This window comes from Rhamphochromis sp. 'chilingali' (genome assembly GCF_963969265.1).
Source record: "Rhamphochromis sp. 'chilingali' genome assembly, chromosome: 21".
NCBI classification, from domain to species: domain Eukaryota; kingdom Metazoa; phylum Chordata; class Actinopteri; order Cichliformes; family Cichlidae; genus Rhamphochromis; species Rhamphochromis sp. 'chilingali'.
Genome location: NC_137949.1, coordinates 4,125,960 through 4,247,126, shown reverse-complemented (window position 1 = coordinate 4,247,126; position 121,167 = coordinate 4,125,960). Strand labels below are relative to the sequence as shown.

Genomic DNA, 121,167 nt, shown 5'->3' with positions numbered 1-121,167 from the left:
AGCAGGACAAACACAGACATGAGTCCACTGTCAGAGGCCATAAGATCATTTGTAACCGTCACTAAAGCTGTTTCTGTGCTGTAATGAGCTCTGAAACCTGATTGAAAATCTTCAAGCCATTCCTCTGCAGATGATCTGTCAACTGTTTGACAACTACTCTTTCAAGAATTTTTGAGATAAAAGGAAGGTTGGAGATTGGCTCGGCTGCCGGGGGAGAGCTAACGGGGTCTAGCTTCGCCTGCACCAGCTACAAGGGCCTGCCTATTTTTTTGATGTGCACACACCAATTCAGTGATCCTGGCGTCCAGAGCTGCAAATGGGCTACATTTATTACATTAATCATGCTGCTAGTGAGTCAGTTATGAGCTAAGCTAAGCTAGCGAATTCCTAAAGACACAGGGAGTGAATGAACAAAGAGTGCTTTGGATGAAGCACTTGGAGATTACACTTAGTAAGTTATCTTGCTTAAATTAGCTATACAGATAAGCTACACAAAGCCACTTTGTGTTGTAACAGGAAGTGATACTCTGCAGAGAGAGAGAATGATGGCACCGCCCTACTGGATTTAGGAAAGGTCAATGGTTGTGGTTGTTCATATCCAGTGATGGGAATAACGGCGTAACAAGTAACGGCGTTACTAACGGCGTTACTTTTTTCAGTAACGAGTAATCTAACTAATTACTATTCCTATGGTTACAATGCCGTTACCGTTACTAACAAGAAAATGCGGTGCGGTCGCGTTACTATTTTTCAACAAACAAACGGTTGAAGCTATCTTCAGCTTACCGCTTCTTATATCAGTTGCACGGAAGTAGCTGTCTACGTAAGTAATCCGGGCGCTACAGCTTTAAGCAGCTAAGTGCTCCCGCGGACGGCAATCATTTTCTGGCAGACGATCACTTTTTGGCATAACACCTGGGGCTAAGGGGGCAAAACAATTGCATGTGTGCTGCTGTTTGACTGAGGAAGAATAAAGTAGTCGTGGTAAGCCAATCACATGACCACTTCAAGATGACAAAGCAACAAGGTGACATATACCAGTCATGATAAACAGTATATACACCTGTTTTTTCCTGAATTTAAGGACAGCGCTAGCAACCACTCTCTGCTTATGACAAAAAAAATTAAAAAACAAAACAAAAACAGCCCTTTCGTGTTGGTGGAAAAAATGCACCATGTCGGCCAATCAAAAAAAAAAAAAGATATGGCAACATGACATTTGGTTGTTTAGGAAGACGGGGAAGTTTTAGGTGTGACGGCGAGAGAGAGAGAGAGAGAGAGAGAGAGAGAAAGACAGCAGAAAAAGAGAGAGAGCGAGTTTTGAGAAGTGAGAGATTTGTGACGTTTAAGGTGTTTGGAGTGTGTAGTTAATGTGTTGTCTTGTGTAGTTAGTGTGTAGTGTTGTGGATAGTTTTGTGTTGTGTCAGAACAATGAGGCGACTGCTGAATGAAAACAGGATGAGTGATACACCTGCTGCTGTCAGACATGCAGGTATCAGGCTGTGATGTTCTTCTTTATAGCGGACAGAAATTATTTTTTTGGAGTGGCACAAATAATTTGTGTGGCATCTTATTGAATGCAGAACAGCTGATTGTTATATAAATAGTTTGAAATGGTTATTTAAAAAAAAAAAAGGTAAACAGCTGCAAATAACTTTGTTTGCAAAACTTGTACACAGGATTTTAAAATTGACAATTTATATTTGCATTTAAAGTTATGAAATATGATTCAATAAACATGTTTGTGGTTGTTACAGTAAAAAATATAACCTTTTTTACTTGTTATGTTTTTTTTAATGTTTTGTGTCTGATTTTATATCAATTGAGTTAATACAGTGCCAGACTAGAGTCAAGCTCAACAGAGTCTTCTTTCCCCGCTGATTTTGCCAAGCCCGTTTCCTTGGCTCTGGTTTCGCTAGATAGCAGCTAGGGATAGTGGGAATCTCGTTCATCCATTCATGCGTGTCTCTAATTAGATGATGAGGCATTTGGCTACCTTAAGAGAGTCATAGTTACTCCCGCCACTGGGCAGAAATCACATCGCGTCAACACCCACCGTGGGCCTTCGCAATGCTTTGTTTTAAACAAAAAACCTGAACACAAGGAGACTGAGATTGGAGGTACATGAAGAATGACAGCATAGAGGAACACAGGGAGACAACACAGAAGGACCAGCAACAAGCAAAAGGAAACACAGGGCTTATATACACACACAGGAGCAATCGAAGAATGGGAGACAGGAGGGAAACACAGCTGGGAGAAATCAGGGCTAATGAGACTAGGGACGCAAAACCAGACACACTCACATAAGACATTGACCTTCAAAGTAAAACAGGAAACATAACACAGCAACGTGAACCTAACACAGAGACACAAAAAAGGCAATACACTAAACACAGGGAAGGCATACAAACAAAACCCAAGATAGAAATCAGGAGACAATAAAGAACCTAGGGAGCAAGAAATATAGAAACCAAACCACAGAAACACCAAGTCAAAGAATACAACATACAAAACCAAAACCAGGGTCACTGGTCAGGTACCCTGACAGGAAAGCATATTGCCCTGTAACACGGAGCCTGCTAACTGAAAGCAGCTAATCATTCCAGCTAGCTCTAAAGTTACCTTAGCTTTGCTTTCAGTATTTCTTTCATTGGTCTTTGGTTAAAATGAAAACTGGTTCTTATATTCCACTTAAGGGTATCAAGAGGTTAAAGACTTAATAGTAAAGAATCCAATTTAGTTCATTTCTTAAAAATATTGGTATTACTCCAATGAAACCCCCAGTGTTTGACATAATGTGCTGTACCCAGCAGCTTTGATTCTTTTGTGAGTGCCAGTATGTCAGCCAGCATTTGCTGTCTTTAATATTACACTAGACACAATCCCGTGATGAGGATTCTTGTTCTGGCTTACTATAAACAGAGTACTGTACAGTTTTTAAATTAAATAAAAATAACTACAGATAAGAGTCAAACCAGGTTGTAGTGCGAATCGATTGATTAAATTATTGCAGTTACAGCGCAGATATAAACATCTATGTTTGTTGGGAGCAGTGTTGATTGTACAGTCTGACAGCTGCTGGGAGGAAGGACCTACGGAAACACTCCTTCATGCATCGAGGACGCAGCAGTCTGTCACTGAAGGAGCTCTGCAATTCAGCAACATTTACATGCATGGGGTGAGAGACTCTGTCCATCAGAGATGTTATTTTGGCCAGAGTCCTTCTGTCTCCCACCACCTGCACTGGGTCCAGGGTGCATCCCAGAACAGAGCTGGCCTTCCTGCTGAGTTTATCCAACCTCTTCTTCTCAGCTGTCGATAAACTGCTGCTCCAACATACAACACTGTAAAAAATGACAGATGCCACCACAGAGTCATAGAAGGTCTTTGAAAGCGCTCCCTGTACTCCAAATGACCTCAGCCGCCTCAGCAGGTAGAGTCTGCTCTGACCCTTCCTGTAAAGAGCATCAGTGTTGTGGCTCCAGTCCAGTTTATTATTCAGGTGAACACCCAGGTACCTATAAGAGTCCACTATCTCAATGTCCACTCCCCCTAGATGTTCACCGGTGTCAGTGTGGTGGGTCTGCGTCTCCGGAAGTCCACCACCAACTCCTTGGTTTTCCCGGCATTGATCAGCAGGTGGTTCTGCTGACACCAGTCTACAAAGTCCAGAGTCCACTGTCTGTACTCTGAGTCGTCCTGACCTGTGATGAGGCCGACTATGGCAGAGTCGTCAGAGAACTTCTGTAGGTGGCAGCGTGGGGGGCCCGGCCCTGGCGCAGGGTGCCGCCAGTGCATCAAGCCACCTGGGGGGCTCTTCAACTGGTGGGGGAGGTTGTTACATCTTGCAGGAGCTCTCCTCTCTTCAGGAACTCACTCTGCAGGAGGGGAAGATACAGGAGAGATGGAGGAAGATCTCAGCCTGGGCGTCTATTGTCTTGTGTAGTCTGGAAGATGAGTGGATGACAGGGTGGGTGCAGTTTTCTCTGAGGTGGGGTCAGGTGGGCTGTCCCGGGCTCTGTGGGGCCGGGCGGCGCTGCTGTTCTGGGCCCCGGTCCGGATGGGCCTGGCCCCCTTTCCCTGGCGGGTTGCGGAGTATGGGGGTGCTTACTGGGGTCAGTGGGGGAGCTGGCCAGCACAGTTTCCGTGTGGGGCCTCCGTACTGCAGACCAGTGTATCAGAGACACAGTCCTGTGACCTCACATAATGTGGATGTTCTGTGAGGCAGTCCAGCATCCACTGGGACATGTGGTGGTCCACTCCCGATAGCCCCAGCTTGTCTCTCAGAAGTCATGGCTGGATGGTGTTGAAAGCACTGGAGAAATCAAAGAACATGATCCTCACAGTGCTTCCAGGCTTCTCCAGGTGAGTCAGAGCTCGGTAGATGATGGCGTCCTCCACCCCAATGCCTGGCTGGTAAGCAAACTGTAGCGCATCCAATGAAGACCTCACCAGGGGGCGCAGATGGTTTAGAACCAACCTCTCGAGGGTCTTCATCAGGTGCGATGTCAGGGCTACCGGCCTGTAGCTGCTGAGGTCCTTGGGATGGGAGGTCTTTGGTACCGGTACCACACAGGAGGTCTTCCACAGCTGTGGTACTTTCCCCAGTGACAGGCTCAGGTTGAACTGATATCCTAGGATGCCACACAGTTCATCTGTGCAGCATCTCAGGAGCCAGGAGCTGATGCCATCTGGACCTGCAGTTTTCCTCACCTTGATCTTGCGAAGCTCGTTCCTCACTTGAAGTGCTGAGATAGAAAGAGTGGATTTTGGGGGAGGGGGGTGTATGTTGGAGTCCACAGAAGCCGGGGGTGGGTGTAATGACTGGGAGCTGGGAGGTGGGAAGCTGAGAGGTGTGAAGTCCTGAGATGAAGGAGATTGCAGCAGGGGGGACGATGCTGTGGGAGGGGTGGGTGGTTGATCAAACCTATTAAAATATTTATTTAGGTCATTCACCCACCCCAAGTCTCCTGCAGCCTGGGGGGTTGGTTTTTGTCCTGAGGTCAAAGGAGCATGCAAAGAAAAGCGTCTGGACTTCTTTAAGTTACTTGAAGACGTTTCACCTCTCATCCAAACCCCTCTGATGTTGTCCTGTTGCTGCTCTTCCATCTTCCTCCTGTAGTTTTCCTTCCCTTGCCTTATCCATTTCAGCTTCTTCTGGACAACTCTCAGCTCCTGTTTGTCTCCAGATCTAAAGACTCTCTTCTTCTCTTTGAGGAGAGCCTTAATTTCAGGATTTATCCATGGCTTGTTGTTAGAAAAACAACGTACCTTTTTGATGGGCACGGTGTTGTGCACACAGAAGTTCATGTAATCCGTAATGCAGTCTGTGATGCTGTTGAGGTCATCCTCCAGGGGGCTCCAGAGGTTGTTCCACACAGTAGAACGGAAACAGTCCCTCAGGGCCTCTTCAGTCTCTGCCGACCATTTCCTTACTGTGCGTTTCACAACTGGTTCTCTGTGTACTAGAGGTTTATACACACCTCCTTGGTGTTGGTATACAATAAGTCCAATGTTTTATTGTCTCTGGTGTAGCAGGTGGCATACTGGGTGAAGGTGGGGAGAGTGGAGGACAGGGAGGTATAAACTCTCGCGGTAGATAGTACGGTCTCATGCTAACCACTAGCAGCTCAATGTCCTTGTTGGGAAGCATTTAAGTAACAAAGTGTTGCAGGTTACCTTTGTGGTGGCCATCTTGTTTTCCCAGTAAAGAGGAAGCCTGCCTCAATTGCAGCTCTTTTATAGGCCAGTCTGTATTAAGAAGGTGTGTCTTTAGAGTATTTAAAGGGAGCAGGAAATGGATTGGGGGGCCATTTTGAAAAGTTGCTGTCTGCATGTGCATGATGTTGGCAAGAGACAATAAAACAATTACTTTAATTGGGATGGAGTGAAGTCTGATGTTTCCCTCACCACCCCTCACTGCATAACAGTCCTTTCAGCATGGCGTCTCTTTGATAGATAAATGCCCAGAGTTACACCATCTATCGTTCACAAACACAACCAGACCCCCTCCTCTCTTCTTACCACTCTCCGCTGTTCTGTCGGCCCGGATCAGATGAAAAACATCCATGTTTACGTGTGAGTCCGGAGTTAGCGTAGTTAGCCACGACTCTGTGAAGCACATCAGGCTGCTCCCCTGATGTTGGGTAAGAGCCGCCAGTTCGTTTACTTATTGGGGAGAGATCTCACATTCCCCATAATAATAGATGGAATCACTGGCCGGTACCTCCTAACTTTACTGCGACGCCGGTCCCGGCCCGAGTACCGCGTCTCTTCCTCCTCACCTCGCGGGGGATGTTAGCTTGCTCGGCGGTAGGCAGGGCAGCGGATGCTCCGAGGGCAGGGATCAGCTATTAAGCTGATCCCTGCTGTAAACAATGGGAGGTTGGACCTCCACGCGCTTGCCGGACAAAGACGCCGTAAAAAATGTAATAAAGAACACAACTGTCCATAGAATTCTGAGCTCCATTGTGGGGGGCAGCAGTCCACAATAGAAAAACAAAAACAACAAAGAAACATGTATTAAAGAGAAAAAAGGACTCGGTCAGGTCGGAGCTGCTGATACTGGCTGCCAGCTCGGAGCAGCGCCGGAAATTTAAAAAAAAAAAGGGTTGCATTTTTTTTCTAGATATTTTTTACACTTGAAGTTGCTGATAGGAAAAAAATGTTATGGAAAAATTGTGGTTGTGGAATTTGTAATCAGTGGCACTACCAGAATTTTTTTCATAGGGGAGCCACTAAAACACACACAAAAAAACACAATTTCCAGATTTATTATGCTGTTGTCAAATATAGGTTACTTGAAAAATATGGCAAAAAAGAGAGAGCGAAAAGAATTAAATATACCTATTTAATTATCTGCTATTAAATTTGATATCACTGAAAATATAAATAAATATGAAAACCAAATAAGATTTTGAAATCCTTAATAATCTGTTTTAAGCAGGAATAAATAACAAGTCAGGGTTTCAACTCACTGTAGTGTGTTTTCCTCTCTTGTGCACATGTTTATTAGAATTATTACCAACATATGACAGTCTTACCAGGGGTGGCCACTGGGGGAGCCAGCAAATTTAGGGGATGATCAGTGCCTCCCTGGCCCCCCTTTGGTGGCGCCTCTGTTTATAACAAAGCTTAAATGTGGTTTTCCGTCCTGAAGCTGCTGTGATGTAGCTAGCTATTGCACTTTCAATAATTTAGGGCTCCAAATATACTGGAAGCAGCATAAAAAATACAAATTAGAAGCACCACATTTTTAATCCTTTCAGTGTACCTCATGGGCTTTTAAGGCATGTCTTTATTAAACCCACTCAGGTTATTGTACAAAAATATCTAGTGCTATATAAATTGTATTTATATAGCACTAAAGCACAACAGTTATCTCAAGGTTTTTCTGCAGTTCACTCCTCTGCTCCATCTCAGGTTGACCTGTCACTGAGGCCCCTCCTCCCTCCCCCTCTGAAGTCACCACAGTAAGGTGTGTATGAATGTGTGTGTGTGTGTTGTGAGAGAGAACGCTTATTTAAAGGGCTACCTCTCTCTCGCCAGGCGATCGACACCAGCTCAGCATTGTCATTTTACCGCCTGCTGCTCCTTCCAGGGAATAACGTGTGAACAGTCTGAACAGTTTTCCTCAGAGACGTCTGCTGAAGAAACAGTTCGTAAGACTGAAATTCCTGCTGATTCTGCACAGAGATCTTTCTTTAGAAATGACTAACAGGCTGGGTGATTTACATCCATTCAGTGATTAACCAATAACTTTATTTACTTGCTGTATGTTTATTACACCCTCTACTAACTGCTTATCTCTTTTTTTTTTTTCCATCTTTTTTTAATGTATTTATCGACTGTTTAACCTGCCAAGCTTAGGGATTGGTACTGGCTTGCTTTCTGGCTTCTGATTAGTCCTTGTATATAGGAATATATGGAGCTTACAAACCACTACTGGTTACTGGCTGTTGTGTCATTGGTGGATTCGGTCACAAACAAATTTTAAACGATTTCCTGAGATAGCTGTGGACTTGACATTTAACCATTTACTGCCTCTTCTTCTTTAGTGATGTGATGACATTGTTTTCTAATCTCACTTACGTGATGTGTGGTTCACACATAACTACATTTCTAGATTTCTTACTAATCCATAATTAGCTTGTGGACTGGTTTATTGGCCAAAATAAAATACGTTGTTGGAGCACCTTTAGCTTTGATTATGGCACGCATTTGCAGTAGGATCATGTCGATGAGCTGAATTTTATCATTTCAGCTGTGTCAATGTTTATTTCCATCCAGAGCTGCATTGGTTTTTTATCATCTCATACTAATGATGGGAGAGTCTGACCACTCCAGTGCATCCCAAAGAGTCTCCGTGGTGGCCAGTCCGTGTTTGAAAATAATGTCTCATGCTCTTAGAATCACTCTTTCACAATTTAACCCTGGTGAATCCTGGTGTCTTTCTCTTGGAATATTCTTTTGGAATTCGGGGAATGAGGAATGCAAGGAAAGGAAATGAAAACCTAGTCATTCATTTTGTTCAAGTAGTCAGCTGGCCTCATTTTGGGGGGTAGATAATGTGGCTGAACTTAGACCTCCACACCAATGGAAAGCTCTTGCCTATTTGCTTTATGAAATATAGGTGATGGTTTGTTTTTGGCTGGATGAGCCAGAGGAGGCTGGGTAAACTCGTTTAAAAAAAATACGATTTAAAAATAATACTCATTATTATTAGAGTAACTATATGTAATATCTGTTTTTCAGTATACCGAGCTTGTTGCAGAAATGCCTCAGCTGTCTGTGCTGCCTCTGACAGGTAACTTCTGTTCTTTTTTTTCCTTTTTTTTTTGCTTTTTTCTTTTCTTCCTTTCTTTCATATGATGACAACTTTGTGTGATCTGTTTTTTCCCCATCAGGCCTTTTGTTCCTGCTCTCCTCAGTACTTGGCTCAGAAGTTAGTGGTGAGTCCTGAAAAATACCTGATTGCCTGACAGCAGATAGATCCACTTAGTTCTCTGGTCACTTTTGTTCCTTAGAATCATACACTGTAGAAAATGTAAAGTACACACACATATATAAATACGTGTCTATTTGTGTAATTGCTGCAAAAAGTAACCAACAAAAAAAACACAATTGTAGTAAAATCACCAATAGCCATAGCTATTTTCTGTTTTTATTAGCATTTTACATATTTTACTTTTTTGTTGTTGTTATTATTATTAACATTTACATTTGATATATGTTTATACTTTTACACTTTATAAATGTTCCTTCCCCCTTTTATCTTTTTAGAAAATTATTTTATAATGAAATTAATAATATATATTAATAGTAAAAGAAATCTGTTTAGTTGTATTCTGTCGTTTGTCTTTTTTTATGTTTCTGTCTGTTTTTAAAAATGCTTGGTCTTGCCTCTGGACTAAACTAGCTTACTCTATTTAATGAAGATGAAACCTACTACCTAGATCAAGGATTTTAATGGAGTATTTTGACTGGACATCTTCTGTTTTCCACTCAGTGCCCTATCCAGTGACCTGTACAACACGTGGAGCAGACCTGACCCAGGACACCGTGGTGGTTTTATGTCCACCACAGTGCACACAGTGGAGGATGTCTGTGTTTGGGACAGGAGTCTATGCTGCTGTCTCATCCATCTGTGGAGCTGCAGTCCACAGGTACAGCTTTCCTTTCATATCAGCTGTACCAAAATATGTTTTAATTACATATTATAGTAAATATTAACTGTGATATTTCAGTCTATCACTGAAAACACTAAAACATAATGTTGTACACTTGCTTGATTTTAAAGCTACACAATTAAACCATGGTAATATTTAGAGGACCGTGACGTGGTTGGCTGAAAGGACCGACAGAAAAATAAGCAAAATGGAAATGGAAAAAAAAAAAACAAAAATAGAAAACAAAGTAAATCCTTCTTATCTTCTGATTTTCATTTCCATATTTTGTTTGGAGGGTTTTTGTTACTAGTTTTTCTTTTTTTCTTTTCTTTTTTTAACTTTTATTCATGTATTTATTTAAAATCAGTTTTTTCTCATAGTTGATTCTATTTTGTATTGTCGGTTCATTTTTAATTTTCATTCATTTTTTCATTTAGTATATTGTATTGTTTTGTGTGTATATTTTCAATTAAAGTTTTTTTTTAAAATTTAACCTAGGCTTTTTCAATATTGTGTTAAAGTTCCTTCAGTTTAATTTTTCTTTGCTTTTATTACATTTTTAATGATTAGACGCTCTCCTTCTTATTCAGGGTCTTCAGTCATTTTTTTTTTTGTATTTTTTTATATTTATTTATTTATTTATTTATTTTTTAGTTTAATGCAACTTTTTTTTGGTGGTGGAGCTCTATTTGGTTATTTTGCTTTGTGGTTCACTGATTACTTCCTTGTTACTTCCACTGCTTCTTGCCATTGTTTTTAGTTCCCTGTATATGATACTCTTAGCAGCCTTTTCAGAGCATGAACACCTCGTCACAGCGGTGCCGTTGGAGTGAGAATTGTTTTTTCAAACATGTGGATTAGACTCTGTGTTCCGCTGCCAAGATGTGACATAATAGGGAGCAGTGTGAGTCCGGCTGCCTGCTGAACCTTAACAAAACACCAACACCATGAAGGAATGTGCATGAAAGGAGGATTAAGTTCTCAGCCCTGAGTGACCTCCTCATTCCTCTGCAGAGGGCCTCGGTGGCCTACTGAGAAGAAAAATTATGCTTATTCTTATCTTTTTTTCTCCTTCACAGCTGTGTCTTCTCCTTGTCCCATAAAGGTTTTTTTTAGTTATTTATTTTACTATGAAAAGAACTTCCTGCGCACGTGTGTGTTTTTAGACACAAATTTTTTTTTTAACAAGGTCTCGGTCCAGATGCACTAGTTCAAGCTGCATTTGTAATTGACTTCACGAGTAGCAACTCTCATAACTGTTAATGATGATCTTTTTCCACTGTGATAATAATACTTTTATTTTGTCATTTCATACAGAGGTATCCTGGGCCCAGCTGGGGGCCCTGTTAGGGTTCATAGGCTGCAGGGACGGCACAACTACATCAGCTCATATGCCCACGGTATACACTCACAGGCCCTGTCTCACTGGACCGCCTCCTTCAGCCTCACCAGTAGGTGGAGCCACTTTGGTGAATTGTTTTTAATTAAGTAATAATCCAATATGAATAACCTAATAATGTTAATATTTATTATTATTTATTATTATTTATTATTTATTATTGCGAGATATGCTTAAAGTACCTAGAATTGTGATTTCAGAATGATATATACATTATTTTAATATATAGTTATCTGGAGATTGTTTAAACTTATATAGTACTGGAAAGCTTTACCTGTAATTATACAACAGAAAAAATAATTTTATTTTATAAACTGCAAATTAGCAGGGATTAGACAAAACAAAAACACAATTTTTAATTGATTAATATTATCATTTGACTGCAGATGTGAATGATCCATATCTGTCTTCTCCACTAATTATCATACCTTCTGTGTGTTTTAGAGCCCATTAATGTTCCACAGGAGCTGATCAGCGAGACCAGCACCACAGCTCTTCCTGCAGCTGCGCGACCAGGTAAATGATACACACCTTTATATTAGGAATATATATTTGTTCTTGTTCTGTCTGTGCTTTCCTAGTGTCATGACACCACCCTGATCTGAGCACTTTTTCTAATTAACTGTTTCCTTTTGGTAATTCATCTTGTTATGTCTTTGACTTTCTTTTGTCAGATTTTTATTTTCATTAGTATTAGTGGTTAACAGATTTGTTTGGCAAGTGAAGGATCACCGGTTTCCAGCTTGAGACAAAAATCTCCGTTGGGGTTGTGTCAGGAAGGACATCCGGCGTAAAACTCTGCCAAATCAAATAAGTAGAGCAACCCACTGTGACAAGGGGACAGCCAAAAGTGGCTTCTTTATTTGCACTGAGCTTAAGTCAAAGGCAAAATTAAAAGAGAAGCTCATACAGAAGTAAAAGGACGGCATCACACATATACACACATATAAATATATTTTTAAAAAATCCCCTCTCGCCCTGTGGGCAGTCCTCAGGCTCAGGTCCTCTACCAGAGGCCTGGGAGCTTGAGGGTCTTGCGCAGTATCTTGGCTGCTCCTAGGACTTCGCTCTTCTGGACGGGGATCTCGGTTGTTGTTCGTGGGATCTGCTGGAGCCACTTGCCTAGCTTGGGGGTCACTGCACTGAGTGCTTACTACTGGGATCACTGTTACCTTCACCTTCCCCATCTTCTGGAGCTCTTCTCTGAGCCCTTGGTACTTCTCCAGCTTTTCGTGTTCCTTCTTCCTGATGTTGCTGTCACTCAATATCGCTATATCTATCACTACGGCTGCTTGTCCACCACTACTATGTCCGGTTGGTTAGCCATCACCATTTTGACCTCGAGGCTTCCAGGCCATACTCGGCACAGATGCTTCTGTATACTGTACTGACCACTTTCGGGCCATAACTTTCATTATGACCTGTTATTCTCTTTTGCTGTTTTTCCAGCAGATCAGAATACAGATCATGTGAGTATAACTTGATGGTTGAGATAATTACCTGTTTGGCAGGATTAACTTTTTTTCTGCCAAGTAAATGTCTTATTACAAAATATAATTAACCTGTTCCACAAGTCAGACTTTGTTCCACATCATACTTTTTTAATGAGAGAGTACCTAGAGTGCCAAAGTTAGGGAATTTATACAAAGTACAAGTTACTCAGAAAATGCTCTTTGAATGTGTACTGTCCATAATTTATTATGACAGTCCCTTCCCATTCCTATTTAAGCAATAGGGGTGACTCAGACAGGAGATATTCTGAAAATATAAAGGCATAAACACAATAGAACACTGGATATGGATTACTCAACAGGAGTTTGATGCTTCGACCATAAATACTGTGTTACCTCAGTTGACCTTTATGTGTGTGTGTATTTGAGTGTGTATATGAGTGCCAAGCCCTTAGAAGTTTTAGTTTTTAGTTATAGTAGTGTAAGGATGGGTGAAGCGCTAAGGAATGCATTGTATCAATGACTGTTTACAAAGATGTACAAATGTGTGTGTTGCAGTAAAGAAACTGCTGAAGAAGCCATCAGTGAAAAAAGCCCTGGCAGGTGGGAATAAAGGTACATTGTATATATCATTGGTTATACAGTTCATCTGTATAGTGACAATAAAGGCATTCTATTCTATTCTATTTTATTCTATTCTATTCAGGATTTGTTTCCAACTATAGAATATCAGTTTGGTAGCTGTTTAAAATCACTCAACAAAAGGTTCAAACAGATGTTGATACAGGTCAGGGAGACATAATTAAATAAGAACTTAAGGAGTGGCCAAATCAACAGTCTGGTAAAAAAGAACCACACTTGCGTTCGCAGCAATAGCTAAAGACCTAATATTTCACAGACTGGGGCTTCTGCTAGATGCTCCCAGCACACCTTCATTACACATTTGAGCACACTAGACCTGTCCCCTGCCATCTGATCCCAACCTTAAGCTTACAGATTAAAACTTAAATTAAGTTATTATTTTTTATGGTTTTTGTTTACATCAGAGTTTATTATGCATTACTTTTTTTTTAAAGTGATCCAGAAATGGGTACAAGACAGTAACTGTAGAACAATGACTGTAGAAGGTGGTTAAATAGAGTTTAGTCATCTGCATATATAAGTATCACATGCACTTTTTAATTGACTGTAATAATTGTGGCAATTCAATTCAATTCAATTTTATTTATATAGCGCCAAATCACAACAGCAGTCGCCTCAAGGCGCTTTATATTGTACAGTAGATCATACAATAAAAGATACAGAGAAAGACCCAACAATCATAGGACCCCCTATGAGCAAGCACTTTGGCGACAGTGGGAAGGAAAAACTCCCTTTTTAACAGGAAGATTCCTCTGGCAGAACCAGGCTCAGGGAGGGGCGGGGCCATCTGCTGCGACCATTTGGGGAGAGAGAAGGAAGACAGGATAAAAGACATGCTGTGGAAGAGAGACAGAGATTAATTAACACATAGTGAGCGAGAAAGGTGACTGGAAAGGAAAAACTCAATGCATCATGGGAATCCCCCGGCAGCCTACGTCTATTGCAGCATAACTAAGGGAGGATCCAGGGTCACCTGGTCCAGCCCTAACTATATGCTTTAGCAAAAAGGAAAGTTTTAAGCCTAATCTTGAAAGTAGAGATAGTGTCTGTCTCCCGAATCCAAACTGGAAGCTGGTTCCACAGAAGAGGGGCCTGAAAACTGAAGGCTCTGCCTCCCATTCTACTTTTAAATACTCTAGGAACAACAAGTAGGCCTGCAGTGTGAGAGTGAAGTGCTCTAATAGGGTGATATGGTACTACAAGGTCATTAAGATAAGATGGGGCCTGATTATTTAAGACCTTGTATGTGAGGAGCAGGATTTTGAATTCTGGATTTAACAGGAAGCCAATGAAGGGAAGCCAAAACAGGAGAAATCTGCTCTCTCTTTCTAGTCCCTGTCAGGACTCTTGCTGCAGCATTTTGGATTAACTGAAGGCTTTTCAGGGAGTTTTTTGGACATCCTGATAATAATGAATTACAGTCGTCCAGCCTGGAAGTAATAAATGCATGAACTAGTTTTTCAGCGTCACTCTGAGACAGGATATTTCTAATTTTAGAGATGTTGCACAAATGGAAGAAAGCAGTCTTACATATTTGTTTAATATGTGCACTGGACCAGGACATTTTTGACATGTCCTGGTCAAAAATGACTCCAAGGTTCCTCACAGCGTTACTGGAGGCCAAGGTAATGCCATCCAGAGTAAGTATCTAACCACTCACTATGTGGTTAGATACCATATTTCTAAGATTTTCAGGGCCGAGTACAATAACCTCAGTTTTAACTAATACATCAAAACTGAAGAGTGCAAGCATTAGTCCTGTTTTATACTTAACAGAACTATCTTCCAGCACCCATTTATATCTTAGCATATACACTAAAAGTTCTTATTTATTATATTTAATTATATCGGATGGAAAAAGTCCAAAACACGAGTGTAGTCAGAGGTCAAATAAAATTTAATGAAAGTTATATAAGCAAAAACTGCAATAATAATTATTATCTATAGTAACACTGAACATAAAAATAATCAATGTTGTTAATCTCTGGATCAACATCTTTACTTTTTTGTGTGGGCAGATTGTCAGATGGACATTGCGATGGTGATTGACAGCAGCAGCAATATTGGGCAGCGGAGGTTTAACCTGCAGAAGAACTTTATTGCCAAACTGGCGGCTATGCTAAGAGTCGGACCAATAGGACCTCATATTGGTTTAATACAGGCCAGGTCGGGCACACCACACAGAGTCACTTCAGAAAAATCTTTATTTCTTTCTTTTTACCTCAGCCTTAAACCACCCAACAATGTCATTTATACTAACAAGTCTTGAGAATTGTGGTATTTTGGGATAGAGGTGAGTAAATAAATGTAAAAAAATAAAGGCAACTTGTCAGCCATTTTTATTTTATTTCCAAATAAAAATGGAAAAGAGGACATTTCATTCATAGATGTTCTGTTGACAAATCTCCAACAACTGATGATCAATTGTATCATTTCAGTATTGATCAAACTCTGTGAGGAAAACGTCCATCACTCACAGCTTCAACAATCTATTGAAGACTGCTGAACCTGTGTCACAATTCTGAAAGGAAATCGGGTATTTAATAGAGTATCCAATGGTGTGTTATACTATGCCACATAAAATTCCTTTTACCTCCCTTATGAGTGAACTCGGGTTTATGCTTTTTAAAGTTTAGATTAAAGTTAGGTTTAAGGGCTAGATAAGAATTATTACATCAAAAATGCAGATATATACATATACACTAAACATTCGTCTTCATATGTGCCTGCAGTGACTCTCCCAGGACAGAGTTCCTACTGACTAACTACACTCAACCTAAAGAGCTGTTGTTTGCTATTAAGGAGCTGGCCTACCTAGGAGGAGACTCGAATACAGGTAACACACACTTACACATATCTTGATTAACCTGAATTATAAATTGAAAAGTTAAAAAATACACATCCTGTAGCCCATAGCTCTTTGAAAAGGTGACAATCAGACAAAATTTCCTCATTTATGATCAAATGAGGTGAAAAGAGTAAGTACATGTGATGATTCAGTAGGCTGTAGGATCACCTTTAACAGCATTAATGTCTGTATGACATCAGTCTCCCACATTTTGTGGAGGAAATCTAACCCACTACCTGACAAAGTTCAATTCAATCTGATTTATATAGTGCAAAATCACAACAACAGTTGCCTCAAGGTGCTTTATATTGTAAGGTAGACCCTACAATAATCCAAACTGGTCATCATATCACTACCTCTCTCTCACTACCATCCCTATCACGCTTGCTGCTATCCTTCTGTCAGTAGTTGCCACTGACACTCTTCCCCACCCTGCCTGCATTCCTTTCATCAGTTAGACAAAAAAAAAAACAGGTGATCCAGGTGTTTTGTTTCTTTTTCTTTCTTCCCCCCTTTCTCACCGTCTCTTCTCCCCTCTGTTTTTCTTTCTCTCCCTCTCTTTCTTTCATTCTTTCTCCCTGTCCTATCACCCAGTCATGTCTGTCCCGTTTGTAGCAACCGAAAATAAAATAAAATAAATACATAATTATAATAAAGGTCAATCAAATGGACCAATATGGCAAGGCCATGATGATCCACTTGGTAAAATAAATCCGCTTGGCATCTTTCTTGGCCTTAAGACAACAATTCTGATGGCTAAAGATCCAAACGGGACAAAAACACAAAACAAAAAAAAAAACAGGTAATGTAAAAATATTTATCGTGTTGTTGGTCTTCCTAGGTAAAGCCATCATGCATACAGCAGAGACCTTTTTCTCTCAGGAGAATGGGGGGAGAAGGGGTCACCCCCGGGTGATGATGGTGTTAATTGATGGCTGGCCATCTGATGACCTGGACCAGGCGGCCATGTTGGCCAGAGAGAGTGGGATCAATGTTTTTCTGGTGTCTGTCGCCAAACCAGCGCCTGAGGAGCTCAGCATGGTTCGAGACAAAGACTTCATGAAGAAGGTTCACATGTTATTTGAATTGCCTAAATGTTAGATAAATGTTCATATGTTTCATTAATAAGGAGTGACACTCTAACATGAAATATACTTTAGACTGAATTGTCCCTTCTTGTTTAGTTTAAACTTAAAATGGATACATTATGCTGCTCCTTTTTTTCTTTCATATAAAAACAGTGATGCATGGCTATTAAAAATAGCCAAAATTTAAGATAATGAGGTCAGTAAATGTGCAGAAGATGCTTGTTGTCAAAAGAGAGGATATATTTAATATGGACATCTCAGACACAAAGATGTGAGCCCATCTGCTGTTCAAAAACTTCTGCTTGCAAAAGTCCAGTAAGACTTTGTATTAAGGCCAGGGAAAGGAAGTTAAAATGCTGTGTTTTAGACAGGAAATCTGCCCTGGTTTAAGATAAATAAGGATTATTTTAAACAGTGTTTAATAGTGTCCACAGTTGCAGAGTTGGATTTTTAGTTCCCTTTAAACAACACAAAATCGCATATAAACCTTGTGTAATGTTGACCCTAAACAAACAGCAGTTTTCAGACAGATCCTGTTTTCAGACAAAGAATTCAACTCTGCTTGAACATGTTGGTGTTCAGTATTGTGTCTATGACTCCAGAAAACAAAAAGGACCTGATACAGGTCCTAGAAGTCTGAAACAGAACTGCCTTAGCTGAAAATTTTCCAAAAAGCACAATCTGTCCATCCATGCTCAGCTGGACAACAAAAAAACAACAACAACAACAAAAAAATGTAGCATATGCATGCGGTTATTGAGAGTGGTTATGTGCAGCATAAAAGTAGAAACTTGAATTATTATTTTATTATTTTAGTCAAACCCAAGAGGCATTCATCAAATCACAGTAAACATGTTTTGTATTAATGACAGAATTTCTACCTGTCCTCCTGCAGGCTGTGTGTAAAGACAACGGTTTCTTCAGTTATCCAATCCCCAGCTGGTTCAGCACCACCAAACACATCAGACCTCTCATTCAGAGACTCTGTTCACTAGACGGCCTGCTCTGTAGTAAGACACACCTTCATCAACTACTGTAATGCAGCTGTCAGGAGATACCTTTGAAAACACACAGGTCATGGCCATCACATTACATTTGATAATCAAATATTAAGGTATTAACAGTTCTACCTTTGCATTAAAAACAATACCAATAATTCTTTAATTTTGTAATATCAGATTTGACCAAGAAAAATGAAATAATATTGTTTTCTGCTTGGAAAAAAAGTTTTGAAAGAATTGCTACACTATAAAATATCTTTTGGACATGCAACTATCACATGAAAATACTTTCAGTCTCTTCAGCATCATCTCTTTACAGCTGTGGTTTCACCATTAACAGTATAGCTTTTTAAGTCATTTTGTTTATTACAGAAACAAAATTAATGAATTCATAATATTTACATTTGATTATTTAGATGGATGTGGCTCTGCTGTGACATTGACATAAAATGTATTTTTTAGGTAAAACCTGTTACAATTCTGTGAACATCGGCTTTCTCATCGATGGTTCATCTAGCGTTGGGGATGGGAATTTCCAACTTGTCCTGGAATTCCTAGCAGGAATTGCAAGAAGCTTTGAAATCTCAGATGTGGGAGCTCACATTGGTCAGCTTCACAACATGCAAACCACTGATTATCTTATACGTTATTAATGCTGGTTGGCTGACTGGCTGTATTGGTGTTGTAGGTGCAGTGCAGTTCACCTATGAACAGAGGTTAGAGTTTGGCCTGTCTGACTACTCAAACAAGGACGATGCCATCAATGCTCTGAGAAGGATCTCCTACATGAGTGGAGGAACATCGACCGGTTCAGCCATAAGCTACACCACTCAGAACCTGTTCAGGTAACAGTGGCGCTGTTTTCTTTCTAAGCAAAGCTCTCCACACCTGCAGTGTTGGCAAGTTTAGCCTTAAAAAATTATTTTATTCATTATTTTATTGAAACTGCAGGGCCTTGCAATACTTAATGAGATAATTAATGATAAAAAAGTGTTAATCTTTGTCTTTAGAAAATGTAATTTTATGAAAATAACGCTAACATTTGTACCACAACAAGAGACAGATGTCAGGTGCTCTTAAGGTTCGATCTAAAATACTCAAAAATGGAAATACTCAAATCAAATTTCTGAAAACTGTGTTTACATTCTGCAGGTTTTTTTTTTTTAACTGTATTAGAAGTTACACTGTATTTGTTGTTTATGGCAGACGAACAGGACCGGGTCGCAATTTTCTCATAGTGGTGACAGATGGCCAATCATACGATGACGTCAGAGGCCCAGCAATGGCTGCACATAAGCAAGGTATGTGTGAAAACAATAAATGAAAGCTATTTGATGTTACTACTGTAACATCTGTAACTGTAACAACTGTAACAACTGTAACTGTAACTGTAACAACATCGTTACTATTTTAACTACTCTGGATACGCTGGATACTGGACAGGAAGATCCCTGTTGGACTGCTAAGGAATGGAGTCCCATGGCCTTTGCTACATGCCCAAGTGCATCTCTTGGGAGTAAGCTATCTTCACCTGAAGACTTCTCCGTCATTATGATCTTTGTTCCCTTTCAAGGAAGACCACTTCTATTCCAGCTTTACTGATAAGTGCTACAAGGTCTCTGTCAGCAAGAGCATTCAGTGTCTCTTCTATAGCTTACCAAGCTGAGCTAGAGTGAGATTGAAACTAGAAGGCAGTATGTCCTCAAAGGTCCTTGCCTTTAAGGCTCCCTAAAGTGCAGGCAGCCGGCCAGGCTGTAGGGGGTCCAAAGAATCCATGGACTAGCAGTCTCCCCAGGCCAGACCTCAAGTTGCTCCTCCCCCTGCTGCTGCAATCAAAATGAAAAAGAAACGGCTGGCTTGACAACCTCTCCCCCTGGCTGCTCTGCCCCGACCCAGCCCCGTTCCAGAACAAGTTCAGTGGAACACGTTCCATGCAGGGTCAGTGACTCTGTTTCACTGGAAACAGAGTCAGTGTTTGTAGTGTTGTTTCACAAACATTTCACTGACATGTTTTGTATTCAAAAAGTCCAAACTGAATGTGCTGTAACTGAGTTTAAGAATATGATCCACCCACTGTTATCATCTTTAATGCCCTGTACCAACACAGAGCAGAGCAGCTACCCGAACGCTACTCCCACAGAGGTCGGTTATCTTGTTAATAATTTTACCTCCTCACTATGTATGACACTGGATACTGAAGTCTGTGAAAAATAGAGCCTCAAATCAGAAGTACTTGACTCCCTGGTATAATTCTCAAACATGTAGCCTAAAGCAGATGGCTCGTAAGCTGGAGAGGAAATGGCGTGTCACAAATTTAGAGGATCATCATTTAGCCTGGAGAAATAGTTTGTTGCTTTATAAGAAAGTCCTCCTTAAAGCTAGAACATCTTACTATTCATCACTGATTGAAGAAAATAAGAACAACCCCAGGTTTCTCTTCAGCACTGTAGCCAGGCTGACAAAAGGTCAGAGCTCTGTTAAGCCAACCATCCCTTTAACGTTAACTAGTAATGACTTCATGAACTTCTTCTGATATTTATTTAGTCTTTTTCTCCAATTGATCTTTCTGAGTTAACTTCAGTAATTACGTCATCCGAACCATCATCTTTTAGATTCCTACAAGACTGCTCAAAGAACTCCTACCATTAAAAAATGCTTCAATCTTAAATATGATCAACCTGTCTCAATAATTGGCTACCATAGCTCTTCAAGCTGGCAGTAGTTAAACAGCTACTTATAAAGCCATCTCTTGACCCAGCTTAGCTTATAGGCCAATCTCCAACCTTCCCCTTATCTCACAAATCCTTGAAAGAGTAGTTGTCAAACAGCTAACAGGTCATCTACAGAGGAATGGCTTAATTTGAAGAGTTTCAGTCAGGTTCATTACAGCACAGAAACAGCTTTAGTGAAGGTTACAAATGATCTTGTTATGGCCTCTGACAGTGGACTCATCTCTGTGCTTGTCCTGCTAGTGAGGTCTAGCAGCGTTTAATACTGTTGACCATAATATTGTAGAACAATTAGAGCATGCTGTAGGTATTACAGGTACTGCACTGCAGTGGTTTGTATCATATCTGCATAGATTGCAATTTGTTCATGTAAATGGAGAGTCCTGTTCACACACTAAGGTTAATTATGGAGTTCCACAGGGTTCATTGCTAGGACCAGTTCTGTTTACATTGCTTCCTGTAGGCAGTATCATTAGAAGGCTTAGCATTCATTTTCACTGCTATGCAGATGACATCTCACTTTTTCTCCTGTTTCTCCTTCCCAACCAGGCATTACCATCTTCTCAGTGGGCGTGGCGTGGGCACCCCTGGATGATCTCAAAGCGATGTCATCAGAGCCAAAGGACAGCCACACTTTCTTCACCAGAGAGTTCAGCGGCCTTTCTGAGTTTATCCCACTAGTGGTCCGAGGCATTTGCAAAGACTTCACTGAGAAAAACTGAGAACACACACAAGGGTTTGCATTTCTTTATTTGTGAGGACCCTTACCTCGTTGTTCATCCTCATTAGAAAGTACTGATTAAAGTCACATGAACGACCATTACATTCACATAAACACTGTCAGAACAACACGCGTATCTACAGTGACAAAAGTTTCTACAGCAACATCTTTTATATATCTTATTTCTTATATTCTTTTACACTGTGTACTCAGACATGTAAAGAAACAGATATATTTAAGGACAATGGATTTTCCTACAATTTCCTACACAAAGTGTCCAACACTTGTTTTTTTGTGTGAGTACAACCACTTATTTAAATTTATAATCTCTATTAAATCAATTATGTTACCTGAACTGATTTGCTCCAACCGACACTTAACAGCATACTTTAACTGATATTGTTTGCACCTAAAGTATGAAAACCCCACAACCTATATAGCTCTCTATGACATTCACAGTTCTCCATGTAACAGTAACAGTAGTTCTAATTGGCTCTCATTTAATAGTCTAAAAGTGAAATGTGCCTTTGTAGCTTACCGATCTCAAATCATATTCTCTAAAATAAATCATGAACATCCTCCTAGCACATTATAACAGTGCAATGATTCAAAGTTTCACGAGCTAAATAATGACTCAATGCCTTAAAAATACACTTCTTATAAAACTTGCCATTAGCTAAACCCGTCATAAATTCAATAACATATATACATCTGTATATATACTGTACACATTTATTTTCAAATACAGAAAACACATTAATGTACATAAAGGTCTCTTACACATTAAAATGTTAATTCTATTTAAATTTTTCAACAAGCTGTTGGAAAATCATTCAAAAATCAACTAATTAATAACAATAATTAGCTGTCTGTATGAAAATATCAGTAACTCCTCACAATGACAAGTCCAATCTGAAGCCATAACCATTGCAGTGTGTAGCTATAAAAAAAATTAAATTTTAAAAAAGCTATATGAAGGCAGAAAACAACATGAAAGAAAATTGCTAAACAATAATCTTCGATCAGGTATGATTGTTTAAGAAAAATGCTAGCTTTGTGCTATAAAAGTTTTAAAATAGGTTTTAGCCATGGAGGGTATAAGGAATATATTCATAATCCATGGAATACATTGAATGAGGCATTATAATAGATTTTGAGCCCAAAATACAATCCCCATTGTTAATTTACATGAAATAGGCCTTATAATTCTGAGTAAAAAAAATTCTTTTCAAAGGTTACTTTGTAAATATGTTTTTTATATATATCACGGGTAATCCACTAACAGTAGTTTGTACATTCATGTTTATATCACAAAGCTGCTAAGAGATTATTCTGGAATATTTTCTAACAGCTAACAGTTTGTAGACAGAGCAGCTCTCCTGATGAATGTTTGTCTTGAAAAGCTTGCCGGGGGTGAAAGCTTTGCACAGCAGTCATTTCCTGCAGGAAGGTGTATAAAATCCTCTAGTTTTTTTTTTCTTTTTCTTTACTTTGTCTGATTTGTGGCATCTGATGATTTCAACTTTTTATATAGACTAACCCATGCCCTTAACTCCATCTCACAGCCTTGCTCCAATATGATCACATGACTTTTCTTTTGGTATATGTTTTACCGGTGATTGTTTGTTAAATTCTGCCAAACAGAAATAAAGTCTTTGGTCATCTCCTATTTGCATTTGACATATTTTATTTAACCTATAAAGCCATTTGGCACGTCTGTTATTGTTCTAATATACAAACTGTGTAGATGTCTGTGGATTTCCTTAAGGTGCAGTCTCTTTCTCTGTAATATCTCATTAACAAGGACAGAAGTGTTGCTGTGTTTACACCTGTACACCTAGACACATAAATCTTTTGGTTTATGTCATTACTTTAGAAAAATATCATTTATTTAGCTTTGAGCAAGACTCAGAGCAGGACTACCTGTTTTTTCTCCATTATGATTAAAAATCTGCTGTCTGAACAACTACAGTTTTAAAGGTAGGGAGATATAAGAAAATAGTGGCTGAAGTAGCTTGTTTTACTAAATTTATTGCATTTTGTTTGCCAATTTTTGCATCTGTTTGCATTTAGTCTTTGACAGATTACAAACAACATGTTTGTAAGTTGAGGCAGGGTGCTAGTTTAAAAGAAAGAAAGAAAATGTTTCTTTTCACCAGTTAAGTAATCATCATCATTTCTTTTTTTTTTTTTTTTTTTTTGGAAGTGACATCAGAAACAGCAGCATGTGACATCACGTGATGGCGGAGCTTCAGTTCATCCTTTGTCATCCTTTTTTTTTTTTTTTTTTTTTTTTTTTAATAGGACAGGGGGAAAGAATGAAAGAAAGAGGGGGAGAGGAAGAAAGAAAACCAAAGGGGAGAAGAGACGGTGAGAAGGGGGGGAAGAGAGAAAAAAAACAAAAAAAAACAAACAAAAAAAACTCCTGGGTCACCTGTATGGAGAGAAAGAAAAACAAAAAAAACAGGGGAGACAGCAAACAACAAAGAGCAACATAGCTAGTCATAGATATCAATAGTTACTAAATAATAAACGATATTGTGCAGCACGCAAGATAGACAGCGCACAGTGTGCTTTGAGGCAGCAGCCAAGAAAGCTGTAGTCCGCATCTGTGAATACCCATGTGTACACCTGTGTGCATACCTGTGTGGATCAGCATGCTTGCATTCCAAAGGTTTCTCCATGTAATGATCTGCTAGAGAGTGTGGGGAGCCACAGCCCTGTCCTCTATGGTATCAAGCAGGTATGGAGGAGATCAAAACTCCAGACATCCAGAGGCACCCAGAACACAAGAGACCAAGGAAGACCCACAGAGGGGCAGCCGCGCCACTGTCCCAGTAAGAGCTAAGGAGAGTCCCAGATGAGAGCTCATTCAGCAGCCGCGGAGCAGAAGCCAGGGGGAGTTGCAGTGACGCGCCCGTGAGCTCCGCCGGCAGCCAGCTGTGCCTGAGTGACCGAGCCCCAGGCCGAGAGGCCGGGGGCACCCCACCTCCAAAGTGGCCCGAGCGAGCCCCAATAAGCGGCCGCTCATCATCATCATTTCTGTCACATTTAAAATTTTGCCATATTGGATTTTTATATCGAAACTATATTGAAGACAAAAAATTCGTCTGTAAATAAGTTCGGAAAATTGTGCTTGTTATCATCACAAAATCCCCTCTGTATGGAATCTGACACTTCATCTGTCAGACAAGAGATCAGTTCTTCTAAAAATGTCCATATACTCAATTTACACAATTCTAAACTGAGGAAAGAATTGGCCAAGTATTTTTAAATTGCGACTCTTTGATGGAAACATTTAACTGTATTTATTTTCTATATTTGCCAATAGCTGTTTTCACACCTGCTCCACTTGCCTGTGTTCATGTTACTGACATAGACAGGGCACCATCTGGTGGCCAAAATATAGACAACAGGAAACAATGAGGAACAGAGACGTAAGTTCATTTACTGGAGTTTCTTCTTTATTATTGGCTGTTGCTCTGTTAACAGTGTAGCTGATAGCTTGTTACCTCAGCAACATGCTAATCCAGTGATAGAGGTCTGTGTCTCCAGGGACACTACAAACAGGAGTCTTCATGCTTTATAAAATGTAGCCTAATGTAAATGTAAAGCCCTCTGTGTAAATCAGTAAATAAAATAAAACACTTAGCTAATATTTTCATTAGAGTGTGAATGTGTGTGCGGATGTTGCATAGAAAGCACTCAAGCTAGAAAAGTGCTATATAAGAACCAATCGGAACCCCCCCAAAAAAAGAAAATTGTGGAAAAGGTTTTTTGGTCATAAATTACATAGAGTTGTACATTCTTAATGCATGAAGTGAAATATTTTAAGCCCTTTCTTTGTTTGAATTTTGATTATCACTGTTTGTCTGTGAAGGTTCTCAGTCATTATCACTGCTTATAATTCATAAAAATTCTAAACTTGGTAAGTGAAAATTATTAGGATAAATGTCAGTCGAGTTCAGTAAACGGAGAAAAAGGAACACGTTTCCCATCTTTATCTTTAGATCACATCATCATATCATAATCACACACTTTATCAAAGATCGAAAGAGTCAGCTATTAAACCCGATTCTTTGATCCCCATGGTAGAACAGAGAAAACCCGACTCAGAGTGGTCAAAACATTTATATTTCTTTATCCAATCATCTTCCGGAAGAGAGAGCCCTGCACAGCCCAAAGCCAGTTGCAGAATCTCTAACATTAGAAGCTAAAAATGTGTCTCATACAGGTGTTATTTTGGTACTTTACACGTCACACATAGTTTTGATACAAACAACTCCTTATATGTTACTAGTTTCTCTTTTTGTCTGGGTTCCTGTTTTTATTTATATGCTTGTATAGCTCTACACTAACTTCCTGTTTTACAGTCTGGCTGAGCACTTAGTTTGAGTCAAAAGTGGCCTTGCTTTACAAGCCTTTATTACTAAAATACATAAAACAATATAATCAGAAAATAAGCACTAAGAATATATGTTTATTCCTTAACACAGCCTCAAATGAGACTGCAGGAAGCCATCAACCAAAGAGCGAACTGACTGCAGACTGGTCAAGCTGCACAAAGTTGCAGTGAACCTGATGGTTCCCTGTTTCCTGATCTAGAAGATGGAGATTAAAATTCAAGATTAATTCTTAAATAAAATCCTTATAATGTAGTCTCCTGTCTTTATGTGTGTTTTTGGTTTCAAACATTTCAGTTGAAACTGTTACATTTCTAAAAAGCAAAACCAAATCTTGTGGTCACACAAAAGAAACAGGACCTGAAACAGAGAGGCTTTAAGGGACACCAGAAAATCCGATATTCTAACCATTAAATACTCACTGAAACATCCATCCATCCATCCATTCGCTTCCGCTTATCCTTTTCAGGGTTGCGGGGGGCGCTGGAGCCTATCCCAGCTGTCATAGGGCGAGAGGCAGGGTACACCCTGGACAGGTCGCCAGTCTGTCGCAGGGCCAACACACAGGGACAGACAACCATTCACACTCACATTCACTCGCACATTCACACCTAGTGACAATTTGGATTTTCCAATTAACCTATCCCCACAAGCTGCATGTCTTTGGACGGTGGGAGGAAGCCGGAGTACCCGGAGAGAACCCATGCAAACACGGGGAGAACATGCAAACTCCACACAGAAAGACCCCAGCCTGGTGTTGGAATTGAACTCAGGACCTTCTTGCTGTGCGGCAACAGTGCTAACCACCGTGCCACCGTGCTGCCTAAATACTCACTGAAACAGTTTAAAAAAAAAAAAAAAAAAAAAAAAAAAAAAAAAAACAGTACCTAGATGGGGGAAAGGCTGATCCTGGTAAACTGGGACAAACTACAAGCTGAAGATGTTATCAAGGAAATTGCTTCAGGAGCTTTGGATAAAAGTATCAGAAGGACGTTTGTGTGCTGATGAATACATCCAAAGTAAAAAATAAACCACAATGGCAAAACACCAGACAGAGAGAGTACAGGAAGAGAGGGAAAATTGATTTATCTGACTTTTAACCCTGTGTGGATTGGAGATAATCCCCCAAAATAAATTCAAAGTGCTACATCGAGTTCTTGTTTTTTAAGTCTTTAAAGATGTATAATATACAATCATTTCACCCTGGAAAAAGAGCAGTTCAAAGACATTACTAAACGCTCAAAATTACCATTTATGCCCATGATGAGTGTTTGTGCCTTTCTGATTCACATCCTGTGAATCAGATCAGATCCGTCGCTATTTCACCTGGTATCTGTGTATAGCAACTTCACAGCTGTGGAAATTTTACTGAAGCTTTCGATTGAGATGAAATTTTACAAACGACTTTTTCATAGATCAGGTTAATATGATCACCGGTTTATTCTTCATTTGTATTGTCATTATTGTTAAAAACAGAGGAAAACATGATGCCTGTGCCTGAAGATTACCACTGAATACAGAGCTAACAGATCAACTGAAGATGCCTGTGTTACAACACTCCACACCACCATCTCCCACCTTGAACAACAGGGGCGTCACGCCAGGCTGCTCGTTGTTGACTTTAGTGCTGCCTTTAATACGATACTCCCGGACAGACTGATATCTGCTGGATATCAGATTTCCTTTTACCACCTGCTGCTGGATCAGACTTTCTCTCAGACCATGTACAGAGAGTTAGAGTGGGGCCTCATCTTTCCCCAGCCCTTAGCCTTAACACTGGCTCTCCACAAGGCTGTGTACCGAGTCTCCTGCTGTACACATGACTGTGTCAGTACCCACCCAGACACTACAGTAAGTTTGTAGATGATACCACTGTGGTGGGGCTCATCTCTGGTGGTGATGAGACAGCATACAGAGTTGAGGTTCAGAGGCTGTCGGATTGGTGTGCAAACTACAACTTGGACCTCAATATCACCAGGACAAAAGAGCTGGCAATCAACTTCAGAGGCAGGAAGTCTTTGCTGCAGCCGTGGACGTGGAAAGGGGGGCCAGCTTTAAGTTCCTGGGTGTGCACATAGACACAGACCTCTAATGGAGCTTAAACACCTTGGCGGTTTTAAAGAAGGCCCAACAGCCTCTCCATTTTCTGAAAATCCTCAGAAAGGAGCTGCTGATCGCCTTCTACTGTTGCTCCATTGAAAGTGTGCTGACATACTCACACTGACGTGAGACAGTTTCCAGTTTAGTTGTACCATCGCACTAAGTATGACTGTCCAATGACAAAAAAAAAAAAAAAAAAAAAAAAAAAAAAGAAAGAAGAAGAAAGTTATATTATCTGAATAAACAAAACCTCTGGCTTCCATTAGTGCAAGTCCTCCAACACTAGTACCTTACATCACTTTAGGTGGTTTTACCACCTGACATTTGATTTATCGCTGCCTGAAAATGAAACAGCACAAGAAAGAGCAGTCACTGTAGCACCTGTGCTGTTGCTGTAGAACAGACAGCAAAGCTTACAGACAAGCGTTCCATTGCTTAAATGTTGCAATGACTAAATTTGATTAATTTTAATTTGATGGTATATGGACCGAAGGAACTCCAATCTATTGAACACACAGAGTGCTTTCCTACAGAATGAAGAGCAGGCAGCAGGTGTTGTACAGGTACACAGTTTAATAGTTATTATAGACATTTTATGTACATTTCAACAGCTGTATTCTATGTGGTACAGCCTTTAAAATCTGCTGTTCATAGTTTGTAAATAAAAAACAAAACACAAAACTCATCAAATCTCGCAAACAGAATTTTTTTTTTCATTTTTCGGAAGACTAAAAAAAATATTTTATTGTATTAATCATGCATTACACAAACGAGAGTTACACAGTAAACTGTAGCATTGGTGAAAATAAAAGAAAAAAATTATATAATAATAAAACTGTGGATCGTAACAAACCAGAACAACAAATTAGACTTCCCCCTGTGGGCCAGCCAGTGAGACAGCAGCTTTTCAAAGATTGAAGCGATATGATGGAGGCGGAGGAGCAGAAGTCTCAGCCTGAACCAAACAAAGCTGTAACTTCACCTGTTCACACTCGAACTGAGCTCGTGCTGCATTCAGGTACCATTTCCCAGCTCATTAAACCAATTATTTGCCGGTTTGTTATTGGAAGTTGGCCTTTAACTGGAGCAGCCCTGCGTTCAAATCTGTGTACATCAAACTATTCTTTGCCCTGTTTGAGGACAAAACTTGTTTTTACATAAATTAAATTTGCTTATTACTAATCAACAAATTTTAAAAAACAAAACAAAGCAAAAGAACCCCCCACAGTGACCACTTTATTATAGGTACCTAAACACGGATGGTGTTTAGTACAGCTGCCTTGCTGTAAGATCTGTCTTCACAAATATCAGAATATTCCACTTAGTGATAGTGTCAAAAATGCATACTTGCATGTGTAAGAGTGTGTACACGTATACAAATGAGTCAGTTCTGTGGGTTCAACATATAAAATGTGGAACTCTGACACAAGTGAGTGTACAGAAAATATAATTAAAAAAAACGACTTTTGATGGGTCAGAATATTAGAAACACCTCTCAACCTGATGAGATTTTGTAGTTTATACCCATGACCTCCCTTCAGATGATAACAAAAAAAAAATTACAGCCATATCAAAATGATCTTTATGGCAGCTGTATTATACTATAACAAACTGCTCATGTGTACAGTGTACACAACATTTTAAAACTTCATTTCTTAAAAAACAAACAAACAGAGCTAATTAGATGCCAAATATATTGACTGTGAGGAAAAGGCATCATTTCAGCAAGTTGTGTATTTGTAGTTCAAGAAGTTCTCACCTGTAAAACCTTTTTGCTATGACCTCACGTCATTTTATCCAGTCTACATAAACAAGGTCATATAAGACTGGCCTAGGAAGGAGTTGGTCAGGCTTTTTTTCCCCCAGTGATTTTATCGGCTGCAGTGACAAAGACTAGATACTGCAGTGTAAATTAGAATGAACAGAATGACTTAGTAAGCATTCGGCACCTTGCATTTATTCATAGGTCTGCATTTGTATGCTTGGATTACATTTTCTATGCAAATTAATTTTGTTTGTACATTTCTTTACAGGACATAATTAGTTCTGTCTTACACCAGCATTAAGTTGGCATATAAATGTAACTTTCTTATGCCAAATAAGTCTTTTAAAAATGTAACTTTTTAAAACTAATTCTAGCATAAGACAAAGCTAATAGTTAACATGCCAAGGCTGTTGTGTAAAAGACGCAAGGGTTTCACTGTGGAGTAATTAAAATGTATCTTGTGCTTGGAGTCTTTCAGTTGATGATATTGGACTTGCATGCTCTACCCTCTGGAGCAAACACCTTATCACTGTGATAAGCTGCTGTTTCACACTGGAATGTGTGCCATGTTAGACATTAGCTCGAATGGACAAATGTATATTAAAGGTTGATATTTAACATCAGGACAGACACTAACAGATACAGCTGACCCTCTCCTCAGCTGTCTCAACACTCAGCAGCAGCAGTTCCTGTGTTTACATGATCTGAGATCAGGGCCCAAAACTGAAGCCAGACGTCCTGACATATCAGACTGAGGTGAGGTTTTTGGTTGATGGGTCATCCATTGTGGCAGTAACTATATTGTGGATTTTTAAAAAGAATTAAAAAGGACTATAAAAACTAGATTTGTTTTACACAAACAAAAATATGTAACTACAGTAATGCTGAATCCTCCGCTTGTTACACTGTTAAACGTGGGGCTCTGATAGGCCCAGCAGGAGGCTGAGGTCGGTGAGTATTAACCAAACTTCCATTCTCACCAAAACATTCTCAGAGGCAAAAACAAAATCTGATATTAAATCCATTCTGTTTGCTCAAAACATATTTCTTCTTAATTTTTCCCCATTTACAAACTGTAAAACTTGCTTTGCAGAAGTTTTAGTTCAGATTTAATTATTAAAAAGTGAAAGAGAGAAAAAAACAAGTTCAAACATCACATGTTCTGTTCTCAGGTTGACGTTTCTGAAGGTTTAAAGGAAAAATCCCCCTCGGATGTGACTCCAACATCTGATTAACCTCCGGGCTTTCTCTTTAGTACAGTTCCTCAGGCAGTCTTAAAGCAGGGTTTAATGTGGCTAATATGATTTCACTGTCACTAAACAGATGCTGAAATTGTTGTGACAGGAGGAGTGTTTCCATGGACACAAGTACCCCTATTCTGATCATACTATGGATGATACATAGAACAGCTTACAGCTTCCTGTGTTGGGACACGGGCATCTCGAATAATGTCCACCAGTGGAACAGCTTAGATGTTGTATGATTATAAATTGGCAAATGTTTTTTGAGTAGCTAATTAAAATGCACTTTAAACTCATGCACATATGAATTAGACTACACACAAAACACTTGATTACTAGGTATTTTTGCAACTTGGAAATCATTTTGAACAGGCCAAACGTCTAAAATCAACTTAAATAGCTGCTACTTTTCAGTGTTTCGGCATTTAAAGATTGATGATAGTCTATGACATTTTTTGTTTCTGTGCAGGTAGCTGTGTGACACACACAAAAAAGATCTGAACAGAGACGCTCTTCTCCACGTAAACACTGTGAAGAAGCAGTGTGTACAAAGCACAACAAAGACACTGGTGTTTAAGTTTTTCCTGTTTTACCAGAGCTTAGCACAGCCATGAAAATGTCAAAATTGTTTCTTCAGACTGTTTTGTCTGGACAGGAGATCAGTGTAATGAGAGGATGTTTTACATATGCTCTCTCCTGAGGCAGGCGAGAGCCAGTACAAAACTGTACTCAACTCGAATTCTTTGCTACTCTATATTTTTGCTAGTTCAACTAGTGGTTAGCTCTACTAAATGGATTACAGTAGGAGAAAGTGCAGACTTTGGAGACTCATTAGAATGCTCCACTCTTGGACATTTCTAGCTGTATCACCTCATGTGAAGTGTCAGACTGGGAGAGCAGACTGCTTAATGCACTACAGTTGTGCTTAGATTTGGTTTCATATGCCACTGAAGCTTCAACACCTGGGGAGTAATAGAGCTTTTATAATGTATAACAAACATAGAGAAAACACTGGCAGCCAATTATAACTGTTCGGGACTGCAAGCCTGCTCTGAACTGCCTTGAAAGTAGAGTTCTTTAGAGTTATTGGAGAAAAATTAGCCAAATGGGGGTGAATTCAATACAGATTCCAGGCAACTTCTCACGAGGGCCATTTTTCGAGTTGTAACTGTCTCCACTCAGACATGCCTGAACATTTAGCATTGACTCAGCATTGAGTCCAGTGGGACAGAAAGAGAAACAGGGGAAAGGTGCAAAAATGTCCCCACAACATGTAGACTGTAGTGCTACGATTCCACAGTTTAATGTGCTACATTTGACCGCCGTATTACGATGCTAAATGACAACAGTAAGAAATAAAAGAGCGATGGGTTAACTCATCTAGATGTCAGGCTGCTTTCCTTGGCCAGCTCTGACCAGGTCTAATTTTGGGGGGATTTTTCCTTTACGTCTGCCCTCAGCTCCAGCTCTTCTGTCTGGGATCAGGAGTCACAGTAGTGTTAGTGAATAGGGACAGGCATGTAGTGTCAAAGCTACCTTAGGGATTTGTGAGGGGCCAGATGGGTTTCAGGCAAGCTGCTCCAAGTTGATCATTAAACGCGTTTCTGCTGTCTCTTAGCTGTAGGGAGATCACACCACTCCACCTCTTAACTTAAAAATTTGTGTAAGAAACCTGTGTGTGTTTGTTCAGTTGTCCGTTGGAGATTCTCCAGTCTTTCATATTAATATATATTCTGTGTTCAGAGACCTGAACAGACCTGAATCCTGTTTGTGTACAGACTAGCCCCTCTCTCTCTTTGTCTGTCTCTGTATCCCTCACCTCGAGGTCATCTCCTCTTTTTTGTTTTCTTTTTTCTGTTGTTTAAATCTTCTCTTCCTCGTCTATACGTAGACTCTGGCAAGGGCGTCGGCTCCAGCGGAGGCAATGTAGGCCTTGGAGGGGTGGAAGGCCACGTCGTAGATGGCCTCCTCGCTCTTCTTACGATGAGCTGTGATCTCTTGAACACACGTTTTACTGTCTAGGTTCCACAGACGCAGAGAGCAGTCGTGACCTGAGGAGAAGAAAAAAATGTAAGCCATTATGTCAATGTTGTTACAAAGTAATTTAATTGCACAAACCAAACTCATTTCCGTTTCTTTTGACTTGAGAAGTGATAGAAACAAACGATTAATGTTATATTAAAATCTTGAATGCACTGACAGTTTTGTCATACAGTTGCCTTAACTGCCATAACATGAGCAGAAGCAGGAGACTTACGAAGGCACATGTGCTTAGTTCCTGTGATCAAAACTGACCCTGCGCTGAGCCTAATCTATCTTAGCTGCTACCTGGACTAACTGCAAACTATCTTATGTACATAGAAAGTGAGTGAAAGAGGTCAGCTAATTAATCTCTAGCTCTCTGTGCTTAAATAGCTGTAAAATTAGCTTGCTCTGTAATGTTTCAAATTAACTACTGCCAGATTTGTCTGCACAGTGTCTCCCAACCCTTTGGAGCCACGGCACATATTTCACATTAGAAAAAAAAAAATCACACAGCACACCATCAAACCAAAAATGTCACAAAAAGCACATTGATAATTCCCCCCCGTGCATCAGGCAGAGTGGAATTGGTTTGGTTTGTCCCCAGTGTACCTTTTTTGCTTTCTGACCACTACTCATGTTAGGGCCTTCATCTGGGTCAGAATTTTCTCCAGGGCCCAGGTCAGATTGACTACTTGTTCTTTTCAAATATTTATCTATTGCTATTACGCACTGCATTGTCTCATTCACAGCATGACGGTTATGTCATTTCTTCTTCGTCTTCTGTTTTACTGGCAGTTGGCATTCTATTTAATTAGAGTAGGTAGTTTTACTGCCCTCTAGTGGAAGAGAATGTAATTCTCCAAAAGTTGATTTTGTTCATCTCTTGTAGCGTTTACAAGAGATTACAATAGAATGTAATTGTTCTGCCCGTTACTCACACCAGTCATTTAGAGTACTAATCAGGTGGAACCAGATAATCTTTCACGGCACACCTATGTGCCGCGGCACAGTGGTTGGGAAACACTGGTCTAGCAAAGGACAGGAACAAGCTACAATGCATACATAGCCATATAAGCACAAAGCATATCATCTCTCATTTCTAACATTTTAAGTATCAAAAAATTAAGAGAGTGAGAAAAACTATGTGAACCTTAGTGCTTCCAAACCTACTACGCCATTAGGAATCAAGAGAGTAAGTGGCAACCAGATTCTGCTACTCAGATGCACTTAAGTAATTATCAGTGAGTATGAGAACCTGTGCAACAGGAGAAGTTCTTGGCAGTTTGAAGCTTTTAAAAAGATGATATTGGAGAAGAAATTCTTTCTGCCCTTCAGTTTGGGAAGGGTTATAAGGAGACTTCTAAACAGTTTAAAGTCCAGCGTTCTGAAGTGAAAAAGATTCTAAAAGAATAAATTAAGCCCATAAAGAAATGTCAACAACCCACAATGAACTGAACCAATGTTTAGTGTTATGCCACACACTGTCTGTAATAATAATGGTATAAATGTTTACATGCACTGTAGCCGGGCTCTCTCAAAGGATAAAAAGCTAACATGCAAGGAGCAGCTAGGCAGAAACTGAATTCACCACTGACATGCTGTCATCCTTAAAACCTTGATTAAATATTGTTGAACACGCCAATATATTGGTAAGGCGATTTCTTAGTATTGCCAAATAATTTTAATTGTTCTGCTGATAACTGAAAAATAAATAAGGAAGGAGAGACAAAAAAAAAAAAAAGACCGTTCAACCATGTTAAGAGGGTTGCCATTGGATAGTTTGTCCACCAGACTGCAGTATGCTCGGATCAGCTGGTTGCCGTTTCCCAACAGGGAAGTTGCAGTTGGGCAGAGCAAGTAATCCAAGACTTCTCGTGTCAATAAAACAAAACTATTTTTAAATTTCATTTTCATACAATCTTGGTAAGGACTCAAATGATTACACCTAACAATTTTTAGGGAAATCCATTCATATTTTGTGTGTCTAGAAGATAAAGCTTTATTGGCCAATATATATTGCCTATTTTAAAAAAAATCACCAAATATTGGTCTGAAAAATACTACATCAGTCAGGCTCTACAACCATCATGCCATCACCATGACATAAAATTGCAATATTATGTGGAAATGCAGTCTGTGCCCCAAGTGAAACTGAGTGCAGCTATTCTGTGCCCTGACAAACATCCACAGCTGGAAACTGAGCATATTTCCAGCCCAAGACAAGAGACCTGCTGACTTGTGGTTAGCAGGCATTTTTTGAAAGGTCAGAGAAACTGAGTACTTGAATGTGTGACAGGACCAGTGAAACCCGCATCACAGCCTGCTCTTTGGATCCTGCTATCAAACCCCAATTGTCCAAATAGGCTAAGATGTGACCACTCCTCACATTGAGCTGACAGTTCGTTAATACATTTGGTCAAAGTACACAGAGTGAAACAGTGGATGGAAATCAGTGTGAACGGCTGATGTCAAACTGAATGTTACAACCTGAGACACCAAAAGTGTTTTTGTGGGGGTGTGCCTATCAGACTGTGATAGGAAAGTGCATCACCTTTTGGGGCTGACAACCTGAACAGAACTTGGGCCAAAGACATCTGACCTCAATATGGAGAGGCACCAGTGGGTTGTCTGGGGAACCAGTGATCCAAACATAGATGGGCAATGCCTGCACCATGAGCTCTGTCACTAAGCCTGATTAATGTGTCTAAATGAAATGTGGAAAATCTTGGATGGAAGAGCTGTGGGGGCACCTGTGTTTAGATTGTGAGACAGGGCCAAACAAACTGTCAGTAATGGATCTATAGGTGGTGGTTAACTAAATCAGCTTTTTCCAGATCCTGTCTATAGCCAGACACAGTGAAATGAGTAGATTTCGGATTGATACATGCAGTGGTTAGTCCTGAGAAGAAGAAAAAAAAAAAAAAAGAAGTTTTTTTTTTACCGTCATCAGAAAACCTCACAAAACATAAATGGCTTCTCAGCTGTCAGAGGAGAGCTTCTTAGTTATACGGTGAAACAGAGGAAACAGGTGTTTTGTTTTGGCTAGCCAGCGCAGCAGGACTGGCAGCATACTGGTCTGACGACTCTAAAACTGGGTCAAAGGACTCTGAGAAGAGGATTGTGCCGTGTAAGAGCAGCACCTCCCAGGACTTTCTCTACTAACGTGACCCGAGTGAAAGAGCTCATGACAAAATGCATGCCCTTGGGTCTTAGTCAAAAATCTCCTCACATGGAAAAGCCAGCTTGCCAAATGAAGTGTTCGTGGTGAGGTGAGGAGCATAAGGATTGAGGAATAACTGTGGTGACAGGGGTATATACGCAGACGGGGTCTAACATATAGCACTGCAGGTCATTTGACTTAAAGCTGTGAACAAAGCCGTTGTGAGGCAAGTGTCCTAGTTGAGCACACATGATAATCAATGCGATGTGCTGTACAAGTAAATAGACTAAAGAGAATACTCAGTCATGTAATGGTACAAAGCAAAGTTGAACTAACTTACATAGATAATAGGATGGGTTTTGATTATCGATTTATAGATTAAAATCAATTCTAGCTTGGATAACGTGATATCGGTTCATTAAAATCCTGAATCGATTTTTAAATATAAATTTATTTTGCCCAAAATGCCAGAATCTCAGGTTAAACCTCACAAAATTTCAACAACCACCAAACAGCTAAAACAGTAAATGAGAGCAGAAGCACGGGTTCTGCACAAAGACGTAAACGCAAAGAGCGGACCCGCCGACGCATCAGAATCAGTGAGATGTCGCCTTTCTCACCCGACGGCACGAACACGGTCGGGGCTGAAAGCCGACAGCTCACCGATTCTGGTGTTTCGCGCTTTGTGTTTATGTCCTTTTTGCGCTAGATTCTGAAGCTGCAGGTTTTATCTCTGACTGAACCCGCAGCAAAATGATCCAAACTACGCTTCACATAGACATCATCATGAATTCCCTCCTACTTACTGTTTTGCTTCCACCAAGATAAAAATCACACTTCCTGCACAGCTCTCCCTCTCTCAGGAATAGTTTCCCATCTAAAAATCTGTTTTCTGCATTATTTGCTTGCTTATCACCCCACTGCCGTTGTTTACAGCGCTGTCGGCCGCTGTTTCTTTTTTCCTTTTACTTACTTCGGAAAAGAAAACCTAATTTCTGCTGTTCAGTATGCTACTGAACAAATTAAAACTTTTTAAAATTATGCAAAATTGCAAAACCCTTAGCTGTGTCTCTAATAAAACGAATCGAATCGATTCAGGACCTTGTGAATCGGAATTGAATCGATTCTAGAAATCAGTGACGATACTCAGCCCTAATAGATAACCTTTCAATCTTCACTAGTCACCATCTACAGCACGCATGAAGAACTGTAATAACTTTCAGAATTTAATTTAAAAAAAGCTAAATTAAATTCAATGCTTTATTCTGAGCTCCAGGAAGACTTTTATGAGACTTACTGCCAGACATCAGGTAGATGCCGTTGGGATCCACGGCCAGGCTGGTCACTGCATCCAGATGAGCCACCATGGCATGAATCACTTTACCTGCATAGAGGACACAAGGCACACCTAAGCACTTCCAGAAGGACTCGTTTTTCTCAAGTCAAAATAATTCTGAGTCACTCTGTACACAGTGTCTGTGAAGTGGGAGCTGTGAAACCTGATCTCACCAATCAGGCTCACCATCTTTGGAGTGATGGACACAGCTGGGGAGTAGCTGCAGACTGACCTGACTTGTTATCAAAGAATTTGATGTGTCGATCTTCATGAGCAGTGATGGTTACTGGAAGCGTGGGATGACTCACCACCTTATTTATATGATTTGACCCCGACAGAGCTGAGGAGGGAGAGAAAGGGATAACACTGTTTACTGTCCTCAAAAACCCATCACACACCTCATATCTGTTCATGGTTGTTTGTGCTCTTACTGCCATCTCCCTGTCCTTTGAGCACAAGTGCTTGCTGGGAAGTTTCCAGGTCATACACAACCACGTCTCCGCTATTAAAGGATGCCACCATGTGAGCAGGGTCACAACCATTGAAGTCCACTGATGTGGGGATCCCATGCTCTGTTGACAGATGTAAACATCAGCAAGTCTGTTCAAACTCCCTCCTGCAAAGAAGCGCACCCTTTTTCTTCTTCTTACCATGGTTTGTATTGAAAGTGCTAATGCAGGGGTTTTTCTCTGTTGGGTTCCACAGCTTCACTGTTCCGTCGGCCGAGCAGGACAGGAGGCGGTTTTTGATACCGCTGTATGCCAATCCCCACACAGCGTCCGTGTGTCCTAACCAGGAACCTGCCAGGACGCTTGGATCTGATTGGAAGAGAGATAAGAAATGAGAGGGGCCTTCTGTTTTTATAACTGTACATTCATCTAACTGACAAATATTCCCAATTGAAAGAGAAAACTTTAACAAAGGGAAGACATTTTTGGTGTCTTTGTAAGGTTTTGTGAAATAAAATGTTCCCGAAAAATTGTATTTTTCCCCAAGTAAAGACATCTTTTTAAAATCCAGCATTTTGTTCAGAAAGTAAAGACATGAGGAAAGCAGCCTTAATAGGAGCAGACCTAAAAGAAAAACATTCAAACTTGGGAACCGAAAAGAATAAAACAAAAAAAGAAAAAGAAATTTTTTGGGGATAGCAGAGCCATGTGAGGTAATCTAAGAAATCTATATTTTTGAAAAAACAAGGAGATCATTATGAAAGGAGACAACCGGTTTACTTGTTTTTTTTTTTGGCTGTTACCATAACAAGTCGCCACAGTGGATCATCTCCCCATTATTAGTATACCCTTCTGCTACACCAGCCCTCTGCATGTCCACACTCAGCATGAATCTTCTCTGTGGTCCCATTTCCTCCTGCCTAGCAGCTTCATTTTCAACGTCTTTTGTCCAATATATCCGCTGCCTCTCCTCTGTGCATGCCCAAACATCTCAGCCTTGTCGCTCTAACTTTTCATATCTGCCCAACCTGAGCCGTCTCTGCCATCTTCAGCTTGGCCTCTCCTCTTTTTGTTAGCGCCACTCGAAACTATAGCAGGGCTCACTACTACTTAAACCTTTTCCCTTTCACTTAGTGAAATAGTGTGTACCATAAGTGTCGTAGGGATCAACATTTGAGCTGGGGATGTTCCACCACTGGATGGTTGCGTCAAGACCACCACTAAAACACTGTTCACCACTGGAGGTCATCGCCAATGACAACACTGGTCCACTGAAGACAGAAAAGAGCATCATCACCAGAGGTTTGATAAAATACATATATTTACGGATGATGTCAAGTGCAAACACGTAACCTCGACAGTCATTTAATCCTGCTGGTTACTGAGATCTCTCACTTACACTCACAAAGAGTGTGAGTGAGATCAACATCTAGCAAGTTTAGACATGAGCAGTGAAAAGACCTTTATAACTATAATATACCAAAAATGTTCTATAAATCTAGTTTGTCCAAACATGATACTGATAGTTTTTAGTTTGTTAAAGACATTTTCTGATATTTTAATCAAATTCTTTTTTTTTTTAAATATTAAAAAAAACAAAACAACTTTTCAGACATATTTTAATACAGTTTTTATTTTGATTTAGTGTTTTATTTGCATTTTAGTTATTTTTAATTCTACTATTATCTGGCAATTTGGTCCATTAAATTTTCCAGATTTTTTTAAACACTTTTCTGTTACTTTATAACAATTTTTTCCTGGTGTTTGACTTACATTTTCTCAGACATATTTCCTGCTGCTGAGATTATTCTCATGCTGTAGCTACAGGGTGCCTGTCAGTCTTAATCACTACTAATGCTCATTTATTCATAGCTGCTGCCACTAAAAAGCATCATTTCTGTCTTCCTGCCAACAGCAGTTCACCACAGGTCTGAAATTACCTTTTAAAAAAAAAAAACAAAAAAAAAAAAACAACTCACTTTTTTTAAATATTACTTGTGTCACTTAAAACGTGAAGAAATCTGATGTAACTTGAAAAAGTTAAAAACACCATGGAACCTCAACCATCAAGTCAAATAGAGCCTTAGACACACTGTGTGTGTTTGGATACATACACATGGGCTCTGAATGTGTAGATCGGTTCCACATCGAAAGAGGCACTTCTGGAAAAAACAAACAACAACAACAGTGAAATAAACAAGCAGATTGTTACTTCATCATCAAACAGACTCTTCTTCAACTCTGTTACAGGCAGCAGTGACTGTTTTTCACTGTACGACAGTAAGTCCTGAGGGGTATTATTTAAAGGGATTATTTGTAAGACACTGACACATCAGAAGCTTGTGGTGTGAGTTTGATCAGAATAGTGCCATGGAAACGCAGTGATGAGGAGAAAATGAGATGCTAATACTGAAAGGATCTGCCAGGTTTGTAAGGAGAGGATTTTCCTCTGAAGCAGAGTGAATAAAAGCTTTTCTATGTGATGAGGAAATACTGTCCATGCTGAGCGTTCTTTTCTCAACCGACTGAACTTTTTCTTCTTTCTTTTTTTAAAATTTAGGATACCCTTTAGAAAATGATTTTTGCTTTGATCACAGCTTTGCAATGTTGCCAGTATTTCAACCAGCTCTGAGGTCTTCACTGCAAATGGTTTCCAGAAGCAACCGTTGCAACAAGTTAATCACTGGAAATTCTTTCTTCAATACAAGACCATCACTTAGGTTGTGTTAATGTAATGCTGGTATAGAGCAAACAGCCTTATTTAACTATTGCAGTAATCCCAGTCATGGCAAGAACTGTTCAGCTAAGAGAAACAAGCATAATCATGCTGTAACTAGAGAAGGTCCCATTGGGATCACAGCAGCAAAGACTAAGGTGTTCAGGTGCTGGCTATTTAAGTAAAGGCAATGTCTTATTTTACATAAACAAAGTCATCCAGGTCATTGTAGTCTAAGGAGCTTGAAAAGAAAAGAGTCTGGACTTCTTTAGGTTTCTTTGAAAACGTTTCACCTCTCATCCGAGAAGCTTCTTCAGTTCAGAACTGAAGAAGCTTTTCTTTCCAAGCTCCTCAGACTATATATTTTGGTGTAATTTATGCCAGAGTCTTTTGATTATTCTGGTAGTTCTGCTTGGAGGTTTATGTGTACATCTGGTGTTACTCTACTTTTTGGCAGGGACAGTCTTGGTGAGGTTCCACAGTTTAAGGGTGTGATCCTCGGACACGGTGACCAGGCAGGGCTCAACGGGGTGAAAGTCCAGTGCTCGGACACCATCGAAGTGGCTCCTTAGCGTGTACTTGGGGTTCCATGTCTTCCTGAACGAAGACTCCTTACTGGACGGCAGCTGAGGAAAAGAAGATGTCAATGTTAGGGCAATTTCTAAAGAATGTTTGAGTTTTAAACTGCAGCTTAGTTTTTTTTTTCCCTTACATCATAGCCATAGTCTGTTTCATCGTTGGTGACTGTGAGGTCGGCAAGGTCACCCAGTCCCAGCACGCTCTCCAACACATCATCTGACCCCCCAAGTAAGAAGGACTTCCCCCCGCCAGTAGGAAATGGTAGAGGCTCCGCTGAAGAGTGAGAGGCTTTAATAAACACACTGTACCTCTCTATTACAAGATTATATTCATTAGCTGTTGTCATAATGATTTTACAGCCACACAATTCATTAATTGGAAAAATAATCATCAATAATTTACAATTTGCATTTGTTTATTTAAGGTGAATATCATTCAACAGACAGAGCAAAGGACACAGCCTTCATATATTTACAATCAGTGGGATTCATGTACATCTCTTACCCCACTCTGTCCCGTCTCCGGAGCTCCGAGCCTCACCCGCCCCTTCTCCATCCTCAGCCGTCACCAAGAAGTCAAACTCCTTTAGAGCCTCCTCTGTGTCGGCATCATCCTCTGACGCTAAGCCCTCGTTTCCCACCTGAAATAGCAGGAGAGGAAAGAGAGAAAAAAAACAAAAAACAAAACACAAGTTAAGAATTAAGGAAGAGGTGTTGAAGGACGGCAGAGTAAAGGAAGGAGGTACAGGGGAAAAGAACAACAGTGGTGATTTAAAAGGGGCTGCCTGCTCTCTGTTTACCTTGGTCTTATGTTTCTTGGCTCTGTGATGTTTGTCAGTGGTGATGTCATCCATCAGGTCCCCCTCCTCATCATCGTCTTCATCGCTGTCTTCTGTGTTTTCCAGAAAGTTAAAAGTCTCCAGAACATCACCTGGACTCCTGGATATAAACACCAATGTTGTTACACTTAAGTTGTCTGCTGGGTTGTGTTTGTGCTTGCACTGTCAGTGTGGTGGGAGATGTCACACTGGGGAGACTTGGCTCCTTTTCATGTGAAAGCGATATTAGGTTAGGTTTGGGTTCGGGCCCACTATCTTAGGCAAAGGCTAGGTCATGGTTATAATAACTTAAGGCAAATGTTAGATTCAGATGTAGCTAGAATAATATAAGCACTGACCCACTGACCAGCATGAGAGGAAGGGGATGTGGTGCTGCTCATGTTGAGATGGTAAACACAACAGTGGACAGTGAGAATCCATGTTTTACAGTGGGGCATGAAACAAAATCAAGCCTTGAGAGCAAAGAAATGAAGCTTGATGCTGAATTAACTTATTATAGATAGGCAAGTAAGCAGTTTGTTACAAAGGAACTACCAATTTGTGTTTGTTTTGCTGTTTTATGTTTTTTGTTACTGGAGCGGTTTTCACAAAAGCTGAAATCAGTAAAGTACTGGCTAGTACTGCATGTGAACAGCTGTGCGTGTGTCTGTACCTTTTGTCCTTGCGGCGCTCGGTCCCATTGATCAGGTGCTGCAGGTTCTTGTTCTCCACAGATCCATTCTGCTCTGAGCCCGACAGGCCAAGCAGAGAGCGAACCCTCTGAGTACGAACGTCCAGGATGGTGTCTGTGTATCCGACTTCCTGTAGGTACCTGACCGCCAAACAAACACGTGCACACTGTAAACTACACATCATTTGGTCAAATACTGATTTTTGTTAACAAATTAATTCAAAAAATTATTTCAGCATTTTGCTTCCACTGCAAATACAAGTGCTCAAATGTTCTTACTGTCTGAGCAGCTGTCTTCCTTGTTTCCAGGTGAGCTGACTGTTGGCATGAACAGCAGAGACCTCTGAATCTTTGGTGTCTAAGGACAAAAACAGAAACAGTGATTTATACAGCACTGCCTGCTGGACACAAAACAGAGATGGCTTTCATCAGTTGTATTTAAAGCTGTGAGTTAGTTCAAGTCTAAGAAGAAAGGTCAGGAGTCCATCAATCAATCCATCTTCTTGTGCTTATCCAATTCCAATTAACAATTAACATTTTAAAGAACTGCGTATGATGAGGGATTTACATCACAGTGTTTAATGCTCATGTGTTTCCGGTTTATTACAAAACCCCACTAACTGCATGTCTTTAAACTGTGGGAAGAAGCCCGAGTACCCAGCGAGAACCCATGCAGATACAGCATGAAAACTCCAAACACAAAGACCCTGGCCAGGTGACTGATTTGAACGCAGGAGTTTCTTGCTGTGAGGCGACAGTGCTAATCGTTGCACCACCATGCTGCCCAGGGGCTAAGAACCTACATCTTTTATATGCAGTCTACAAAAGGCCACACTGAATATAAAGCATGTGTACAATGAGAGATTAGTGGAGGGGAGTATGACATCATACCTGATTCAAAACTTGGCATCTTCATTTCTCCTTGGTTTAGCTCTGTTCCATATTTTAACTTGTGGTATTTTGCTCTGAAAATGGAAAAAAGAGAAACTAATCATCAACCAATCAATTGACATGGTTAAAAATTAAAATTAACATAACATATTTTTAATGCATATTTTCTGTCACCCCCAAAACAGTGAAAAAAGCTCAAAGTGTGTGGTCTAAGAGAAGGGAAACAGATTTCCACCATAGCAAAAGTGAAAATGTAAATGGCTTAAACAGATGAAACTAAAAGAAGGCTTTGGCAGATTCTTTATCAGTGAAACAGAAAGAATCTGAAGTATACAAATAATCTATTACATCACTAGTGCACAAAAGCAACCCAAGAATCACAGAACGAAGCAGTAATTTAACAGCAGTCTGAAGCAGAACTATAGAAAGCTAATTAACTTTGTATTCAAACAAATTAAACATATCCCTTTAATACACTAGTCCAGGTTATTTGGTATATTAACTTCTGTGCTCTATATTTCAGAGTACCTGTGCTGCTTGGAAAATAAGCAAGTGGCAGACACTGAGACGACACACCCAAAGACAAACTTCTAATCCATCACAACATAACCCTGACAAGCTATCCAAGCATGCCAATGACTGTGAATGAATTAGCCTTCTGCAAACTGAAGTGAAAGACTCAGCACAGTGAAATAAAAGTATTTGCTCCTTTCTTGACTTCTTTGTTGGGTTTTTTTTGCATGTTTGTCACAAGTTTCAGATTGTTGAACAAATTTTGATATTAGACAGCCCTCGTACAAAAAACAAAACACCGTTTTAGATGATGATTTTACTGAAAAAGTTATCCAAACCTACCGGGCCCTATGTGGAAAAATGAATACTGTATTTTCCGCACTATAAGGCGCACTTAACATCCTTTAATTTTCTCAAAAATCGGCAGTGCGTCTTATAATCTGGTGCGCCTTATCTATGAATTCTGGCTGTGTTTACTGACTGTAGCAATGGGAATTGCATTTACCTGTGTGTTCCACCCGGAGTCTCTGCTTCTCACCTTCCGGTGTTACACTCTCAAGACTCCGGGCGGAACACACAGGTAAATGCAATTCCCATTGCTACACTGACCTCGAGCGGATTTTATGTGGTACACGGCGCTCAAAAATCTGTCAAAAAATGTTTTAGTAGGACTTTGCTAAGCTACGAAGCTGCACCGCTTGATGAATTGTCTGAGCGTTATGGCTACCGTAGTCAGGAGCCTTGCGGCTCATAGTAATCTGGGTCCAAAACTCCGTCCATGTCAGGTCCCAAACAAACACTGTGTAAATTCTTTCATCTTTAATAAAATGATCAGTGTTGCTGCTTTACCAGGTGTATCAATTAAGTTAAACATCCAGGCATCCATGAAAACAGAATTTATTAAATTAAACGGAGTTAGAAGTTAGCAGGAAGTTAGTAGATAGTTAGCTCGTTGGTTTTGCTAGTTACCTTAACATGGTATATCATGTTCTGACAGAGATTTCTGGAAAAAAATAAAACGTACAGCTCTGCTATCACTTCCAACATGAATGTAGAGAGAAAGCTACACAATAGTGATGTTTGTAGGATTACTGAAGTTGGGCTAGATGGTATATAATGCTGTGCTAGTGATCGCTAGCGACACCGCTATGTTAGCATACCAAAGCATAAAACTGAACCTGGAGAATGAACGCTAACCTTTTTCCACTTTTTTTGACAAATGCAATCGCCTGGAAAAGTGCTGTAAACGGACCAAACTTCAGTAGGAGAGAACAACTGAGATAGTCCAGCCACAATATGAGGTTAGTCATTAATGTAAGATAAGATAACCTTTATTAGTCTCACACGTGGGAAATTTGTTACAGCAGAAAGTGGACAGTGCAAAGTTACATAGCAAAAATTAGAAAAACACTGGAATAACATATACTGTTGTTCCAGCGTTTATAGAGCAGCTACCAGAGAATTCAACATTAATGAATTAATGGTATGGAAGTGGAGGAAGCAAGCGGAATGAGTTGAGTAAAGTTTGACTTTTCTGACTGATTTGTTTAGTTAAATGCGCTTTATAATGCGGTGCGCCTTATGTATGAACACAGACCCGTTTGTCGACAGTGCGCCTTATGGTCCCATAAATACGGTAGTCCTCTAACAACGGGTTGGGCGCCAGTTTAGCTCAGTCAGATGAGCAGGCGACCATATGCCGCATGGCTGAAAGTGGCCGGCCCAGGTTCAAGTCCGACCTGTTCCCCTTTGCCGCATGTCTTTCCCTCTCTCTTTCCCTCCACTTTCCTGTCGATGTTTGCTGTTTCTATCCAATAAAGCCAGTTAAAAGGCAAAAAATTATATATTTAAAAAAGAAAAAACCCTAATAATTGGTTGTGCAACCCTTAGCAGCAAAAACTGGCAATGGATCCTTCCCACTGTGGAGGAATTTTGGTCCACTATTTTTTAGCAGAGTTGTTTAAATTCAGTCACATTGGAGGGTTTTCTAGCATGAATGACTTATTTAGCAAATCAGATTTAAATCCGGAGTAGTCCGCTCAAAAACTTTGATTTTATTTATGGGTTTGTTTGTTTTCTTGTTTTTATAAAGTCATTCAGAGGTGGGCTTGCGTGTGTGTTTTTGGATCATCGCATAAGCCAAGTGGGATGAATTGATGGCTGGAAACCAGGATTTTCTGGTACAGAGCACTTTTCATGATTCTGAAGCAGTAAAGCAGCCTCAGACAATCACACTACCATGTTTGACTGTTGATGATTTATGACATGCTGCGTGAGTTTTACAGCAGATGTAACAGGACACAAACCTTCAAAAAAGTTCAAATTTTGTCTCATCAGTCCACAGAGTATTTTCCCAAAAGTCTTGAGAATCATCAAGATGCTTTTCGCACATGTGAGACGAGCCTTTGTGTTCTTTTTGGCCAGCAGTGGTTTTCTCCTTGGAACTCTTCTATGGGTGCAATTTTTACCCAGTCTCTTTTTTATTACTGAAACCTGGACACTGATTTTAACTGTGGCAAGTAAGACCTGGAGTTGTTCTGGGTTCTTTAGCAGCTTCCTGCAGGAGTGTTGTTGCCCTCTTGGAGCCTGGATGTGGCTAGTGAAATCAAACGCAGATTTCCAAAAAATGCGGTTAATCTCTGTTACTTTATGATTTAACAAGGGAGGCAAATACTTTTTCAAACAGGTCAACTTTGTGACAAAACTGTATATTGTACATACTTGGATTATCTTTGTCTGGTATAACAATTTGTTTGATCTTCTGAAACATTTAAGTTTGACAAACGAGGAAAAAAAACTCACTAAGAAATAAAAAAGGCAGCAAATATTTTTTCATGGCACTGAAAATAAGGAAATTAAAGATCTAACGGGATTTTTTTTTAAAGATCAGCAGTGATCTAAAGTTATAGTTGGTAGCCTTCAGTGTGAAGTCCAGTTTAACCCCTACGGATCACCAGCAATTCAACTGAATTTTATTTACACAGCACCAGTTAACAACAACACAATTCACCTCAAGACATGTTATATTGTAAGGTAAAGAGACCCTCTAATATATTATGAAGATTCTGTGTCTTACCTTTCCTGCTTTAATGCATATTCTAACATTTTTATTCTTCTAACCAGGTCATGCTTCAGGTTTTCCTGGCCCTTCCTCTCCCCCTGCAAGAAGGCTATCCTCGCCTGGAGAAACATACAAACAAAGCATTAATGAGGAGTTCAGTTTACAGTATAATTATTCATTTAAAATGTTTAAAAACCTTTAATTACAGGATGAAACATGTCAGTACGTAATAAAAATCTCTTCTTTAATGGAATTTCAGTGATGATTCATAATCTGACCATAAACCCGCACTGTACTGCAAATTTACCCACATATTAGAATATTTCTTTTGTTTTGCGTGGAAACTCAAAGACAAGAAAGAAAGATGATGATCAATTGGAATTACTAGACTCTGGACTCTTTTTGACCAGTGAAGTCCTCTCACCTGTCAGAAAGCAATGCTTCCTGTCTCACTAACCACACCTGTCTGTCAGTCAGTCCAGCAGCTGCTCTTGAAACCCAACACTAATAGGTCCCAAGAGCCATTTATACACAGTGTTCTCTGCCAGCGTGCCCATATTGACATGGCCTGGTAACAGGAAAACCAAAGGTCCTCCCCCAGATTGAAAGAGACAGCCAGAGTGGGAAGGAGAGAGTGGTCAGGGGTAAACTGGGATGTGAGAAAGAAGATTACATAACAAACCACACTATTTCAGCCTCGCTATGATTGGCCAGCTCTATGACTGACAGCCACAGCTCCACGGCAACCCCCGAGATCACTCTGACATACCAGAATATGTGCGTGAGAGTGTGTTAGATGGTATAAGCTGTGAATGCATGCACGCAGCGTTACAAGAACGGCACAGTGTGCTTCTTCTGTTCCTGGTGAACTCTGAAATAGGAGAAGTGTGTCGCTGCCTTCTGCTTAATTTATGCTAGTACATTTATTTCCATTTACATATGTATTTGCCTGTAGGGAACTACCAAAAGGGGTTTTTCAGTCCCGGCAAACTTGTTCCCATGCAGTCCTCTGAAAATCCCAAACTATAATGTTGGAAAAAGCGACAGCAGAGTTCACCCTGACTGGATGAAATGAGGAAAAAGAAACCCTAAAGATCATAAAACACGGTATGAAAAGTGCAGACACTGGTTATGGTGGACACTTTTCATTGTTTTTAACGCTCAGTTTCACTTCAGCTTTTGGCATGTTAAAGAGCATAAGACAGACTGCTTGTATCATCCATTTTCACTCTTCAGGACTACTTGTCAACTAGTGATGGGATTTCTGGCTCTTTTCAGAGAACCGGCTCTTTCGGCTGCCAACCGGCTCTTCAGGTTGTTTTGTTGCTTTAATTAATTTATTATTAACAACAATATAAAATTATGCACAAAAGGAATTACTAATGTAAAAACAAAAAAAACAAACAAAAAAAACCACGTGGTTTAAAAAAAAATAAAAAATACGGTGGCCTAGGGCTGTTCGATATAACGATATATATCGGATGACGATATAAAAACGTCTATCGTTTCATTTTACGCTATCGTTTGTTTCGTGGTGTCGCAAAATAAACTGTTTACAGCAATATTTTTTCACCGTTTTGATGGTCACTGTAGTGGCTATATTAATTTCTTAAAGTTCTCTCTTTCTCTTATATTCAATATAACCACACTACGGACGGACAAGCGCCTGTCTTTATGCGTTGTCGTTAGCAACAACGACGGTAACACCATCACGTGTCCGCTTGTTTATGTTCCACATAAACCTTTCACAATAAAGCTCAAGATCCTGTTGAGACTTTTCAAAATAAACTGAATCACGTGAAAGAGCAGATTATTTACAGATGAGAAGTAAAAAAGAACCGCCAGGTGCTAAAAAATAAACCTTAGACTCAAACGTTAGAACAGGCTTTTCCCCGCAGCACGCTGTGTAATAAATACAAAGAAAACGGCGGCCGTTACAACTTATGTCTAAAAATGTATCGTTTCATGTATCTGTTAAAACACTCAACTCCAGCTACATGACGCGCAGCTGGAAACACTTCCCGCAAGTCGAGCTGCCTGAGATTCACAGAATTTACAGAAAATGTTACATTTTTGTGATTTATATCGTTATCGGGACGATAAAATTCTTATATCGGGATATGAGATTTTGGTCATATCGCACAGCCCTGCGATGGCCCCTACAGACAAAGCACGTACAAACTCCAAAAACCACGTACAAATTCCAAAACACATTTCTAGCATTAACTGAACTTCCAAAACAGAGCTACCTAGTTCACTTAAATTACACAATTGAAAGCATATGTGTATTGTTTGTGTATTTATACACAAGCACTCATATATATTCAAATAATTTTTAAAAAAAAGTTAATTTACGTGGTCGTTGGTACTTCCTGGCTTGTGTAGCCACTAGGTAACAAAAGCTCAACACTGCTCCTAGCATCCTGGAGCACTTCTGTTGTGTTTTGGACGTGCTTCGGGGTTTGCACGTGTTTTGGAGTTCGTACGTGCTTTGTCTCTAGGGCCCAACGCAAATATACTTTTATTTATTCACTCCACATAAAATGTGGAGTGAATAAATAAATCATATAATACAAAAAACAACTATTTACATTTCAACTTTTAGCTATTTAAATTCTCAGCTTTTTCCTTTTAAACAAATTTAAAGTGAAACAACACAAAACACTGCAAACCCCAACCCTATAAAATATCAATTAAAATATGAAAACAAAAAGAAGATGCACATTCTCTATTCTATATAACAGGTATAAATATATTGTGACACAACCCTAATACATATTCAATAGGAAATTAAGAACTTGCAGTTAAATTCAGGGTTTCCCTTAACTTTCAGAGGTTGCATGAGTGATATGATAGATGTATGTCCATCTCTCAGCAAAGCTACTTCATGGCTACAAGTAGGGGTTTGTAGCCATAGCTACATTAGCCATACTTCTTATCCTGAACTTAACAATCATGTTGGTTCTCTTTATTGTCTGTCTGTCAACACCTGTTTGTATCTGATGTGGATCTCTGCTGTGCTATGATGTGGAACATTATGCTAGTAGTGAGTCTACACAGAGACAGGCTTTGATTTAGTTTTTTTCAAAACAGTTTACATTATCTTGATAAGCATGTTGTCACTGAATAATGGAACAACGATGCAAAGATTGCTTTCTACACGTTTAAGCCCGTTGAACAGGTTTTTCTTTAAAAAGGCTTATTTTGTTTTTAGACACAAAGGCTCTGACTGCACTTGAAAAAAACAAGTTTAACCATCTTTCACTTCACCTTGGTTCACTTTTTGCTGTGCTACCGCTTCTTTGCTGTCTGTCATTTTGTTTATGGGTCAGAGAGACAAAATTTCAAGCCAAAACACCGCCAAAAGAAAACTCTGCAGCAGTGTTTTGTCTAATTTAAGTGCCTCGAGTCCTGCACTTGATTTATAATTGGGGAGATACAACAACACTGGGCTCGCATTTGAGCTCCACAGACCACATGTTTGGACAGTGAGTGTCAGCACTTGGCATGTGTAAATATAATTGCTCTTATTTTCTTTTTTAAGGCAGACTGTCACAGTGTGTTCACTGCACAGCTTCACATATACACTATATGTTAATTAGGTGGTTTTTCAAAGGAAGGTGGAAATTGTTATCACCATGGCCTCATCCGGGCAGAATGCAAAGAAAACAGCCATCAATTAGTTGCCATATATCTGAGTTTATTTCAGTGTAATTGGTGATAATTTAAAGGAAGACACATGTGGACTGCTAAACTCTGAAAGAGTAAACAAGGTTCGACTGTAAGTTACTAACTTAAGAATAAAGTTTTAAATTTAGAAGAACAAATCAAACTCACCTCAGCTGCCACCGAATGTGGGAGTGAAAAGAGGGAGCTTAAAGTGAGTTCAGTCCTTATATTATGTGTGCCACGTGAGTTCAATTAAGGGACAAACTCCAGAGTCAATCAGTGGTGAGAAAGCAAAAGAGGTAAGTCTGGTGAGGCGAGGGAGAGTGAGAAAAATGGTAAATAGAATAAGAATCTTTACAACACTATACAAGATTGAACCACTCTTTCTTAATCTTTGATTTCAGGTGTTTTTAATCCATTGCCACAGGTGTATAAAAGCCCCTAGTCATGCAGTCTGCTTTTAAAAATATTCAGGAAAGAATGTAATTCTAAAGAGCTTATCAAATTTGCATGCCATCACTACAACAAATCAGTTTGTGAAACATCTAGTAGGGAAGAAATTTCACAATCATCTGTAAGTGGCAACATACAAGCTGCAAACATTTAGAAACTACAGCAACTCAGCCAAGAAGGTGTGACAGCACAGGCACACAGAGCATAAAATTAATCAGAGCTCTGATGACTCACTAACTGCAGAGTTCTAAACTTCCTCTGTCATTAACATCAGCACAAAATCTGTGTGCCCAGAGCTTTATAGCATGGCTTTCCATAGCAGAGCAGCTCCTGTATATAAATATGCATTGTGTAGGTGCCCCTTTTGTCCGTATGGTGTAGCAATGACTGCTGGAAGGTTAAGGTTAAGATAAAAGCGAATCCAGGTTTATGAAATTGAGATGTAATGTTTAAATGTGAAAACACACACACACACACACACACACACACACACACACCCCCCCAGTCTGGGTTAGAATCATGTCTACGTAAGCACAATGTATCAATGGACAAATTATTACTGCTATGTTTGCTGCTGCAACCGTAAGCTGATTAGGCAGAAATTTTTAACCACTTTCATAAGCCAAACTGTTCTATTGGATATCTAAAACATTTTTAAAAATTAAAAATCAGAACAACAATGCTGGAAGGAAAGTATATATATAAAAACTGACCAGTCTACTAATTTCATATTGTACCATTTTTGTGCAATTACCCTTGCCATATTTGTAAAAGGTACTGGTTTAACTTCTTATACTCATAATTAATGCTATATACACTTAACCAAATAACAAATTCAATATTTTATCAAATCCAGCAATTGTTCCTTGCTGGAACAGAACTGGATAAGACTTTGATTCTGATTTTTTTTTTTCTTTTGTTGAAACGTCCACAGTCATAGTTGTAGGTAGGATTACCCTCACACTGCTTGTATTTTTACAGAGAGACTTCAGACTAATTAGAAAATATCCTGCAGTTTGTCTTTGTTGTTGATCACATTAATCTGAGAAAGGCTGCTCCTCAAGGCCAGTTCACTGGATGTGTACAGGTCACAAAACCCCTTCCAACCAGTGCACCTGGTGTGCATGAATCAAACGCTCCTTAGAGACCAAGGTGAAGTCAGAGTACTGGGGTGATGATGACAAAGGTGTGTGCGTGTGTGTGAAATGAGCTCATTGACCCAGATTTGCCACACTGACAGATAAGACTGGTCTGAACATGGGGGTTGGGGGCATCGGTGCAATTCTTCTGAACAACTGTATGACTGAGAGACACAGATTTGTACTTGTTTCCTTTGTGAGAACACTTACTGACAACCTGTCTTTAAGACTTTTAAGCAGAACCCAAAAAGATCTCAACCTTTTAAAGTTGTGGAGAATGACCAAAACATCCACAGGATCCAGAAATATCCTCACTGAATGTTTTGAGAAACAAGAACAGGTCAAAGACCAGAGGAACTCTTCAATCCTGCCTCTTCTAACATAAATGATAACTTAACTAAAAATTATATTACAGTTTAAAAAAAAAAAAAAAAAGGTCACAGATCGTTCAATCATGTTTATGACTGACAGGTATTTGGATCTCAGTCTGTGTGTGTGTGTGTGTGCGCATGTGTCAGTTATTTCGGGCTTGTCTACTTTTAGTGTCCAGCTGGGATCAGGCTGTCAGAGCAGGTCCCAGTAGGCCAGGCTGCTACAGCCCTGTCCTCTATATCAAAACATGGAGTTACCATTGCCCTGCCCCAACTACTGCTACTCTCTCTCCAGGTAAAGAAGACGACCTTTGACCTGATCGTGATCAAAACTCATGGGTTTAGTAACGTCTTGTGAGCAAAGATCAGATTGAGTTCTACAAAGTCGCAGAACCACAGAACAAAGGCAGCAAACAGCTCACATATTAGGGCTGCCACAAACGATTATTTTGATAGTCAACTAGTCACCGATTATTTTTGCGAATAGTCGACTAATCAGATCATGCATCCATTGGACGTAAAACGTACAGCTTATTGCACCAGCAGCATCTGCTCTTATATAACTATCATTAGCTTACAGCTTGAAGTGTTTAAGGTATGTGCTAATTAAAAATAAAGACAAGATGAGAGTTTATTAAATTTTAATGACATTTGCAGATTGTTTCGGTGAAGTTTAATAAACTCCTTGCTATCTAAAATATAACAGGACACCGGAGTATATTCTCGAGCATCTCACACTTCTGATAATCTGTTGTCTGCTTGACGTTTATTAGGCTGTGTAAAAACTATAACTTTAATCTCAGCCAAACCGATTTACTCAGGAATAAATAAAATACTAAAAAAAAAAAAAAAGCCAAGCAATACCATTTTTAAGTTATCTAGGTGACTTATATTACATGTTTAACCTGAGTAGCGAAAGACAGCGGTGGGCTTGAAAACGATTTGCCGGGAGTCCAGTGTTCTCACCGGCTCTAGTGAGCCTTGAACCCCGGCTTGCTATCGAGCTGGTGAGACGTCTGTTACCCACATAAAACATCGGAGCGCTTTTGAAAATATGTGGTGTCTTGATAAACTGAGCAGATGTTTGAAGTTTACACAGCTACATTCTCGCCTGAAAATATGTTAAATGTTTATTTTGTGACCTAGAAAGAATAATATGAGTAATATTAAAACTAACTAGCTGCTGCCATTGTTGACAACTGAGCAGGGCCGCGCTACGAATTCTGGGACACAGCTTCTTCTCCATGGCAGCTGGCATCCTTGTACATGCAGTGCTGCCATCTTCTGTTTCAGTCCGTTATTACACTACTTATTCCTGCGTCTTTTGGGATCTTACAAAGCTTCAAACGACGCGTCGACTATTAAATTAGTCTTCGACGATTTTAATAGTCGACTAATCGTGGCAGCCCTATCACATATGTCAGTTTGTTTTACACAACAGCGTTCTTTGTAGGCTTATTTGAATTATTAGGAACAGGTTATCTATATAAAGACAAACTCCAAACTTGCTTTGCCACATATCTTCACATTTGGAGGTTCTGGTATGCAGATCCCTGTGGGGCTTGAGCAGAACAGAATGCAAAAAGGGAAGTGCAAAAGGGAAGCTGCGGAAGGACAAAATTATGCTGCATCTGCAGGTAGATCGCAATCTATCAATTCTGTCCAGTTTATGCAGGAAAACAGGACATAAATTGGACTATGGGTTGTCATGATACTAAAATTTCAAGCTCCATACTGACATCCAGGAAAAAATCTCATACTCAATACTACTTTTAAAAGTAAACAAACAAACAAAGACGGTATTTTATGCTGTTGTTTCTGTCTAGGTGCTGGTTAACTTTTTCACTTTCAATCTGGGTTTTAACACTTAACATAACACTTTGTTTCATCACACCCAAACATTACAATATTATCCCAATACATTGCTAATAATTTGCGATTTTTAGCTTTTTTTTCACCCCCAAATACACACCAAGTTACAAAAATCAAGAGGCGCTTGACTGGCTGACATGCCACGAGACTGTGTCATCAGTCATCACTGTGTGAAGAAGAAAGAAGAAAAAAAATAAATAAAAATCACACAACACTTGCGACACAAGCGACGCAGCGAGCACAAAAACGGCCTTAGCTATTCGTGAGGGCAGCACTGTGGCTGTGTGTCATCTGGAGGAGGCGAAGACAGCACTGTCAGTATCAATATTGCTGCAAATGAGCATATAAGATCATGAGCAATTTTTAGTGTCAATAGTATTTGAGTATCTTTTTCTTTTTGACGACCCTAGATCACATCACTGAACCTGAGAAGACGTCAGAGACACACTTGCTGAATCCATGTCACCAAAACGCAAGTGATTACCACAAAGAAACAACACCAACAGGTTTTTGTTCTCACACTAACAATGTACACTATGAAGTACATTATGAATTTGAATAAATAACACAGAGAAAACAGGAAGTCCTTCCATTTTAACAGTCACAGCCACTAAACTGAAACATTTCTGTTTGTTGCCAACAAATCTGAAGCAGAGTGAAGATTAGGCAAATTAGACCAATAATGGATTAAAAAGCCTGTGTGTGGATTGAGACAGGATTTTAGAACACAGTTAGACACTTATGTTACTGTATAGCTTGAATTGAGACTTGTCTAACATCAAACTGGATCAGAGTTCTGACATCCACAAGTGAAACTGTCTGCCAGGGAGCATTTTATCTTGATGCACTGATCCAGTATTTGGATCGCGAATGGGTCAAATCCTGACTCAAAAACCTGGATCACATATTGGTGACCTGGGCTGGCCCATTTAACTTAGTTGTCTATATGTAGGCATTTCACACCTGTGATGCTGACATTTACGGCTGCAACGATTCATCGAATAATTCGATTTAAAAGAAACTCTTGGCATAAATTCTTTGCTTTGATGTTTCGTTTTAATGCACATCTCAGTAGGCGCCGATGTGTTAAATGATGTAAATGTGAGGGTTTCATCCACATTTGCTGCTAAAACAGACCTGAAATACAAACGTATTCAGGAGCAGTGTGTGAGTAAGAAGTCTGACGTCATTAAGCCCACAGAGCCCTAGATTTAAACAAAACCACCAATAACAACAGCAGCAGGAGAGAGATGGTGAAATCAGGTAGCATGGAAGAAAACGTGTTTCTAACATCCAAAAACAGCAGCGCTGTTCCTGAAATCACCATTAAAATTTTTACTGGGAAAAAGCTAGTGAGTCTTTTATCAAACCACCTGATGAGAAAACTCTGACGTGAAGAAAAACAAACTTTGTAGCTGCTCCATCGAAACTTCGTTGTTTCACACAGAGAAACATCTGCAATAAGCCCCCAGAAGTTGCATTAATATGCAGATGAACAGTTAACATACAATGTGCTCTGTGAGCTATGTAAACTAACTGGATATCTTGTTTTGACAATCACCAAGCTCAAATGAAAGGACAGAAAACAAAGCACAGAAAAATGTCAAATAAACCAGGACCACAAATTTTAAATATTCTGTCTTTTTTACTTGTCTGTTCAAAAGGGTTGTGCATCCTGTAGTTCATCCTAGGGGTGCAACGATATTCGTATCGATATTGAACCGTTCGATACAGTGCTTTCGGTTCGGTACGCATATGTATCGAACAATACAACATTTGTAATTTATTTTATCAACTTTCCTTCCGACGATGCTGTCTGTGTTGAGCGCTCAGTGAATCTGCGTTCGACTACTCCGCCTAGGCTGCACTGTCGAGCGCAGATCCACTGAGCGCTCAACACAGACAGCATAGTCAGAAGGAAGAGCGCAGGGCAAGCTAGCAAGACACATGGACCTCCCCCACCCTCATTCAGATCTGGCGTTTGGAATTATTTTGGTTTTCATGTGACGTATGACCCTGAAGGTAAGCGAGTCATGGACTAAAGTAAAACAGTATGTTGGATGTGCCATGCAATGCTCAATTACATGGGTGGGAGCTAGTGTGTTAGCGCAGTTAGCTCGTTAACGTGTTGGCTGTCTAGCCCCACACACGGGGCGATCGGCGGTAGCTCGTTAACGGAGATTTGCCGTGTTGTGGCGTTAAGGTCATTTCAACGAGATTAACCTGAAAGCACTAGTGGGAACACAACGAATATGACTGCACATTTACGCCGACATCATCCTAGTGCAAAGACCAAAACAACAAGTATGCTACTAACTTTAGCCGAGTCATTTAGACAGCTGTTAGCACATGATTCTCCTTATGCTGCTGAGAATATAGCCCAGAAGAAGCGGATAGTATAGCTTTTATTTTGGAAAGAGACATTTCTCTGTAATAAACTCTCTTTTCCAAAGATGAGTGATTCCTCAATCAGATACAGGGCTTGCAATATCGCTAGCCCGACGTCCTGGAGCTAGCGATTTTTTTCAGTCGGGCTACCAAAATCTATCTCTGCCCTGCCCGTCGGGCTTTTGTAGGAAGGAAAAATATATGTCAATGCTTTTGCATTCTTTCAGAAATGTAGCTGGGTAATTATGTCATTGGCATCTGTGAGCCACTGTCAATATGTGACATATTGAAATCGCGTTTGAATTTGCGCTTGTTTTTTTGCTTTCACTTTGCAATCGTGCGAACTGTGTATAGAGAGCGACAGCACTGATCTGTGAGTGATGATAATTTGCGCACCAATTCCTCTGACATCGTCTTATTAATCATTAGCTTACTATGCAAACATGACAAGTGAAATCTCCCACAGCAAGCTTAAACATGTGAGAGGTTGATTGCGCAGAGAATCGCTGAGCTTATGTGAGTGCGTGTGTAAAAGCAGCAGGATATATATATTTTAGTTCTGCTGAGCCAAATAAGACAGGTCAGGGTGAAGAAGTGACAGCCAAAGAAAAGCTTACCACAAAACGGAGAAGTTATGACAAATCAGACTATAAGGCAAAAAGAAAGTGCAGCTTTATGGTTTCATGGACAAAATAATTTCTGTGGCTGCAATATGACGAACTATATAACCAGGGCTGCACATAAGTGGTCCGCAGGTGCGCATTCGCTGTCAAAATAAAAAACACGCACAAGGGTTAGGGTTAAATTTAAAAACTGTACTTTTGAGTTAAAATATAAATTTATAATTTTAATAAATGAAAAATTAAAAAGGCATGAACATTTTTTTTGTATCGAAAAAATATCGAACCGTGACACCAAAGTATCGAACCGAACCGAACCGTGAATTTTGTGTATCGTTGCACCCCTAGTTCATCCCTACACGGGCTTGGATGAGAGAATAAGAAAATTAAAAAACAACAACAACAACAAAAAATGTGGCTAAAATCTAATCTTCTTACAAGTAACTTCAAAACAACCACATCTAATCATACAAATTCATACGAACAGGGAGAAACTATGAATGAAATCTCAGCCATTTGGGCTGAGCTCTGATTTTGCTGTGGGAGGCATTCCGTTGGTATGTTTTGGGACCATGCAAGCCTCACTCCAAATCAAGACAAGACATCTTTGAGGATCAAAAATGTCTGAAGATGTTCTGGTGATGTTCACATGTGAGGCTAACACCTTACTGAGACACTTTACCGCTTGTTCCTTTACATTTGTCTCCTGTCTACACCATTTCATTCTTTTCACTGTGAGTTCATAGACTGTGGGTTATACTAACTCACATTCATTCATTGACAGTTTGTATTAATAAACCAGCGTCCAATAATTCCTCACTGGCCCCTTCTCCTGCACGCCAAGTTCACACCTCCACTTATTTGTTCCGCTCAAGCTTTATCAGCAGCTGGTATCCACTCTTATCAGGAGCTCTGACAGTCACGCTTAAGGCATCCAGCATCAGTGACGCTGCAATACAAGTTTGACTCTTTGCCAATGGGACGAGGAGAGCGCTCGGGTACTGATAAACATACCAACTCAACAAATAACAAGAACAGAACAAAGTCCAATTCCGAGCTTGCCTGCAAGAAACAATGACGGTCAGTGGTGATAAATTTGATTGATGGTGGCTTTTAATTAACTGGTCCCAAAGTACAAGGCAATCGGTCAAACCCAGAGGTATTTCACAGATATAGACACAAAAGCGTCCACCATTACATAAACTAAGGTAGCTTTTTTAAAATAACACAGGCTTGGTGACACAGCTGCAACTGGATGGGCGTGATTTGTAGCAGCCTGACTGTGAGAGATCTGCTTTCTGCTGTACTTAGTAATAACTATTTATAACTTTAAAACAAACAAAAAAAACCCATCTATTCAATGAATGGTTTTTACTTTTAAGTATCACATATTATTTGAACTGTTCTACATTTTTAAGGTTAAACATTACTGGGGATGAGGAAAGAATTGATACAGGACAGTAATGTGATATTCTGCATTGCAAGGTTATATTGATATAGGGACAAAATCAGTATTTTATTAAATAAAAGTAAAATATTTTGGGAATACTATGAAGAAGAGGTCACAGTTTTACTTGGACTAACAGCAGTCACTCTCAGTAAGTTTGCAAATGGCTGCTGTTTAGTTTATAAATGTAGACAGATTGCCAACATGTTGCCATGAGTCTGAACGAGTCCTTACCAGTGAACACAGTTCGACTCAACTCAACTCAGCTGGCTGCCAGCTAGTTGTATTCTGGTTACATTCCAAAAGAACAGGAAGGTTATCGAGCGCAAATGTAATATTTAAATATGAATTTCTGTCTGTGTAGACAGCAACAGGTGTGATTTTCAATGATTTATCACAGTTTACTGCTGTATTATCAGAAACAGTAGATGTAATTGCCAACCTGTCCCCATTCAATTCCAGACTGACAGCAGACTGAATCCATCTTATAGCAACAATTATACCAGGTGTTGCTATTGACGTTCTCATTTTGCAGCAAATAAATAAATAAATAAATAAATAACTCAAGTGAGACAACTTTATTTTACTGGATAAAAACAAATACTAACAAAGTTCAACTTTGAGGAAATTATTTGCAGTCAAAAAAGGTCACAAATCATAATATATGTTATGGCAATACTCAGTATATCCCAAACAAAATGTTCAAAATTGCAATATCATCATATCATCACTGAGGTATTGTGATAATATTGTATCGTGGGGTGTCTGGTGATTCCGACCTGTATTAGAGCTTTATATAGAACAATGTATGTAAAAAATCTACTTTCGACTGCTTTCCTGTCACAAAGGCTTGATACAAAGAGTTGCCACAGCGGGTAGCTCCACGTTTGATGTCAGATGTTCTTCCTGACCCAACCCAAAAGAGGATTTATGTTGCCGGCTAAAATCAAACCTGTGCCCTTTCTCTTACCATTACACCATTGGAGACACATACAGAGCAGTATTAAATTACATACATTTTCTATGTATTTAATAATTGTGTGAATTAAAACATTTTCTTAAAGCAGGAACTATACAAGTAGCAGGAAACTTATAAAAGCAAATACTATTGTTCAAATAAATACATAGAATGGTTCTGCCATAACCCTATTTGATGGCCTCATGGTGAATACACTCTAAACAGTGGTCATAAATAGCTTCAAGAAACTATTAGTTAGTCCAAGTCTATGTAACACTAAACTGATCTTACATGGATACCTTTCAAAACAGATAAAAGATTTGATAATAACTCATTTATATGTCAATGAATTAGCCTTGTTTATTACAAAACAAAGACACTATTCTTTTTACAAGGAAACCAAAGGCACTCTACACTGGTGTGGATTTAAATAAATCTACATGGTTTAAAAATGTCTTTGTTTTGTTACTTAATGCCACTGATTATCATATTAGTACATGCCACATTCAATAGGTGATTACATTTTATCATCTTAAGTGCATGGGCAGCCCATTTACTGAGGTGAAAGTACTTCTACCACCTGAGACTGTGAAAAACTAGAAATGCTCTCATTTTATCATGCCTGCTAAAAGCTTTGACCTTTTATCTGATTGTCTTACCCTCCTAACTTACAATTGTAACGCTGATAGTTAAGGCCTGCCTTTTATCTTATGATTTTAAAATTCAAGTGTTTTTATTCTTAAATTTAAATTTAATTTATAAATTTGATTATTTTTTTTTAGCAAATAAGATATGACTAATATACGGGCTTGAACATTTTGTTTTTTTTATTTTGTATCTCATGTTTATAATATTTTGATGTCGCAAATTTTTTATCTTTCAATACTAACTTAGTAAGTTAACTACTGAGTTTATTTCATCATTCATACTGAAAAGAATAACTTTTAAATGGTTACGTAGTTTTCCTCCAATTTCATTTCTTTTCCTTATGTGCTGTGAATCACAGTCGCTCGGGCCCAGCTGTTGACTCAAAAGCAACATTAGCGACTAACACTGCTAACAGCTAGCGTGACAAACCAAAATGACTGAGATTAGATAGCTGACAGTCGGTTGGACTCACTTCTCTATTACCAGCTAGCGCCTGAACTCAGTAGCCACAGTACGAACGTTTTAGCTTCATATGAACAAATCAGCTAACAGAGGAGAACGACAACAACAGCTTCGGCTACCTGCTAAATTTGTCTGACACCGACTGAAGCTAAGCGCTACCACTAGTCGAGCTAACGGTAACCCAGAGCTGACCCTTTAGCTTAGCCACTTAGCCAGTCGGGTTACAAATATCGAGTTTAGCTGCTTTTGCCTCCCGTTTAAACCAAGGCCATGCCTAACTAATCGATGAAATAATAAATTAAATATTGCAACACTGCCACTACCTCTCTAAAACCAATTGTCTACACACTGTCCATGTTGTTGTTGTTGGGGGTTAGCATGGTTGGAATTCAGTGCTAAGTTGGGAGGGCTAACCTGAAGCTCGGCCCTCTCCACTTCCCAGTGCGCCCTCTCCATCTCGAACCGGGCCCACTCATGCTGGATGTAGTGCAGGATGCCGGGGATTGTGTACTGCTGCTGCGGCCGAGGTAGCTCATCGGGCTGGTGTGGTACCATGACTGCTCCGCCACCACCGCCTCCAATTGGCGGATTAGCACTACTGTTATTCCCCTGCTGCTGCGGTGGCGGAGGCTGTCGTGGGGCACTCGTTCCGACCCCTCCTCCGCCGGGGTGTTCGTCCATAATTTTTTTTTTTTTTTAAGTAGAAGGAAAGTCTCCACAGGCAGCAACGATCCGCGGAGGGATCCCCGCCCCCTAAAGCCCGTGTCTCAGCTCCGTCCCTGTCTCGCTGGCTCCGCCGTGTTGTGTAAAACTGGCTTTCCTCGGAGCGATGTGGTGCGCGCGGCTGATTGGGGACTTGGTGTTTTGTATAGAGCTAACCGGCCGCCATTGCTGTTCTCTCCCCCGACCTCTCTCGGATCCGATGGTCAAGGTGGGAGAACCCAGCCGCAATGCCTGACGGGACACATCCATCCTCCTTTTCCCTTCCTGCTATCCAAATATATTATGGAACCTTCACTGCTAAAAGAAAGGGTAGTAAAATATAACTCTTTAACGGAGCATATATTAAGATGTATAGGGAAATACAGCAGTTTTACCTTTAGCTAGCAGATACATTGTGGTTATTGTCTATTGCTCATTTTAAGTACCACAACCACAACTTCTAAACAGCTGAATCTAAAACCCCGTCCAGGATCGTAACGAGCATTTTTAAACCGTGAGTACAGTACAATAAATTATGTACAAATTATGTATTATGCATCTTTCAAAGAAGAAAAATGCAAACGTTAATGGGATTTTCTTTTGGATTGTTTGCGTGGAATAATTACTCCCTCAAATGTCTTAAAGCTTATATTACGAGCATGTTTTGAAAGTATAAGTAGAAAGTACTTGCGTTCAAATGTAGGGAATAACTGTTACCCTGGAATGCACCTGTCTACGCATGCGTATCAAATGCTATGGCTGTATATTGTTGAATGTCCTCTTTCGCTGGTATTTATTTACCCTTACAGTACTTTACAGTAATCTTACTTTAATCCTGTAAACCGACAGCATTGTGTTTAAAATAACATTAGATTGGGGCAAAAACTCGTTAACAGAAGTTCCCGTTTTAGCCCGTTTGATGGAGTTAATGTAGCAACTGGCACAAGCTAACAGCTGGCGGTAAGTAAAACAAACGTTCAGGTATGGAGTGAGGTATTAGATTGCAATATCTCATACCACGGGGCAATGGTCTGTACTGATAATATCGACTTTACGATTCCTCTGCAGCCAGCAACCGATCGGATAATGATCAAGTTCGTGCTAATGGTGAACCGACAGGGTCAGACCAGGCTGTCCAGGTATTATCACTCTGTGGAGCTGAGCAGAAGAGCAGCTCTTGAGGCCGATGTAGTACGCTACTGCCTGAGCCGCAAGAAAGATCAGGTGTCTGTCTGCGAGTTCCCAGTCTTGTTTAGATCAAATAAATAACATAACAATATCATGTTTATAACCCCTCTCTGTTTGCAGTGTTCCTTTGTGGAGTACAAAGACTTTAAATTGGTTTACCGCCAGTATGCTGCTCTGTATATCGTGGTGGGCATCACAGACAGTGAGGTGAGTGTGATCGGAGGTATTTTACACCTCTTTCGTCCTTTCAATGGTCAACAGGACGTGTTTCTCCTCTTTACTCTCACAGAATGAGCTGTCCATCTACGAGCTGGTTCATAACTTTGTGGAGGTCTTGGATAAATACTTCAGCCGGGTGGTGAGTTCAGTTTGATCGAGGTTCTTACAGAGATAAATACTGGTAGCCGCCAGTGCTACACCTCAGCATCCTAGTAGATGCATCTGTGGTAGAAATGTGAAAATCCTAAAAAGCCTCAGAACTTGAGGTCAAAGTCACAATGACTAGCTATTTTGTAGATGCACCTTTTGAATTGGTAAATTTTACCTCACTTCATTCTCGAGCTATACTGCTGAGGGGTGAAAACCATTGGATCCATTATCAGTGCAGGTCTAAGGCAGGTCTCAAAACTGGCGTCAAGCCAGCCTCCAGTTTGTTTTCTGTTCCCTGTGTATTCAAAGTATTACGGGAAGAGATGTAGAAACCTGACTTCAAAATATAAGCCAACTTCGAGTGAATTAACAGATATGTTAAGAACATAATAACATATAATTTAGTCTTGTTTACACACTCTAATGTTAGATCCACATGACACAACCCTGTATCCTAGTAGCGCCCTGTCAATATCAAGGCCATCTTATTTTGGATTCCAAAGTAAAAGCCCTGTGAATTTTCATTTTTGAACTACTCTTTCAATAGAGTAGACTAGAATAAAATAAAGCTTTATTATCCCACGGATGAGAAATTTCGGCGTTACAGAGCTCTTGCAGCAAGGGAAAATAAAATGTAAAAGGAAGACACAATGTGGTCCTATAAACATAAGCAACCGAAGTTCGTATATACAGGTATATACAGATAACAGTGTACAGAATGTGTATAGAAAAATTGGAAAATTGTACAGAGATATGTATAAAATGTACAGTAAACAAGCTGGTGAGTAAGATGACCAAAAGAATGTTAAGTTGCATTATAGAGTCTGACAGCTGCTGGTAAGAATGACCTGCGGTAGCGCTCCTTCCTACACTGTGGGCGTAAGTCTACTGCTGAACGAGCTGCTCAGTGCTCGTACAGTCTCATGCAGGGGGTGGGAGGTGTTGTCCATGATGGATGTTAGCTTAGACAACATCCTCTCCTCCCCAACCTGCTCGATGGACTTCAGTGGACAGTCCAGGACAGAGCTGGCACTCCTGACCAGTTTGAGTTTCTCCCTGTCCCTCTCTGCCATTCCGCCACTCCAGCAGACCACAGCATAGAAAATAGCAGACGCCACCACAGTGTCGTAAAACGTCCTTAGGAGTGTCCTGTTCACCCCGAAGGATCTCAGCCGCCGTAGCAGGTGGAGACGACTTAGACCCTTCTTGTAAAGTGCATCTGTGTTTGTGGACCAATCCAGTTTGTTATTGAGGTGAACACCCAGGTATTTGTACTACTCCACCATTTCAATGTCCAAACCCTGGATGTTCACTGGTGTAATAGTGGGTGGCTTCTTGCTGAAGTCAATCACCAGCTCCTTCCTCTTGCTGGCATTGATGCGAAGATGGTTCTGTTCGCACCAGCTGACGAAGTCAGTGATCAGTTCAATTATTTCAGAATGCTCTTAAAAGCAAAACTCATATTTCCAAAGACTAGTTGCACTTTATATCAACAGTATCCAACCCCACAGTGATACCATGTCAATTTCAAGTCAGTCTGAGTTTTGCCTTCCAAAATAAAAGCCATTTCAAATTGCCCATATATGACTTAACTTTCAATGATTTCAAAATGCTCTAAATAGGAAAATTCCTGTTTTCACAGGATAATTTTTCACCTTAAATCGACAGTGTCCAACCCCACAGTAAAACCATGCCAATTTCAAGTTGCTCTGATTTTGCCTTTTAAATTAATGGGCCCTTTGAATTTCCCCATATATGATATACTCTTTCAATTTCTTCAGAATGCTCTTAAAATGAAAATTGCTGTTTCCACAGGATAATTTCATTCTAGATCAACAGTGTACACTCTCACGGGGATACCAAGTCAATTTCAAGTCACCTTGATTTTGCCTTTCAAAGTAATGGCCCGTTGAAATTGCCCATATATGACCCACTCTTTCACTGACTTCAGAACACTCTTAAAAGCAAAGTTGCTGTTTCCACAAGTTAATGTCACTCTATATTGACAGTTGTCATGTTCACAATTTTTGGAAGGAATCTCAGGAGAAAGGTTTGTCTTTTAAAAAAGGATTTACTTTGCTTTTGGCAGTTGAAATTACAAGTTTACACAGCGCTGTGGACATCTATGTGAACCAGCAGCATGTTTCACAAAAAGGATGACCCTCAAGTGTGCTGTACAACATTATATAGTAAGACAAAAACATAGATTAAAGGAGCTATCTTCCTCCCGCACGGACGTGGCAGTCTTGGTGTCATCCTCGTATTTCCGTGACCTCGTCTGGTATCTGCTCCCTCGTCTGTAAGAGACAGAAAAGCAAAACACCTCTCTGCCTAGCCTTGATAATCTAATGGTATTATCCATTGTTCTTCTAGTGATTCAAAGTTGGTTTAGAATATCATGTTCGGCACTCTCTGACCCAGACTTATTCTAATCATAATCTATGTGTGTAAGCATGTTTGCAGTTATCCCTCTGCACCTCTAAGTCATTTCCAACAATATATCAGTCCGGACAGTCACGTCGAACGAAGCTTTTGAAATTCAAAAGACTTAGTGCCAACTTATTATTGGGCACATTTGCAATGTGTGTATGAAAATGATTATAACCGCTTATTTTAGTAATAGAAATCAAACATTTTCAATCCCAACATTCCCTCCTTTCACACGTTTTAATGTGTGAACAAAAAACATGTTTCGTTCAGCCTGCTGTCCCACAGGTTCCCTCCAGAGTGATACTCAGCCTTTCAGCTTTTCCCTCTTAACTGGGATGGTGTCCTGTGGTCGAGTCAGCGCTAAATCAGCTGTCGTCCCCATTCAGTCGGTCAGATACTGGGTCTTCCAGACCGTCAGCCGGCCTCCTCATGGGAACGCATTAAACGAACACAGGCATCTTATCTTCTAAACACGATTCAGTTTCTTTTGATCATTAAAGCTTAAACACAAAATTGCAATATACATTTTGCCTTTCCTACCTCTAAACACCTGGGGGCAATTTATGTCTTGGTTCAGCCATGAAGCCAGCTCACCTGATTCATCACAGAGCCCAACCGACACTGGCAACTGATAGGGTTGCACTGCATGTTCTTCCCTTAGTGTTGCTGTTTTCAATCTGTTAATTGGAGTCCTCAAACATGGGATAGACAACATCCACAACAAGTCAATACAGCTGTGAATGTGGCCAGTTATCAGTCAATTACCAATCAATGACAAAATGATAGCTTTTAGCCACTCATCCAGAGGATCTTCAATCCCAGAAAATTCCTTCTCCTCATTTGATAATGTCTATCCTACTCTGTCAAAAGTTCAATTTTCAATTCAATTCAATTTTATTTATATAGCGCCAAATCACAACAAAAGTCGCCTCAAGGCGCTTCATAGATACAGAGAAAAACCCAAAAATCATATGACCCCCTATGAGCAAGCACTTTGGCGACAGTGGGAAGGAAAAACTCCCTTTTAACAGGAAGAAACCTCCGGCAGAACCAGGCTCAGGGAGGGGCGGGGCCATCTGCTGCGACTGGTTGGGGTGAGAGAAGGAAGACAGGATAAAAGACATGCTGTGGAAGAGAGACAGAGGTTAATAACAGATATGATTCAATGCAGAGAGGTCTGTTAACACATAGTGAGTGAGAAAGGTGACTGGAAAGGAAAAACTCAATGCATCATGGGAATCCCCGGCAGCCTATGTCTATTGCAGCATAACTAAGGGAGGATTCAGGGTCACCTGGTCCAGCCCTAACTATATGCTTTAGCAAAAAGGAAAGTTTTAAGCCTAATCTTGAAAGTAGAGATAGTGTCTGTCTCCTGAATCCAAACTGGAAGCTGGTTCCACAGAAGAGGGGCCTGAAAACTGAAGGCTCTGCCTCCCATTCTACTTTTAAATACTCTAGGAACAACAAGTAGGCCTGCAGAGCGAGAGCGAAGTGCTCTAATAGGGTGATATGGTACTACAAGGTCATTGCGACCCGTCCAGGGTGCAGGGTATGGTAGCTGGAATAGCAACATACCCAAGGATAAGCAGAAGAGAATGACTGATATGATGAAACTGGGATTTTGTTACACTTAATTATTGCAAACACAACTAAAACTATAACTGAAACTAATCAAAACTAAACTGAAACTAAGGATTTTCAAAAAAATAAAAACTAAACTAAACTAGCAAACAATTGGTAAAAACTACTTAAAACTGATATAAAATTGAAAATCTGAAGTCAAAACTAAATAAAAATAAAAACTAATGAAAATTGCAAAACTATTAAAACCCTGACTCCCACACACGATACCATTGTGAGGGTGTATAAATATGGGCGCCAATTGTGGTCATAAATATTTTGTACTTGTAAATTAGGATTCGTATGTGTAAAAATAATTTGTGTGTGCGTAAAAAAGATTTGTGTGTGGACTAATAGGTGTGAAACTCGGCACTCAAGTTACAAGTACGAATTTTGACCCGGTTTTTCTTCCTTTCATCTGATTGGCCAATGTCATGTTAATCACAAATTTAACTATCCAATCAGAGAACAGGTGGGTTTGGCTATTGGAGGGGTGATTTATGGAGCATCCCTGGGATAATAAAACTTTATTCTATTCTACTCTATTTGAAAGAGCAGTTCAAAAATGAAAATTCACAGGGCTTTTACTTTGAAATCCAAAATAAGATGGCCTTGATATTGACAGGGTGCTACTAGGGTACAAGGTTGTGTCATGTGGATCTAACATTAGAGTGTGTAAACAAGACTAAATTATATGTTATTATGTTCTTAACATATCTGTTAATTTACTCGAAGTTGGCTTTTATTTTGAAGTCAGGTTTCCACATCTCTGAATACACAGGGAACAGAAAACAAACACGAGGCTAGCTTGACTGCAAGTCTCGAATTGGAGGCTGGCTTGACACAAGAGTCTTACAAGCATTAAAAGTAATGATTACAGTTTCAAACATATATTGTACACTTTTTGAGATGTCTGTAACAACAAATGAAGACACTGTTGAAATGCATGAAGCTGCAGCTGTTTGAATGTTTCAGTCTAATGTGCATTTCTCCCTACAGAGTGAACTGGATGTATCCTGTAACACAACCACAGCTGCACACACTGCATGTATAAGAGTCATGCTAAAAGCACAGTGTATATTTTACCAAAGCTCAGTAATTTTTAATTGCTTGTTAACTAATTTCAAATAATAATAATAAATAATATTATTATTTAAAAGCTACTTCATATACATTGTATAGTCAGCTGAAGGACAGTGACCATTGACAAGGACAGAGAATGGCAAAAATAAAATAACCTGGAGACACACAATAGATTTAGAGCTGAGGTCAAATATTCATGTAAAAATTACCCATCACTAGTTGTTCAGTAGGAGTCTTTGTCTTTATTTCCTTGTTTCCTTGACCCTTCGCCTTTATCAGATAATGTTCAATCTGGATCGAGTTCATATCATCCTGGATGAGATGATCCAGAACGGACACATTGTGGAAACAAACAAGAGCCGCATCCTCGCACCCCTCACCACTATTGACAAGATGGTGGACAGCTAACAAAAAGAAAGGAAGTCACGGACTGTTCTTCAGGCTGAGGACTGGCCTGCAGCTTACAGTCTGAATTTAGAATCTGCTTAAAGGTACTGATGTTAAAATAATAAAAAGAACTCAGTGCCCACATGTACTCTGGTCAGTATATTAATACACATCTGTACAGTGTATCCAGATGTTCGATCTGCACAGCTGAGAGAAGGAAGCCTCCCTCTGAAGTTGGCCAGTTTGAATTTATTCAGGAAGAAAACCGGTTGTGTGAATTTAGCGGGGAATGAATTACATTTTATTTTTTTATTTTTAATTTGCCTTTCGGGGTATTGGCAGACCACAGGAATTGTTTGTAACAAACCAAAACGTAAAGACATTTGGTGGTATTATGTCTAATATGTAATAAAACAATAAAAAAAAAAACAAAATAAAAATTCTATAACTCTAGTTCATTTTTTTAAAATATATCCTTAATACTGAAACATCTGTATGATAAGTTTGCAAAAAATTTTTAGAAAAAGGCTACAAGATAAATATCTAAATCAATTACATCTCTACGCGGTGATTCTCAGCAACTGGACTGCTGTAGATGATAAATCTGCTTCAGCCTCATGTTGGTTGAAGTGCGGTTGTAATACTGAAACACTTAAACGTGCAAACGAAATGGGGAAAAAAAAAAAATCAAAGATTCATATTCTTCCACAGACCACAAGACTCATTCTTTACTTCATACTTTGCAAACATTTTAATGATTATTTTTTTTGGAGCATACACATTTGAAAATATCTGTTTACCTCAAATTGCAACTTGAGTTAAATAAATGTTTATAATATACAAAGAAAATACAGGGATAGCAGAGCTTTCTTTTTTTTTATTTTAATCTTTCTCTTTAGATGTGCCTTGCACACAGCCAGTGTTTTTGTCTCTATAGCTTCATTGTAAAACAAACACCAAAGGCTCTCTGACCTTTGACCTTTACAACTGGTCAGTAACAACCAGAGAACTGTCGCGCACACACAAAAACAAAAAGCAATAAATGGGGGGAGGTGGGGATCCATGAACATTTCAGGGAGGAGGAAGTGAAAACAGAAGCTACGAGTCAAACCAGGCACCAAACTGAGAGCAGACAGGAGGAGGAGATCAGCACACACACACACACACACACACACACACACACACACACACACACACACACACACACACACACACACACACACACACACACACACACACACGTAAGCCTGCAGCATCAAAGCTGGGAACAGACCAGCAGCAGCAGCTCAGGATGGTGAGGAAGAGGATGCTGCTGCTGATGATGAAGGAGGCGGTCAGAGAGGTGTGAAAGATGTGACAGCGTTTCTTTCATTTTGTTTCTGCAACATAAATCCTCCTCCTCCTGTAGCAGGAGGTCCGGCCGTCAGTCAGTCAGCTGGTTTGGATTGGCTGGCTGATTCGTCAGTCACAAGGCGAGACGGACAGATGACTTGAGAAGCATGCTCAGTGTGGCAGCGGTGGTCAGTTGAGGTGGAAGCCTTTCTCCATGGTAGCGGCTAACAGGCGCTCCCTCATGATGTCCTCAGATGAGTACTCGGGCAGCTTCAGGTAGTGAACACAAGTGTTGACAGATGGGTAGCTGGAGTCTGTGGCATCCACCTACGGAGGCAACAGTCAGTCAGCTTACTGACTAAAACTACACACATTAACAAACTCAGTCATTCAGAGAGCCAGTTTACCTTCCTGACGATGGTGAGTCGGGGGTGAAGGTTGGCAAGACCACCAGGTGGCAGGGTGGAGCAGCCAGTGGTAAACTGCAGGAAGGCTTTACGCTCATCAGATGACATTCCACATAAGACTCGCACAAACCGCAAGAAGCCAGGGCTGAAGGAAGAGGAGAGGTTAAATACACGATGCCGTGGCTCAGTGTCTCCATTAGCATTCTCAATCACCCAGGAAAGTAAATCTCCAAAAGTTGATTCTGTTCATCTGGACATAGCGTTACCATGATGCTCCGTCCAGATGAACAGAATCAACTTTTGGTGTTTCCATTAGTGCTGATGTAACATGTCATACCTGTCTCTGGTGTAACCAAGCTTTGGTTCTGTGTAGTTGATGATGTCGTCAGCAGTCCAGGAAGGGGACTGGTTGCCACAGAGGATCATCTGCACCTCCTTATGGCTAAAAGAGCTTAGTTTCTCCATTGGAAACACTCGATTAAAACCCTCTGAGGAGGAGAGGAAACATTTATGATATTAGATACCCAAGTATTCACTCGATTTTAGAAATAATCACAAATTTACTAAACTGCCAGGGAAAGGGAACCAAAAAAGTTTCTTGTCGCAATGGAATCAATTCTATTGTGACAATGAGTCGAGAGAACATAAGGGTCTAAAATGAGAGTCAATCTTTAGGGGAAAAAAAAAAAGTAAGGAGCTCAGGTTAGAAACAGGTGTGAGAATAGACTGGCAGCTGTGTATTTTTCAAAATTTCATGTTGTTGCCAATAGCATCTCCTCCTGTCGGCCTCGGTAAAGCTCAAACTTTACCAAGACCAAGTCCAATTAGGTCAAGGGCGTTCCCAGCATTAAAACAACTGCCTGTGAACACAGAGCACTACTTTCTTGCTTTATGTTGTCCACCTCTTTCCTCGTTTAAACAGGAAACCATTTTATTTTGTGTTTTTTGGTTTTTTTTCTGAAAAACTAGCAAAGAGGGCAAAACAGATTTCTCCACAGACAGGACACTGTAGAGAAGTAATGTGCCAGTTTTGCACATTTACCTCTGAAGGCCTCCATCTGTTTCTGGATGCCAGTGTGCATACAGAAGTCAAACATCAACTCCACGTACTCTTCTGCATTCTCCATGGACACCATCTATACACATAGTAAACACTCAGTGAACTCTTGTAAAATGTGCAAATTTACGTGAAGATATTTCCATCCACATAAGAAGCTTGCTCTGAGGCATTTTTACCTCATCGTCTCCATTTGGTTTGAGATCCACTGCAGAGAAACCATGAACTTTGGAGGATGGACAGAACTGAAAGTTTAACCTGCAGAGAAAAGTTCAAGTGGCTGTCAAACATCTGGTCCGTGTCATATGGGAAAACAAGTCAAAAATCGTAAACTTTCTGCTTTTGCTGTGCAAACTCTTTCACTGCAAATACTGAGCTCAAGTATTCGACAGTCCTGACAGCATGTGTGCTTGTCAGCTGGAACTAGAACACAAGTTATTTACTGAGCTGCTCCTCTGCTCAGATGTTTTTGACCACAACAAAGATTGCCTAGTTAAATCTCGGTACCCAAATACTTCATAAGACTTTATTCTAACCCATGTGGTCTCACATGAAACAAGATTTTTCACATCTCAGTTTCTGGTGAAAACATTATTGTAAGAAAATAGTGCTGTTAAGTGAATGTCATTTTCTTTCAGTCCAGTTGTTTATTTTAAGCAAACAAATGCTAAACCTTTCCTGGTACCACTCATCTTCATCTTTTCCCAAATAACTATGTACCACTTTCTTTGCCATTTCATTTGTCTTTTTTGATTTTTAAATGAATTGCTAATGCTATTATTAGCTCTTGGTAAAGGGTAGCTCCAGTTTGACTTCAGCGTGCTGTGTATGCTGTGATTAGAGCAAGGAGAACCCCCTGAGGCTGATGAACAAAGCCAACACACAACAAAACTGCAGTTTCTTTAGGTACCACTTGAGGCTGGCCCCAAAAGGAAGTGAATCCCTTAGACTTGCAATGTTAAAATGAAACATTTAGAGCATTAAAAACTATATCTACAGTCTGGTATCCCCAAAAGGACTATAGGCGTAACAGTAAAAAGCAGCTATTATCACAGTCCTCTTGGTCTTGGTCTTTACTAACCTCTAGCCCTTCTAAGCAAACACTAAAGATGCAGATCGCGTTACCACAAGAGTAACACCTTCAGCACCTTTGTATGCGTCTTTTCTTACCCGAGGTCCTCGACACTGAGGGGAGGTCCAGAGCCCAGCGGGTTCTTCAGCATCAGGTCCTGCAGCCTAGTGTTCTTCTCATCCTCAGACAAACTCTTACTGGCCAGAATCTGCCTCCTCTTCACTGCCAGATCCTTCACTTCCTTCAGGAAACTCGCCCTGGAGGAGGCAGGAAGAGGAGCGAGAGGAAAAGGGCATCATGAGTCTGCTGTAGTGTAGTTATTCTATTGTTGACCTGCTTTCTCTCTGACTTTATCATTTCCTACTCATTTAGTGCGTCTCTCTCCCCATTTGTGTTTCTGCTGCAGACCAGAACAGATCCTAGAATTTCACAAGTTTAAAATACATATTCTTTTTATGCTCTGCTTCCTTAACTTTGCATGTTAATTCTGTCTGAATGAGGTTTCAGTCATGCTTCACTTTAACAAAATTGAACCAAATGTTGTTAAACCACATCAGCTTGTGCAGATGATAACACAAGCCTTTTAGTGTTGGCAGACACTTTCCAAGTTTCTGTTGTTAGTGCTTTAAAATTAAGGCTGCTCAGATTTCAAGAAGTTTCAAAATGACCAAAACTCACATCTTATATTTCATGGTTTTCTTAGAACTTAACTTCAGCAGTACTACATGTCACGGGATGTGTTCAGGTTCAGCAGTGAGCTAGAGGGTGACCTGCTTGGGTAAAACATGAGCTTTCAGGCTGACTGTGAGAACGCTAAACATTAAAAACTGTCTCGAGACCTGTGTGGGTTGATAAGCTGGAAGTCGTCCCAGGTCAGGATACCGTGGTACCAAGCTGGAGGTTTTGGTTTTGGTGGGTCCATGATGAACTCAGATTTGGAATCCTCATCAAAGCTGCCCACTGAGTAAGTCTCCTGGCTTTCCTCAGTCGATGCTTCAGACTGTACCTCAGACAGTAGCAGGAAGGGCTGCAGGTGGGGCCGCTCAGGGTCGTTACCCTGCGGTGAGCTTCGAGACTGGTATAGCAGCTTGCTCATGTTAGACTTGATGTCCCCCATGCAGAGCAGCTTAAAGAAGGGCTGTGATATTGGTAGGTCGACCAGCCGGTTGTCCTGAATGCACTTGGCCAAGAAGATGCCCAGGAAGTAGAAGAGTTTGGTGATTCGCTCCAGTTCCTCGCTATCCTGAGGGAACGGAGCTGGAAATAGACCACAGGAACGCTGCACATAGTAACCGGGAGGCTTCAGTCCACCACCCAGGTCCACCTGAGACAAACATAAGAGGGACATCTGTTAATTCTCATCTGTTACTTTAAAATGAGCTAAGGCACTGAAGATTCCTGCTGTGGCAAAGAGGAATCAAGGCTCTTTTGGGGGGTTTTCTCCTTAATTTTAAAACTTACTTTTTGTGGTACTTCTTACTAGAGATGGACCGATCCGATATTACGTATCGGTCCGATACTGACCTAAATTACTGGATCGGATATCGGAGAGAAATAAAAAAAATGTAATCTGATCCATTAAATATCAAAAAAAGCACCTCACAAAACTTGCGACATGGCATAACTCGGCTCATAACCGTAGCACCTTGGAGCAGTATGCATCACGTGATAGAGCGGCTGTGGCGTGGGAGACCTGTCGGCGGTCTGGTTGAGTATTTGGAGCCTCGCTACCAAACCGGCATTTCATCTCCGAGGAAGTGATCCCAGAGAGAAGTAAAGCAAGTGTGTAAGTTCATCTCTGAATGTTTGTAAAGCATTCCAGTGTTAAGCTTAACAACCGATATGTGGAGCGACTGCCTCTTCTCTCCCCCTCCCTCTCCTGCTGCTACTTCAAACGTGAAACTGATTAATGATCAGCTAATCGGCTTTTCTGTCACGAGTCTGTTTCTCTTGTTTGTTTATCGCCCACTTCGCGCCACAAAGAGGAAACCAGCAGCTGAACAACAGCAGCACGTTTAAGCTTGATAAGCTGTTGTTAGAATTTATTCAATATTACTTTCTACACCAGGATCCTTTTCTACGTTTAAAATGTCGAGCTCTTAATAAATAATTATCTGAATCTGACACCCAAAGTTTTAATCTGATGTAAAAAGTATAGAAGTCCATTACTGTATATATTAACTATTAAGTCTAATATACCCTAGTAAGCTGTAGTACTTTTTCCTTTGGGAAGGTACCATCTGTGCAGTCTGCAGTTCTGTTGAAGAAAGATGTTGAATCTATTTAATTATTCTTGAAAAATAATTGATTTCTGTGCATTTTTTTTCACACTGTATCAAATTAACGTTGATTACGTCGATTAGGCATCATGAGGTGGAGGGTGGTTCCCTATTTTTTTTTTTTTTTTTTTTTGCTGAGAGTTTGCAACCCTATTAGTTAGGTTGCTTACTCTTTAAAATACCAGAATAGGGAGGATGGAGCAGGTTTAAGTTTATTAGATTGATCAGTATTGCTGAACTATGAAATATTTTGGGTGCAGTGTATTTTTTGCATACAGGTATAACAGAATAGCTTTAGTGTTGCTGCATTTTGTATAAGCTCAAACTGAAGTTAAAAAAAAACAACAACAAGATATTATAAAAACAGTTTTATTGATTAGAAACTAGAGATGGCACGATACCACTTTTTTATGTCCGATACTGATACCGATATCATAAATTTGGATATCTGCCGATACCGATATGAATCCGATATAGTGTTTTTTAATCAACAAAACTGTTTTTTAAATATCTTGCTGCATTTTGTATAAGTTCATACTCAAGTTTAAAACAACAACTACACTAAAGCTATTCTGTTATACCTGTATGCAAAAAAAAAATATTTCATAGTTCAGCAATACTGATCAATCTAATAAACTTAAACCTACACCATCCTCCCTATTCTGGTATTTTAAAGAGTACTTAGCGTAAATATTAAGCAACCTAACTAATAGGGTTCCAACTCCCAGCAACAACAAAAATAAATAAATAAAAAATAGGGAACCACCCCTCACACTCCACCTCATGATGCTTAATCAACGTAATCAACCTTAATTTGATGCAGTGTGGAAAAAAAAAGCACAGAAATCAATTATTTTTCAAGAAATATTAAATAGATTCAACATCTTTCTTCAACAAAATTGCAGACTGCACAGATGGTACCTTCCCAAAGGAAAAAGTACTATAGCTTACTAGGGTATATATATTAGACTTAATAGTCACTATATACAGTAATTGACTTCTATTCATTTTACATCAAATTAAAACTTTGGGTGTAAGATTCGGATAATTATTTATTAAAAGCTCGACATTTTAAATGAGAATAAGAAAGAAAAGTATGTCTTTGTGCCCCCTTTTCCCTGTTAATGCCCTATCGGCCCCCCTGGCTAAACTTTGCTAGATCCGCCCCTGCACAGTTACCAGCCGTCAGCTACGTAGAAAAAGATCCTCGAGTAGAAAGTAATATTAAATAAATTCTAACAACAGCTGATCAAGCTTAAACGTGCTGCTGTTGTTCAGCCGCTGGTTTCCTCTTTCTGGTGCAAAGTGGGCCAAAAACAAACCAGAGAGACGGACTCGCGACAGAAAAGCCGATCAGCTGATCATTAAGCAGTTTCATGATTGAAGTAGCAGCCAGAAGAGGCAGTCGCTCCATATATCGTTTGGTAAGCTTAACGCAGGAATGCTTTACAAACATTCAGAGATGGACTTACACACTTGCTTTACTTCTCTCGGGGATAACTTTGTCGGAGATGAAATGCCGGGTTGCTAGCGAAGCTCCAAATGCTATCCAGACCACCGACAGGTCCCGCATGCCACAGCTGCTCTATCACGTGATGCATACTGCTCCGACGTGCTAACGTTCTGAGGTGAGTTACGGCGTGTTGCAAGTTTTGTGAGGTGCTTTCGTGATATTTAATGGATCGGATTACATTTTTTATTTTTCTCCGATATCCGATCCAGTAATTTAGGTCAGTATTGGACCGATACCGATACGTAATATCGGATCGGTCCATCTCTATTAGAAACACGCTATATCGGATTCATATCGGTATCGGCCGATATCCAAATTTATGATATCGGTATTGGACATAAAAAAGTGGTATCGTGCCATCTCTACTTCTTACATAAAAAGCATCATCACTGTCACTGTTTGATAAATTTATCCCTATTTTTAAACTTACATTATTTTCCCTTGCTTAATGACCACTGGCTTTTAATGCCACCTTCAAATTTGATCACAGCTACTAAGACAGACTAGCACTGACATTACAACATTTAAATATATAACACTAATGCTACTGCTACTACTACTAATAATAATAATAACAACAGCAACAATAACAACCCTTTTCTATTATTATTTTGCCATACTAACCTCATTGTTTGATCCTCATTTTAATGTCTCCTAATATGACAGAATGGGATTCTTCACCAACTTTACTTTTAAACCTGTCACTTTGTGAACGTGGTAATACTGACCTGTCGTGACTCATCGTCAGGGAAGTCATCATCACACAGCCAGATTCCCAGTGACGTTTTCTGAAACTCTGCAGCCACCAGAGCATAAAACTCCAGAGTTGGACCGAGACCCGTTCCCTCCTCACCCTGAAACTCCACCTGGAAACACACACAGACACACTTAGCCTGGCATGCCACGGACCGATAATTGTAATGCATGTTGCAAATCTAGCAGTAGACACAGAAGGTTTTCTTTTGTGATTTGTTAAAAACAAACCACCTCTCACCTCTAGCACAGACTTTTGGTCAGCATGGATGTGCATGACGGACTCAGCCCATTCCATCATAGTCTCTCCTCTGGGAACTTTCACTCGTTCATGTTTCAGTCGACCCACCCTGAAGTCACCAGGATCGTCCCGCCGCACTGTGGTGGACGGCCGAGAACGCTCCATGGTTGCCTCTCGACGGTTCTGGAGCCACACAATTGCCCTGCAGACAGAGTGGGGTCAGAGGCCAGAGTGTTGGAAGTACACCAACAGGACGTGGTCTTCAAGGTTAAACTTTAAAAAGGCCAAATTCAAATGTCGATAACGGGACTTTCTACCGTCTTTGAAGACCAAAATGCTAAATCTGTCAGTCATAAAATGATGTTTTCAAAGAGTCACATTTAAATCGATAACAAAAGAAATTGTTGTCGATTTTATTTTATTATTTTACTTTACAATTTTTATGTTATAAGCACAAAGGAGCACATTTTTAAGTTGTGTTGTGAGGGTCTCTCCCTTGTAATATCAAGTGTCTTGAGGGAACTACTGCTATGGACTGGAGCTATACAAATAAAACTGAGCTGAGATGCCTCAAGTTATGTGTGGTATGTTTGTTTACTCCTGTATCACACTCACCTGGAGGCTCCAAAAGCAGTGCAGGTAAAATAGAGCTGTCGGGTCTCAAAAGGGATGAGGAAAGGACACTTGGAGGTGAGTTGTTCACACCAGTCGGGCAGCGCTCCACTTGCAAGGGCTAGAGGCTCCTGGGAAACCAAAACATTCAATTAAAACCTGACATCGTTAACTAATGAACTATAGCACTCACTGGAGCTTGTATTGCATTTAGGGTTTTTTCCACCATAATTGTCTGAGGTTTCAGCAGGTTACACATTTTAATCACTATACTGAAACCTGGTGTTGCACGTTGTGCACTACAACACATTATGTTAACAGAAAAGGGAGTTGTGATTTTTGACAATATTGAAAGGCCAACTTTTTAGAGACTTTCAAGAAGTCTTTTTTAAGGAAGTCTTGAAATTTTCAGATTGATGAAATGACAAAAATGGAACAAACTGACCTCAATCTGTTGCAGGATCTTTGTAGTGATTTTTTTGCTGGTGAAATCTTCAGGAGATGCATTGAACTGAAGCTCATCTATATCTGCAAACACAATTTCAAGATTTTGAAATGAGAGCCCCATTCCCCCCTCAAACCTCCAAGTTAAGTCCCCATTTTTAACAAATACAACCATGCAAACATTTCAACATAAGCAACTATTTTAACCTTTTCCTTGAAGCTAGTTTATCATACCATGGTATTGCCCCTTTCTAAAGATATTTTATAAAGGGGAGACGGCAGACTGCAAACCTACACATACTCCCGTCCAGTACCCTGGAAACCTGAAAGCACATAACTTGAATACCACTGGTTGACTAGCCGACCAGAATAGGGAAGGGAGCAACAGTAGAGTTTACCATGAAGAAAAAAACCACACATCTTGAAACTTAAAAAAAAAAAAAATACATAAAATAATGTGGGTGGAAAAATACATTATGGAAAGTACAGAGAGTGGTTGCACACACTTTTCATGTTTTTAAACAATTGGTTTTCACTTCAAGTAGGGACTAATAAGTGTATACTTCTGCCTACTCCTTTTCAAACAAAAGAATGGAATGATATTTTGTAACGATTGTGAACTAAGTAAGTAAGTAAAATTTATTTATATAGCACATTTCACAGATAAAATAAAAATAAAAAAAAAATCAAAGTGCTTTACAATAAGATCAGACATACAAGTTAAAATTAATTAAAAGCCCGTTTGTATAAAAATGTCTTCAGCTGCTTTTTAAAGGAGTCAGTAGAGTCTAGACAGCGTAAAGACAACGGCAGAGAGTTCCACAGCCTAGGTGCCAGTGCCTGAAAAGCTCGATCCCTACGTGTTTTAAACCTAGTACGTGGGATCACCAGTAGCCTCTGACTTGAAGACCTAAGTGCTCGGGATGAAGCATGAGGTTTCAACAGGTCAGAGATATACTGGGGAGCTTCACCGTGCAGAGCTCTAAAAGTTACAACTAAAATTTTAAAATGAACCCTAAAATTTACAGGCAACCAATGAAGACAAGCCAAAACTGGAGTAATGTGTGACCTCTTGTTTGTACCAGTTAAAAGTCTTGCCGCTGCATTCTGTACAGACTGAAGGCGATCCAGAGCTGATTTGTTGAGACACGTAAAAAGACCGTTACAAAAATCCAAACGAGAAGAGATAAAAGCATGAATAATCATCTCAAGTTCTGCCTTTGACACCAGTAGCTTGAGTTTAGAAATGTTTCTTAGATGATAAAAACAGTTCCGGACAAGTTGTTTAGAGTGTTTCTCAAGAGACATTGAACTGTCAAATATAACACCTAAGTTTCTGAGACTCGACTGAAATGAAGGGTCTGAAGAACTGATATGCTGCCTAATTTCTGAGAGCATGTGATCCGGTGCAATAATCAAAGTTTCTGTTTTATCTGCATTTAACTGAAGGAAATTGTCATTTAACCATTGTTTGATTTCTGACAGACAATTATTTAAACAAGACAATTTAAACTACTCAGAAGCTTTGAAAGAACAGTACAACTGAATGTCATCAGCATAGAGATGATAAGAAATATTACTGTAACGTCTGATAATGTGGCCTAGAGGGAGTATATACAGCAAAAAGAGAATAGGACCTAAAACAGATCCTTGAGGTACCCCAGAAGGCAGAACTGATGTTTCCGACAGCACATGATTTATACAGACAGTAAAGGATCTCTGAGATAGATACGACATAAACCATTTTAAAACAACACCAGTAATCCCAAACAAGTCCTTCAGCCTATTTATCATGATGCTGTGATCAACAGTATCAAAAGCAGAGCTGAGATCCAACATAACCAGAACAGAGAAGTATTAATTATTTCCAGAATACAGGGGCCAATAGAATCAAACACACTAATGAAAAATGATGGAGGAAGTACATCAAGGTGGCTTGAAGTCAGTTTCATTCGACCAAGCAGAGCACTGATGTCCTGTAAGGTAACAGGAGTAAAAGAGGACTAGGTATCAGAGGTAAGCAACGTGTCAGTGTGATACTGAGAGGATGATGGAGAAATATTAGACCTGACAGCAGCAACCTTATTAACAAAATAGTTTAAAAAGTCATTACAATCAGATTTAGTATAGACTGGTACATGAGGAATATCAGGAGAGACAATACTCTGGGATTTTTCTTTTTTGAAGCTATTAGATTAGCAAAATATTCCGTTCTGGCATTTTTTATCATGTCATTAAGTGAGAAAATTGATTCCTTGAGATGTACCCTATGGACCTCAAGCTTGGAAGCCTTCCATAAACGTTCTAATTTGCGACAATATCTCCTAAAATTTCGAATACTTTCATTTATCCAAGGACAGAAATTTGAAGAAGAATGGACAACATTTAGTTTCAGAGGTGCCACCGTATCTAAAATAGATTTACATTGATTGTTAAAAGACAAAATAAGTGAATCCATATCATTTTGAGCCATGCGAGGGACAAACATGGCAGAAAACCTTCTAGCAGCATCCTGGTTTATAATCCGCCTTTGGATCATCAATTTAGGAGGTGAAGGATCCACGTAAAATGACAAATTAAAGAATATACAACTATGGTCACTCACATGGACATCTTCCACACATACATCATGTATATTTAAACCCAGGGAGAAAACAAGATCAAGAGTGTGGCCCTTCGTATGTTTGGGGCCAGAAACATGCTGCTTAAAGTTAAAAGACTCAGTGATAGTGATGAGCTCAGCAGCAGTGTTACAGGAAGCGTCATCAATATGAAGGTTTAAGTCTCCCAATATTACAACCTTCTCCAGTTTAATGATCGATGTCAGAAGGTCGTTAAATTCAGTTAGAAAGACCCCAGCAGGTCCAGGAGGTCGATAGATTAAAATACAGTAAAAGGTTTTCAGAGAACCGACCTTCATCATCTGTGACTCAAATGAAGAAAAGAAGTCCGAGGTCACCAGTTTGCATATGAGTTTGTCCTGGTAAACAGCAGCAAGTCCTCCACCACGTCCTAAAAGACGCGGAGTTCCAATGACAGAACAGCCAGACGGGCAGATTTCATTCAAGTGGACGTAATCCTTATTTTGCTGCCAAGTCTCAGTCAGACACATAAAATCTAGAGACTCTTTAATAAAAAGATCATTTAGAATAAATGATTTGTTCGTTATAGAGCGAACGTTAAGCAGGGCGAACCGAATTGATGACAGTTTATCTGCGGAATCTACAGCTGACTGCAGCGGTACTTGAATTAAACACCTGTGCAAACCTGTGGACCTGCCGGGCAGGGCGGCGACTCCAGAGTTGGGAAAAACCTTGATCGATGAGCAGACGTAGCTGTCACCAGCAAAACGGAAAATGGATGACGGACACAGAGTGAGCAAACTGCTTTCGAGCCATGGGGCTCGGGTCCCAGGCGGCGGCGTAACATCCCCAACAAAGGACAGGAGAGGAACTGGTCGCAGGCACCGAGAGTCACCCCACAGCCAAGCAGCTAGCCTCCGGTACCTTCTCCGTTTCACCTGGACGCCGGCCCTCGTTCCCCTTTTTCGTCTCTTGAGGGTGTAAATGCCGCGGGTTGTGCACAGTAGCACGCAGTCAGGTGCGGAACACTCCAGAGGAGGAGGAAAGGTTTTTCTGTAGCTGTCCCAGCTGTCACAGTAGATCTCCATTGAGTCTTTGATGTTTAACAGTGTATCCCGATCATAAATTAAAGCAGCAGGAGAAACGTCAGAATACAAAAGAGCAAAAAGTGTCTCTTGACACACCAGGCGTGTTTGAAATAAAAATGAACTGAACTCTTTGTATGTTAAGCAACTCTTCTCCATGGCTGGTTGATCGACCAACAAGAGCACGAGTAAGAGTGGCCCACACAGTACCATATGCTTTATATCCTTTATATCCTCGATCTGGCAACAGACATGATGTTTGTAGCTCTCTACAGCCAGTGCATTGCCAATGGAGAATCATGCACAGTAGCCTCTGCTGACCACTGTTAATTAGCAGGAGGATTTATAGCTGATATTGACAAACATTGGCTCTGTTGACGTATTTATTGGCAATCAGCATTTTCTGATGTTTACGCACTGTGCTAAAGAAAAGGTCAAAGAGCTAAAAGACAGTTACACTTTTTTTTTTTTAAATGAAGATTTTTGTTTTTCTTTGGGATAAAGTTGTCACATACTGTCACATATTCTCATTGTGTCATGCACTCTACAGTCATTTAAATAACATTTTTCTAATTCTACTCACCACTTAAAACACTTGTCATATTTTAACCATACATTGATACAATACCTGATAGTGGATATCACACTAAGTTTGCACTTAGGGGCTGACAGATTATAGTGGCTGATGTCAGATCACGCTGTGTTGTATTACTTGCTTTCTGCCATGCATGTGGAACAGACATAGTACAATACCCATAGTACGAGGATTTTACACAGTCACGTTTCCGTATTCCGTAGAAGCGTATTCACACCTGATGACCTGTGATAAGATATGTACAGCCTTGTCTGCACCCATACACCTCTGTCATCACAGTATTCCATCAGTTCTTACGTTCGTCACTTCTCTAAGAAGTCCTCTGCCAAGTCAGGCTAGATCACTGCTGCTAGTTAGCTCTTTTGTCTGTTGAATTAAAGCTAAGCTTAATTGTCCACGTTGTTCTTAGACAATCCTTAGGCAAAATTCTCATTTGCCTAAGGATTGTCCAACGCACCGTTCTCATTTACCCAATTTCATTCCAAATGCAGGTACTACATATAATCATTAATGTGGTTAAAGTGGAAATGTTGAATAAACTGTTTTGTTTTCATGTATTTTATAGTCCCAAAAGTCCCCAAAAATGCTACAGATTTAAGGAAAATGCGCGTGTACATTAGACCCAGTAGCATAAAAGCAGTGTGTTCCAGTGTGCAACTGAGTGTTTTCGTACCCTCCTGCAACGTGCGCGTGTTAGCAGCCGAGTCTCCTCCGATGATGTAGAGGATCCGCAGTAGCTGCAGGACATCCTCCACTCCACAGGCATTCTGGCTGCATCCTGCCTTCGCCTGCGCAACCTCCCTGGCACCGCCCAGAATCTCACTGCTCTGATTGGCTGAAACTGAACTGGGGCTCAGGCCACCAGAACGGCCCCCGACCCCAATGCTGTGTTCACAAAACTCCTGTGAAGAGGAACAGATCCGAGGTCAATGAAGAGACATCAGACATCCGTCAGACATAAAGAGAAAACTTGGACAGACTCACCATCTTTCCACTCTCCTTCTCTTTATCAGAGTCTTTCAGCTCTCTGTACATTATCCTGCATTAAAAACAGAAGTCAACAATTGTCCAAGACCTGTCAAATGCAGTAAAGTTTGCATCAGATGTCTCCTCTCTTACGTGTACGTGGGCTCCCAGATGCGCCTCAGTTTATCCGTCTTGACAGCTCCGTTGCAGGAGAGCTGCAGCAGCCGCTGGACATAGAAGAAGATGGTGGACCTGTAGTTGGTAAGAGGAAGCTCCACCTCCCGGGTTGTACCCAGCCCAGCCACCTGAACACACAGACAGGACAGATACAACAACTCTTTTCCAAAAATATACACGCAATAAAGGAAAAGGATAAATGATATAAAACTGAATATGTTCCTAAAATTATTTTGGTACCAATTAACTTTCATTTTAAATGCAACATGAGGGTATTTTTTGTTTGTTTGTTTGTTTGTTAAATCAACTACCATGGCAATTTTTGCACAGCACTGCAAAAATCTGAGGATACAAACGTGCTTAAACATTGTGACCATCCTGTGATCGCACAGACAGACTGATAGACTGGGCAAAAGAAAGAGTATTCTGTGGATGAATCACCAATGACAGCTGGGAAAGGAACTGACTGTATCCTACAAAATATACTCAAAGTCTTCTGCTGATTAAACTGAAATAATTATTTTAAGGGAAAAAAAAACATTTCATTTGAGCACCAAGTAATTTATCTTACCTTAAGGGTGAGAGCGAGGTGAGGAGAGGGAGCACACTCCACCTCCTCCTGAACCTCGGATCGAGGAGTCCCTGGACCAAGGGAGACAGAGAAACCCCTTCTTAAAAACATGGATGGAACATTACACTGCAGACCTTTCATAAAAGAGTTTATTTTTCTTTGAAAGAATGATGATTTCCGATCTAACTAAGATCTCAAATAAACAACTGAACTCTGAAAAAGATTTCTACACCAGTAGTCAAAATTTCTGTGCAAGTTCTATAGCCTCAAGGATTCTTTCAGTCCTCATTTCCTGACTTGTATTTTTGGTTAAATATCTTCTATTTATACTACTCCATTAATATCCATAAATACTCTCTCTACCCGTTTCAGCCTTTAACATCAACAAGGTGTTAAACAGAATATGCTACATTGAGAAAACAAATCAGTTGGGTCCATCATAACATAGAACTTTTATTCAACAAAATGAAAAATGAACTTAAAACTAATTTCCTGTACTGCAATTATTAGTTCAGTGGTTGGTCAGATAAACAACAGGAGGCACCTGCCATTTAACTGATCACCAGTCCGTGTCATTAAAACGCCACAGAAGAATAGGATATGTGACATTAGAAGTAATATTTTTCTAATATTAATTACTGTTTAAATAAAATCATATTAGCATTGCTGCAGGACTATCACCGATCAGTTATGTTGCCGTGATGTCAAAGCTTTGACAACTAACAAAATAACAAATAAATGCCAACAACAGCATTTACAGAAACTAGCTGAAAGTCCAGTCATGAGCAAACACTTCCTCCTTTGCATTTTTTTTTACCTGGAGGAGGGATCTCCAGGTCTGTGGTCTGCTGGACATTGGTTCTTCCTGGTCGGGGGTCAAAGGCAGGAACCAGAGCAGAGAATTGCCTCTTTAGGACAAAGTCGTCATCCCATGTCCTCCTGCGTCCTCCTTTGGTCTCATACTCCTCCTCTTCCTGCAGAACAGCAGTGACATAGTCACCCCTCTGAAGGGCTTTTGTACAAAACATCCACAGCTACAGCGAGAGATCATCTTTGAATCATCGGGGGGAAAAAACCCAAATCTTTTTCAAATAAGCCCAGATCTATTTACGTACCAGGACCTCCTCATACTCTTGATCCTCCTGATTGTCATCTTCGTTCTCGTCATCATCGTCATCAGGCTCTGGGAGGTCCTCCTCATCGTCCAGCTCAGCCAACAGTGTGTTGGCACGGCAGCTGTCCAGAAAGTCTAAAGGGAGAGAAAATGAGCGGATGGACATGAAGTCGGTTAAACAACTGAGAATAAGGGAAAGAGGGGAAGATGGCGCTTGGCACACATGTTGATAAATTCTAGAAACATGAGCTTAGGTTTGGTTAATTCTGGTCCGGTTTATCCAAATCCAACCAGTTACTATACATATTATACAAAGACATGCAAAGACAGTCTTAAATGATCAATGTTTATGTGTTTTAATGATCTCTGCACGTTTTCTATTATAAAGATGTAACTGGTGTTATGACTTGTTCTAAAGAGCATGTACACACACAAGCAGGGAGGTAGTAACGTAGCGGTCCCCAACCTTTTTTGCGCCACGGACCGGTTTATGCCCGACAATATTTTCAGGGACCGGCCTTTAAGGTGTCGCGGATAAATACAACAAAATAAAACTAGTACCGGTACCGAAAAAAAGAAGATTTATTCATAACACACGTGAAAAGACCCAGGAAAACTGAGTTAACGATAAAAACGATAACAAACTAATGCTGAAAACCGAAAAAAAAAACCCTGAAAACCATACATTTCACACCTGAGCCTCAACTCTTGCGGCCCGGTACCAAACGACTCACGGACCGGTACCAGTCCGAGGCCCGGGGGTTGGGGACCGCTGTAGTAACGTGATCGTGAACCTGGGAACAAGTGTTAAGTGTCACCGTTTGCCTTTAATAACTTTGCTTAAATATATGATTATGTTTAAAAGCAAAACTACTTGGTTTAAAGATTTGCGTCAAGATATGCATTGTAAGGGCTCACAGGACGAGAGCGAAACAACCTGTCTCCAAGATGCCAGTTGTTAAGATTTTCAAGGGGATTTTCACCATCAAGCTGAAAATGATTTCTATGTTTTTCTTTTCTGTTATATTTACAAATAAAATTAAGGCTAAGCTCTATGCTCCTATCTGCTAACTTTTACACAGTTCAGGTAACCAGTGTGCTGACTTATATGAGAGACAATAGGCAGCACAAGTTAGCTGAAGCAGGCTCAGTGAGTGAGTGAGAGTGTGGTCACCAACCATAGAGAGAGAACTCGGCCTCCTGGCCCGTGTCGCTCTCGCTGGATGTAGACGTCAGGCTGGTTGTAAGGGTGTTGCTTAGTAACTGGCCCACCGACAAACCCGTGGTGGCTGTGGCTACATTATTGCTGCTGGTTACTATGGAGGTGGACATGGTAACGGTGGAGGTGGTGCCAGTGGTGGTGAGGTTAGGAAAGCTCTGAGCACCCATGAGAGGAGAAGCTGCAAACAAACACACACACAAAAACAAACAAATGGTGGTTAGTTTGTCAGAAACCAAAGAAACAAAGCAGCAGGTGAAGCTCGTTATGCTCCAGTCATCTAACTGGAAACAGCTGATTGGCTGGAGGCAGCTCATGCGGTTTACCCAGTGATCCAGAGGAACGATCCTCCACATGTGGTCTGAGTAACTTTGGACTTAAAAATACTACGAGATAATATTTGAAGCTGAGAACAAGCATCTTCACACAGCCATTCAAACAGCAAACTCAGCTTACTGAATCGTGCCCTCTGAGTAAATAGTGCATCCGTTCCTAATTTTAAAAGCAATTCTAAACACACATCCTGTGGTCTCCGCCTCACTGACCCAGTTTGGGAACTTTATTTGTTACTAAGTGTCATTATTAGTTTGTGTAAAACTCTAATCCACTCCATTATTCATCTAGTACAGGGGTCAGCAAACCTGGGCACACGTGCCACAGCTGGCACGCCAAGGGTTAACTGATGGCACAACCATAGGGTGTTTTTTTGTTTTTATGGGCTGATGTTTTGGTTTTTTTGGGTTTTTTTGGGTTTTTTTTTTTTTTTTTTTGGGGGGGGGGGGGGGGGGGGTGTAACGGTATAAACAGTGAAAGGTGCTGGATTGGCCGACGTAATCTAACGAGCTTGGAAAGAATAGCGTCTGGACTTCTTTAAGTTGCTTGAAGACGTTTCACCTCTCATCTGAGAAACTTCTTCTCCAGACACTTTTCTTTCCAAGCTCCTTAGACTACGATGACCTGGATGACTGAGAACCTTCACAGGCAATTCCTGGTCTACTTTGTGCAACGTTTTAGTGGAAGAAGTACTGCCACTGATTATTCTCAAAGCAGTAGGCTGTGGTTGGGCTGACTGCTGTGGTGATTTCTATTATTGTCGACTCTAGGTAACACACCAACTGTGGACCTGAATTTTAAAACAATGAAATGATTAACATTTTAAACATGAGAATGAAATATGGAAAATTATTTTACCAAGATTACTAAAAATTGAAGAAGGTCCAGACAAAAAAAAAAATAAAATGTTTTGAAGTATTACCCATGAGTTTGTTTTTTGCATTTTATACCGATCAGTGCATTTCAGAATCGGTGCCTGTGACGACTCATATATTGCTTTTGTGGCAAATATTTAATAAGTTATATGCACCATGTATCACCATTCAGCTGAACAATGTTGCCATACGCCCCAGCTCCAACTCAAAAGATAATTAGATTGTAATACTCAAGTTATTTACTTGCTGGCAGTACCCGTGATGTTCCGTGATAGTGGACTGAGGTGTAATACCAGTCTTTTAATGGTATGTTGTAAGAATATTGTAGTATTAGTGCAGTAATCCTGCTGTACTCACTGGCAGTACTCATGACGTTTCTGCCCAGCGTGTTGGTGTTGTTGTCGCTGCTGCTGCGGCTCAGGTTCATGTTATTTGTGGCATTGGTGCGCGACATGTTGGGTGCGCGGCGGACGAAGGACTCCATCAAGCTGGCCTCGCGAGATGACAAATTAGGGACGCTGGCACTGGAGCTCATGGGAGCGCCGGCAGCCAAGAGGGAGCTGACCGATAGCCGGGCATTAGCCACCGAGCACATAGGCCTCTGGGAAGGCGTGTCCTTGCTAGATGACTCCGACACCGAGCTGACATCAGGGGAGCTCACGCTCACTAGCCCCATGGAGATCGCTGTTGCCGGGTCAGTGGTGGCCATTGCTGTGGATGAGTCTTTGTTTCTGGTTTCATCTGCTGTGGTGGATGCATCACCAGTAAGTGTGCCTGAGCTGGATGCTGAACCAGATCCGCCCTCTGCTGCAGAGGACAGAACGACAATTGGCTCTTGCTGATGTCCATCAGAGCCAACCCCGCCTCCCATTACTCCTCCTATCCCGGTTCCTTGGTCAAGCACTAGCCCATCAGTTCTTCTCTCCAGTCGCAGACCTCCTGCACCTGGAAAACCAGCGGAGGAACTTAGGCTGATGTCAGAGGAGGAGGCGACACTGCAGACAGAGCTGCTGCTCCCCTTTCTGCTGGAGGAGCTGGCACCCCCAAGCGATGAGGCCCCGCCCTTATCAGGACAGTTATTTTTAACCAGACTGCTCCATGACTGCTGAAGCGAGGATGACGATGTGGAGGAGGAAGATGATGAGGTGGTGGTGGTGGTACCGCCGCCGCTCGCCGCCTGCGTCACAGAGGGTCCCACCGTGGTGGAGGCGGGGCCTGAAACAGTGGATGAGACAGGTTTGGGTGACGGCGCTGTGGCAGGCGACTCAGGGTCGTACCCTGGAGCAAGCTTGAGGTCAAACTTCCCTTCAGCGCCCATACGGTAAGAGTTAGAGCCGCCAGCATCCCAGGTTACATCAATCCAGCCTGGATGGACAGAGAGATGGGAGGGAGACGGACGGATAGATGTCAGAGACCCGAGAGAGAGACAGAGAAAGAGAGACAGTAAGAGAAGTAGACAGCAGAGAAGCAGCTTACAGTCAGAGCAGCTCCACACTGGGCCAGATCAAATACTTTACATGAAATATTGCTTTAGAGTCACAATGAAACAAAGCACTAACTAGCCTGAGAGAAAATATAGAATAGTATAGTGAGAGAAAATTACTATACTTGAGTGTTTTGTTTTGGGGGGTTTGTGGGTGTGGGTGTTAAAACATCTTTTGCCTGATAAAAAGAGTTGTTAACTGACTACCACATTCCCATCTTAGATCCAACAATGTGTCCAAATAACCAATTTTTAAAGAGGAAGGGATATTATTTTAACTAACCAATAACTATAGATAAACAGATTTTCATTAATATATCATTCTTTTTAAATCAACACTGACAAGTACATGTGCCATCATATGGTTTTCAGTTTTGTTTGTTTTGTTTTTTTGTTGTTGTTGCAGTTTTAGGAGTTGAGAGCCAAGCATCTGCTGAGCTACACTCCACAACAGTTAAATTTCCTCCAAGCTCTGTCAGTTTGCTTCCTTGGTCCTGTGGGGTCATCATTTACATGTCACAACTAGGAATAATGGGCAGGAAACTGAATCAAACCACGTACTGGCTCTTTAGAGCACTAGCTCTAGCATTGGCTCTGGGTTTGGTCAAGAGTTTTTTAAAGACAGATTGAACAGTTTTAACTACATTCCTCAAAAATAAATAAATAAAACTTAAAAAAATAAATAATTAACATTAACTAAATAATAAATAATAAGTGAATATTTGCTGTACTGTTTTTTACTTTATGCTGATAAATATACTAAATATTTAAGTGATGTTTCTTCAGTAGAGTTCACGCAATATAAACCTATTGAACCCATTTGTTCCTTCCTTTGTGTATTGTACAAACAAAATGTACAGAACATAAAATAACATTGCAAAAATATCATGTAATTCCCGATAAGGGTGCCATTTCATTTGATTTTAAAGAACAGCACACTCATTGATGTTGTCTGTTTAAATTTCTAATGTGGGGTTCTGGGTGCAGGTGGAGCAACAAGAGAGAAGAATATGGACATGATCATAGAAAATGACAAAGCAAAAGTAGAAAATACTTCTGGCAAATGCAAAGCATCAAAGATGAAAGGAATTAAACTCAAATAATGACAGTCATCTTGGCTTGTAATGATTTTTTTTTTTAGAAAAAGAAATGGGGAAAAAATGGAGCTGCTGGTGGTGTATCCATTCGTTCAGCTCACTGAGATTGCATCAGATCTGGGTAAAAAATAAAGGTGAGAAGCACAAATGGGATAGGAAGAGAAAGGAAGAGGAGGAAAAGAACAGGAGAAGAAGAGAAGGAGGAGGAGGAGGAGAGGATGTTTGCCCTTATCTGACTCTCCAGGTTAAATTGTAGAATTGCAATTTCTGGTTTTGAAGCCAAAAGGGAAGACTCCAGAAATCCTGAAACAAAATTATCTCTAAAATTTTTATGTCATTTTTCACTAATTTCACACCTTACAGAAAGAAAAGGGCCCATTTCTTTCAGTATGACTAGACATTCCACAATCTATCCACTCCAACACTAACCATTCCTCCCCATCTGGCCCTTTCAAAAACCACTCAGCTGGATATAATGTTGTTGCTTAAAGTTACAAAAAAACATTACAAACTAATTAAGTTATAACTCACTTGCCAGCTTCATCATGTCAGTTTTTGTTAGGGAAACTGACTAATGATGTGTACATGCGCAAGTTTCACCTACTTTAGCCAATTAGATAAGTTACCACAATCAGGGAGCTGTCCAATTATCCTAGATTCAACAATTCACACTCAACCCTTCATTCTAACAGCCTATCACAGACAGATTTAAACTGAAAGGTATTTATCTACAGAACACTTCCTAAATGCAGATTCCACTTGGCTGTTTACCTTTTACTGTAACCACAGTCCCCTGTGGAGATCAATTAAACCAGTGACATGTGCCTTGTGAACATGAAGCTAAATACAAGAAGAAAAAAAAGACACTGCTGACACATCATCCTTCTGACATCTCAAGGTGAAGAAGGGAGCAGGGAGAAAAGTGTAAACACAGTTGTTCAGTAACCTGCTGTGTTAAAACATATTTTACACAGTACAAAGACCTGGGTGGGGAGGCTGAAGCCAGGGTTTAGATTTTAGTTCCTGAAGACAGAAACAACAGGGCTGAGGCCTGTACTACAAAGCAGGATTTCATCTTACCCAGGTATCTTCAGGGTTAATCCTGGGTTTTCTGCACCACAAAGGTGGAGATCAACATGTATAAAGTCACTATCCACTGATCAATCAAGTCCTCAGATAATAGCAGCTTCTACTATCAACGTGTGCTGCTAGAAGAAGGGTCTAAGGTTTTGTGCCACATTTTCACTGATGCCTTTACAGCATGTCGTAAGTATGTTTAAGTGTTTTACCCATTTCGAAAATGTGTAAAATCTTGTTGTACTTTATTCTAATTCTAAGTCATCTTACACTGGTGGAGTTGCAGCCATAGAGCACAGAACACAAATCAAGAATACCTGTCTAATCACTAACCCTGTAAAGCCTGATGCCTGAAATAATTGCCAGAATATCCTAATTATTTGAAACTGGAGTGTTTATTGAACATTCTGATTTTTTTTTAAGTGTTATTAGTTAAGTGCATATTTGAGTTTTAATATGTATCATTTTGCTACATCTGGCATTTTTTGTGCAATTTATAGCTCACGGTAGCACTGCGTGTCTTAACTGTATTCATCAGGTGTCACTCGACACATGAAACCTCCCTTTTAGACTGGTCAGACATTATCGCCACCCCTTTCATGCGAACGCACAGGAGAAATAACAGGTTGAGCCCGCTTCATAGTACAGGCCCTGGACTCCTGCAAAACATTTTGGAAAATGCACTACAGCAGTTAAACCAGCCGGGATCCACCAGCTGTTGGGTAAACGGTGCATTGTTGTTTTTTTTTCTTTTCTGTTCATCACTTTCTCTTTCATCTGGTATTGTGTGTTTGCTTACCATTGTGAGCCTCTCCAGTAATGGTGCCCTCTCCAGGTGGGTTTCCATCCTGGTCGCGCCACTTCCAGTCGATGCCCCGAACAACCCGTGCCCCTGGTACGATGTACTTCATCACCTGAGAACGAAACAGGCGGCGCTGGCGGCGAAGGTTTGCTTCTGCCTCCTTCACAGCTTTACCTGCAGGACAAAGAGGCAGCCAAATTAAAATCTCACATTTAACCAATTTGACAGTTACTTAGACAAAAAGCCAAAACAGCAAAAGAAAACAAATCAAACCCTGATAGAGGAGGAGCAGTAATGCAAGGCTTTAAGATAAGGTTCATAAAATGTTAAGCTACTGACATAATTTTCAAAAATGACACCAACAACTAAAATCCTCTGGTTGTCAATCACTAGAAGCAAACTGCAACTGAAGCAAAGTTCTCACCCAACTGGTCCTCACAGACTGCAGTGACATTGCCGTACAGCTCAAGTCCAGATAGTGACAGATAGTGTGTCTGGCCGCTGGCGTTCTTTCCCATCTGTTTAATTCTGATGTGCCTCCAGCCCTGCTTCTCTTCTTTAGATGGGTCCAGAGGCCACGTGGCTGTCGACCTGTGAAAACAGTTAGATAAAATTTCAACCATCTATGGACTTTGGTTATTCAGCAGTTTAAATGAATTTAGAGAAAAGTCTTACCCGGGTTCATTTAGGCTGCTGTCATCTACGTGGGTGTAAAGAGTCGTCCAGTTCTGACCATCTTTGGACACCTGAAAGACCCAGTTCCTCAACGCAGAGCGGCCATAACCCCTGCAGGAGGATTAATATTTTAAAAATTTGACATGCTAATTTCATATCTGCCATTTGTCAGGATCTGTGTATGTTAGTTATAGGATGCATAATGTCTTAAAGTCTACTTGTTTCTTCCCCCCTGCAGTTTCAGTGTTTTATTGCATGGAATGGATTAGATTTATCATCCAATATCTCTCAGGAGGTAGGCCCATTCTATTCAATAATGTCTCATTGTGTCATTCTGTTTAGGGCTGCCACTATTAAAATCGTCGACGACCAATTTAATAGTCGACGTGTCGTTTGAAGCTTTGTAAGATCCCAAAAGACGCAGGAATAAGTAGTAGCATTTAAGAGTGTAATAACGGACTGAAACAGAAGATGGCAGCACTGCGTGTACAAGGATGCCAGCTGCCGTTAAACCCCCAAGAGGTGTAGAATTGTTACCACACAACTTGGTCAGGTGGTATATTGGTTTTATTTCCTGATGTCTTCAGTAGTTTCTACACTACAACGTGAGGTAATAACTGGCAGACAACGTTTTATTTTTCTATACGACATAATCATGAAAAACGATGATGATGGCGATATTGATGCCAGTATGTTAGAAAAAATTAAGGGACAGGAGCATGTTTCTCACAAGGTTTCATCAACTCCTCTGTTAAGATTACTAATTGGTATGCTTAGTTTCTTGCTTGAAGACTTTTTATTGATTTTATCACAGCAAATACTTAGTGGGTTAGCAGACAGACTCTTGCTACAAAGCCATAATTAGAATTGCATGTAAATGGCTTTTTGGCAATAACTTGCTGAAATTAGCAGGGCCTTTTTTTCTAAAAATGGCTTTATCTGTACTCCAAAACAAATATATACTATACACGGGGTGATTTTGGCATGGATAACTTGCACATATATGGCACCATCATGAATAACCTTTGAACTATGTGTAGATCTTCTGTGTACTTCACAGAGGACCCTGCATTGATTTTTTTTTTAACATTTTTTTTAGATTGCTCAAATTCAAGTCATTATTCTGGACCTAGTTTATAGATTTTAATGTTGCACTGATACTAGTGAATGCCTGAAAGAGTAATGCTGAAACTGCCATCAAGGCATAAGAAAAGATAAAAGAAAATGTAATCTCTTAGAGTACACAACTGTAATTACATTCAGATCTACTTGTGCATTAATGCCGTGGCAGTGACAAAAACTACAATTTACCCAGCCATTTGTTGGGGTTTTTTTTTTAGCCTGGATTACGTTTTAGCCGCCTTGTGTAGCTCAAGATTTGGCTCAGTTTTTACACTTGTAATCTGGTGCCAGACACAAGTAAACACCTAACTGAATATCTTGCATCTAAACTGATTAGCTTAGGATAATTTACGCCAGTTAGAGGCAATCAGACGTTGCCAACACCCAACATTCCTAGATAAACCAAAGTTAGATCTGGAGAGTAAATAGCACCTTCATGATATTTCAGATTCTATATTACCATCTAGATATATGTGTTACATCATATGATGCGCCCATCTTATTACCTGGCATGCCTCAGAGTGTATGCTGAGGGAATGACCCACAGGCCGAGGTCGATAGCAAACCAGGCATTCTTGTCGTCATTCGTGTGGCAATTCAGAGCAGAGCTATCCCGACTGAGAATGTCTTCCAGTCTCCCGTAGGGGAGATTCCGGCCCTCTGAAGAGGTCACCACCACTAGGCCATAAGCTGCGGGGTTCACCCACTCATAGGCAGTCCTGAAGAAAAAAAAATATTGGTTTACTGGGAAAGAAAACAAAAACAAAACAAAACTCCACTAAAGCTCCCCTAGCTCTAAATGTAAACATCTAAAACGTTGCATTACTTTTTAAAAGAACCGAAGGACTGAACAGAAAAGTGTGAAATATAGCATTTTACATTGATTGCAAGTATACAGAAAAATTATCACAAACCCTAGAAACTTGATTCTGTTTATCTGGACGTAGAGTTTTCATTGGGAGAAACATTTCATTACTCATCCAAGTGACTTCCTTCAGTCTGACCTGATGGCCCACTGTTAGTCAGTGGTGCTAATATCAGTCATTATGCAAATGTACCGTCTATAGGGCTTTGGAGCGCCCCCTCCCACCATGACAGTAGGCCAAACAGAGCACACGGAAGCGTCAGCTATGGTTCGTACGTACTGTGTTGTTGGTTGCAACGTTAGATCACACGATAGGGAAGGCAAGAAGCTGGAAATGGGCTCTCTTTTCATCGTTTCCCCTCCTGGAGGCAACGGGAGGGATCTCATGTATCCGATATTACTAAACGAAGACGTCAGGCTTGGATTGCAGCGGTGAGACTCGGACCGGCACGCAAGGCGAGTGCAACGAAAGCGAAAAAGAGCACCCATCGGAGGTAACCCCCACCCCAAAAACATACAAAATTGTGCTCATTGTACGCTAATCTGCACATAAACTTCAGATGAATCACGCACCTGGAATACTGGTGTACATTTACCTTATGTGTATGCACTAATTTTATTTTACATGCTTTCATTATGCAGCTGCAGAGTATGAAGGTGTGCCCAGTGCAGAAGTAATAGATGAAGATCTGACAGAAGACCAACAACAAAATCACCATGTCACGGAGGCTGTGGACGGGAGTTACTTATATTATGTGAGGGTGAAGACACGACACTGCTTGATAGGAATGTTAAGGTGTGCTGTGTTTTGGTGAATATGTGCCCCAGTGTGGTCGTCAAACCAGGGCCAAATGAAACTTGCTGTTGTTGAATATTCATAAAACTGCTGTGTTGCATGTACAGTTCATTGTAAATAATTGTACTTTCTGTCAAGTGGTTTCAATAAAACAGAAATGAAAAGTACGTTTATTTTTTTATTCAAGACCTGTTCACATGTACTTAGCAAGTACATGTGCAGGTACACGTGAAATGCAAACTATTTACATGGCAACGCACAGCTGGCATCAATCGTGAATCGTTCATCTAGAGCAATTTGGGGGGCAGCTCCGGAGGAGAAGTCAATGTTGTGTGCAACCTCTAGCTGTATCTTGGTTATATGGTCAACATACTCACAACGTGGAGGCTTAAAAACGGCCAACGCTGACTCCATGGACAAGGTACACGAAAATATCGGAATAGGACAACGGCGGTAGGCTGTCTGGGTTTCCACTCCACTGCCTTATTTCATACGGGTCAACATTACAGATGCACGCTATTTTTTCCAAGTACCGTCTCTTGGCGTCTGGGCGCAATCGATCGCGATACATCCCTTTGTCTTTTGTGCTGATTTTAAGCATGGTTCTGCTTCCAACACAGTGTGTATGTTTTGATTTGTGGCTGCGGCGTGACATCAACTCCAAAGCCCTATAAGTGTGGGGGAACCTGCAGTCAGCTGAGACTGAAGAAGTCACTTAGGCTACGTCCACACTTATGCGTTTTTGTTTGAAAACCCATCGTTTTCTCTCCGTTTTGGCCTCCCGTCCACACTGAGACGGCGTTTTCCCCAAGGAAAAACACAGCGTTTTGAAAACGCTCTCGAAGATGCATACATTTCAAAACGGAGCTGTCCCGTCGCAGTGTGGACACTCCAAAACGCAGACTTTCTAAAACAATGGCGCATTTTTGTCATGTGATGCAGTCATGTGACCAATTAAACAGCAGTTGTTTTGTTTGCTCTAAATTTTGGCAGCCCTATTAAAGATTTAATATCAGTCTGTACATGCTCCAGATAGCTTTTCTTTAAATTATTTAATTCTCACTCGCTTTGGCAACTTTGTACTTTTGTGTTACTCGCAGCAACAACTCCACCTCATTGTTAGTCCATTTAAAAAACTCGGTGCTTTTCCTCGACCTTTTGCCGCGACGTTTCAACGAGCCGGAAAGTAAATAAACGGCAGACAGAAATGAGGTAGGTCAAATCTTCTTGCGCTTCACGCATGCGCAGTACTGGAAAGTAAGCGTTTTCGGCCGTTTCAATGTGGACGCACAACTCTCTGAAAACGCTAGTGTGGACGTGGAGCGTTTTCAGACGAAAATGCCGTTTTCAAATTTATCCGGACTAGTGTGCATGTAGACGAAACGTTTCTCATACTGAAAAAGCTAGGTCTAGATGAACAGAATCAACTTTCTAGGATTTCTTTATTTGGATGATTGAGCAAGCTATCAAGACAGTAACATAAACCATTTTAAAATCTGCTAATTTCTTTCTAAAATGTGTATGCTGAATAAAATGTAAGAGGAACACTAGTTTGACATGATATAACCACAAATTTGATAACATTAAATTTATACCTGCAGTGCAAGATGCAAATCATTTATGCAAATCAGCGATCACTAAGACTCATGTTAAATTTATAGCTAGCTGAAGTTGCTCTTACTTGGCGTTTGTTCCGACCCAATAGATGATACCATTTTCATCAAAATCGTGTTGGTGCCTGAAAGTGAAGGTCTGCCCTTCCCTCAGCTTCCGCACAAAGACAAAGGATGAGCGCTCGAAGTCGTACCACTGCTTTGCCACCTAGAGGAAGAAGAGGCCAAAGAGGAAGAGAGGAAGGGAAGTCAAAAATCATCTGGAATCAGGTTGATACACAACAAAAAAGTAAGATCAAAACACATTGGTTCCCAAAGGGGTTGGGGGTTCTTTTTCATGCTTTGGTTCTTTTTCATAAGAAAGAAAAAAATATGAAAAAGATTTTTTTTTTTCATAAAAAATCTTTTTTTCTTATGAAAAAAAGATTTAACGAAAGTCAGACTTGGGCATGCTGTCTGTGAACGGCCATAAATAAACTTGACTTAGAGTACCAAAAATGTGATTTTTTTTCCCCCGCACTGTCCAAGTATTTCCTAGCTGTATTTTGGTTGAATGCATTTTTAGTGTCTCCTCACCATCTTCAGCAGGTACTGCTCCAGAGACTCCACAGTTGCAAGTGGTTCCATCTTCAACATACGACCTGTCCGGTCGATCAGGGCCGTCTCTCCCGGCGCTCGCTCCAGCCGGAACCGCAATCTCCGTGTAAGAATCTAAAGCACAGAAACATATTTTATCACAGGCTGTGATTATGGCAAGCAACATTACTGAGAGCTTCTCCAAATAACACACCAGGACCTCGAACACACGTTGACTCACCTGCAGGTTGTATGAGGATCCCGGAGTGTCGTACAGGTGCAGAGGTAGGCGTTCTATTGACTCCAGGACAGCTATCAGTTTACGGATTAAGGCAACAGCTGGTCGGCTAAACACACACACAGAATCATTTATCAACTTTAATCAGTTCAAACAAAACATAGGCAGTTTAAACATCTTCGACAGTGCTATGTGACCAAGTAGAATCCAAGTGATAACTAAGGAGACTAAAGGATCCTTCAGTTCTTCATAATGATTTTATATTTCAGTCAAACTAGGCTGGAGACTACAGCGCAAACAAAATTACAGCAACTGTGTGTAATGAACTCGGGATTTCACTGCATTTGTCATTTTTGCTTTAAAAAATGTACACATTTAGAGTTGGGTAAATTTCTCAAATCTGAAACACAAAATCCTCCAGAAATAGTGACATAGTTGCAGCCTGATGGCTATATAACTGCAAAATAACAAATGCTTGGCAAGCTCGCTTCGATATGGGAATATAACCAGTAGGGCTTCCACAAACGATTATTTTGATAGTCAACTAGTCACCTATTATTTTTGCGAATAGTCAACTAATCAGATCATGCATCCATTGGATGTAAAACGTACAGCTTATTCCATCAGCATGCATCTGGTCATATATATATATATATATATATATATATATATATATATATATATATAAGGTCTGTGCTAACTAAAAATAAAGAAAGATGATAGTTTATTAAACTCAGTCGTCTGCTCTTTGCTCCCTAAAATTTAACAGGACATTGGAGTCAAATCTCTACCATCTCACACTTCTGTTTAATCAGTTTTCTGTTCGACATTTATTCAGCTGTGTAAAAACTGTAACTTTAATCTCAGCCAAACAGGAACAAATAAAACACTGAAAAAAAACAAACAATAAAATTTTTAAAAGTTATCTAAGTGACTTATATATCATGTTTAAACTGAGTAGCGAAAGCTCGCGGGGTGTTTGAAAACGATGTGCCGGAAGTCCGGTGTTCTTGCCAGATCTAGTGAGCCTTGAGCTGTTGGGTAAGAGAGGTCTCAGAAAACGTCGGAGCACTTTTGCAGATATTTGAAGTTTACACAGTTACCTTCTCACCTGAAAATATGTTAAAAGTTTATTTTGTGACCCAGGAACAGTCATAAGAGTAATATTAAAACTAAGTAGCTGCCGCCATTGTTGGAAACTGAAATTGGCTGGGCCGCACTATGAATCCCGGGATAGGTTGGGGCACGAAGGATACACCCGACCCATCCTTGAAATCTGGGGAAATGAAGGACGCATTTGGTCCCGTCGCTGTAACATAATCGGCCTACAAATGCAACCGCCAAAGGATATGGCCCCTGAATTTGTATACAGCTATAAGACTGGAGATTGCTGCTCCGCCATCTTCTGTTTCAGTCCGTTATTACACTCTTAAATCCTACTGCTTATACCTGCGTCTTTCGGGATCTTACAAAGCTTCAAACGACGCATCAACTATTAAATTTGTCGTTGCCGATTTTGATAGTAGACATAATCGTGACTAGTCGACAAATCGTGACAGCCCTAATAACCAGAATGCAACCAGCAGGCACTCCCTGCTTGCAAAGACAGGGACTGCTCAGTGCAGACCAACCCCGACTGTCTGCGTTTATGCGTTTAGTAAAGCTTGTGATTGCCTTACAATCAGAAGTGATTGAGCAGTCAACACCCTCAACCTCTGGGCAACCAGCTGGTTACCTCAACTACTTGTAATTGTTCTCGTGATCACCAGGCAACCACAGACTTTGTCCTAGTCCGAGGGAGGTTGCCATCCTATTTGTACTCTAGTGTGACTAAGCTATCACTTTTTTAGTTGTCATTCTGACTAACTTTGTCTGCCCTTTGTCATTCTCTGTATATCTTTTCTCTTTAAATCAAATTTTTTGGGTCTACTTCATGTAGAAATGTCCTCATTTATGTCCATCTTTCTTTTCCTTGTCTCTGTTTGAACAAACAACAAGTATACTGTCCTATAAATCATTATGCATAAGAGTGCTTTGTTTTCATTTATCGAATTCAGAATATGAGCATGACATTACCTTTCATCATCTTCATTCTCGCTGAAAGCCGCCTTAAAGACATTGATTCTTTCCATTAAAGGCTTACAATCATGTTTCAGGTCCAGTTCCACACTCTACACAGAAGCATAAGACATGTCAAATTTTCATCTTTAAGGACAGGGGTGGTCCCCCTTCACCTCTAGAACTAGCATGAATTCAAAAACATTCCTCAGATTTTGATCCATATTGACACGACAGCACCATGCAACTAATACAGATCTATCATCTACACATCCAGCCACATCAACTGTAACTGGACCCACACAAGAAGTAGATACGCAGTATTAACTTGTAAATAAAAAAAATTTTTTTGTGTGTGTATATATATATATATATATATATATATATATATATATATATATATATATATATATATAACAAAATATAAAATATACTAATTAAGGCCTTTATTTGAAAACCAGTACCTTAGAATATTTCAATAAAGAATAAATAATCAGATGAATGAGAGATTTAGAATTAGCTCACATTGTTAAGGACTGTAAACAGAGCCTGGACCAAGCCACTGCTACACATCTCATACGGAGAAATCGTGTTTTCATCCTTCAAAACTACAATCAGGTTTTCCAGAGCCGTTTTCATCAGGTCCCTCCATGTGTTCTCCCCTTCAATACACTGTTAACAATATAAGTCATAAGCATGTAAGCATTTACATTACTGTTTATTATTGCAATCCAATGAGAGTCTGTCTACTAATGTGTACTTGTGTACCTGTCTGTTGGTGTGCAGCTCCCAAGCAGACTCCAGCTGTGTTGAAATGTTCCGGAGAGTAACCACCACTCCTCTGGGCATGCTTTCTACAGCTTTGAAATGATCATCATATAGCTCTCTTGCCATACTTTTCACCTTCTGCTTTGTCTTCTCCAGTTTTGACTTTAATTTCCTGCCTCGCTTCCCCGTCCAACCAGTCACAAACTCTGAGCCTACTCAGGCACATGCGAACACACACAAAGACACACGAAAATGAGACATTTAACAACGCTGCTGAACACGTTTGTAAATTTCAACGGGAAGAATATTTTCCTTTGTTTGATAGCTTACCTGTATACATTTTGCTTATTAGACAATGAGACTCACCCAAGGATGTTTCTGCTGTGAAAGAGTGCTTGGTTCCTCTGTTAGACTCAAAGACAAAGCCAGGCAGGTCTTCCTTCAGGATGGTGGCCTGCTGCCCATCTGAGTTGTGGATAGCAATCTCTCCATCCTTCAGGCAGGTCAGAGACCAGTTCCCTACGGTCAGCTTGGTGGGGCCAACACTGGACAAGATGGGCTGACTGGCTGTTACTGGCTTCACCTGACTCCGTGCCCGCTGTAGCTTCTCCAAGAACTCGCTGCGAGACTCTGCAGCCCAAAAGAGATGGACCATTGTCAGCAGAACAAAATGACAGATATGCAAGTGCATTATAAGCATGTTAACTCATACCGGAGCTGTCCGATCCCCCTTCTGGACTTCCGCTGGAGTACATGGTGGCTAGCTTCCCATCCAGGATGAACCTGAACCAGCCATTGGAGCCATTGGAGAGCTCAAGGGCAGCAGCGTCAGACCAGATGTAGAGACAGTCCCTGCCTCTGATGATGGACCAGTCCCTCCAGTGGTATGGCTTCCCCTGCTGGATCTCCCTAGCATCCTCCTGCACCTCTTCCTCCTGCGAGAAAAATGTGTATATATGATATACACATACTGAAGACTAAATCTTAAGCTTCATCTCATCGTCCTCTCGGTGTATACCTTCTCAGGTTTTGCTTCATCCTCGTTCTCATCATCAGATGCTGGTCCAGCCAAAGTCGACACCTTGTTGATGACGCCTAGTCGAGCCAGCTGGTCAAGGAAAACATCTCCACCCTTATCCACCAGATCCCTTATGATCTGCAGAGCCAGAAGGTGACCGTCGTCATCGTCCTGACACAGGGAGAGAGAGAAAGCAAGAAAACATTTTATCATATCCCTCCTTAAAAGAAGAAAAAAGATTTAGGACATATGTGTCTGGCTAAAATACATGTAGTGTGTAGGCATGCTTAGACTGTCACATAACAGTACGACATCATGGTGAAAAATGTTGGGTTTTTTTGTTTTTTTTAAGAAGATCAACCTCAGGTAAAACATCATGTCTTGTGGTCAAAACACTAAAGTGGTTCCTTAGTCTTTATCATCCCTGTGTTGCACATCTTTGCATCTCTATTTCCTCAGGCTGTCTAGAGTGGGGAAGAAGCTGCGTTAACCATAACACACTGCTCAGAAATGTGACACTACTTTATAAAGAGTTGAGAGACTTTGAACAAGATCTGGGATGCCACATTAGTGAATATACATTACAAAAAATTAAATTAAATTAAATAAAAACTACAAAGGAAAACCTTTCCCTGTTCAAAAACACAAACATGGACAACAGATTTGGAATCAGACTGCTGGTAAATGAAACATACACTGCTGAAACAGAACATTGAAATGCAGGATAAGATAGCGGACTTGAAGAACTGTGATGGAAAAAAATAACCTCCAGATCTATGGTGTAGCCGAAAAAAAAGGATTTAAAACTTAGAGTTAGTTAACATAACATGTAATTAACTGTGGGAGGTAGCCCAGCTTCGTTGAGAAAATTCACACAGCCTTAATCAGCTGAAGGAGAAATGCTCACCACTGGACCACTGTGCTGTGTGGCACTCAAGCACCCAAAACCATGTAAGTCAATGTGATCATCACCTTTCGGCCTTTGTAGTATATACACGGCAGCGTTTGAATAATTGTAATTAATTAATTTAATTAAGCATCTGCTTAAGCTAGTGTTCATTCTCTGTTGGGCTAAAATTAGATCTATTCCAACTAGGTATGTCCTGCTAAGATTCTGGGTTTTGGAAGGTTTGACAAATAAGACCCAAAAGGATGTCTGTGTCTGTGTATTTGAGTGTTTGTACCTCTTGATCGAGGACAGTAGCTGTGATCTCCACCAGCACCGTGGGCAAGTTATGTCCCGCCTCGCTGTCACACACCTCCTTCAGCAGCACTTCGCTGCTATAGTGAACCATTTTCCTGATCAAAGCCAGACTAGCTTTCCTGAAAACCATCAAAATAGAAACATGCAACTTCATTTTTCTAGTGAGAACTCCCAGCCTGGTTTTAATTATAGACAGCAGTTCCTTTTATGTCCACTTCTGCTCCTTTAATTAAGATTTGCACTGGACATAGTAGTGAAGTTTGATTCAGAACAGAAAGAACACAATGTAATATGATTCGATTAACTCATGTAAATTCGACAATATTTAAAGTTTATCTGATGTAGCCTAGTAAACAATGGTAAATTAAGGTGAATGAATGGCTGCTGCAGAGTGCTTAGACACTGTCATTTACCTAATAGAAGGCAGCATGGTATGCTGAAATGTTTGTGCAAAAACAGGCAGAAGTCTCTTTAGGTAGATAGGAGCCATTTCTGGGTCTCCTTTGGGTTCACTGCCCTCCTCCTCCTCTTTGTTAAGATCTTTCTTCTTCTTGTCATCACTCTTGTTCACTGGACACATCCAGTCTCCTGAAACACACAGATTGTTTGCCTTTCGAGACCGATAGACATTTGTGCATCACTCTCTGTCAGCAAAACCAAGTGCAGGTAAGCATAAAGCACATCTACTGTAGGTGCAAAGGGCCTGGTTAATTGGGTTAATTTCAGTTTTGTTTTTTTTTTAGACATTGCAAGGAAACTTCAGTTTTTGGCATAAGAAAGGCAAAAGTGCAAAATTAACACAAGTCAGAGACAGAAAAGGCACGTTACAATGAAATGATATAGCAGCGGAACCAGCAATAGCAGTAGTGGTCTTGCATAGACCTGGTTTACTTACCAGGAGACTGCAGTATAGCTACAACTTCACTGTGTCCCCTCTCCCTAGCCTTGTCCAGAGGTGTTTTTCCATCCTCATCCCTCAGGTCAGGGTTGGCCCCATGACGCAGGAGAGTCTGCACACACACATTACAAAGGAAGCAATGCGCAAAAAAAAATAAATAAATAAAAATCAGTCAACAAAACACATTACTCCAGAAAAAAAAATGTTTCAGAAACTGGACTACTGCAGGACTAAACGTGCATTTCATCCTTAGCTTTCGTGTGTTACCTTGGCTACTTGCGGGCGTCCAAAACAGGCAGCATAGTGCAGTGACGATGACCTCTGTCCTCTATTGACATCTGCTCCTCTCTCACAAAGAAACTCAACCTACAACAACAGACAGTTGGTGAAACTGAAATTAAATAATACACGGATAACAATTTGTAATAGTATTAAACTGAAAAACTAATATCATTGTCAGTTAGATGTTCTTCAGTTAATTTAGTCCAGATTAAATGGCAAGTTTTATCGTTACCATTTCTTGCGTGCCGAAAGCTGAAGCCCAGTTGAGCAGCGTCTGTCCGACATCATCCATAAAGTTCACCTCAAATGCTACAAAACAACATTCCATTATTACCGATAACGCACACACACACACAAACAACCTTCAGCAAAACACCACCTGTTTTCTACCTAATTTCACTGAAGTTTAACCTGTCAATACGTTTAAAGCCTATACTTTTGAAGCCAACTTTAAAACCAAGTTCTATTATTTTTTTTGTAATACATATGCAAATATATAACAGTCTAGCTGATATGATTACAAAGTTAAAAGGAAGTGTGATGAAATTTTTCCAAACTATCAACACTCAGACTCATGGCTTCTGTAATATTTATTAGTTTGCATCATCACCTCCAGTGTCAATGGCATCGATGAGAGCATCTGTGTCCTTGCTACGGATACAGTCGATGAGCTGTCGGTGTGATCTCTCCCCAGAACTGTCCAGACGTCGCAGCCCTGGGATCCTGCCCGTCGACCCTGCTGTGGACTTTGGCAGCGCTTTTCGCCCCTCAAACAGGAGCACCAGCAGGAGGTCAACCAGCCGCATGGTGTCCAGTACACAGCGCTCATCTCCTCCCAGCGCTGACTCCATCGAATCGGGCAGTGCTGAACGCAACAAGTCCTGGACACCCAGAAAGAGAACATTTAATGTTGATCAGACTTCTTACTTAATAAAGTAATAAATACATCTTCATTCAAGGTGTTTTGACCTACATGTGTCACTAGCGGAGACCCCCTGCAGAGTGTTGACAGCAGGCTGACAATGGTAGACACCTGGTTGCTCAATTTCGAGTCAGAAGCCGAGGGGCCTGCACCTGCTGAAGGCCGGCCTGGCTTGCAGGAAGATGCGGGGCCTGACACTGTCCCTCCAGCAGCCGCCATGCGGGACAGCAGCTCCTCTGTCAAGCCATGTTTGGCTAAAGGGGCAGGGTCTACACCACGACGTGTGAACCGGTCAGCCAGTGAGGCAAAGCAGCGCAAAGCACCGTCTGACACCTGCAGGAGAGGAGAGTTTTGAGTTATAGCACATTCAGCCTGAACAAGGTTAAAGATCTAGCAATGCTTTTCACAATTTTCCCTCTTTAATGAGCTTCTAAAAGGAAATTCGAGTTATTAATGTTCCAACACAGTACCTTTTAAACAAAACATTATAATTTAATTAGTTCTAAAAGTCCCACTACTTCTTTCTTTAAATCATTTTTCTCAGAGGCACAAAGCTATAGTCTCTGTGTTGAAGCTAGGAGTTGTTACAGCATTAGGAGAGAACAAAAACCTAATCTTTCATTGTAATATCTATTCATAGAGAAAGAGACAATCCAAACTCTGAAACTTCAGTTATCTCAATACTTGGTGCACCCCCTTCATATAGTAGAAAGAAGCAGTTTTAGCTCCACCCCTTTTATGACCACCCTCAGTTTAGGAAAAGTGGCAAATAACACAAATAAGAAGGGAGGGCAGCAACTATTTCAAAGTCTCTTTCATACCATGTATTTGTAATCAGAAAAGTGCATTAACTGGATGCAACCCCTGTTCTATATTTACCTGGTGGTCTTCGTGTTTGAGGAGGCTAGACAGAGACTCCACACAGGTCTCCAGAGAAGAGTCCTGGGGCTCCATTTTGCTGCAAAGGCGGGACACAACAGCCATGGCTGAGTGCAGAGTGTCTTTATGAACAAGGTGCCCACTGTCTCGGATGAAACTCAGCACACAGTTCAGCCCGCCTGCCTCAAACACTGCGCCAGACTCTCTGGTACAGATCAACTCCAGCACCTGGAGAAACACGAAAACATATGTTCAAACTTAATCTCTAGAAGGAATATGTAACTCCAAATCTTGGTGTACCTGAATCACAGACTTCTCCAAACTATGCCATTAGATAACATTTTTGGGTGAGTCAATGATTTATTTAAAGCACTCAACATAGAGACTGATCTCCCATCATCCTCACTAATTGATATTTCTACCTTTTCTCAGAAGATCAAAAAAAGAAAATTTGAAAAATTGAGAATAACAGGATCAAATGACAGAAAAACAGAAAATCTAGTGGATAAAGAACCCCTCTGGGCCTCTAGCACAAGTCTGATCTAACACATCGGACTGGTGACAAAGTAAGGCTTTGACAAAGGATCTCCAACCGACACTGTTTGGGAAAATAATTAATAAACATCTGGCAGCACATTGTTGTGATCTCATGTCTATGGCATAGCTCTGTCTCCAAACCCCAAAGAACCCCACCCAAACAGAGAAGCAGCTGATCAAAACTTCATCTCATGTGTTAGCTTTCTGTTCAGGACAATAACACAGCAACAGATCAGGGAGATGCCCTCCTCTCTGATTAGACTCCATTGAGGTTTTAAATACTCAAGTATTTGACTTTTTTGTATTAGTATTATTATTTTCCACAAATTTTACCTGTTCCACTATCATACTGCTTAAAGTGTAAAAATCACATGCGTGCCACACAGCCCAATGCTTTGAGAAAATCTGTGACAATTGTGTGCAGGAAACAGCTGGAGACACTGAAGAGCGTGTTGACAGTCAGCCCAGTAGGAAAAGATGAAACTGTAATTTAGTTCAATAGATTAAAGGTTGTAACTATTTCATCAACTGCTGCAACAGCAATAATCAAGTTTAATCAAGACATATGTAACAGCACATGCTGTGCATCATGTCTGGTTCTCCTGTACAGCAGTGGGATCAGCTGCTTGCGACTGATATTACCCTTGTTTTGATGAGCCAGGGTAGTGTGTTAGAACTATAACAGAACATATACTTTCAGTCAATTCATGTCGTGATACAAGATTTTAGTGGTGAAGTGAGGAGGTGTGATTTCAATGATTCAATGATTGTTCCAAATGTTAATACATTACTATATGACATGAGCAACTATGTATACAACTTTCCTTCACATATGGACTTTCAATGTGTGACAGATGTCATGTCAGATCACAAGACTTCCTCTTATATAAGGAAGTACGTTCCAATTTTGAGGATTTATTTGAAAGCCCAGCAAAGCAAGCTGGACTGAGGCTTTTGGCTTATGTTTAAAAGCTGTCAACAACCACCATAAGACAAGAAACAGATCAGACAAATGAAATGGGCCTCTCTCTTATAGTCAGTTGTCTCCTACCTTGACACACTGCTCAGCCAGGTCTCTGCTGGTCCTGTTGTTCAACTCCACTACCACCAGTCGATTACACAGCGCTTTGATGGCCCCATCCACTCCCACAATCCTGCGGGTACATTCTGCCGACACGTCCAGGTAGTAGGTTATTGCTCGGGCTGTAACCTCCAGCACGTTATCTGGAGCACTCTCATCCAAGAAGATCTTACAGAGTGCTGGAAGGAATGTCCGAGGAGGACATCTGGCAGATAAGAGAGGGGTGACGGTGAGGAAGAGAGAGTGCTGAATTCTGAAATCATGACCACCAACTGAATGCTTGTGAGACAAATACACAAACTTACGTCTCAAAGCAGCGGTCGACGTTATCTGACATGAGCAGTAGCATGCAGAGTTGCTCCAGAGCAATGAGTTGCATGTCACGCTCATCACCCTGACCCATCTGCAGCCACTCCAGCAGGGTGTCTGGGTCCACATCGGCCATGATGGCTAGCCTAAAGCAACAGAAATATACAGAAATCTTATTACTGTCACTCACAGCTGTCATTTATGTGCAAGCAATCAAAGTAGAGATGAAAGATGCATAATTTAGCTACATTTAAGTAGCTAACCGAGCCCCCGTGTAAGCTATTACCGTATTTTCACGACCATAAGGCGCACTTAAAAGTCTTAGATTTTCTTCAAAAAGTACGGCGCGCCCTATAGCGCAGTGTGCCCTGTGTGTTGTAAGGAGGACGTAGTAGAGAACACCATGAGAACGCTAAAGGGTGAAGTGTGGGGGCAACCCTGAAAATGGCAAAGAGACACGCTTATGAAGCACAGTTTAAACTGAAGGCCATCAGCTACGCAGAGGAACATGGAAATCGAGCAACGGCGAGAGAATTTAAGATTAACGAATCGATGGTTCGCAAATGGAGGAAGCTAGAAAACAAGCTCCGGCAGGTCAAGAAAACGCAGCTGAGTTTCCGCGGACATAAGGCGAGGTGGCCCGAGTTGGAGGAAAGACTCGAGCGGTGGATCATCGAGCAAAGAACGAGCGGGAGAAGCGTTTCGACGGTCACCATTCGGCTAAAAGCAGTTTCACTTTCACTTTTTATGAAACAGTGCCATTTTTCCATCCGGACCAGGACTACGGTAGCGCAGCAACTTCCAGCGGATTATAAGGAAAAGCTGGCCATCTTCCGCTCCTACTGCAGCAAACACATCGGCGACAAAAACATCCAGCCCAGCCACATCACAAACATGGACGAGGTCCCGCTCACTTTTGACATCCCGGTGAGTCACACTGTGGAGAAGAAGGGGACCAGCACGGTAGCGATACGCACAACGGGGCACGAAAAGTCTTCTTTTACTGTTGTGCTTGGCTGCCATGCTAATGGACAGAAACTGCCACCTATGGTGATTTTTAAGCGAAAGACTTTGCCTAAAGAGAAGTTTCCAGCAGGAATCATCATTAAGGCAAATGAAAAGGGCTGGATGGATGAGGAAATGATGAAAGAGTGGCTGAGGGAGGTGTATGTAAGGAGACCAGGTGGTTTTTTCCACGCATCACCATCGCTCTTAATCTGTGACTCTATGCGTGCCCATCTCACAGCCGATGTGAAAAAAACTAGTGAAACAAATGAACTGTGAGCTTGCTGTCATTCCGGGAGGCCTGACAAAGGATCTCCAACCGCTGGACATCGGTGTGAACCGCCCGTTCAAAGTAAGGCTGCGAGCGGCCTGGGAGCGATGGATGACCGATGGAGACCACAGTTTCACCAAGAGTGGAAGGCAGCGCCGGGCGAGTTACGCCACAATTTGCGAATGGATTGTAGATGCTTGGGCTAACATGTCTGCTGGCACTGTTGTTCGAGCTTTCGCAAAAGCCAGCATCATTTCCGAGGAGCCGCACGGCACGGAAAGTGACTCTGACAGTGAAGAAAGTGAACCTGGCATGTTTGATGGAGATTTAGCGCAGCTGTTCAATTCAGACACAGAGGATGAGGACTTCGATGGGTTTGATTGATGATAAAAATGTGAGCACCAAACTTTGTTTTGCTCCTGCTTTATTTTTAAATACGCACACTTGTGTGCTTGTGTGTTGTTGATGATGACGATTACTGGTAATAAAAATGTGAGTAAGGTACCGAACTCAGGTTTGCTCCCGCTTTATTTTTAAATACGCATACGGTACTTATATGCGCCCTATGATCCAGTGCGCCTTATGTGTGTGTTAAATACAGTAATGGCACACATAACTGAGACTGCGCCTTTTAGTACAGTGCGTCTTATGGTCGTGAAAATACGGTACTGTACTAATGCTCAAACAAATCTGATTTGTACGGTTTATTTATTGTTAGATATAATTAAAAGTGTTAGCACTTCCTATTAAATGTGATTTTGTTGGCCAGCTCGCTGTAATTTACCCAAGCTATATGATCCTGATCATGTTTTAATTTGTACCAATAGGGGGGGTAACAAAAAACTTACTTGCCAGATATATCACCTTTGGGGGTTTGTATCAATTTGCCATTCATTTGTAACAGCATTTTTCAACGCTTCCTTACTTGACAATGACGTCACTAAGTGAAATACGATCTGAAGCTACATCAGTTTTTTGGTATCTGTTATGTGGACTTTGTGTGCAATCAGTGTGCTGGAAGTAAAATAAATTATTATAATTTAAAAACAAAAAACCAACAAACAAAATGAAAGCCTCACCTAGCTTCCCGTTGGCTACCCGGTCTGGCTCAACACCCAATCAGTTGTGTCGCTGTTTGGGACTCATCCAACCAACCAGAGAGAGAGAATGGGAAAGGGAACACACTTAAGAGGAAGTGCTGACGTTCACAGGGATTTCTGGGACATGAAGTCTCTCTACCTGCAAACAGGAAGAACAGAGGAGAAAGGCTCAATTGACATTCATCTGTCTGTACATGAAACACACTAAAATGATTATCTGATCCACATTTAGAAAAACAGAAGGGCCGAAAACCAATGCTAAAGTAAAGGTGGCAAAAAAAATAAATAAAAAATGCAGTTCATCTAATGGACACAAATTGGGGTCCAGCCACACCAACTCCCATGTCAGTCCCATGTTACAGCATTAACCCCCACCCCCCAAAAAATACAACAACAACACATATTTTCATCCATTTATATATTTACTATTTTATAAAGTGGGAGGTTGAATGTTTTTCCAACTCATCCATCTGGATAACAGAGTTGTGGCTGCTTTGATTTACTGGACCTCTCAAAAGCATTTGTGATGTTGGTGCCTTTAAATGGAACTGACTGACTGATATTAAGGCCACCTTTGAGGTACAGACCATCCACATTTGTACTTCTGTTTTGGTGAGTGAAACTTTTCAGTTTCATTAGTCTGTTATTTAGTAACCACCAGCAGCTACTTGTATCTGTACACTGTATCCATATAGGTTTCTGGATGTAGCTTGATAAACTTGGCACTCCACCCTTTCATTTGCGGTCACTTGTGGCTCCCAAAAACAAAAAACAAAAAAACAACACTAATGGCAGCTGCCAAAGCACTTATATTAAGGCTTTGAAATCTTGACTATTGTTGCAACTATACTCCTACCAGCCACTGACTGAAAGCAGCAGCCTATAAACATTAAGTTTACTGTGACAATGCAAAACTCAATACCAATTTAGAATTTTTTTATTGTTAAACACGTCTTCAAACCAGAGGCTCTGTTCAGAAGCATTACCATGCAGCAGTCCCTGCTGAGAGTCTGTTGGTTGCACCCTAAGTTGATTAGTGGCTAATTTGAAGTCTGCTTGCTTGTTTGACTGTCTGGATATAAACAGGCTGTGCTGATGCAGATCCTCTTATCCACAGATTAATCATCACAACTGGCATCCTGTGCATCCTGACCTCTTCTCAACCCCACCACCACCATGGGGCAACCACAGCAAGACAGAATTTGGCTGGCCCTCCCCCTAACACCTTTTAACCCCTGATAGTGTTTCTATTGTCCAAGTCCAGACAGAAGTTGGGAATTACACAGTGTGATAGAAAACACTTTCTCATTCTTCCTGTTCATGACCAAAGCTTACCCTGTGGAGGTTGTCTAGGCTCTTTGAGTGTAGCTGAGAATTGGAAGGATGCCTCATAGAAACCACTTTCTAGTCTAAAAGCATTAGTTACTGTTCAAAACATTAGATAGTGAAATACACTATATCAGCGGTCCCCAACCTTTTTTGCGCCACGGACCAGTTTATGCCCGACAATATTTTCATGGACCGGCCTTTAAGGTGTCGCGGATAAATACAACAAAATAAAACTAGTACCGGTATCGAAAAAAAGAAAATTTATTCATAACACACGTGAAAAGACCAAGGAAAACCGAGTAAACGATAGAAATGATAACAAAATAACGCTGAAAACCGATAAAAACCCTGAAAACTATACATTTCACACCTGAGCCTCAACTCTCGCGGCCCGGTACCAAATAACTCACGGACCGGTACTGGTCCGAGCCCCGGGGGGTTGGGGACCGCTGCACTATATATAACAACCAAGACTTTAGGTCAGCCATTAGTATATCAAAGCTTTAAGATATAGTTCGAATTTATAATATAGAAGATCTGGCAATGGCATGTGCCATAACACAATAACTTCAGTAAAGTCAGTGTTTCCAGACGCTACTATCACAACACTCTTAAACCCCTGCCACCACTCTCCCTCTGCACCTCCAGTTCTCTCACAAAGTTTTCCTGCAGCATGGAGGGATACAGCTCAGCTACTGTCACCCTGTAAGAATTGATCAATTGATATGAACTGCATGTGTGGCAACATCTGACAAAGCTCTTGTGACTCATCGAGTAGACTAGCCAATAGGTGGCACATCATATTTTTGGGATCACTTGAAACCCTAGTCGAGTAGGTACTAAAAATGTACCTGGTACCAGGTACTATCACCCTATTGGAAAAGGGTGATAAAACAATTGTCTTATACAGTTGAAAAAAAAATATTTTAGTTTGTATGAGGTGGTGCTGTGTAGGGGTGGGCGATATAAACGATATACGATAGAAACTATATAAATTTGGCCAACGATAGAGATTTTGACTATATCGCTCTATGATTGATTGGTAATTTATTTCAACATGTGAACAATATACAAGTACATTTAGAAAAGAAATAAGAGAGAAAAAAAATACTATACAAATTACATACAAAAAACCATTCTGATTAATTTACATGTTGAAAGGGAGTGGGAAGAAGTATACACTTATTTAATCCCACCCCTTTGCCATATCGCGATGATGTCATCAAGCTGCGCCTGTTTTGGTCGAAAGCATCGCAGCGGCTAAAACCATTATCATCTGCAAATTATGCCGGTCGACAGTCATAGCAAAGAGATGAAGCACTTTTGAAATATGGGGAAAGCCAAAAACTGCGCTTCCTCCACTTCCGTAACATTGATTCATTAATGCTGAATTCTCTCGCAGCTGTTCTATTCCCATGTTGTTGCAGTATATTAATAACTAACCTCGTATTGTGGATGAATAATCTCAGTTGTTCTCCTGACTGAAGTTTGGCCCGTGTATAGCATCCTGCTATGCGATTGCATTTGTCCCTAACCACCAGAATCCCTCACGTTAACTTTTATCGAGTGGAAAAAAAGTTGGCGTTCATCCTCCAGCTTCACTGAGCCAATTTCTAACATTCAAAGAGCTCAAGCAAGAACAAGTGTTGTGAAAAATGAAATGTGTCCACTGCAGCCACTGTCTGTGCTTTTCATGCATTAATTTTTCATCCACAAAATTTCTTTCACAGTTTCCCTGTTCCCAGTAAACTCCACTATTGCTCCCTTTTTCATTTTGGCCCACCTGTCAGCCAATCAACATTGGACAATTGCTTACATCATTCAATTCTAGTGACACACAGTCAGGATCCTAGAACGTGCATGGGAGTGCATTTCGGGTGGGGGAAATCTCATCTCCTCCTTCTGTCTGACCAAAAAGTATACGTGGACACAGACATTTGCAGGATTAGTGAGTCACAAAGACACAATACTGGTAGCACATATGAAAAGTTTTACTACTGCACACGTTAAGGACTGCTATGAATTGTTAACTTGGCAGTTGCTGTGTGTTCGAATAGGTATTCCAAATTCAATTTCCAACGAGGAACTCAGGAATTACAACTTATTCAGGAATGCACCACAAGTCAGACTTGAGGGGGCATTCCAGCTGAAAATTCTATTAGAAACTGAGAAAATCTGACTACAAATGAAACAATCAATTTGGAAGTGACCTCACTCACAGTTCTGACATCCAACTTCAGAGGTAAATATGGCAGCATTTAACCAGGCAAGTATTAAGAACCAATTCTTATTGTACTTACAGCGATCTGGCAAATGGAAAAGCTTCTTAGGGAAATGTGGGTAGACTAAAAAGAAAACTAATTTAACACCAACACATACTGGAGAACACACACCTGTAAAACTTTGTTAAATTATCTAATCACAAAAAATTACTTTCGCATAGACTGTACTGATTTTGTTGAAACCAACTTGCCGAAACATAGCTTTTCCAATAAGGAGTGGATACCTGAGACAAGATTAAAAGAATGTAAGCTCTCCATAAAGCATTTCTTAAACCAGAAAGACAGCAATTGAAACATGGACATTTATTACTCAGTAATTCGGCAAAGTTCGCTTGACATGATTGAAACCTACAGAACAGCTGCCACGCTCACAATATGGTGAAACAGTTACAGTACACCAACATAATAAAAGTTACACATCACATAACAGTTACACAGCAAACTGTTAAGAGAAGTGACCATTAGGTAAATAAAACAAAACAATAATATAAAAATAAATGTTGATGTAGTAACACAAGAAATCAACATTTAAATGTTCCCATGTTGAATTCAAACTTTTATACTTTATATATACGCAATGTTAAAAAGTCGGGCAAAGAAAGCTTTGTTATGACTAATGGAAAACAAACGTTCAGCCATATCCGAGAGAGCTAATCGTATGACCGCAATTTTTATTATTTGACGAGCCATACGGAGCCGAACTATTCACACAAACCAACTTAAGAGATATAGAACAGCTATGTTATTGGAAGCGATAAGCCTTAGAGTTAGCTGTCCAGTTGGGTACATACAGTTTTATAGTCGAGTAGTAGCTTCACTTCCAGATTCGCTAATGTAAAGCATTGGCCGATTTCAGGCCGATAAAACGAAATAAAACTTAAAGAAATCTCCATAATCCCTCAACCTCAGACTCGGCTGCTTTCAATTAAGTCATACAATTGTTTGTCGCTCAATATAAAAGTAATTTCATGTACCGAAACCCGGAAAGCCGGCTAATGTTAGCCGATTAGATAGCCTTAGCACCACGTTAGCTTTCAAAAGCAAGCTGACTTTAACAACAAAAAAGCTTTCTCCCTACTAACAACTGAAGCGTCTGGTCCAAAAATGTTTTTTTAACTATTCAAATCATTTATATCTGTATTTTATGCTTGCTTTGTCAACCAACTATACATGCGGCCTCGGACTTCTAAAGGGAAACCACCGGACTCGAGTTCCACGAGAGCCGAGAGGCCACGATGAAACAGCGGACACAAAACTCAAGCGACAACGGCCTCGATCTTCAGGTCACCAGCAGAACGATTCACTCACCGTTTTTGCTCTTTTCGACAGAGAGACGATCGACAAGTGTATGAATAATTCTTCAGGGTTCAAATACAGGGTATAGAGCCGTTTGTGTCGGGAGTTACGTCAAGGTGTTTCCATTTCTTCTCAAAGAGTCTTAAGAGGTCAGAGTGGACGGCGGCCCGCAAAACACAACAGACCGGACTGAAATGGAGAGCTGAGGCGATTGAGCCCGCTGCCTTCAGAGGTCACTATCTGCCTCGGAAATGCCAATGTTCAAAAGCTATTCGCTTCATTTTTTCATTAATATTCTTAATTATTCTCAAAAATGTATATATCACGACTTGTAAATCACGAGCTCTCACATAAATATCATTTTAAAAAATAATATATAACACACTGAATATTAGCACGGCGTGGATTTAAATTTACAGATGTCCCCAAACAGCTCCCACATCTCCCTTAAACTTTAATTTGTACTTATGTAGAGCCACGAAGTAGCATGTGCAAGTGGCCGTTTGCCACTGTCCCTGCATCAACAGCCATGTATAGTTAGATTACTAGAGGTACACATCAGAAGCGTTTGCAGTTACAACTTAACTAAGGTGTTGATGTAATGCAGAAGTATAAATATATAAAAGTAAAGCAGAAGTACAAATAGAAAAGTAAAAGTAAATATATAAAAGTAAGTATAAATATTTATAGATATTCTAGCTGTAAGGGCCAATATATTTTCCTATATTTTCCAAAGTTTGTTCATAACAAACACCATGTTTGAGCTGTTCATAAGTTCACATGGCAACAGATCTGTGGCCATATGTCTTGGACACTTGGGTAAAAAGAGCTTCTATGCTATCAACTGATCACCACCTGGTGGTGAATTGGATCAGGTGGCGGGGGAAGATGCTGGCCAGACATGGCATACTCAAAGTATATTGAGCAAGCATTGGGGACATCTGGCAGAGGCCCCAGTCCTCCAGATCTTCAATTCCCAGCTCTGACAAGACTTCAATTGCATTCTGAGGGAGGGTGGGGACAGTGAGTCTGAGTGGACCATGTTCTGCATCTGTATTGTTGAGGCAACTGCAAAATGCTGTGACTGCAAGGGCATTGGTGCCTGTTGTGGCAGTAATCCCAGAACCAGAAGTTCAAGGGAGCTATCAGGTTGAAAAAGAAGTCTTATCATGCTTGGTTAGCCTGTGGGACTCCAGAAGCAGCTGACAGACCAGCAGGTCAAGCGGAGTGTAGCTGACCCAAAAACTCGGGTGTGGGAGGAGTTGGTTAGACCACTGAACAAGACTTTTGGTCTCAAAGCGGTGGTGGGATGTCACTGACCTCAACTGAGGACATAGGTAAGGCAGTGGAAGGAACACTTAGGGAATACCTCAATCCCACTGTCACGTTTTCTGTATGGAAGAAGAGTGAGGCTGAGGGGGATGACTCGCTTATCACTTGAGGTGAGGTCACTGATTGAGTTGAACAACTGCTCCGTGGTAGGGTAGCTGGGCTGGATGAGATTCACCCTGGATGTTGTGGGGTTACCCTAGCTGACATGTCTCTGCAATGTTGCATGGAGGTCTGGTGGTGGCTTAGATTATATTGCACCAATTCATTACTAGTGTGCATAGGAATTTGTCCAATCAGTCTGCATGTTTTTTGTGGACCTGGAAAATCTATTTGACTGCATATCTCAGGACATCCTGTGTGAGGTATTTAGGGAGTATGGAATGTCTGGCCAGTTGTTACTGGCCATTCGGTCCCTGTACAACTGCAGCAAGAGCTTGGTTTGTATTGAGTACAGTAATTTAGATTCATTTCCAGTGTGTGTTGGTTTCTGCCAGGGCTGCCCTTTGTCACAGATTCATAGTTTTTATGAACAGAATATTTAGACATAGCCAGATGGTGGAGTCTCCAATTATTGGGCTTTGTTGAAAAACATCTTTGTTTTTTGCAGATAATGTGCTTCTGTTGTCTTCATTAGCTTGTGACCTCCAGATTGCTCTGGGATAGTTACTTTTGTAACCTGCTGTAATGTGGATTTTATACCAGGTTTTCGTGGTCAAGAGAACTGAAAGTGGAGGAGTCAGTTTAGCAGTTAAGACACCTTCAAACTCTTATCTATGGTCCAACATGTGGGTAGGGACAGAAGGAACGATTGGCAGAAATTAGCTTCCTCCAAGGGGTGTCTGGGCTCTCCCTTTTGGAGATGATCTTGGTCATTTGAGAGAGCCTCAGATAGGATAAACAAACTTAAAATTGCTCAGCCTATTATGAAAAGTGAGTTTACTACCCTGAATACATCAACAGCCTGTGCGAGTTTTGTAATAAACTCTTCTGCTTTCAGTGGAGGCTCCATTTGTTACAGTAATATAGCAGTATTACTGAGCAACAGAAACACACATGACCTTGTTCTAACAGTGTGAGAACTCAGTGAAAAGCTATAGGATGGAGCCAAACTGTTGGCACTATGATGACGTGACAACTTCCCTAATCACTGCATATTTGCAATTATCATAGGCATTACTTAAGTTTTAGGCAGTGTTGGGAAGGTTACTTTTAAAATGTATTCCATTACAGAATACATGCCCCGAAATGTATTCTGTAACGTATTCCGTTACGTTACTCAATGAGAGTAACGTATTCTGAATACTTTGGATTACTTAATATGTTATCATGCTGTTTACAACTACGTGAATGTACTATTGCTGTGATTTATTACTGTTACTGAAGGTCCGCGGCTCCGAACCCTAGTAAAGGGACCTCTGGATAATACGTCGGGCTCGTAGCCGAAAACTAGCTTTACTTTGTTGTCTGGGTCAACTTTGCTAGCGAGAGACAGAGAGAGGCGTTGAAAGGCTGCTCCAACGGAGCTTATTGTTTTTGGAGGAAAACACGAACAAATCGTACAGTCGAGTCTTAATAGCTTACTTACAACTGGGCTCGTCAGGCACTCTTCTTGGCTGCAGTGGTTATTATTATATTTACATGCTTCCAGCTCCCGTTTTTGCTCGATGACAACTCGTACTTCCTTTTTCTCCCTCCCTCCCTCCCTCCCTCATAGACAAATAACGGGTATGGCAGTCCATTCTCCCTGCAGCACGGACTACACTGCCTATGATGCTACATTCTTTAGAGCTATACCGGTAGCATTCCAACAACAAAAAGGCCTCTCTCATCCAGGAAACACGCAGAGAGAGAGCGTCACCCTGTAACCATGGCGCTGCCGCCTGGAACAACAGAACGTAGCTGTCAAACAAAACCCAAACAGTCCTGACCCGCCACAATATGAAACAGGGAAGTACCGCCGTGTAATCCATTTATTTCAACAAAGTAACTGTATTCTAAATACCACCTTTATAAACGGTAACTGTAACGGAATACAGTTACTCATATTTTGTATTTTAAATACGTAACGGCGGTACATGTATTCCGTTACTCCCCAACACTGGTTTTAGGTGCTCTGTATGTACATAAGACAATAAAAGACAAACATGCCTACAGGAAGGCAGGATGGAATCACAAGGCACTATAGAAATCAAGGCACTTTATATTGTAAGGTAAAAACCTTACAAAAATACAAAGAAAACAGAGAAAACCCCAACAATTATAGGACTCTCTTTAAGCAAGTGCTTTGGTGAGAGTGGGAAGGAAAAACTCCCTTTTAACGTGAAGAAACCTCCAGCAGAACCAGGTTCAGGGAGGGGCGGCCATCTGCCGCGCCAGGTTGGGGGTGAGTAGATGAAGACATGACAAAGACATGCTGTGGAAGAGAGACAGGGATTAATAATAACATGTAATTAAATGCAAAGAGGTGTGTAAATACATAGCTCCACGGCGGGTGTTGCAGTATGGGGAAAACCGATTATACACAGGAAAGGGTTGGTGGTGTACCATGGGCTTTTGTTTACAACTACGCTTCCTCCTCACTGTTACCTAGCCATCCTGTTTTCCCTTGGGACAATCTGCTGGGGGAGAGCCAACGGGGCCTACGCTACCTTTGGCTGCTCCAGCTAGAGGGGCCTAGCTACGGGTTTTTCAAGGGTGCGAAGCCGGTTCAAAAAGTGATTGCAGGAATTTAAGCTGTTAGAAATTACTCGTTGACCTAAATTCTGTCAAAAACAGATCAATCATATCTCTCAGGAAGAATGTCAAGTAATTTGGAGCCAGTAAAAGCATTCCTATCATAAAATAGCTGCTGCAACCAGTTTTTGTTAAAGAGACCAATTTATCCTGGTACAATGTGCCACTGACATTAAAACTAGATGATAGTAGTTCTATAAAAGTATTTGAAGTGACCAAAAAGGACTGGACTGACGACAATATAGCAGAGTCATGAAGATACTTCAAAAACAGGTATTCTTTTTAATTTGATCTACAATCCCTTCATGAATCATGTTCACTAGAGTGTATTTACTAATATTAGTAAAGACAGTAGACGTTAAAAACACATAATGACATCAGAAATCACTTTTTGGCCCAACACTGGGTCTCCAGAGCTCCAGAGAGGAGTTACTAAACACACTGAGCAGGAAAGCGCAGGAGGGAAAGAGGAAGAGGCCATGCTGCAGGTAAATCAAATAAGACGTTATCAGTAAGTTGTTAATTAAATGGGCTACACAAAAAGCGGTAAAGAGAGCCAACTTGAAAGAGAATCACCTTTGAGTTAACTTTTTATTTCAAAGCTGCGCTATTACACTTTACACAGAGCCACTTTAATGTCATCTGATATTTGCTGTGCTGTTTTTAACCACATTTAGTAAATCGTAATTGTTTTTGGTTCTTTTGTAAATTGACTTATATGTGTAATATTACTTTATATTTTGGTTTAAATGTATCATGTAGAAAATTCCAGTATTTATTTTCAGATGTTTTTGCCTTTTTTAAAAATATGTGTTTGGTCATATTTGGTCACATTTTATGCATTGCACTATGTACATTCTACTTGTTCTGTCTGCTGGGTTTAGTTTATCTATTGGAAAAGCAATGGTATTTCTTAACCGTAAGATATATTGCCTTACTACTACCGTACTTTGAACTCCGATGATTAGGATGTAGATCTTGAAATGCACCTTCTTTAACAGTTATTTCTGCTGGTAGGGTCAAGTGATTGAATTATGCTGTGGTCCTTTTACCAAATGTCTGAGCGGTACTCAAATTTAGATTGAATTCATGACTCAGTTCTTTGGAGGACATGATCATTTGGAAGGTTTACATTTACCATCTTTAAACCCTTCATAGTCAGTTTTCTAAACCATACAAACCTAAATGT

At 40.5% G+C, this 121,167-nt stretch overlaps 4 protein-coding genes across 14 annotated transcripts; 2 read left to right on the top strand and 2 right to left on the bottom strand.

Annotated features, from left to right (window-relative positions):
- The first annotated feature begins 7,525 nt into the window (after positions 1 to 7,525).
- coch (coagulation factor C homolog, cochlin (Limulus polyphemus)) lies at positions 7,526 to 23,211 on the top strand. Of its 5 annotated transcripts, none has more exons than XM_080870516.1 (15): positions 7,526 to 7,664; positions 8,758 to 8,809; positions 8,910 to 8,954; positions 9,512 to 9,668; positions 10,989 to 11,122; positions 11,515 to 11,586; positions 13,080 to 13,124; positions 15,182 to 15,329; positions 15,896 to 15,999; positions 16,853 to 17,079; positions 17,995 to 18,109; positions 18,563 to 18,706; positions 18,789 to 18,945; positions 19,307 to 19,401; positions 21,379 to 23,211. In XM_080870516.1, exons 2-15 carry the CDS (start codon positions 8,779 to 8,781, stop codon positions 21,549 to 21,551), a joined length of 1,647 nt encoding a protein of 548 aa, XP_080726642.1. In that variant the 5' UTR covers positions 7,526 to 7,664; positions 8,758 to 8,778; the 3' UTR covers positions 21,552 to 23,211. The 5 variants fall into 5 exon arrangements, with proteins under 5 accessions (XP_080726642.1, XP_080726638.1, XP_080726640.1 ...); XM_080870512.1 differs by having other exon boundaries at positions 13,080 to 13,136; XM_080870514.1 differs by having other exon boundaries at positions 7,561 to 7,660; positions 13,080 to 13,136.
- A 6,278-nt stretch (positions 23,212 to 29,489) lies between these two features.
- On the bottom strand, positions 29,490 to 62,234 carry strn3 (striatin, calmodulin binding protein 3). Its single transcript, XM_080869920.1, has 16 exons — positions 61,739 to 62,234; positions 47,313 to 47,416; positions 43,724 to 43,797; positions 43,112 to 43,190; positions 42,815 to 42,973; positions 42,124 to 42,262; positions 41,829 to 41,964; positions 41,458 to 41,597; positions 41,193 to 41,371; positions 40,144 to 40,191; positions 39,179 to 39,300; positions 38,231 to 38,398; positions 38,012 to 38,152; positions 37,813 to 37,920; positions 37,542 to 37,628; positions 29,490 to 33,110 (listed from the first exon to the last, which is right to left on the bottom strand). The coding sequence occupies exons 1-16, from the start codon at positions 62,003 to 62,005 to the stop codon at positions 32,941 to 32,943; spliced, it is 2,121 nt and encodes a 706-aa protein (XP_080726046.1). The 5' UTR covers positions 62,006 to 62,234; the 3' UTR covers positions 29,490 to 32,940.
- ap4s1 (adaptor related protein complex 4 subunit sigma 1) lies at positions 62,122 to 70,335 on the top strand. 6 transcript variants are annotated; one of them, XM_080869925.1, is made up of 6 exons: positions 62,262 to 62,540; positions 63,095 to 63,250; positions 63,335 to 63,421; positions 63,504 to 63,572; positions 68,609 to 68,644; positions 68,996 to 70,335. In XM_080869925.1, exons 2-6 carry the CDS (start codon positions 63,113 to 63,115, stop codon positions 69,122 to 69,124), a joined length of 459 nt encoding a protein of 152 aa, XP_080726051.1. In that variant the 5' UTR covers positions 62,262 to 62,540; positions 63,095 to 63,112; the 3' UTR covers positions 69,125 to 70,335. The 6 variants fall into 6 exon arrangements, with proteins under 6 accessions (XP_080726052.1, XP_080726051.1, XP_080726050.1 ...); XM_080869924.1 differs by lacking the exon at positions 62,262 to 62,540 and adding an exon at positions 62,596 to 62,986; XM_080869926.1 differs by lacking the exons at positions 62,262 to 62,540; positions 63,095 to 63,250 and adding an exon at positions 62,122 to 62,255.
- On the bottom strand, positions 69,840 to 116,120 carry hectd1 (HECT domain containing 1). Of its 2 annotated transcripts, none has more exons than XM_080869918.1 (44): positions 115,926 to 116,120; positions 110,986 to 111,145; positions 108,627 to 108,776; positions 108,292 to 108,526; positions 106,704 to 106,931; positions 105,876 to 106,157; positions 105,513 to 105,783; positions 105,135 to 105,211; positions 104,888 to 104,986; positions 104,618 to 104,732; positions 104,136 to 104,310; positions 103,703 to 103,841; positions 102,519 to 102,689; positions 102,213 to 102,435; positions 101,867 to 102,130; positions 101,501 to 101,712; positions 101,258 to 101,404; positions 100,751 to 100,845; positions 98,678 to 98,783; positions 98,437 to 98,571; positions 97,929 to 98,068; positions 95,093 to 95,305; positions 93,465 to 93,575; positions 93,214 to 93,380; positions 92,787 to 92,963; positions 88,688 to 89,695; positions 87,082 to 87,303; positions 85,905 to 86,038; positions 85,607 to 85,763; positions 84,790 to 84,860; positions 84,195 to 84,346; positions 84,060 to 84,114; positions 83,749 to 83,977; positions 78,815 to 78,897; positions 78,373 to 78,500; positions 77,758 to 77,959; positions 77,492 to 77,629; positions 73,811 to 74,295; positions 73,070 to 73,228; positions 72,079 to 72,157; positions 71,885 to 71,978; positions 71,180 to 71,330; positions 70,843 to 70,987; positions 69,840 to 70,762 (listed from the first exon to the last, which is right to left on the bottom strand). In XM_080869918.1, the coding sequence occupies exons 3-44, from the start codon at positions 108,764 to 108,766 to the stop codon at positions 70,625 to 70,627; spliced, it is 7,752 nt and encodes a 2,583-aa protein (XP_080726044.1). In that variant the 5' UTR covers positions 108,767 to 108,776; positions 110,986 to 111,145; positions 115,926 to 116,120; the 3' UTR covers positions 69,840 to 70,624. The 2 variants fall into 2 exon arrangements, with proteins under 2 accessions (XP_080726044.1, XP_080726045.1); XM_080869919.1 differs by having other exon boundaries at positions 88,688 to 89,545.
- Between the last annotated feature and the right edge of the window lie 5,047 nt (positions 116,121 to 121,167).

Excerpts from the sequence above, each read along its gene's own strand:
- coch (XM_080870512.1), top strand. The coding sequence starts at position 8,779 with ATGCCTCAGCTGTCTGTGCTGCCTCTGACAG. Across the intron at positions 11,123-11,514 it reads CGCCTCCTTCAGCCTCACCA|AGCCCATTAATGTTCCACAG; the intron begins GTAGGTGGAGCC and ends TGTGTGTTTTAG. Across the intron at positions 17,080-17,994 it reads ACAAAGACTTCATGAAGAAG|GCTGTGTGTAAAGACAACGG; the intron begins GTTCACATGTTA and ends GTCCTCCTGCAG.
- strn3 (XM_080869920.1), bottom strand. The coding sequence starts at position 62,005 with ATGGACGAACACCCCGGCGGAGGAGGGGTCGGAACGAGTGCCCCACGA. Across the intron at positions 42,263-42,814 it reads GAGCGCCGCAAGGACAAAAG|GAGTCCAGGTGATGTTCTGG; the intron begins GTACAGACACAC and ends GTTTATATCCAG. Across the intron at positions 33,111-37,541 it reads CATCTACCTGATGTCTGGCA|GTCACGACTGCTCTCTGCGT; the intron begins GTAAGTCTCATA and ends TCTTCTCCTCAG.
- ap4s1 (XM_080869925.1), top strand. The coding sequence starts at position 63,113 with ATGATCAAGTTCGTGCTAATGGTGAACCGACAGGGTCAGACCAGGCTG. Across the intron at positions 63,251-63,334 it reads TGAGCCGCAAGAAAGATCAG|TGTTCCTTTGTGGAGTACAA; the intron begins GTGTCTGTCTGC and ends CTCTGTTTGCAG. Across the intron at positions 63,573-68,608 it reads ATAAATACTTCAGCCGGGTG|TCTAATGTGCATTTCTCCCT; the intron begins GTGAGTTCAGTT and ends TGAATGTTTCAG.
- hectd1 (XM_080869918.1), bottom strand. The coding sequence starts at position 108,766 with ATGGCCGATGTGGACCCAGACACCCTGCTGGAGTGGCTGCAGATGGGT. Across the intron at positions 95,306-97,928 it reads TGGGTCGGAACAAACGCCAA|GACTGCCTATGAGTGGGTGA; the intron begins GTAAGAGCAACT and ends TTTTTTCTTCAG. Across the intron at positions 85,764-85,904 it reads AAGAGTATGAGGAGGTCCTG|GAAGAGGAGGAGTATGAGAC; the intron begins GTACGTAAATAG and ends GCTGTTCTGCAG.